Below are 121,896 nucleotides of genomic sequence, written 5' to 3'. Positions count from 1 at the left end.
GTAGTGATAATCAAGGTGGGCCATTTCCAGCAAGCATGATTCCAGTTTCCTTCCTTAGTGTCCCCCTTCCCAGCTCTGACACCACAGAGCCTTACCTGTGTCCCTGTTCCCATTCCCTCCCTTAGCAAAACATGATTCCAATTTCCTCACCCCCATTCCCTGTTCCCATTTCCCCCCACTTCCTGACTGACTGCAGACTATATAGTAAACTTGAGTTCTGCTTAGCTATACCTTAACCAATCATTTTCCTGAAATTTAACTAACCAATCCTAACATATTGTAACATGATTATGTAACCAATTATATCCCACCACCTTAATTAGTTTACACCCAGCAAAATTAGTTATACAGCAGACAGAAACAATCACAGAACCAGACAGAGATTGTACAGACAAACAATAGCAAAGTGGGAACTATAATGACAAAACAATAGAGAAATGAGGATTTCACATCCCAGCTATTGATAAGGGAGTTCTTGCCAGACAGGATGCTCTCAAACTAAGTTTCCTTTTACATCTTCTAGGCAATTCCCTTTCTCTGGAGGTGCTAGGCATTATCAGGACAGGACTGTATCCCTAACAGCCCCATGGCACCTTCTTTCAATGTGACTAGGTTGGAATGTGAGGAGGTGACCGGTCGCTTCCCAGCTCATGGCTACCTCTGCTGCTTAGCAGAGGCCTTAGCCTAAGCACAGGGGCTCAGACTGTCACAGTAAGAGAAGGCCCTTACACCGGCAGACAGTGATTTTGATTCTTTCTTTTAGACCTCTAGGACTAGCCAAGTGATAAGAACACACCTACATTCTTAGAGTATGGGCCTTTACAGACAGGCCTGAATATCTATATCCTAACAGTCCCCCAGCAGACACCTTGATTGACAGCCCGTAGGCTGCCCTCGCTTTACTGGCCCTGTGCTGTTCGCTCAGCCTCCATCCCACTGCTGTGTTTGCTGTTAGATCCAGTGCCTAGGCCTGTCTTAGGTTGTCCCTGTCTTTCCAGGGATCTTACCGGTCTTTGGCTCCCGCCTCCTCGAGGGGCTTCCCAGCTGGGAATGCATCACAGGAGGGTCCTATCTACAATCTGCCCCACAAGTTCATTTCAAGTCACTTTTAATAAACCCATTTCAATTTCCAACTTGGTCTGGACTAATCATAATGTAGCATTTTCCTGGTGCCGCACCACATGGATATCTCCAATAAAACACACACAGTTTGTATCTGCCCAACAATCCAGTGAGGTGCGACATTTGAGATCCAAGTCGCAGTAGGTGAGTACCCCAATACTAGTTCCCACCAACTGTGGTGACCTGTTTTTTGGATGACCTCAGCTGCTTTTATAAATTTCCTCTTAACAATTTCCAGTTTTACTCTAATGGCTCCCACTTGTTTTTCCAACTGAGTGAGAATTTGTATAATTGGGGTTATTATACAATGATACAGATTGTAAATGTGTAATAATAAAATACATGAATATATACAGCTCCCAGGGCTGAGAGCTCCCTGGAGCCCCACTCCCCAGCTGCACACACTGGGAGCAACTGGCCCCATCTCTTCGCTCCAGGATTGAGGGAGCTTCACCCAGACCCTGTAGCTCAGAGCCACCTCTTCGGGGTGGGAGACCCCTGTTCAACTCTTCCCTCCCCCTTTGGCAGCGAGCTGGGATTGAACCGAGGGCTCCCACTTTCCTCAACCACTGGGGTCAAAGTGCTAAGGTGTGCGGCACCCGCAGCTCCTCCTCCACCAGCTGGATTCTGAATGGACTCCCGTCCGGTCGGTGCTGGCTCCGCACGCCTGCTGGGTCGGGCCCTGCACACACCATGGATGCTGAGCGCTGCTCTTCCCTGGGTTGTGGCTCACGCTGATGCTTGGATGAGTAGGTGTCCGGGTGCCCAGAGGGCAGCAGCCGTGCCCAGGGCAGAGCCAGAGGCGCTTGGGGAACTTTTACCCTGAGCACTGAGGTGCCGGGTGTGCTCAGGCGCCCACAGGTGTCAGCTGGTGTTTTGCGGATCCCTGTCACAGGGAGATGCAGTTTTACCGCTGGCACTCCCAGGCCTACAGCTCCGTGGCCAGGATCATGAGGGTGAGCCAGGCACCTCACCAGAGATTCACTGCAGCAGGTAGGGGCGTGTAACAGGGTTGGCACCCACCTCTCACATGCACCCCCCTAGTCAAGTGCATGCGCCTGCCATCTCTCACTTTGTGGTGCTGTAATGGGGTGGCACCCACCTCTCACAAGCACACCCTTGGTCAATGGTTTCTTCAGCAGGTCCTCAGCAACTCAGCCATCCAGCCAAGTCTTAGCTCCCCCAGTCCCAGTCCCAGTCCCAGTCCCAGTCCCAGTCCCAGTCCCAGTCCCAGTCCCAACTGAGCTGTTCACAATCCTGTTGCTCTCTCTCAGCCAGCCAAGAGCACAGTTCTCCCTCTTCCAGCTCCAGGTGGCAACTGACTGACTTTGCCTCTGCTGCTCCTTCTTATATGGCCCTCCTGGCCCCTGATTGGCCACTCCTGCAGCCCCTCTGATTGGCTGCTTCCCCTGCAGCCACTCTAGGCCACTAGGAGGACTTATCTTCTGCTCCTCTCTGGGACGGGGTGTGGCAGGACCCTGAGACCTCCAGCAGGGGGCCTCTGGGCATAGTCCACCCTGTCACAGGGAGGCTGCCCCTCGAGGAACAGGGGTGTGAAGGGGGCGGCTGCCCCTTGGGGATAGGGATGGGGGAGTTGATTCTTCCCATGCCCTGGGGGAGGGTAATGCCCAATGAGCCCATTATAGGGGCCCAGGTAGGATGTGACCCCCAGTTCTCTGCCCTCCCAAGGAACCCTTCTCCTCTCACCCTTTTGTTAACTGTTGGAGGGGGGGGCATGGCCCAGCTGTGGAACCCACAGGACCCTTCATAGGGCTGGGAGGGCAGGGTGACAGCCCCAGAGGGCCCTAGGGCTGGGAGGGCAGGGAGATGGCCCCACAGGGCCCAGGGACACACTGGCCTGGCACACACCAGCTTACATCTGCAGGGAGGTTTCAGCTCCCACTGCGGGGAGGATCCAGCACTCCCTGCCCCAGATCTGTGGGGCCCAGGTGCAGCTGGAATAGGGGGGTGACAAGGGGGCACCCAGGACTCCAGAAAAGGGGCCTCTGACCTGACATGGGGGCCTGGATGTGACTGTGGAGGGTAGGGGGCTGACCTGACCCAATGGGGTAGGTCTCTGGGGTACTGAGGGGGTCCAGTGCTGTGGCGGGGCCCAGGCCCAAACCCCACAACCAGTGCTGCCTGGCCCTGTCCCCCCTCCTCATCCCCCAGCCAGACTACAAGGTTGTGCAGCTCTGGGGTGGTGGGCGCAGAGCCCTGGACGGGGGGAGAGGGGGATCTGGTTGTCAGAGGGATAGTTGCTGGGGCGGGGGGGGGGGGGTGGAGCTGGTTGTTGGGGGCAGTGGGGGTGTGATGTTGCACTCCATATGATTTTATGAAAATATGCTAATGAGTGTGAATATAATGTAACTGGAATATGCTTCATGCAAAAGGTTTCTTGTAAGGTATCATTACAAAGCTTATAGCCTACTGAGTGTGGTCATCCTGTTTGTATAAATGTATCATTCTTGTATCTGAAACTAGAAATATGAAATATAACTCTGAGGGCCTATTGTAATTATGGAAAGTGTGGGCCATTAATGGTGATTTGGAATCTTGATGGCTCCCATCAACTAGGACAATTGGTTGTAAATGGCTCTGTTTACTTGTAAGCCTTCCTGTGAGTCAGGCCAGGAAGAATGAAGGCTTGGGGTGTTACAGGGCATGTGAGCATGTCACCTGGTACTGGAATCCATCTTAAACCATCTTAAAATGCATCCGATGAAGTGAGCTGTAGCTCACGAAAGCTTATGCTCAAATAAATTTGTTAGTCTCTAAGGTGCCACAAGTCCTCCTTTTCTTTTTTCATCTTAAACCTGGTGCGAGAAGGAGGGGTGGGGGCCCAGAGAGACAAAGGATTCCTGCCTTGCGTCAAAGCCAAAAAAGGGGGTGGAACAGAACAAAGGAGGTTCCAGTCATGAAAAAGCCCCTAGTTACCATCTGAACTGGAGCTAACAAGGGCTGTACCAGGAGAAAGGATTGGGCCCAGACTAGGAAGGAGGCCAGTCTGTGAAAGAAGCTTAGAGGGAACATCTCTGAGGGTGAGACTTTATCTGTAGTCAGTTTCTTAATGTATTCGGCTTAGACTTGCATGTTTTGTTTCATTTTGCTTGGTAACTTACTTTGTTCTGTCTGTTATTACATGAAACCACTTAAATCCTACTTTTTATACTTAATAAAATCACTTTTTGTTTATTAATTAACCCAGAGTAAGTAAGTAATTCCTGGGGGAGCAAACAGCTGTGCATATCTCTCTATCAGTGTTATAGAGGGCAGACAATTTATGAGTTTACCCTGTATAAGCTTTATACAGAGTAAAACGGATTTATTTGGGGTTTGGATCCCATTGGGAGCTGGGTGTCTGGGTGCTAGAGACAGGAACACTTCTTAAGCTGTTTTCAGTTAAGTCTGCAGCTTTGGGGGCATGGACCAGACCTAGGTCTGTGTTGCAGCGTGTCTGGCTCAACAAGGCAGAGGTCTGGAGTCCCAAGCTGGCAGGGAAAACGGGCTCAGAGGTAATCTCAGCACATCAGGGGGCAGTCCCAAGGGGGTCTCTGTGACAGAACCCATCACAGGGGGGTGGTTGCTGGGGGGGTCAGGTTGCTGGGAGATGGGGGGCATATGGTAAGTGCTGCCTGACCAAAGCTGCTGCTCCCACATTATGGCCCCCTCCCCCATTTGTCAGACATTTAACCCTCTGGGCTCCTGCCCGCCCCCGCCCCCAGCTCCAGTGGCTCAGAGCCCAGCACGCGAGGGGGGGTTGGACTGCAGGGCGGCTGGGTGATTGGCAGGTCTGACCCCACGCACTGCCTGACCCACAATACCTTGTCTGTCCTGCTCACCTTCCTCTGTTTCCTCCCCTACAGTCTCCCCACATACCCTACCTGTCCCCCTGTGACCGGGGTCCCAGGCAGGCCACACCGAGATTGCTCAGTCAGGGCAAACTGCAAAGAATGGGGCAGATGATCCACAAACTGGTGGGTTACACTAATATTCAGATTCACCCAGCCAGCAACAAAACCATTTCTGCAATATCTTACTGGTGACCCAGGAGCCAACACACACTTCCCTTAGAGCAACCCAGCCCTGGGCTTCCCCATGACAGCCAGCTCAGATAGGATGAGGGATGCTGAAAATCTTATTCATCATATAAAAAGTTCTTCCATCCCCAAGGGTCGGACACATCACCTCCAGTTTAATGACTAGTTCAGATCTTACCCAAATACACGCTACAGCCTGTTCTTGTTAACTACACTAACATTTATTGAAGAAAAGAGAGTATTGGTTAAAGGATCATTCTACACACAGGCAAGAATCGAGTTCTTAGGGCAGTTTCATAGCAGAGCCGGTGAGCTCAGAGGTGCACAGAGTCTTTTCAGAACTAGACCACAGGTTCAGTCCAATGTCCAATATCAGGGGGACCCATTCTCAAGCTGGGGACCTCACCCTTGCGACTCAGACTTCCCCTGACGAAGCATAAGCAGATCTGAGAGCCAGGATCAGGGCCCCTGAGTTCTTTTTATAGTTCTCTGGCAGGCTACTGATGTCTCTTGAAAGCATGCAGTCCCTGGGTGAAGCCTTGTGGCTCTGAAGTAGAATTACCTGTTTCCTGTGTATACACCGGTAACTAGTTGCATTCACCAGCACAAGGTAATTCTCCAGTGAGCCGTTCATAGAGAGTTTACTACAAACTTCAAAGAGAAACATAGACAATGAAATTATTACACCCAACTTTCATCGAAGTGTTGCTGTTCCCTTTTTGATCCCTGAATCAATAGAACATAGTGACAGACAGGAACCGTCTGTTCACACGGTTAACATCTAACAGTTAGTATTACCTCTAATTCTCTAACGGTACAGGGCTGCGTTTCAAAGCTCTAGTCTGTTTCCCAAGGCTATATTCCTATTTATAAGGAATAGCCACAATTACCATTTACATACTTCTCTAACATGTCTTTAAAGGTTAAATTTGGGTCATTTCGTCTGCTAGTTAACTCTTTCTGGCTCAATGTCCCCCCCCAATTCCATCCCCCCACATCCCCGCCTGCCCCCCCCCCCCCCCCCGTCCCCTGCCCCAGACAGCCCGGTGTCAGTCACACCTGGATTTCTGCAAAGAGTAAACAACCTTTTCCCCTGTTGGTCCCAAGGGAGGGCTCAGATACACTCAATGAAGCCACACCAGGTATGTAAATATTACCGGTTTTATTGCTAAAGTATAATAAGCTTCCCAGCCTTCATGTGTTACTGAATACGTGCTTTCCAGCAAGCAAGCAAGCAAGAATCAATGCATATGCCCCTTCTTCTAAGGACAGTCCTGGACCCTCCAGCCTTGTCCTTGAGGGCTCGTAGCAGGCGCTGCTCCAGCGTGGGGAATTCCTGGGCACCCACAAGGCCGAGGTCCACAGGGGAGACTGTTCATCTAAAGCAATTCTCAGAGCCTTTTTTATCATCATCTCTTTCTAAGGGGGTGTATTCATCCCCAACCAGGCTCTGGCGGGCAACACTGTTGCTTTCTATTCCCACACTTAACACTCTTAGGCCCCGCTTATCTCTTCACTTGTTTATCCAGTCGGAGTGGCTGCAAGACAGCCCAGCTGATCAAAGCCAGTTCACTACTAGCCCCACCTGGACCATCCTGTAATAACAGGCCAAGGTAACGTGCAGTCAGCCCCAGCATCCCCCCACCTAGTTAACCCTGCCCCACACAGGGGAAATTGAGGCGGCTCCACACCGTAGTGATCCCCCACAGGCCCTGAGCCCAGACCCAAGGTGCTGGGCCTCAGCGGCCAGAGGGGGCACAGTGGACCAGCATGTCTCCTTCCCTGGGCCCCCTGGCCAGCGCAGACCCACCTCCCATGGGACCAGCAGAGCTCCTGGGGGCGACTCTAGCCCAGCCCTAACCCTAGCCCTTCAGTCCATCCAGCCCCATCCAGCCAAGAGCTTCGCAGACTGTCCAAGTCAGGGGGAAGGAGCACAGGGAGGGGGAGTGGAAGGGCCCTGCCCAGCCCCACCATAACGAGGTCTCTACATTGACCTTCCTCCCCGGACACCGGGGTTCACACTCGCTGCCGTCACTGCGGCGCAGGGTTGAGGAGCAGCCGCAGCCCCAGAGCCACATGGTCCGAGCAGCCGGCCAGCTGGGTGATGAAGGAGAACTTCTCTATGTCCTGTGACGGTATAAATCATTGTTGCAACCAAGGTCCTATAGTTGCACCAAATCTTGTACAAAGGAGGTCAAGTAAGGTGTCTATGAAAAGGTTGTAATTTGCTGGTTATGATTATGCTGTTTGTATGTGTGTATCATTTTTGTATTTGAAGTTATGAATATTGGCTATGCACTTGTATCTCAATGTGTTTAATTCTAAGTAGCACCAGTGAAGCATTTGGCCATCTTTTTGAGAAGGGACTCTTCAGATTAAGTGCCCAATCAAGAAACACTTAACTGACAATGGACCTTGGGAGACTCAAATCCACATAAGAAGTCTTCCTGGGAATGTTCAAGGTAGCATGTGAGCAATGGTTGCTCTACCTGTAAAGAACTGAGTCATCCATGGACATGTGACTTGCCCATGTGACTCCAAACTCCATCTTGCTGCTGTGATTTCCGACAGTAAGAACAAAGGGGTTTCCTTCCACATGGCAGAGGATATAAAAGGCCCCAGAAACCACTCCATTTTGTCTTCAATCCTGTTTCTTACCTCTGGAGGAACTTTGCTACACTGAAGCGCTGAACCAAGGACTGAAGGACCCATCCCAGCTGGGGATGTTCTCCAGAGACTTGATTTGAACCTGCAGTTTATTCCATCACTGCTGTAAGCCTGAACCAAGAACTTGGCCATGACTGTCTGTCATTGATTCCATTTCACCCATTCTAGCTCTCATCTCTCTCCTTTTCCTTTTATGAATAAACCTTTAGATTATAGATTCGAAAGGATTGGCAACAGTGTGATTTGTGGGTAAGATCTGATTTGTATATTGACCTGGGTCTGGGGCTTGGTCCTTTGGGATCGGGAGAACCCTTTTTTTTTTGGAGGGGGGGGGGGAATTGGTTTTCGTAACCATTCATCCCCATAAGAAGTGGCTGCTGGGGTTGATACTGGGGAACTGGAGTGTCTGAGGGAATTGCTTGTGTGACTTATGGTTAAACAGAGGGTTAAACCAAAGTCCTCTCTGTTTGGCTGGTTTGGCGTGCCTTAGTTTGTAAAGGACCCCCAGCTTAGGGCTGTGACTGCCCTGCTCGAAGCAATTTGTCCTGAATTGGCGCTCTCAGTTGTGTCCCTCCAGAGGCTGCATCGTTACGCCGGGGTTCACACTCGCTGCCGTCACTGCGGCGCAGGGTTGAGGAGCAGCCGCAGCCCTACAGCCATGTGGTCCGAGCAGCCGGCCAGCTGGGTGATGAAGGAAAACTTCTCCACCTCCTGGGGAAAGCAAGGGGACAGCGGTGTCAGGAGCACAGCAGGCTCCCCGCCCCGCCCGAGAATGCGGGGGGGGGGGGGTCCCCTGAGACCACAGATCCCAGCATGCAATGAGTCCAGGTCTGGCTAAGCCAGAGCACTGCAGGCTGGGACTTGTAGTCTCCATGGGCTGCACCCTCCCCTCAATCAACGCTGAGCACTGACACAGCTCACTACCCCTTCCCAGCCATGGCCAGGCCAGGCTCCTTCCCCCGCTGCAGGGCAGGAAACAGCACAGAGCGGGGAGGAGGTCCCTGCCAGCATCATGCAGCACATCAGGGTCAGAGCCAGCAGAGAACCCAGGCGTCCTGGCCCCCAGGCTCGGACCCTTCCCGGGAGCCCTGGACCATGCTGACTAGCTCTCTGAATCCCCCGCACCCTCAGCAGCGATTCGGCAAGGCCAGCACCCTGCAGCCTGGCTCCACGGCACCATACCATGAAAACCCCGGAGTGTGGGAGCTGCTGAGAGCCCCTGAAGGAGCTGACCTAGTGAGTGCAGCTACCAGCCCCAGCCACCTCCCCAGCATGGGCCCCCGCGGCCCTACCAGCCCCCAGCATCTGGCCCCTGAGCTGAACCCCCCTGCCCTGGGCCCAGCATCCCTGGCTGGGAGCTCGCCTGCACCCTTGGGCTTGGGGCTTGCCCTTCGCTCTATGGGGCCCAGGCCAGGCTGGGGGTTAGGGGCTCCCACGGGGGTACCCCTGTACGGGGAGACTTTGGCAAACCAGTAAAGTGTCTGAAACCACTATGGCTTATTACTAAAAGCAGCCAAGTCAGCAGGCTGTAAATTAGCCAAGGCAGCAGGTTTAGCTTAACCAAGGCAGGAGGGGAGGGGGGTCTTTGGGTGCCACGGGAAGGGCAGCTTGACCCTGCATCCTTCCTGATAAGAATTGTGTTGAAGTTGCTGATACATGCATCTTAGAAGAGCAGGATGTGCCCCAGGAATGTCTGCTGGGGCCTCAAGGCTGCAAACTCTGGAAAAACCCACCCCAATAATCAGAAGGAGCCTCTTGCTTGCCCATGGGAACTGCTGGCTGAACAAGTTTGCTTTAAGGGACATAAAAAGAAAAGGAGGACTTGTGGCACCTTAGAGACTAACCAATTTATTTGAGCATAAGCTTTCGTGAGCTACAGCTCACTTCATCGGATGCATACTGTGGAAACTGCAGAAGACATTATATACACAGAGACCATGAAACAATACCTCCTCCCACCCCACTCTCCTGCTGGTAATAGCTTATCTAAAGTGATCATCAAGTTGGGCCATTTCCAGCACAAATCCAGGTTTTCTCCACCACCCCCCCCCCCCACAAACCCACTCTCAAGCCAGGGCCCCTCTGGGCACTCACCGTTGTCAGGCTGATGGGGGCGGGGTGCTCGCGGTACAGGATGTGGTCGATGCGACGCCCTTCCCAGGGGCTCCCTGCTGCCGAGGGGTCGGGGCAGCCGTCCTTCAGGATGGGACAGGCCAGGTACTTCCGCCTGCCCTCCTCTTGCTCCAGGGTGCTGCGGGGTGCACGGGGGAGCCGTCAGCAGGGGGCCGAGTGGCAGGGGAGGAGGAGCGTGGCTCTGCGTAGGGGGCTAGTCACACCTGGGCTACAGGGGCTGCATGGCAAGGGAGGGCCATCCACAGGTTAGCCTTTACCCTGTCCCATTAGTGTCCCATTACCCTGTGTGGGGGCGGGGGCAGAGCCTGCCTTGAACTAGGGCTGTAAGCCCCTCTGCCCCCCAGCGCTCCGGAACCCGCAGGTGCAGCCGTTACCTTTTCAGCTTCTCTGGGGTCGACACGGCCTCCTCGTAGATCTCCAGGTAGTTCAGCAGGGTGCCTGCAGGGACGTGAGCAGCAGTTAGAGCCTCCCCTGCTCTGCCGTTCCCCCCACCCCAAAATCTTCCTTCGCCCACAGGTACCTCAGCAGAGATCTGGGTGCGGGGAGGGAGCAGGGCTGGGACAGGAGGGGGCTCCGGGTGTGGAGGGGCACGGGCAGAGCTGGGGGGCAGGCCTCGGCTAGCAGGGCCCCTGGACCCCCGACATCTCACCCGGGGGTTCCAAAGGCTGGGTCCCCCTGTGGGGATCTGGATCTAGATGTTTATCTGCAGCCCCAGATGGGGGCCCGGCTCCGCGGAACTGAGACAGAGAGGGCAGCAAGCTGCACTGGGCACTGGGCCAGCCAGACACGTACCTATGGCCCAGGGCTTGTCGTTCTTGGGCCCCACTCGGCATGGGTCTTGGTACTGCTGGAAGATGTGGTGGGTCTGCTCCAACTCATCCCCTGGAAAGATCCGGCAGAGTGAATGGGCCCATCTGCACTCCCCCATCCCCTCCCTCTCCTCCAGACTACCCTCCCCCACCCCTCCCACTGCCCCCCCCACTCCTTGTGTGATGAAGCGGGAATTTTCCATAATATTTGTATGATGCCGATGTGTGCCTCAGTTTCCCTCTACACTTTGCTGCTCCTGGAAGAGTGCAGGAGACACGTGTGCCTGGATTCACTGCAGGGAGCCACGGAGCAAGACAGGATCACTGAGGCCTGACAAGCCACCTCTGGAGTGTCGGAGGCCACGAGCCTGCCGTGGGGAAGTGTGTGAACCCTCGGGGTGCAGCATTCTGGAGGGGTCACTTCCAAGGGATGGGTTACAGGCTGGGCACAGAGCAGACCCTGTGACTCCACAACACCTGGTCACCCCGCCAGGCTCCTTTCCTCCTCCGCAATCCCCATGGGTTCTCCCTCGGGCCAGACTCCACCTGAGGAGCAGTTGTCGAAGTTGAAGTCCCCGCAGAACACATCGAAGGCGACGACATCCCCTTGCTGCGCGTGGGCGTCCTGGAACAGCTGCACCCAGGAGAGCCCCATGGTGAGCTGGTCAAAGCGGATCTGTGCGTGGGCTGAGGAGAGAGGGCTCTGTTACTGGCTGCACCCCAAATCCAATCCCTGCAGCACTCCCCCTCAGGGATCAAGCAGCAATGGAGCCAGGAGCCCCAGGGCAGGAAGTGAACACCCCCCACCCACCACTCACGGAGACCCTGCAGTCAGGGGAGCCTTGGCCCATGGCTGGAGGGTCAGCACTGGGACCTCAGCCCAGCCCGGGGACAGGTGTCCCCACCCCGTCACTTGCAGGGGGCCCTGCAGGGGAGAGCTAGGGAGGCAAGCAGAGGGAGCTGGGGCAGCAGAGGACTGAGGGCCCAGGAACCAACACAGCACTGGCACCAAGCCCACTCCAGGGAGAGGTCTGTAGCTGAGTTGTTTCCAGGAGCAGAATGGGGAAGGGGGGGCCTGATTGTCCGTGTGACGCTCCGTACCTCAGGGGAACACCCTGCGCCCCCAAGTTAATCCTTATAATAGGATTGCATGGTATCCAGTGCAAAGTTTGGCATGTCGGGTGGCTTCGGAGGCTCATGATGCACTGATCATTGTTGTTATAGTGATTTTATAGGTGGTAATTTCATGTACATAGTTACAAGGCTGAAAATGTGTCCTCATGGCTTAAAACAAGCCCAAGCAAAAACTCTCCAAGAGCAGAGGGGCCATTCACACCTCATGAGGGCATGTATGGGACAAACCCAGCCCAGCCTCACAGGGACAAAGGACACTGGCCTAGGCAGCAACAAAGGATCTGTTGGATTCTCGAGTGAGTTACCCCCCTTCCCTTGGTCAGTTTGGGACGGCGATGAGATAATGTTCACCTGACTCAAAGGGATGGGGGGCAAAGCCAAGAGGGAAGAAAGGACATGATAAAAGGAAGAGACGTTTGCCAGGCTCTTCCTCTCTCTCCCACCTCCATCTACACACACCACATCAAACGACTGAAACGCTGATCAAAGGGGAGAGCCTGGCTGAAGGGCAACCAGCCAGCCTGTTGTGAGAAGCATCTAAGTTTGTAAGAGCATTGAAAGTGTTAAGATCAGCTTAGAATGTGTTTTGCTTTTATTTAATTTGACCAAATCTGACTTCTTATGTTTTGACTTATAATCACTTAAAATTTATCTTTTGTAGTTAATAAATTTGTTTGTTTGTTCTACCTGAAGCAGGGCGTTTGGTTTGAAGCGTGTCAGAGACTCCCCTTGGGATAATAAGCCTGGTACATATCAATTGCTTTGTTAAATTGACGAACCCATATAAGCTTGCAGCGCCCAGAGGGCATGACCGGACACTGCAAGACGGAGGTTCCAAGGGTTGTGTCTGGGACCGGAGATATTGGCTCGTGTCGTTCGGTTGCACAATCCAAGCAGTTTACATGCCAGAGGCTGTGCGTGAACAGCCTGGGAGTGGAGGTTCTCAAAGCGAAGCAGGGTAAGGCTGGTTTCCAGAGTCGAGGATTGGAGTGACCTAGCAGATCACTGGTCCAGATAACACCAGAGGAATGTCACTGTCCGGATGGGCTGTTTTTTCCCTCTCCAGGCCCCATGGGCTAGAGCCCCAACTCACCTCCGTAACACGTACTGTAACCAGCTGGAGCGTGCAGGTGTGTGCAGTTCAGGTAGCCCACAATCCTCTGCCCTTGGGCTCCCCCCAGCTGCACCTAGCATGTGCACATGGAAACATTGCCAGTTACAAGCTGGAAGGCCACTGATGGGGATGGGGCACAGCACAGGCCCCATCATGGGGAAGGGTGGGGGTGCAGGCATTTGGCCAGGGCCACAGTCAGAGCCATGGGGAAGGAGGGTCAGTTTCAGCCGTCAGTGCAGGGCATGGCTGGGACCTGGGAGGAGATGACCCCCACATGGTTCATGGGCCCATGTGTCTGTCACCCCACGGGTGCCCGGGACTCAACCCTTATTGTCTGGCTGGGGTCCCACTGCCAAGGGCTCTCACTGCTCTCCTGGCTGGGCTGTTCCTGAAGCACCTGCTCCCCCCAGGCCCTGTCCCTGCCTGGGCTGCAGACACCCACTCCCCGGCCAGGGCTCCTGGAGCTGTCAAGCTCCACAGGCACTGCCTGAGGGGCACCCCCCCCCACAGGCTGAACAAAAGCATCGGGGGGCCCTGCTCCTGCCACCCACTGCTGGAAGACGCAGCCCACAGCCCCCTGTCTGGGGATTCTGGGATTTGGGGCAGATGAAGGCAGCTGGTGCTTCTGGGACAGCTGGGAACGAGCTGCTTGCTCCTTGTGGATGGGGCTAGGTTGATGGTGTGGGGCATCGTCCCTCATCTTCCCTTGGGTTGCAGGAGGCCCCAGGGTAACCAATCCCCTGCACGCAGGGGTCATCAGCTGAATGGTGCACATGTGCACACGGGGGCTCAGACTCAGGGCCTCCCCACAGCTGGAGGCCGGGACACACGGGGAAAAGGGAGAGGGCTCAGGGTCACTCGGGGAGTCCAGGGCGGACCCGGGAGGAGACCCCAGGAGTCCTGACTTCCAGTCCCCTGCTGTAACCTGGTCTGCCACCCAGGCCCACCTCTGCCCACACAGGCCCAGCGCCCCTGCAGGGAGCGGTGGCTCGTACGCGGATGCAGCATTGCCCTGAGCAGGGCCGGGAGGGAATGCCCCACGCCGCCCTGCAGCGACCCCGTCAGGCTGGCCGGCGAGAGGCCACGCCAGGCCCAGGAGGGCAGAGGGCCCTGGGCTCCCCGCAGCTGGGGCAGCTCCTCACCTGCACGGAGAGCAGCCCCTTGGCGGACAGCGCGTCCTCACGGATACCGTTGGGGTAGCAGTGGTACTGGGCGGCCAGCACGGGGTAGCGGCTGGCCAGGAAGAGCCCACTGTTTAAGACCTTGAGAGTACAACACCCATTCAGCCCGTAGGTGCCCACGTCGTACACGATGTGCTCGTAGAAGGGGCTCAGCAGCTGGCACAGGCGGGCGCCCGCTCGCTGGTCGAACACCTCCTGTAGGCAAAGGAAATCCACATCCGGCGGGAAGGGTGCCGAGATCTCCCCAGGCCCAGCCCCTTCCTCCCTGTCGAACTGGCTGCTCCTGGGGCTGGCCAAGCTGGCCCTGGCCTCCCCCTGCGTGAGGCGCTGGCCGATGCTGGCCACGCGCTGCTTCATCTGTCCCAGATTGCTGTTCTTGGCCAGGCCGTCGGGCAGGAGGCACACGTTGGCGCTGACGAAGCTGAAGGCCTTGCCCGTGCCCGGCAGCTCCCACAGCTCTGGGTGGCGCGAGGGCGCGGTGTGTTTGTAGGCGAAGGGCCTGCGGGCAGCCTGCAGCGGGAGCCACAGCAGCAGGCCCAGGAGGGCGACTGGCATGGAGAGGAGGAGGAGCAGCAGCAGCAAGGGGCCGGTGACCACTGCCCGCAGGGGGGAGCAGGGGCAGCACCGGCACCAGCTCTGCTGCCGTTCCGCCGTGGTCTCTCTGAGGTCGAGCAGGCAGTCAGTGGCCCAGTAGCTGGGGAAGAGCAGGTACTGTCCCAGGCTGTATAGGCCGCTCAGGAACCGGTTCGGGAACGGAGACTCCTGCAGGACCATGCTGCACGGCACCAGGGGCCGGGGAGCCCGGGCGTTACTGCTCCACCTGCTTCCCGGGGGCTCCGGTCACACCTCGCCACGCCCCAGGGGTCCCAATGCCCGGCCCGGGGGTCCTGCAGGGCGGGAGGAGCGGCTGATCCCAGCTGGCTTCGCGTCCCAGGAGGTGCTGAAGGGAGAGAACGGGCAGGAAAGTTTCAGACAGGTCACGTCACACTCGCTGGCTGTGAGACTGTCTCATTAGCAGACTAGCTCCCTCTCACATGCATTCCTAAGCTCCTCACACTCATTTTGAGTACATATAGAAAGATTTAAAATATTTTTGAAGAAGACAGTGTTTGTAGGTTGGTCACAAAACATGTTGCATGGATGAGTGGCACGTGAACCGCTGGCTCAGGGAGGCTAGTCCCCGGCTTGGCCCATCCCTTCTGCCCGAGTGTGGTGTTTAGATGTTACTTGTAATTATTAGAATTGGGAGCACTGGCTGTTGGGAGTCTGAAAGGACAGGAAACAGGAAGGAGGGGGGAGGAATTGAAGAGGCTGAGGGAGAGCTACTGAGGGTGCAGCAGCTTGGAAAAGAGGTTTCCACTTTAAAAAATAAAGTCCTGTTGAAGTTTGTTAGTACCTTGCCTGGCTACTACAACATTTTGATGACAAGAATGGATCTTCTGCCCCTGAACCCACCTGCATCCTTTCTGCAAAACCCAGGTGAGCCTCCAATTGCTTTTACTGCCCGGATCCATATGTTTGAGACTTATCTGCTTGCAATCAGTGCTACAGAGATTTCTGAAGTAAGAAAGTGTGCTCTGCTAATCCAGTGTCTTGGAGCAGAAGGGCAGCGTATATTTTACACTTTTCCCCTTGCAGACGATAAATAGGAGACCGCACTCACTGCATTAAAGAACTTTTTTGTACCAAAAGTAAATGTAGTAGCTAATCGCTACAGATTTTGCCAGCATGAGCAGAAACCAGGAGAGACTATAATGCAGTATATTGCTTCCCTGAGGAGTCTGATTGTAACTTGTGACTTTGGGAATACAGCAGATGAGATGATTAGAGACCAGCTCATTGAGAAAACAACCATGCTTCATGTAAGAGAACGTTTACTTCTAGAACCACAACTTACACTAGAAAAAGCAATAACCATTGCTACCCAGATTGAGTCAGCTACAGCTGAAGCCAAAATAATGAGCATGGATACAGGAGGCACAGTCCAGGCTGTGACTCCTTTGTAGAAAAGTTCACTATCACTGAAGACAAACAATTACAAGAGGAAAACTAATGAAAAACCACCAAATCAGCAAATTCAAAATACAGTAAAAGCATGCTTTTGCTGTGGATCCCCACAACACCTTGCAAGCTACACAGGATGTCCGGCAAAAGTAGCGCAGTGCAATCATTGCAAAAAGATTGGGCATTTTGCTAAAGTATGTCGCAGCAGCCTGTTCAATCAACAGGTGCATGCTGTTATGATACCAGATGTTACTGTGCTGAGCATGGACAAAATCACTACTGCACATATTCCAGAACAAATAAAGTGCACGGTAAACATTTCCGCCATACCCTCAGGCAAATCACACTCTATTCAACTAATGCTGGACACTGGCTCAGCAGTATCTATACTGCCTGATTCCATCTATTTGCATTACTTTAAAGATGTGCCTCTTGCTGAACCCACGCTTCCCTTGGTGTGCTATCTGAAAAACCATGTTCCAGTACGTGGCTGCCTGCCAACAATAGTTACTTTGGTGATTGCTGTGTAACTGCAGAGTTCTACATTGTCCACAAAGGCACTCCTATCCTTGGCAGAGATTTATCGGCTGCTTTAAATCGCAGGGTAGTTAATGGACGAATTGATCTTCCTCAGCAAAGCACTCTTGCGGTACACACACCAGTTTCAGCTGGGACCCAACACACCAAGTTGAGGAGAAACTTGGCTGTGCTTTTGGGTTTCTGCATAAAGTTAAAATGCGGAATAATGTGATGCCCGTACGACAGAAGTTACGGCGCTTACCATTTTCAGTCAGGGAAGCTGTTTCAGAGGAATTTAGAAAACTTGTTCAAGAGAACATTATTGAAGAGATTAACTCCTCGGAATGGGTTTCACTTATAGTAGTGACGCAGAAGAAGGGTGGAGGCATTTGCCTTTGTGTGGACTTAAGGGAGCCAAAAAAAGCTATTGTGATTGACAGCCATCCTCTTCCGCACATAGAAGAAGTATTTGCAGAACTCCGTGGAGCAAAGATGTTTTCTACTCTTGATTTGCAGAGCACATACCACCAGCTTATGTTGCATGAAGATAGCAGAGACCTCACAGCATTTATTACGCATGAGGGACTATTCCATTTTAAACGTGTTCCAGACTGTCTCACATCTGCCCCAAGTGCCTTCCAAAAAATGATGTAATTGATTTTGAAGAATCAACATGGAGTTCAGTGCTATTTGGATGATATTATCATGTTTGGAAATACTTTGGAGGAGCATGACAATAACCTGCAGTCTGTAAACTGGATCAGCAAAGCAGGCCTCCAGCTCAATAGGTCCAAATGCAAATGTAGACAAACTGAACTCTCCTTTCTGGGGCATACAATTTCACAGGCTGGACTAAAACCTGCTCCAGATCATATCCTGGCAATTTCAAACGCTCCTCCTCCAACAGATTTGCAAACCTTACATTCCTTCTTGGGTCTTACCTCCTGGTATGCAAAATTCATTCCCAATTATGCTTCTGTCATTGAACCATTATGAGAATTACTACAGGGAAGTTCAACCTTAGTGTGGACAATGGATGCACAAGGTAGTTTCGAAACAGTGAAAGACTTGATTGTTCCTAGTCCAGTACTTGCACTATTCAGTCCTGCATTGCCCACAATTGTCTGATGCTTCTGATTATGGACTTGGGGCTGTTCTCACACAACTGCATGAGGAGAACACAGAGAGGACTGTTGCGTTTGCTTCAAGGACACTAAGTAATGCTGAGAGAAAATATTCCACAGTTGAAAAAGAAGCACTTGCTTGTGTCTGGGCTACTGAAAAATGGAGAACTTACCCGTGGGGCCGCACGTTCAAGTTGCGCACAGACCACAGCCCTTTGACGACGTTGCTCACCACGAAAGGACTGAAAAGAGCAGGATACTGTACTGCTCGATGGCTCTGCAAGACTACTCTCTTTCAGTTATGAACTGGAATATAAGCCTGGAAACCAAAATGTGGTCGCTGATCGCCTTTCTCGCCTGCCTTTGCCTTCACCAGAGGGTCCACCGGAGGATGAGGATGGCGTGGTTACGCTTATTACAAGCACTCTCACTGCAGTTACAAGAGAACAATTTGAAGCTGCTTGTTCAGCGTGTCCAATTCAACAGAAACTACAGGAATTTCTGACAAAGAGATGGCCCGGTCACCCTAAAAACCTTGACCCAGTTTTGCTGCCTTATTTTAGAGTTCGGGATGAACTTTCTTTGTTTGATGGCTGTGTGCTACGAGGTACACACCAGCTCCTTGTGCCAGAAGAATTACAGTCAAAACTCATACACCTGGCACATGATACTCATCGAGGAATTGTCTGAACCAAACAACAACTACGGGATCTGTATTGGTGGCCAGGGATGGACTCTCAAACTGAAGCACTCATAAAATCCTGTGTCACTTGCCAAATGCATGATAAGACAGCAGTGACATGTACCCCTCCATTACATCCTGTTCCTCTTCCTGAATCTGCATGGGAAAAAGTGGTGATTGACATTGTAGGACCCTTTGATACGGCTCCAGGTGACTGCCGTTATGCCATCACCTTAATAGACTATTTCAGTAAATGGCCTGAGGTAGCGTTTACATCGCAAATCTCTTCCACTACAGTAATTAAGTTCCTCTCCTCAGTTTTTAGCAGGGAAGGTAACCCCAAAGAACTGATTTCAGATAATGGTAGTCAATTTACTTCCCTGGAGTTTGAAACTTTTCTAGCACAGAGGAACATTTTACACAGAAGGTCATCCCTATACTACCCTCAAGCCAATGGGGAAATCAAACGGTTTAACAGAAGTTTGAAAGAGAGTTTGCAAACGGTTAAACTGGAAGGGCGATTTTGTATAACCCTCACTACTGATTTCTTACAAGCATACCGCGCTAAACAACATGCCACAACGCAAAGATCACCCTCAGAGTTACTGCATGGGAAACAGATGAATACTAAACTGAACATTGCTGGATTGTTAAAGGCACGACCTGAGGCTCCAACCGAGGATGATGTGAGAAAAACAGTTGAACAGAACCAAGCAAAGTCTAAGCCTTTCACAGATAAGCAGTGGGGTGCTAAGGAACCAAAGTTTGAGTGTGGTTCCTTCATTAGAATACAACAACCTGGAATTTTATGCAAAGGGGACCATAAATTCACAGCTCCTCTTAAAATCCTAGAGAAGAAGGGACCTTACACCTATCGACTTTCTGATGGGCGGGTATGGAATGCTTCTTATCTTGGACCTGCCTATGCACCAAGAGGAGATTATACCAACACCCGGTCTGCATTGGATGACTTCACCGTAGTATCAACACAACCAGACATTGCACTGGAATCGGGGCTTGAGAGACGGCCTGTCAGACCCAGACCACCGCCTGTCTGGACTAGAGACTATGTTATGTAGTATCTACAGTGTTTTCAGTGTAATATTTCTGTTAACAGTGTAGTGCCTTGTTTTCTATTTGTTCCTGTGGTTAGAACGACAATGGTTATTGTAATTGGGAGAGTTTCTTAAGAGAGGAAGGAATGTGGTGTTTAGATGTTGCTTGTAATTATTAGAATTGGGAGCACTGGCTGTTGGGAGTCTGAAAGGACAGGAGACAGGAAGGAGGGGGGAGGAGTTGTAGAGGCTCAGGGAGAGCTACTGAGGGTGCAGCAGCAGCTTGGAAAAGAGGTTTCCACTTTAAAAAACACAGTCCTGTTGAAGTTTGTTAGTACCTTGCCTGGCTACTACAACACCAAAGTGCCACCCCCTTCCTCCACCAGCACCACCTCCCCACCCCTGCCCCCGCCCTGGGCCGCCTGAGTGCCTCCAGTCCCGGAGCTCTGGGTGGTTGGGTGGCACGGCGCCCAGCCCCCCCAGCCCCACAGCACTGGGTGGTGCGAGCATCAGCTCCAGCCGCCCGGAGTCCCTGGCTGCAGACCGGCCCCCCCCCAGCCCCAGTCCGAGCCCCACCACAGAGGAAGAGCGCAGAGCGCCGATGGGAAGCAGAAGGGGTCTGGGGGCAGAGTGTGGGCAGGGCCACGCAGGGCTGTTTGGGGAGGCTCAGCGTCCCCCGGCCTGTGATACCCACTGCCCATGATTGCAGGGAAGTTGGAAGAGCAAGGGGGGACATTAGTCCTTTTGCAAAACAAAAGTTCTTTTGCGCAGCCAGAGCATTCCCAGTAATGAGACTCTGAGAAGACCACTAGGGCTTTTGACACTGCTAAGATACGCCCACACAACATGCAGGAGAAGAGAGTGTTCAGTCTTGTTTGAAAGAATAAGACACCATTCAGCCCAACTGTTGGACTGGCTGGGGCACTGTCCTCTATTGTCCAAGTGAAGCTGGCCAATCCTGAGCCATGTTTCAAGTCTGAGCCACCAAAAGAAGTTATAAAAACAGCAAAGGGGCCACGGGGCAATATAATAAAGCACATGAATAAAATGTGAAAACAAATTAGATATTAAAAGAAATGTGGAATCTGAATCCTTTATCTATGGTTTATTAGCTTTAAATTAATTAAATTCAATGTCATTATTTTTACATTCATTTAATGTATTGTTTAGTTGTGTTTCATTTTAATTATTTAATTTTAGGGCTGTCAAGCGATTAAAAAAATTAATGGTGGTTAATCATCAATTAATCGCACTGTTAATAATAGAATACCATTTATTTAAATATTTTCAGGTGTTTTCTACATTTTCAAATATATTTAAGTGTTTCATATGCAATATTAAATAGTGTATATTTTAAATCAAACTATTAAATGCTCGTTGGATTAAAAACCTGGACTATTGGATGTCGTCAAGGACCAAAGATAAGAGTCCCTGTCTTAAGCAATGACCTAATATGCTGTGACCCTATGCCACATATTCTTCATAGAGATATGCTTATGATATGAATATGGCATAACTAAGATATGTTTTATGCAAGATGGGTCATGTGAGGTGTCATTGGAAAGGTTATGATTTACTGAATGTGATTGTCCAATTTGTATGCATGTGTGTATCTGAAGGTAGGAATATTGACTATGTAATAATTACAATTGTGTTTTCACTTGGGGAATGCCCACCACACAGTATGCAATCAGCCTGAATGGGCCATTAGGAAGGACAATAAGACTTTAAAGATAGGTTTCAGAGTAACAGCCGTGTTAGTCTGTATTCGCAAAAAGAAAAGGAGTACTTATGGCACCTTAGAGACTAACCAATTTATTTGAGCATGAGCTTTCGTGAGCTGTAGCTCACGAAAGCTCATGCTCAAATAAATTGGTTAGTCTCTAAGGTGCCATAAGTACTCCTTCACTTTAAAGATACTAATTTCCCTCCTTCCTGAGAAGTTTCCTGGGACACTGCTTTGACACGGCAAGGTAAAGTGATCATGTCATCTGGTACAGGATATCTTGAAATGCTGGTACTTTTCCAGGGGAAGGGGGTGGGTTAAACTAGGAGACAAAGCATTCCTGCCATATGCAAATCCTATTTAAGGCTGGGGAGTGAGTTAATCTGGGCTCTTCTCCACTGCCTCCCTGCCCAAGAAGGAAGACTGCTGAACATACCTGAAGAAATAAAGGAACTAACCTGGGGGAGGCAGGCAAGAGAGGTCGGCCTGTAAAAGGAATCCCTGGAGATTTAAGCTGCAAGCAGTGCAGTTTCCCTTCAAGAAACCCTGCAACCTGCTTGAAACATTAAGGGTGAGAAATTATTATTTGTAGCCAGTATTCCTTAGTGTACTAAGCTTCATTTGCGTGCTTTGTTTTATTTGCTCAGTAATCTGCCTTGATCTGTTTGCTATTCCTAATAATCACTTAAAATTTATCTTTTGTAGTTAATACACTTGTTTTTTTTAATTCTAAACCCAGTTTGTGCAATTCATAACGGGGGACAGGGGGAAGCTCTGTATATCTTCCTCCACATTGAGGGAGGGGGGCAAATTTTATGAGCTTACGTTGTAGAGATCACTATACAACGTAAGACAATTTAATTTTGGGTTTACACTCCAGAGGGTGTGTGCACCAGAGTGCTGGGCAGTTCCCCAAGCTGAGCCTTCCCATACAGAGCTGATTGCAGACTGTGTGTGATTCTACAGCTGGGTGTGTCCCTAGCTGGGTGTGTGCTGGAGGGGGCTTGAGAGCCACACTGGGTCAGACCAAAGGTCCATCTAGCCCAGGATCCTGTTGTTGGGATATATCTATATTTATAGATATATCTTCCAACATTCCCCACCTTGATACATGATTAATGCCATTAATTATTGTATCACTTTATAATTTTGCAAGCAATTCAATTTCATATATCACTTGCTCCAAAACTTCTTGTCGCTTGCTTATTCAGCAGTATGAACATAGCATAATAAAGGTTAACACAATCATTAATGCAAATAATATGACAATAGGATGTAGTGTTCAATTTAGCAGAGCTGCGACACTGGGAGACCATCCTTTAAAAACATCATACCAGTGAGATATTTCCAATTCTTCTTCTTTCCCCAGTTTTAATATTTGACCATTGTGGATCAAAGTGTTTATTCCCCCCCCGCCCCCCCCCGCTGAGCAGGCTTCGATACATCTTTTGCACGTTGCTTGATTTTTTCGCTTTCATCCATCAGTCTTTCCCACTGTTCCCAGCGTATCCCCATGTCAAAGGGCCAGTCCACATCTTTTCATTCCCAAACAATTTCCTTTTTTTAAAAATAGAGGACCTCGGTAAGTAATTTCATTCATAATGACCTCTGTTACATTACATTTACCTGACTCAATTGGGCCTTTTTCTGTCATACTTCCCCAAAATACATGTTTTTCAGTGGTTACCACCCAGATACACCCATTGCCTAAATCAAACACTCTTGTGCCATTAAAGGCTAAATATTGCATGGTACATTGTCCGCTTGAATGGTTCACATGACATCCCTCTAGGGACCAAGTTAGTTGTGGGCATACCCATTTGCTTCATCCCAACTCTCCATAATGTTTCATTCATTCTACTAATTTATAATCCCCTTCTTCTTGAATCAAGGGTGTCCCACTTATTTATTCCTGAAGCGAATACTCACCAACAACCACATACCACACAACAGAATCACTAGCCCAGGAACCTATCCTTGCAACAAAGCCCGTTGCCAACTGTGCCCACATATCTATTCAGGGGACACCATCACAGGGCCTAACAACATCAGCCACACTATCAGAGGCTCGTTCACCTGCACATCCACCAATGTGATCTATGCCATCATGTGCCAGCAATGCCCCTCTGCCATGTACATTGGTCAAACTGGACAGTCTCTACGTAAAAGAATAAATGGACACAAATCAGATGTCAAGAATTATAACATTCATAAACCAGTCGGAGAACACTTCAATCTCTCTGGTCACGCAATCACAGACATGAGGGTCGCTATCTTAAAGCAAAAAAACTTCAAATCCAGACTCCAGCGAGAAACTGCTGAATTGGAATTCATTTGCAAATTGGATACTATTAATTTGGGCTTGAATAGAGACTGGGAGTGGCTAAGTCATTATGCAAGGTAGCCTGTCTCCCCTTGTTTTTTTCCTGCAAAACCCCCCCCCAAGACGTTCTGGTTAAACTTGGATTATTGCTGTGCACATTGTAAGATGAGCTGTTGCCAGCAGGAGAATGAGTTTGTGTGTGTGGTTTTTGGAAAAAAGGGCGGGGTGTGGGGGGGGGTGAGAAAACCTGGATTAGTGCTGGAGGTGACCCACCTTGATTATCATGCGCATTATAAAGAGGGGTTTCAAAGGGGGATGGGCTGTTGCCAGCAGGAGAGTGAATTTGTATGTGTGTGGGGGGGGGGGGGGGGAAGGGTGAGAAAACCTGGATTTGTGCTGGAAATGGCTCTACTTGAGGATCACTTTAGATAAGCTGTTGCCAGCGGGGGAGTGAGGTGGGAGGAAGTTTTGTTTCATGGTCTCTGTGTGTATATAATGTCTTCTGCAGTTTCCACGATATGCTATGCATCCGATGAAGTGAGCTGTAGCTCACGAAAGCTCATGCTCAAATAAACTGGTTAGTCTCTAAGGTGCCACAAGTACTCCTTTTCTTTTTACGAATACAGACTAACACGGCTGTTACTCTGAAACCACTTATTTCTATTTGCCAGAACTCTCCATGAATAACTTTTGGCAACCCCCAGGCCATTGCTGCTTTTCGTTGCTTCCCTGTGTTGTGTAACATCATTCCGCCTTTCCACTCTCCCCTCAGAGTAGTTTGATCCCAATTAAACTCCATATATTTCTTCCATCCTGTAATTCATTGATTCCATATATGAGGGTTTTTGAACCATTCAAAAGGCCATTGCCCATTACTTAACAGGTTAACATTCTCTCTGTGTATTGTATCCCATAAGTTTGCATCTGTACACATTGTGTTGCTTGTACAGTTTTATTGCCAATCTCAGACACACCAAACAGATTTACATTTAGAGACGTTTTCAAGGCTTAGGCTTGTTTCAGTTGGAGTTCCACACTTCTTATTCCTTGTTCCGATAATGCTTGTGCCTGTGTAGCCCCCAAAATCTTACCCAAAGCTGACATTTTCCCTTGTAACGTCTCAGTATCAAACGAGTTTAAAACTCCGGCTCCAGCACCAACACTGCCTATGACCTATTCCTCTGCACCTCTCTTATTTTGTACAGTCCCATCTCCCCATTGGTGTCACGCTTGTAATAGAGCCCAGGCATATGGTCCACACTCCGGATGTTGTGCACTTATGTTTACTTGCACTCCTTCCAACCAGATTGTTTGATCCACAAAAGTTGGGGCTTTGATTACTTCTCCTCTCCTATATGCGTGCTCGTCTGACACGATTCTTGGTGCAGTCTTGTTGACTAGTGTCTGATTAATAAACGTAAAAAACCCGACCACATCCCCGAAAATATATTCCCCCAAATATTCGAAAAACATAAAAGCCAAAAACCATATTTCCACCCTTTTTGAATTATGAGGATCCTCAATATTGAAGCCATGGCCCTTATTCCACTGGAATAATGTCCGATGCTTCCAGCCATATTATTCTAAATACGCTCACCTTGTCTATCTTTGCTCAAGCGCTGGCATTCGTTTTTTTTCTTCCTAAAATATAATGCACACATCACAATTCTTCTACTAAGCACAAAATGCAAAACAAAGGAAGCATAAGCAATAAACCAGTTACAAAAATTGTAGCACCGTATCCACACTCCAAATCCAAGGTCTGTACAGGATAATCTCCAGCACAATTGGGCATTCCTTTCCCTCTGTAAAATAAACTAAAAGAAAAAGAAAGGAACATTATTTAATCTTTAGGCCATAACTTTAATTGTGATGTGTGGACCCACTTTCCCTTTCCCCCCTCATTAATCTGCACTACAGGCGGTGAAATTTTATTCATGATGGAAAATTGTCCAACCCAGTTAGACTCCAGGACATGATTTTTCGATGTTAATTTCAAATACATTACTCTATCTCAGATTTTCTGTAATTTACTGTCCTGAGCCACATGAGAATTCACATAGTCTCTGGCTTTTTCAATGGCGTCAGTCAGTTTAAATTCCATTTTCTTAAGTTCTATTGGTAACTCCCTTGCCCATTGGGTAACTGATACCTCTTCTTCTTCTGGGTGCAGTAACGGGCTTCACAATCTCACAGGCCTTCCGAAGAGGTTTGATCCCAATTAAACTCCGTATATTTCTTCCATCCTGTAATTCGTTGATTCCATATATGAGGATTTTTGAACCATTCCAAAGGCCATTGCCCATTACTTAACAGGTTAATAGGGTAAGGCTGGTAGGCAGGACCCCATCCATCACGACGCTGGATGGCTGCCAATCACTGGCAACTTAGCATCCCAATCTTTGCCAGTTTCTTGCACTGCTTTGCGTAAAGCTTGTTTAATAGTTTGATGAATCCATTCCACTGTCCCTGACGATTGAGGACGATAGGGAATATGTAGTTGTTGTTTTATTCCTAAGGCTTTTAATAAACTTTTAATTAGTCCTCCTACAAAATGTGGCCCATTATCTGAATCAATTACTTTTGGAGTTCCACATCTACTGAACACTACTTCCCACAACTTTTTGGCAGTGGTCTCCGCAGTATGATTTCTGGTGGGAATTGCCTCCACCCTCCCAGAAAAGGAGTCTACTATCACTAATGAATACTGATTCCCACTTTGGGTCTTAGGCAATTTATCAATATAATCAACCTGTATTCTACTCCATGGCCCCACAATTCTTTGGTGCAACAAGGGTCCTGAATTCGGTGGTCTGTTCCCAGCTGCTGCACACCTTATGCAATTTTTAACAAAGTTTTCTTTGTCCTCTTGCACCTTAGGCCATATTCCAATTTGTTTTACTTTAAAGAGAGTATTCTCTATTCCTTGGTGGGCCACAGAGTGACACAGGTTAATAATCTCTTCTCTTTGAAGTTTCAGAGTAACAGCCATGTTAGTCTGTATTCGCAAAAAGAAAAGGAGGACTTGTGGCACCTTAGAGACTAACCAATTTATTTGAGCATAAGCTTTCCACAGTATGCATCCGATGAAGTGAGCTGTAGCTCACAAAAGCTCATGCTCAAATAAATTGGTTAGTCTCTAAGGTGCCACAAGTACTCCTTTTCTTCTTTGAAGTTTGTCAGGTACCCACTTTACCTCTCTTGTTTTCTTATTCACCGCATAGCCGCCTTGTATATTCCAGTTTCCCCATCTTTCCTCAGGTTTAACCTCCTGTTTTATGGCTTGAGCTCTAGTAACTACCATAACTCCCTTTGCTGCTAATTTTGTTAAAGAATCCGCTTTAACATTCCAATAGTTGTCATTCCCTTCTCGCTTTTGATGACCTTTAATATGTCTTACTCTTAATTTTCCTGGGTCTTTTTTCAACCAATCATAGATAGATTTCCAATCCCCCTTTTGGACAAATTTTTTTCCCTCAGCTGTTTCCCAATGATTCTTTTTCCAAATCCCAATCCGGTATAACAGTCCTTGTAGCACAAAGTCTGAATCCATATAGACATAAAGACAGCCTGCTACATTATTCTTCTGTTTAAGCAGATCGCTAAGAGCTCTGACCTCTGCTCCCTGAGCTGAAGTCATACTGCTAGAACCAGAAATAGTTTCCCCATCAATTTGTACAGCCGCATATCCCATATATTTCATAGAGTTCTCATGGTATGAATGACCACTTGTAAACCAAACCTCTTTTTCTCTGAGGCTTAACACTTCATCTGCTGGGCACAGGCGCTGACTCTGGGGCTGGAGCACCCACGGGGAAAAATTGGTGGGTGCTCTGCACCCACGGGCAGCCAAGCTCCCCGTCCCGCCCCCCCAGCTCACTTCCACCTCCACCTCCTCCCCTGAGCACGCCGCGTCCTCGCTTCTCCTCCCAGGCTTGCTGCCACGAAACAGCTGTTTCACAGCTTAACAATCTGTGGGAGGGATGGGGGAGGAGCAGGAACACGGCGCACTCAAGGGAAGAGGCGGGGAAGAAGCGGGGCTAGGGCGGAGATTTGGGGAAGGGGTCCAATAGGAGCAGGGAGGGGGTGGAGTTGGGGCGGAAACTTTGGGGAAGGGGTTGGAATGGGGGTGGGGCAGAGGTGGAGTTGGGGCATGGGGCACGAGCACCCACCAGTGCCAAGAGAAGTTGGCACCTATGCTACCGGGGGTGCTTATTCAACTAACTTCAGTTCGGTTTCTGGAAGTGGGCATTCATGCTCCTCTCCTTCCATCAGGAGGGCATACGGTAACATGCTTGCTTGCTTGTTATTCTCATAAGTAACATCTCTGCTAGTTAACATCAAGGTCCATTGGGCCATCCTGGTATTTGTTACGCCTTCCCCTGCAGTTTTCCTGGTAAAATATACTTCAGGGGAGAGCGAGGTGTTTGTATGATAATAGCGGCTGGGCCAGCAGTCAAAGCAAAAGTTTCAGTGGCCCACACAGCAGCTAAACATTCTCCTTCACAGATCCCAAACTGCTGCTCCATAGGGGCTAATCTTCTAGACTCATATGTGACCGCGATTAATTTCCTGTCCATTTCCTGCATCAGTATCGCAGCTAGACTCTGTTAGGTTGCTGCCAACTTAATCACAAACAGCTTGTTTATCTCTGGGAATGTCAATCCTGGAGCTTGCATCAAGGCTTGTTTTAAATTACAAAAAGCTTTTTCTTGTTCAGGCCCCCACTCCCATTCTACTTTCTTTTTTAGTAAACGCCACAAGGATCCAGTTATAATGACAAAATTCCAGGTGTGTTTCCTTAAATAGTTAAACCCTCCTAACATCACCCTCAACGCATGAGAATCCTCTGGCCTTGGTAAATTCATTAATGATTTCACCTTTTGTTGACCTACCTGAATTCCTTGCTCCCCTAGGGTCATAGAATCATAGAATCTCAGGGTTGGAAGAGAACTCAGGAGGTTCCAGCCCCCAAATAGTTCTCACTCCTCTGCACCGATTGGGCTTTCTCTTTATTAGCCTTGAAACCCGTTTCCTGGATGAGTCTCTAGACTTTTTTAGTCCGCTCAGTCACCTCCTCTTCAGCGTCCCCCAACACTAAGATGTCGTCTACCTACGAGGTGACATTCTCCCGATCCTCTTTGGACAATTGATCCAGCATTCACCCCACTTGTTGCTGTGCAATAGCCGGAGAGCGATGTTGTCCCTGGTGAATTCTTTTAAATAAGTTCTGTTGTCCCTTAAAAGTAAATGCAAAGCGGGCCCAAGAATCGGGATGCAATGGGATGGTGAAAAAACAATTGGCCAAATCTATGACAGAGAACCATTTAGGGGCCCCCTGTGTTCTTGCCATTACTTGAGGTAGATCTGCTACTACTGGGGCCGTGGGGGGGTAGCTTTATTAATTTGTCTAAAATCCACTGTCAATCTCCAATCTCCTGAGGCTTTTAATACGGGCCAAATTGGGCTATTGTATGCGGAATTCCCCTTTTCAATCACTCCCTGTTCTAGTGATTCAATTATTTTCTCAATTCCCACCTCTGCTTGCACAGGATATTTATATTGTCTCTGCGGTGGCACTTCATCCCGCACGATTTTAACACACGCTTTGATTTTACCACATTCTGCTTTATTCTTAATCCATACATCGGGAAACTCCTTTACCCACATCCTGATGATCCAGTATAATCTCCTCCACCGCTTCTACAGCACATATTCTTGGAATGTGCCCTGATGTCAGGACGCTCGCCGTCCAGCCAGCCACACGCCACAGAACTCCATTCGTTAAATCCAAAACTAACCCATTTTTCTTCAAAACAGGAGTCCCCGATATTACTGGCTCAGCCGTCTGATCTATCTGAAGCATTTGTTCTTTACAACAAAAATCCCCCGCTCTCTCTCTGGGTATAGCTACTTCTCCTGAATGACACATTTTTCCTGTCCCTCCTTCCCCAATAAAGGAGGCTGCTGTAATAATCTCTGACACATATTGAGTCAAATCACAACAAGAACAAATCGTGTCAAACCAGCCTGAGAGCTGAGAGGGAAGAAGGAGGATCCTGGGAACTACAGGCCAGTCAGCCTCACCTCAGTCCCCGGAAAAATCATGGAGCAGGTCCTCAAGGAATCAATCCTGAAGCACTTACACGAGAGGAAAGTTATCAGGAACAGTCAGCGTGGATTCACCAAGGGAAGGTCATGCCTGACTAATCTAATCACCTTCTATGATGAGATTACTGATTCTGTGGATGAAGGGAAAGCAGTGGATGTATTGTTTCTTGACTTTAGCAAAGCTTTTGACACGGTCTCCCACAGTATTCTTGTCAGCAAGTTAAAGAAGTATGGGCTGGATGAATGCACTATAAGGTGGGTAGAAAGTTGGCTAGATTGTCGGGCTCAACGGGTAGTGATCAATGGCTCCATGTCTAGTTGGCAGCCGGTGTCAAGTGGAGTGCCCCAGGGGTCGGTCCTGGGGCCGGTTTTGTTCAATATCTTCATAAATGATCTGGAGGATGGTGTGGATTGCACTCTCAGCAAATTTGCGGATGATACTAAACTGGGAGGAGTGGTAGATACGCTGGAGGGCAGGGATAGGATACAGAGGGACCTAGACAAATTGGAGGATTGGGCCAAAAGAAACCTGATGCGGTTCAATAAGGATAAGTGCAGGGTCCTGCACTTAGGACGGAAGAACCCAATGCACAGCTACAGACTAGGGACCGAATGGCTCGGCAGCAGTTCTGCGGAAAAGGACCTAGGGGTTACAGTGGACGAGAAGCTGGATATGAGTCAGCAGTGTGCCCTTGTTGCCAAGAAGGCCAATGGCATTTTGGGATGTATAAGTAGGGGCATAGCGAGCAGGTCGAGGGATGTGATCGTTCCCCTCTATTCGACATTGGTGAGGCCTCATCTGGAGTACTGTGTCCAGTTTTGGGCCCCACACTACAAGAAGGATGTGGATAAATTGGAGAGAGTCCAGTGAAGGGCAACAAAAATGATTAGGGGTCTGGAACACATGACTTATGAGGAGAGGCTGAGGGAACTGGGATTGTTTAGTCTGCAGAAGAGAAGAATGAGGGGGGATTTGATAGCTGCTTTCAACTACCTGAATGGTGGTTCCAGAGAGGATGGTTCTAGACTATTTTCAGTGGTAGAAGAGGACAGGACAAGGAGTAATGGTCTCAAGTTGCAGTGGGGGAGGTTTAGGTTGGATATTAGGAAAAACTTTTTCACTAGGAGGGTGGTGAAACACTGGAATGCGTTACCTAGGGAGGTGGTAGAATCTCCTTCCTTGGAAGTTTTTAAGGTCAGGCTTGACAAAGCCTTGGCTGGGATGATTTGATTGGAGATTGGTCCTGCTTTGAGCAGGGGGTTGGACTAGATGACCTCCTGAGGTCCCTTCCAACCCTGATATTCTGTGATTCTATGATTCTATGATTCTATGACAGGGCAACAAGCCTTGTGGATAAGGGGAAGCGGTAGATGTGGTATATCTTGACTTTAGTGAGGCTTTTGATACTGTCTCGCATGACCTTCTCAAACACAAACTAGGGAAATGCAACCTAGATGGAGTTACTATAAGGTGGGTGCATAACTGGTTGGAAAATCCTTCCCAGAGAGGAGTTATCAGTGGTTCACAGTCATGCTGGAAGGGCATAACGAGTGGGGTCCCACAGGGATTGGTTCTGGTCTGGGTCTGTTCCATATCTTCATCAATGATTTCGATAATGGCATAGAGAGTACACTTATAAAGTTAGTGGACGATACCAAGCTGGGAGGGGTTGCAAGTGCTTTGGAAGACAGGATTAAAATTCAAAATGATCTGGGGCAAATTGGAGAAATGGTCTGAAGTAAATAGGATGAAATTCAATAAGGACAAATGCAAAGTACTTCACTTAGGAAGGAGCAATCAGTTGCACACATACAAAATGGGAAATGACTGCCTAGGAAGGAGTGTTGTCAGACGCTACCGGTGTGGTGCTTTGCTCTGTTTAATGATACAGCTAAGGGTAGCCTAGAATTCCTCCTTACCTGTAAGGGGTTAAGAAGCTCAAATAACCTGGTTGGCGCCTGACCAAAAGGACCAATGGGGAAAGAAGATACTTTCAAATCTTCGGGGGTGGGGGGGGGAAAGCTTTGTTTGTGCTCTGTGTTGTGTGTTCTCTGGGGAAGCAGAGAAGCATCAGGTCAGAAAACTCCTTCTCCTAAAATCATCCTAAAATGAGTCTCAATACTGCAAAAAGAGTAAATAAATAAGGCAAGGCATGTTAGATTATCTTTTGTTTTTAGCTTGTGAATTTTTCCTATGCTTAGAGGGAGGTTTATCCCTGTTTTTTATAACTTTAAAGTTTTGCCTAGAGGGGAATCCTCTGTTTTGAATCTGATTACCCTGTAAAGTTACCTTCCACCCTGATTTTACAGAGGTGCTTCTTTTATTTTTTTTTCTTTATAATAAAGTTCTGTTTTTTAAGAATCTGGTTTACCTATTTGGTTGGTAGATTATTCTCAAGCCTCCCCAGGAAAGCGGGTGAAGGGGTTGGGGGGGATATTTTAGGGAACAGGAACTCCAAGTGGTCCTTTTCCTGAATCTTTGTCTAACTCACTTGGTGGTGGCAGCAGTACCCATCCAAGGACACGAAAGGATTTGTGCCTTGGGGAAGTTTTTAACCTAAGCTGGTAGAAATAAGCTTAGGGGGGTCTTTCATGTGGGTCCCCCCATCTGTACCCTAGAGTTCAGAGTGGGGAGGGAACCTTGACAAATGTTGATAGCAGGCAGCTGCATACGTGTGTTTGAATAACAAATAAAAAAACCCCATAAAAAACAAAACAAAACTATGATTAATAAAAGAGAATTATTTTTGTTTGCAATTGCATTATTTGTTGAGGCAGAAATATATGTACATATATTTGTAACTGAAATCTTTTGAACTTTGCACAAAAAAATTGGTGTTAATAATACTATGATTATACCCCAACCATGATCTTAAAATAGTGTGATACCACATCTACATATATTTTTAAAGGGTATAAAATTAATTTTTGTTGCAACAAAATAAAAATAATAAAAAATAGTTACATGACACACATACACATAACATACAACTGTGATGGACAGGGGCTGGGGCGGATTGACCTGGGGATGTCACAGGGGAGTTTTATTGGGACTGTCTGCAATGGGGATGGGATAGCAGGGGTGACTTCACTTGAGGGACGATACCTGAGCCTGTCACCTGAGCCAGGAGGGGGGTGGGGCCAGGTGACACCTTCTGCCCGGGAAATTGGACAAAGGCTGGAGGAGGAGCCGGGGGGTGGCTGGGGGAGACGGCTGGAAGGGGTTTCAGTTTGGAGCAGTCTGGGGAAACAGAGGGAGCCCCAAGGCTGGGGTCTAAGCTCCCTGCCCCCAGAGGGACCTGACTGAGGGGTCCTGTTTGTACCTACAAGCTCTGTCTGGACTGTGTTCCTGTTGTCTAATAAACCTTCCGTTTTACTGGCTGGCTGAGAGTCACGGGGAATCGCAGGAAGAGGGGGGTGCAGGGCCCTGACTCCCGCACACTCCGTGACAAAAACATACATGACACACAGGACTAACTTACAATGAAAAACAAATGGCTCCAGAATTCTATTTATAACTATACATAATAAGGCAAACAAAAATACAAAATAAACAAAAGGGTTAAACATTTAAATAGGGAAGTTATTACCTTGTTATTTAAAACTTTTAATAAAAAATGATAAAATTCATATAATTATTTGCAAAATTTGTTGTATTAATTTAGTAACTCAAGGCATTTTGCATTACTTTATATTTAACATTATTTTAAAACTTTTCTCTATGGAAATAAGAAAAGCTCATGTTTTAAATATTAGTGAGTGGTTAGAACTAGAAACAGAGTGTGCATTTTTGTTGCTTGGCAACCATATCTTCAAGAAAGTTAGGAATAATTTTAGTTGTTGCATTCCTGAAGGTTAAAATAATTAATTTACTGGATTTACATAAAGTAAAGTTTTTATCTTGTTTTCTTTTTGTTTCTTGTTTTGTTCTGTTTTTAATTGCTTTATTTTTTGGAGGTTTCCATAAAAACGATAACTTTTAACTTTTAAAACAAAGAGAGAGCCAAAGTGAGGAGAGGTGGGGGGGGGCGGGGGAGAAGAGCAACCTAGGAAGTTAGCGAGACCTGAGCCAGGAGAGATCAACTCTGAAGGTACAAGCAGCAGCTGCATCCGAGAGTGCTAAAGGAGTTGGCGGATGTGATTGCAGAGCCATTGGCCATTATCTTTGAAAATTCATGGTGATCCGGGGAAGTCCCGGACAACTGGAAAAAGGCTAATGTAGTGCCCATCTTTAAAAAAGGGAGGAAGGAGGATCCTGGGAACTACAGGCCAGTCAGCCTCACCTCAGTCCCTGGAAAAATCATGGAGCAGGTCCTCAAGGAATCAATTCTGAAGCACTTAGAGGAGAGGGAAGTGATCAGGAACAGTCAGCATGGATTCACCAAGGGCAAGTCATGCCTGACTAATCTAATTGCCTTCTATGACGAGATAACTGGCTCTGTGGATGAAGGGAAAGCAGTGGACATGTTGTTCCTTGACTTTAGCAAAGCTTTTGACACGGTCTCCCACAGTATTCTTGCCAGCAAGTGAAAGAAGTATGGGCTGGATGAATGGACTATAAGGTGGATAGAAAGCTGGCTAGATTGTCGGGCTCAACGGGTAGTGATCAATGGCTCCATGTCTAGTTGGCAGCCGGTATCAAGTGGAGTGGCCCAAGGGTCGGTCCTGGGGCCGGTTTTGTTCAATATCTTCATAAATGATCTGGAGGATGGTGTGGATTGCACCCTCAGCAAGTTTGCAGATGACACTAAACTGGGAGGTGAGGTAGATATGCTGGAGGGTAGGGATAGGATACAGAGGGACCTAGACAAATTGGAGGATTGGGCCAAAAGAAATCTGATGGGGTTCAACAAGGACAAGTGCAGAGTCCTGCACTTAGGACGGAAGAATCCCATGCACCGCTACAGACTAGGGACCGAATGGCTCGGCAGCAGTTCTGCAGAAAAGGACCTAGGGGTTACAGTGGACGAGAAGCTGGATAGGAGTCAACAGTGTTCCCTTGTTGCCAAGAAGGCCAATGGCATTTTGGGCTGTATAAGTAGGGGCATTGCCGGCAGATTGAGGGACGTGATCGTTCCCCTCTATTCGACATTGGTGAGGCCTCATCTGGAGTACTGTGTCCAGTTTTGGGCCCCACACTACAAGAAGGATGTGGAAAAATTGGAAAGAGTCCAGCGGAGGGCAACAAAAATGATGAGGGGACTGGAACACATGACTTATGAGGAGAGGCTGAGGGAACTGGGGATGTTTAGTCTTCAGAAGAGAAGAATGAGGTGGGATTTGATAGCTGCTTTCAACTACCTGAAAGGGGGTTCCCAAGAGGATGGCTCTAGACTGTTCTCCGTGGTAGAAGAGGACAGAACAAGGAGTAATGGTCTCAAGTTGCAGTGGGGGAGGTTTAGGTTGGATATTAGGAAAAACTTTTTCACCAGGAAGGTGGTAAAACACTGGAATGCGTTAGCTAGGGAGGTGGTGGAATCTCTTTCCCTAGAAGTTTTTAAGGTCAGGCTTGACAAAGCCCTGGCTGGGATGATTTGATTGGGGATTGGTCCTGCTTTGAGCAGGGGGTTGGACTAGATGACCTCCTGAGGTCCCTTCCAACCCTGATATTCTATGATTCTATGATTCTATGACCAGTCTCTCCCCCTGGAAATGGGTCCTGAGGCATGGGAGACGGTAACTAGAGTAAGGTGGGATTCAAATGGGAGGCCTAGGACAAGTCTCATTGTGGGAGATAATGGCCCCAAAGATGCCCTATTGGATAGCGGGGCTGGTGTGAATATTGTGAATAGAACCGTAGGACTGGCAGGGCCTCGAGAGGTCGTCTAGTCCAGTTCCCTGCACTCACGGCAGGACTAAGGATTCTCTAGCCCATCCCTGACAGGGGTCTGTCCAACCTGCTCTTAAACTTCCCAAGGATGGAGACCCCACAACCCCCCCGGGCAATTTATTCCAGAGCTTATCCACCCTGACAGTTAGGCAGTTTTTCCTAATGTCCAACCTAAACTGCCCTTGCTGCAATTTTAAGCCCATTGCTTCTTGTCCTAGCCTCAGAGGTTAAGGAAAACAATTTTTCTCCCTCCTCCTTGTAACAACCTTTTATATACTTGAAAACTATGTCATGTCCCCCTCAGTCTTCTCTTCTGCAGCCTAAAGAATCCCCATTTTTTCCATCTTTCCTCATAGCTCATGTTTTCTAGTCCTTTCATCATTTTTGTCGCTCTTCTCTGGACTTTCTCCAATTTGTCCACATCTTTCCTGATATATGGCGCCCAGAACTGGACACAATCCTCCAGTTGAGGCCTAATCAGCGTGGAGTAGAGCTGAAGAATTACTTCTCGTCTCTTGCTTATACACTCCTGCTAATACAGCCCAGAATGATGTTCGCTCTTTTTGCAATAGCGTTACAGGGTTGACTCATATTTAGCTTGTGATCCACTATGACCCCCAGATCCCTTTCCGCAGGACTCCTTGTAGTAAGATGAGGCCCTGAAACATAAACCCTTGGTATCAGAGCCCCGGGATGAGGCCTGAGGCCTGAGCTAGAGTAATGGTCAAGACTTTGCTGCCATAAAGCAAAGTTAAGCTGTGAGCCAGAGGCAGGCCCTGCTCACAGACGCTGGTAAGGAAAGGGCTGATGCTGCAGAAAGATACATACCTGAAAGGTCCTGGACACTAGATATCAGAACATCCTGGTATGAACACATTCCCCAGAGATAACAAGGAACAGGCGACCCCTCCTAAAGACAGGGTCAGAAGGACAATATGATGGATGGGGTTGTTTTGTTCAAACCAACAGGTACAAGGTGAGAGGCGGCCCCTTGTTACGTAGAGGGGTAGTACCTTACTGCGTAGGAGGCTGTACCTTGTTACGTAGAGGGGCTGCACCTCGGTATGGCAGGAGTGATGGGTGGCGTGTTTGCACCTGTGTATAAGATGCATCCCTGGGGCGGTGTCTCTGTCCGGCCTAGGGGGCAGTGGAGTGTCCCGCCACTGACCGAGCCGGTCCATTGTCAAGGAGCACATATGTACTAGCAGAACTGTAGACATCTGATCCCGGGAGCTAGAGACTGTGTTTCGTTTGACAATAAACAGGGCCGGGGGCCTTCGTACCTTACCAGATCTGTGGTCATTGGGGCTTCTCTCGGAGTCTGCTGTGCCAGCCTTCTGCGCAGAGCTGGGGCAGCACACAGAGGGAACACGCATGCAGCCGACTGTTATCAACATTGGACAGAGCAGAGCACCACACCGGTGGCGTCTGACAACATTGGTGACCCCGACTGCTGATCTGGTAAGTAAGCGAGCTGTCCACTGTAGGAATCACGATCTAACATAACAGAAAACCATGAGCTAGGGAACCCCCGTAACCCCTCCCTGCAAATCCCCACAACATTTAAAAAATATAATGGGGAAGAAACATGTAATGAAATTTGTAAGGCTAGGGCAGAGACTGTAGCCTTAAAATGTAAAATATTGCAAACTATAACCATGGCTGTTAAATGGTTAAAACAACATGCCACAAAATTGGTGGAGCAAGTAACAGTAACAAAGAAAGTTAAAAAAATCAAAAGAAGCTACACAGCCCTAAAATGCTCCTACCCCCTTTGCAATGTGTATGATAATCAAGGTGGGCCATTTCCAGCACAAATCCAGGGTTTAACAAGAACGTCTGATGGGGGGGGGGGGGGGCTAGGAAAAAACAAGGGGAAATAGGTTACCTTGCATAATGACTTAGCCATTCCCAGTCTCTATTTAAGCCTAAGTTAATTGTATCCAATTTGCAAATGAATTCCAATTCAACAATTTCTCGCTGGAGTCTGGATTTGAAGTTTTTTGTTGTAATATCGCAACTTTCATGTCTGTAATCGCATGACCAGAGAGATTGAAGTGTTCTCCGATTGGTTTATGAATGTTATAATTCTTGACATCTGACATCAACCTCAGCCTGGTCCAGTCCACACAAGAGATCCACTTCCTGGACACTACAGTGCTAATAAACGATGGTCACATAAACACCACTCTATACCGGAAACCTAATGACCGCTATTCCTACCTACATGCCTCCAGCTTTCACCCTGACCACACCACACGATCCATCGTCTACAGCCAAGCTCTGCGATACAACCGCATTTGCTCCAACCCCTCAGACAGAGACAAACGCCTACAAGATCTCTATCAAGCATTCTTACAACTACAATACCCACCTGCGGAAGTGAAGAAACAGATTGATAGAGCCAGAAGAGTTCCCAGAAGTCACCTACTACAGGACAGGCCCAACAAAGAAAATAACAGAACGCCACTAGCCGTCACCTTCAGCCCCCAACTAAAACCCCTCCAACGCATTATTTAAGGATCTACAACCTATCCTGAAGGATGACCCAACACTCTCACAAATCTTGGGAGACAGGCCAGTCCTTGCCTACAGACAGCCCCCCAGTCTGAAGCAAATACTCACCAGCAACCACACACCACACAACAGAACCACTAACCCAGGAACCTATCCTTGCAACAAAGCCTGTTGCCAACTGTGCCCACATATCTATTCAGGGGTCACCATCACAGGGCCTAATCACATCAGCCACACTATCAGAGGCTCGTTCACCTGCACATCCACCAATGTGATCTATGCCATCATGTGCCAGCAATGCCCCTCTGCCATGTACATTGGTCAAACTGGACAGTCTCTACGTAAAAGAATAAATGGACACAAATCAGATGTCAAGAATTATAACATTCATAAACCAGTCGGAGAACACTTCAATCTCTCTGGTCATGCGATTACAGACATGAAAGTTGCGATATTACAACAAAAAAACTTCAAATCCAGACTCCAGCGAGAGACTGCTGAATTGGAATTCATTTGCAAATTGGATACTATTAATTTAGACTTGAATAGAGACTAGGAGTGGCTAAGTCATTATGCAAGGTAACCTATTTCCCCTTGTTTTTTCCTCCCCACCCCCCACCCCCCGACGTTCTTGTTAAACTCTGGATTTGTGCTGGAAATGGCCCACCTTGATTATCATACGCATTGTAAGGAGAGTGGTCACTTTAGATAAGCTATTACCAGCAGGAGAGTGGGGTGGGGGGAGGTATTCTTTCATGCTTTGTGTGTATATAAAAAGATCTTCTATACTTTCCACAGTATACATCCAATGAAGTGAGCTGTAGCTCACGAAAGCTTATGCTCAAATAAATTGGTTAGTCTCTAAGGTGCCACAAGTACTCCTTTTCTTTTTGCGAATACAGACTAACACGGCTGTTACTCTGAAACCTGTCATTATGCAAGGCTCTGCATTTAGCCGTATGGAGTGGAAATCTATCAACTGCATGAAAAAACTTGTACAGATACAGACAGACATCATCTTCCTTTCCAAATGCAAACAGATGGACATCGTACCAAAAGGACTGAAGATAAAAAATCCATTACAATCTACATACCACTCAGACTATGCTGACAGCTTGTGCCACACGCTCTCAAAGAAACTGCGGAACCACCTGATCAACATCCTCTACAGCAAACAGGGAAAGATTAAGAATGAGCTCTCAAAAATGGATACTCTCATAAAAAACCAGCCTTCCACACAAACTTCCTTGTGGCTGGACTTTACAAAAACTAGACAAGCCATTTACAACATGCACTTTGCTTCTCTACAAAAGAAAAAGGACACTAAACTTTCTAAACTACTACATGCCACAAGGGGCCACAGCAATGGTTCCCTCAACCCACCCAGCGATATTGTCAATCTATCCAACTATACTCTCAGCCCAGCAGAAGCAGCTGTCCTATCTCGGGGCCTCTCCTTCTGCCCCTCCACCCCCACGAACATGATACAGTTCTATGGAGACCTAGAATCCTATTTTCGACGTCTCCGACTCAAGGAATATTTCCAAAATACCTCTGAACAACATACTAATCCACAGAGGCCTCACTACCAACACTACAAAAAGAAGGATTCTGGGTGGACTCCTCCTGAAGGTTGAAACAGCAGACTGGACTTCTACATAGAGTGCTTCCGCCGACGTGCACGGGCTGAAATTGTGGAAAAGCAGCATCACTTGCCCCATAACCTCAGCCGTGCAGAACACAATGCCATCCACAGCCTCAGGAACAACTCTGACATCATAATCAAAAAGGCTGACAAAGGAGGTGCTGTTGTCATCATGAATAGGTCGGAATATGAACAAGAGGCTGCTCGGCAGCTCTCCAACACCACTTTCTACAAGCCATTACCCTCTGATCCCACTGAGAGTTACCAAAAGAAACTACACCATCTGCTCAAGAAACTCCCTGAAAAAGCACAAGATCAAATCCGCACAGACACACCCCTGGAACCCTGACCTGGGATATTCTATCTGCCAGCCAAGATCCATAAACCTGGAAATCCTGGGCGCCCCATCATCTCAGGCATTGGCACCCTGACAGCAGGATTGTCTGGCTATGTAGACTCCCTCCTCAGGCCCTATGCTACCAGCACTCCCAGCTACCTTCGAGACACCACTGACTTCCTGAGGAAACTACAATCCATCGGTGATCTTCCTGATAACACCATCCTGGCCACTATGGATGTAGAAGTTTTCTACACCAACATTCCACACAAAGATGGACTACAAGCCGTCAGGAACACTATCCCCGATAATGTCACTGCTAACCTGGTGGCTGAACTTTGTGACTTTGTCCTCACCCATAACTATTTCACATTTGGGGACAATGTATACCTTCAAATCAGCGGCACTGCTATGGGTACACGCATGGCCCCACACTATGCCAACATTTTTATGGCTGATTTAGAACAACACTTCCTCAGCTCTCGTCCCCTAACTCCCCTACTCTACTTGCGCTATATTGATGACATCTTCATCATCTGGACCCAAGGAAAAGAAGTCCTTGAGGAATTCCACCATGATTTCAACAATTTCCATCCCACCATCAACCTCAGCCTGGACCAGTCCACACAAGAGATCCACTTCCTGGATAATGAGCAATGGTCACATAAACACAACCCTATACCGGAAACCTACTGACCGCTATGCCTACCTACATGCCTCCAGCTTTCACCCTGACCACACCACACGATCCATCGTCTACAGCCAAGCTCTACGATACAACTGCATTTGCTCCAATCCCTCAGACAGAGACAAACGCCTACAAGATCTCTATCAAGCATTCTTACAACTACAATACCCAACTGCGGAAGTGACGAAACAGATTGATAGATCCCGAAGATTTCCCAGAAGTCACCTACTACAGGACAGGCCTAACAAAGAAAATAACAGAACGCCACTAGCCATCACCTTCAGCCCCCAGCTAAAACCCCTCCAACGCATTATTAAGGATCTACAACCTATCCTGAAGGATGACCCAACACTCTCACAAATCTTGGGAGACACGCCAGCCCTTGCCTACAGACAGTCCCCCAACCTGAAGCAAATACTCACCAGCAACCACATACCACACACCAGAACCACTAACCCAGGAACCTACCCTTGCAACAAAGCCTGTTGCCAACTGTGCCCACATATCTATTCAGGGGACACCATCACAGGGCCTAATCACATCAGCCACACTATCAGAGGCTCGTTCACCTGCACATCCACCAATGTGATCTATGCCATAATGTGCCAGCAATGCCCCTCTGCCATGTACATTGGTCAAACTGGACAGTCTCTACATAAAAGAATAAATGGACAGAAATCAGATGTCAAGAATTATAACATTCATAAACTAGTTGGAGAACACTTCAGTCTCTCTGGTCATGCGATTACAGACATGAAAGTTGTGATATTACAACAAAAAAACTTCAAATCCAGACTCCAGCGAGAGACTGCTGAATTGGAATTCATTTGCAAATTGGATACAATTAACTTAGGCTTGAATAGAGACTGGAAGTGGCTAAGTCATTATGCAAGGTAACCTATTTCCCCTTGTTTTTCCCTCCACCCTCTCCCCCCCCCCCCCGACGTTCTTGTTAAACCCTGGATTTGTGCTGGAAATGGTCCACCTTGATTATCATACACATTGTAAGGAGAGTGATCACTTTAGATAAGCTATTACCAGCAGGAGAGTGGGGTGGGGGGAGGTATTTTTTCATGCGTTGTGTGTATATAAAAAGATCTTCTACACTTTCCACAGTATGCATCCGATGAAGTGAGCTGTAGCTCACGAAAGCTTATGCTCAAATAAATTAGTTAGTCTCTAAGGTTCCACAAGTACTCCTTTTCTTTTTGCGAAAACAGATTAACACGGCTGTTACTCTGAAACCTGTCAGATGAAAAAAGTGGCACACAATACTTTCACTGAATTGGTAAATCAAATAAAGGAAAAAATGAAACAGTTCACAAAGCACATTAGAAAACAGACACTGCGACTCAATCGCAGGGGAGTGAATGAAAAAGAATTTAAAAGTAAAAATCCGAAATTAAGCAGGTTAATGTCTAGAATTGATGCATTAACACATGGAGTTGCCCAAAAACAGTCAATTGCAGCCAAAAAGGGCACTCCCGCTATCCGTCTGGCATGCACACAAACGCAACGGATACTGGGGGAACAAATTCGGGGTTTACAAGAGCATGTAACTACCCCCACTCTCCTCTCAGAGCCAGGATAAAATCCAGGGGCGCGGTTCTCAACTGTGCAGGTTCCCGACTGCTTTGACCCACGGAACCACACGCCACACTCATACCTAAAAGTAGACCCTTCTTTCTCAAATATTTGTACATACCAGTTAAGTTTTTTCCTTTAGATGCTTTCTCAGTTTGCTGCTGCTGCCTGTACCTTCAGAGTTGATCTCTCCTGGCTCAGGTCTCGCTACCTTCCTAGGTTGCTCCAGTCAGCTGGTGCAGAAGCGGATTGAAACGATCGGTTGCAGACGGCAGTTAGCAGTCCTGCAATTTCACATTTGAGTTCCTCCAGAACTCTTGGGTGAATCCCATCTGGTCCTGTGACTTATTACTGTTTAGATTAGCAATTTGTTCCACAATCTCCTTTAATGACACCTCAATCGGGGACAGTTCCTCAGATTTATCACCTAAAAGGAATGGTTCAGGTTTGAGAATCTCCCTCACACCCTCAGCCATGCAAAGATTCATTTACTTTCTCTGCAATTGCTTAATCTTCCCTGAGTGCTCCTTTAGCGTCTCGATTGTCCAGTGGCCCCACTGGTTGTTTAGCAGGCTTCCTGCTTCTAATTTTCTTAAAATTTTCTGCTGTTACTCTTTGAGTCTTTGGCTAACTGTTCTTCAAATTCTTTTTCAGACTTCCCAATTCTGTTTTTACACTTCACTTGCCAGAGTTTGTGCGCCTTTCTATTTTCCTCACTAGAATTTAACTTCCACTTTTTTATAGATGACTTTTTGCCTCTAACCACTTCCTTTATTTTGTTTTTTAGCCACAGTGGCACGTTTTTGTTTCTCTTACTGTGTTTTTTAATTTGGGGTAGACATTTAAGATGAGCCTCCATTATGTTGTCTTTGAAAAGTTTCCATGCAGCTTGCAGGGATTTCACTTTGGGTGCTCTACCTTTTAATTTCTGTTTAACTAACCTCCCCATTTTTGCATAGTTCCCCTTTCTGAAATTAAATCCTACAATCTTGGGCCACTATGGTGTTCCCCTCACCACAGGGATGTTAAATTTAATTATATTATGCTCACTATTACCAAGCGGGTCAGCTATATTCACCCCTTGGACGTGATCCTGTGCTCCACTGAGGACTGACTCAAGAATGGCCTCTCCTCTGGTGGGTTCCAGGACTGGCTGCTCCAAGAATCAGTCATTTAAGGTGCCAAGAAACTTTATCTCTGCATCCCGTCCTGAGGTGACATGTACCCAGTCAGTATGGGGATAGTTGAAATCCCCCATTATTATTATGGAGTTTTTTATTTTTATAGCCTCTTTAATCTCCCTGAGCATTTCACAGTCACTCTCACCATCCTGGTCAGGTGGTCGGTAATATATCCCTACTGCTCTATTCTTCTTATTAGAGCATGGAATTTCTATCCATAGAGGTTCTATGGTACAGTTTGATTCATTTACTATTTTTACTTCATTTGATTCTACGCTTTCTTTCACATATAGTGCCACTCCCCCACCTGCACGACCTGCTCTGTCCTTCTGAGACATTCTGTACCCTGGCATTACTGTGTCCCATTGATTACCCTTGATCCACCAATCTGATTCCATGTCGCTCTTAAGAAAAGCCAACCCCGGGGATCTCTGCAAGCGGGACCCCGTCAGAGATTCAAAGTTCTCCTTGAACCAGCCCGGAGCCCAGGGAACTGCCGGCCGTCTCCCAGCACTGGCCAGCCTTCCCCTCCCGCTTAGTCCTGTGATAAGAGTCAGGCTGGGACCCGCCGACATCCCGACGCAGCACCATGGCCCTGGCCACGGCCCTCAGGGCACCGGGCGGGCGAGTCGCACACACGGCACAGAACGGTAACGTGCCCTGACGGTCCCCTCAGCGCCAGCCCCACAGAACAGCTGCCGTGGGGCTGGGCTGGCCTTTGGCAAGAAGCAACGTTCCCTGACACCCGCTGCCCCCGGCCTGAGACTAGGCAGCACCTCCCCCTTTCTGCCCAGCCCCACTGGTCTGGGCCCCCTGTCCCTCCCCTCCCCTCCATCCTGCCCCCACTACTCTGGGCCCCTCCCGACCCTCCCCCTGCCCTGCCCCACTGCTCCAGGCCTCCCACTGCTCTGGGCCCCCTACCCATCCCGCTCCGGGCCCCCTGCCCGTCCCCATCCCCCATACTGCCCCCACTGCTCCAGATCTCCCTCCACTCCCCTCCTCTCCCCCCATCCTGCCACCACTGTTTCAAGAACATAAGAACGGCCAGACTGGGTCAGACCAAAGGTCCACCTAGCCAGCGTCCTGTCTGCCGACAGCGGCCAATGCCAGGGGCCCCAGAGGGAATGAACAGAAAAGGGAATCGTCAAGTCATCCATCCCATCGCCCATTCCCAGCTTCTGGAAAACAGAGGCTAGGGACACCATCCCTGTCCATCCTGGCTAACAGCCATTGATGGACCTGTCCTCCAGGAACTTATCTAGTTCCTTCTTGAACCCTATGAGTGTCTTGGCCTTCACAACATCCTCTGGCAAACAATTCCACAGGTTTACTGTGTGTTGTGTGAAAAAATACTTCCTTTTGTTTGTGTTAAACCTGCTGCCTGTTACTTTTACTGGGTGACCCCTTGCTCTTGTGTTATGTGAAAGGGTAAATCACACTTCCTTATTTACTTTCTCCACACCAGTCATGATTGTATAGACCTCTATCATATCCCCCTTAGTCGTCACTTTTCCATGCTGAAAAGTCCCAGTCTTATTAGCCTCTCTTCATATGGCAGCTGTTCCAGACCCCGAATCATTTTTGTTGCCCTTTTCTGAAACGTTTCCAATTCCAATAGATCTTTTTTGAAATGGGGTGGCTACATCTGCACGCAGTATTCAAGGTGTGGACGTACCATGGATTTATACAGAGGCAACATGATCTTTTCAGTCTTATTCTCTATCCCTTTCTTAATGATTCCCAACTTTCTGTTCGTTTTTTGGCTGCGGCTGCACAGTGAGTGGATGTTTTCAGAGAACTCTCCACAATGACTCCAAGATCTTTCTTGGGTGGTAACAGCTAATTTAGACCCCGTCATTGTATATGTATAGTTGGGATTATGTTTTCCAATGTGCATTACTTTGCATTTATCAACATTGAATTTCATCTGCCATTTGGTTGCCCAGACACCCAGTTTTGTGAGATCCTTTTGTAGCTCTTCACAGTTTGCTTTGGACTTAACTATCTTGAGTAGTTTTGTATCATCTGCAAATTTTGCCACCTCAGTGTTTACCCCTTTTTCCAGATCATTTATGAGTATGTTGAATAGGACTGGCCCCAGTATAGACCCCTGGGGGACACCACTATTTACCTCTCTCCATTCTGAAAACTGACCATTTATTCCCACCCTTTGTCTCCTGTCTTTTAACCAGCTGCTGATCCATGAGAGGACCTTCCCTCTTATCCCATGACAGCTTACTTTGCTTAAGAGCCTTTGGTGAGGGACCTTGTCAAACCAAGGGACCAAGGCTTTCTCAAAGGCCAAGTACACTATATCCACTGGATCACCCTCGTCCACATGCTTGTTGACCCCCTCAAAGAATTCTAGTAGTTTGGTGAGGCAGGATTTCCCTTTACAGAAGCCATGTTGACTCTTCCCCAACAAATCATGTTCATCTGTGTGCCTGATAATTCTGCTCTTTACTATAGTTTCAGCCAATTTGTCCGGTACTGAAGTCAGGCTTACCAGCCTGTAATTGCTCTGGAGCTGCTCTGAATGAAGGCAGGCAGGACTCTGGGGCAGCGTCTCCCCTCTGGGCACACTTTCATCAGGGCAAGAAGCCTCCTCGGCTTCAGAGCTTCCTGGGTCTGACCTCAGAGCGTTCAGCTCCCTGTTCGCTCCATGACCTCCCTGCAGTGAGTCCCCCCGGATGGGACACCTGGGGAAGCCTTCTACTCCCCCAAAGGGCCCTGCTCCCTACTCTGCAGTCAGCAGTGACTCTTAGCCAGCGTGTAACACAGAAGTTTTATTAGTCACCAGGAGCAAAGCGTAGAACAGAGCTTGTTAGCACAGAAAGCAGGAATATTCAGCAAAGTCCCTCCTGGGATGGGGGATCCTGAGCCCCAAACCCTGGGCTCTCCCCTCTTCAGTCCCCCAGCCGATGACTGCCCAGCCTCCGACACACCCATTGCCCCTTCTCCATCCATTGTCTCTTTCCCGGGGAATCAGGTCATCTGGCCTCCACCTCTCTCCTTGTTCCAACTTGTTGCAGCTGGCTGGCTCCTGGTAGAGGGTCCTGGGCCATTAGTTGCCAGGTTACAGAGTGTCCGGTCATTATCTGTGCGCAGGCAGCCAGCCACACCTGCCCACTAGGGTCTCTGCAAAAATCACACGCCCTTGTCCCACCACGTAGGCATTTGTGTAATACACAGGGGAAAGTGAGGCAAGGACAGTATTCATGCGAAACATAAAGGAAAAACCTCCCACTTTGTCACAACGTCACATTAGCTATTCTCCAGTCGTCTGGTACGAGGCTGATTTAAACAAGAGGTTACATACCACAGTATGTAAAAGCATCTAAAAGCATGAATTAGACACAAATCCCTTATCGTAAATTAAAGAGCATTTAAAATGACAGTAGCGTACAGTGATGTGCTCTTCCCCGGGGAATCAGTCTGGGACAGATCATTGACAGCAATTCTCAGAAATACTTTGTTTTAAGTAGGAAAATCACTTCACACACACACACACACACACACACCCCCTATGCTATACTTCTGCCCTAGTTCAGGGGAACAAGCTTACACCATCTGTTGATTCCGGTGCTTTGGCTACTGTCACTGCTGCTTGTTTCTGCGACTGTTGCAGCCTGCCTAGCTCCCGCTCAGCATCGTCTCTCGCTGGGCTACCCTTGCAGCGTTGCTTCTTGCTTTTCCAGCAGCTCGTCTTGCTGGCTCCTGACTGTTTAACTGCTTGTTGATTGTCTGCCTTTTATACTGTCCTATTGGAACTTTCTTTTATAGTGCTATTTTTAACCTCTACCGAGCATGCTCACGAAGACACTTGCCTTCATCTTGGTTAGCTGTGCAAGCCGTCCTGAGTTGGCTCCAGCCAGTTGGGCTGAGGCTGCTTGGCCTCTGGGTCACCCCTTCCTGCACAGGCTCTGCATTAGCTCATGCGGGACTTGCTCTCTTGTGCTGGTTTCTTCCTTCAGAACGATTATTGCTTCTCCCCTGCAGCTCGTGCTCCAGGCCTTTCACTACGGGCCGTGCCTCATTGTGTGTCATTTGTACTAGGGAGCGTGCTCGGCCCAGAGTGCTCCCCTGCTACGTCCCACGGTACGGGACGCGCCGTTTCTCCTTAGTGAAGTGACTCCTGATTAGTCAAAAGGGAAACCGGAGACACTAAATGGAGTCGGGAACTTCTCCCCTCTCCACCATTTCTGTCCTGCCTTCCCCTGCTCCATCCTGTCCTGCCCCCACGCACTGGATTCCTCTGCAGCCCCTAAATCTGGTGCCTACTCTCCCAGCCCCCTTTCCCAGGGTCTCTGCTGCTCCTCACAGCCCCATGCCCTCTCCAGCCCCCAATCCATGGAGTGGCACCATTTTGCCCGTGATGGTGGCTTCAGCCTTACTGCACACGGTGGGAGGAGGCAGCTATCTTTGTTAAGGGCACCTCCCTTCCCCTTGCCGAGGGAGCACAGGGAAATGGCATCCACCTTGCCGGTGTCAGCCCCATGGACAGCAATGGGAGAGGGCAGCCATTCTGGATAAGGAAAAAGTCACCAGTTGTTTTCATGAGACTGGTAAAAAATCCCAAAATTGCAAGAACCGCAATGTTTGTTGTGGGGACAGTTTGACCGTGTGCTTGATTGGTGGTTTGAAAAGTGTGAATTGGGAGCGCTTTGTTCCAGGTGAGCCTTGAGTGGGCCTGACTGCATAAAAAGCCAGTCAGCTGTGAACCAGCAGAGCAGCGACCAGCAGAGCGGCTAACAGAGGGAGTTTGCCTGGGGAGAGCCCACTGAGGCTTACATCTGGCCGGCTTCTCAGTCTAGTTACTACAACTCCTGAGTGAGCTCGTAGAAGGACGGTAATATGGATGGGGAGTGTTCAGCTGTTGTGACCTGCACTGGATGTGCCATGTTTGTCTTTCTTCCCCAGGACAGAAGCGACTTTGTCTGTACGAAGTGCAAGCTGGTCTCCATATTGAAAGAGAAGGTTCAAGGTCTGGAGCAACCCTGCGTTGCATAAGAGAAACTGAAGATTTCCTGGACAGACGTCAGGATATGCTTCTACGGGCACAACGTTCTGAAGATTCAGAGCAGGCTGCACAGAGGGGACAGGAGGATGGTGAAGAAATTTGGCAGCATGTGACCTCCAGAAGAAGAAAGGGGAGTGTCCATGTACCAGCAGGGCAGATATAGGTAAGCAACCATTTTCATGTTCTCTCCACAAGTACTAATGTGGAGAGGGGACCAGATGATACATCTGAGGGAAGGGAGCAGAAGGAGACACCACCGATTGGAAGGTATGAGATGCACTGTCCTAGGGTTGGGGGTTCCACGACCACCACTCCCAAGAGAAGGAGGCGGGTGGTGGTGGTTGGGGACTCTCTCCTCAGGGGGACTGAGTCATCTATCTGCTGCCCCGACCGGGAAAACCGAGAAGTCTGCTCCTTGCCAGGAGCTAGGATTCATGATGTGACAGAGAGACTGCCGAGGCTCATCAAGCCCTCGGATCGCTACCCCTTCCTGCTTCTCCACGTGGGCACCAATGATACTGCCAAGAATGACCTTGAGCGGATCACTGCAGAGTACGTGGCTCTGGGAAGAAGGATAAAAGGAGTTTGAGGGTGCATGTGGTGTTCTCATCCATCCTCCCCGTAGAAGGAAAAGGCCTGGGTAGAGACCGTCGAATCGTGGAAGTCAACGAATGGCTACGCAGGTGGTGTCGGAGAGAAGGCTTTGGATTCTTTGACCATGGGATGGTGTTCCATGAAGGAGGAGTGCTAGGCAGAGACGGGCTCCACTTAACAAAGAGAGGGAAGAGCATCTTCGCAAGCAGGCTGGCTAACCTAGGGAGGGCTTTAAACTAGGTTCACTGGGGGAAGGAGACCAAAGCCCTGAGGTAAGTGGGGAAGTGGGATACCGGGAGGAAGAACAAGCAGGAGAGCGCAAAAGGGGAGGGCTCCTGCCTCATACTAAGAAAGCAGGACAAACAGCGAGTTATCTCAAGGGCCTATACACAAATGCAAGAAGCCTGGGAAACAAGCAGGGAGAACTGGAAGTCCTGGCACCGTCAAGGAATTATGACGTGATTGGAATAACAGAGACTTGGTGGGATAACTCACATGACTGGAGTACTGTCATGGATGGTTATAAACTGTTCAGGAAGGACAGGCAGGGCAGAAAAGGGGTGGGGGGGAGTTGCACTGTATGTAGGGGAGCAGTATGACTGCTCAGAGCTCCAGTATGAAACTGCAGAAAAACCTGAGAGTCTCTGGATTAAGTTTAGAAGTGTGAGCAACAAGGGTGATGTCGTGGTGGGAGTCTGCTATAGACCACCGGACCAGGGGGATGAGGTGGACGAGGCTGTCTTCCGGCAACTCGCAGAAGTTACTAGATCGCATGCCCTGGTTCTCATGGGAGACTTCAATCACCCTGATATCTGCTGGGAGAGCAATACAGCGGTGCTCAGACAATCCAGGAAGTTTCTGGAATGGGTAGGGGACAATTTCCTGGTGCAAGTGCTGGAGGAACCAACTAGGGGCGGAGCTCTTCTTGACCTGCTGCTCACAAACCGGGAAGAATTAGTGGGGGAAGCTAAAGCAGATAGGAACCTGGGAGGCAGTGACCATGGGATGGTCGAGTTCAGGATCCTAACACAAGGAAGAAAGGAGAGCAGCAGAATACGGACCCTGGACTTCAGAAAAGCAGATTTTGACTCCCTCCGGGAACTGATGGGCAAGATCCCCTGGGAGAATAACATGAGTGGGAAAGGAGTCCAGGAGAGCTGGCTGCATTTTAAAGAATCCTTATTGAGGTTACAGGGACAAACCATCCCGATGTGTGGAAAGAATAGTAAATATGGCAGGCGACCAGCTTGGCTTAACAGTGAAATCCTTGCTGATCTTAAACACAAACAAGCAGCTTACAAGAAGTGGAAGATTGGACAAATGACCAGGGAAGAGTATAAAAATATTGCTCGGGGATGCAGGAGTGAAATCAGGAAGGCCAAATCACACCTGGAGTTGCAGCTAGCAATAGATGTTAAGAGTAACAAGAAGGGTTTCTTCAGGTACGTTGGCAATAAGAAGAAAGTCAAGGAAAGTGTGGGCTCCTTACTGAATGAGGGAGGCAACCTAGGGACAGAGGATGTGGAAAAAGCTAATGTTCTCAATGCTTTTTTTGCCTCGTCTTCACGAACAAGGTCAGCTCCCAGACTGCTGCACTGGGCAGCACAGCATGGGGAGGAGGTGACCAGCCCTCTGTGGAGAAAGAAGTGGTTCGGGACTATTTAGAAAAGCTGGACGTGCACAAGTCTATGGGGCCGGATGCGCTGCATCCGAGAGTGCTAAAGGAGTTGGCGGATGTGATTGCAGAGCCATTGGCCATTATCTTTGAAAACTCATGGCGATCGGGGAAGGTCCCGGATGACTGGAAAAAGGCTAATGTAGTGCCCATCTTTAAAAAAGAGAAGAAGGAGGATCCTGGGAACTACAGGCCAGTCAGCCTCACCTCAGTCCCTGGAAAAATCATGGAGCAGGTCCTCAAGGAATCAATTCTGAAGCACTTCGAGGAGAGGAAAGTGATCAGGAACAGTCAGCATGGATTCACCAAGGGCAAGTCATGCCTGACTAATCTAATTGCCTTCTATGACGAGATAACTGGCTCTGTGGATGAGGGGAAAGCAGTGGATGTGTTGTTCCTTGACTTTAGCAAAGCTTTTGACACGGTCTCCCACAGTATTCTTGCCAGCAAGTTAAAGAAGTATGGGCTGGATGAATGCACTATAAGGTGGATAGAAAGCTGGCTAGATCGTCAGGCTCAACTGGTAGTGATCAATGGCTCCATGTCTAGTTGGCAGCCGGTATCAAGTGGAGTGCCCCAAGGGTCGGTCCTGGGGCCGGTTTTGTTCAATATCTTCCTAAATGATCTGGAGGATGGTGTGGATTGCACCCTCAGCAAGTTTGCAGATGACACTAAACTGGGAGGAGAGGTAGATGCGCTGGAGGGTAGGGATAGGATACAGAGGGTCCTAGACAAAATAGAGGATTGGGCCAAAAGAAATCTGATGAGGTTCAACAAGGACAAGTGCAGAGTCCTGCACTTAGGACGGAAGAATCCCATGCACCGCTACAGACGAGGGACCGAATGGCTAGGCAGAGTTCTGCAGAGAAGGACCTAGGGGTGACAGTGGACGAGAAGCTGGATATGAGTCAACAGTGTGCCCTTGTTGCCAAGAAGGCCAATGGCATTTTGGGGTGTATAAGTCGGGGCATTGCCTGCAGATTGAGGGACGTGATCGCTTCCCTCTATTCGACATTGGTGAGGCCTCATCTGGAGTACTGTGTCCAGTTTTGGGCCCCACACTACAAGAAAGATGTGGAAAAATTGGAAAGAGTCCAGTGGAAGGCAACAAAAATGATTAGGGGACTGGAACACATGACTTATGAGGAGAGGCTGAGGGAACCGGGATTGTTTAGTCTGCGGAAGAGAAGAATGAGGGGGGATTTGATAGCTGCTTTCAACTCCCTGAAAGGGGTTTCCAAAGAGGATGGCTCTAGACTGTTCTCAGTGGTAGCTGATGACAGAACGAGGAGTAATGGTCTCAAATTGCAGTGGGGGAGGTTTAGGTTGGATATTAGGAAAAACTTTTTCACGAGGAGGGTGGTGAAACACTGGAATGTGTTACCTAGGGAGGTGGTGGAATCTCCTTCCTTAGTGGTTTTTAAGGCCTGGGTTGACAAAGCCCTGGCTGGGATGGTTTAGTTGGGGATTGGTCCTGCTTTGAGCAGGGGGTTGGACTAGATACCTCCTGAGGTCCCTTCCAACCCTGATATTCTATGATTCTATGAAACCACGAGAGTCAGCAGCATGGCCCGTCATGCTGACCGGCAGCGTCCCGTGGCTCTTTGTTCCCTCGTCGATTTGTCTGTGTGTCTCCAGTGGGCTCTTGTCATACCCACTTGGCAGCGCTTTGGGGCAGGGCTTGTCTCTTTGTTCTGATTGGACAGCTCCTAGCACAGTGGGGGCTGGGCCGGGGCTGGGGCTCCTAGGGTGATGGTAATGCAGCTAATATATCGTCATTGTCACCCCACACGTTGCTAATTTAAGAGAGGGTGAAGAGGTGATTTAATCATGGGTTCCAAGTTCCAGATCCTCCAAGGTATTTAGGCTCCTAGCTGCCTTTGAAATCCATAGGAGTTAGGAGCCAAAATCCCTTTCTGCCTCTGGGCCTCAGTGTCTCCCGTGCGTGAAGATTTCTGCAAGCCAAGGGTAGCAGAACCCAGCAGGAAAAGGCAGAACAAGACCCAGAGGGTGGGAGCTGAAGTCAATGAAGTTCACAGTGGAAAATAAGGAGCAGGAGGCCTGGGCTGGATGGTGGGATCACTGGCTGCATGGTGCAGGGGGCAGGCTGGGTTTCCAGAATGGTCCCTTCTGGCCTTCATCTATGGCATCTTTTGCCCGACCACAGTTCCCGAGAGCCAACTCCTCAGGCCCAGCGGCCGCAGGCGCACTCAGCCGCGGCCCTGTGATGCCTGCACAAGCTCTTGGCAGAGCCCCATTACCTGGGATTTTATGTTGCCACATTTAATATGCAAGTAGGAACAGAGGCGCTCCCAGGGAATGCTGTCAGCTCTTTGATGTGTTCCACACCCCTAGAGGAAAGTGAAAATCCCTTGGACACGGTACAAGAGGTCTCTGGCCCAATTTCATGCTGCTCCCAGATGCAATGCTGCAATACACCAGGTGTCTACATGGAAACACAGGTCTGGGTGGGTTTGGGAGCTTTCCAGCTTCCTCTCTTCCAAACCCATCCCCTCTTGCCTAGCCCAGTTACTCAAATGCACCCCCCCGCTCTGGAGTGTAAACCCAAAATTATACCATCTTGCACTGCACAGAGAACTGTACAGAGAACTGTACAGCGTAAGCTCATGAAATTCACCCCCTCCCTCAATGCGGAGCAGAATATACAACAGCTTTCTGCCCCAAGTATGATTTCCACATTGGTTTTACACAAAACAAAAACAAGTTTATTAACTACAAAAGATAGGTTTAAGTGATTATAAGTGATAGCAAACAGATCAAAGCAAATAACCTTAGTAAATAAACAAAACTGCAAACTGAAATTACCACACTAGATAGGTAGCATATGAATTAACAAATCCTCACCTCCCCCATCCCCATATGGTCCTATACTGCCACTCAGCCATCCCCCTCCCCTGTGCCCATGTGTCCCAGCACCCCCACTCCCATTCAGCCCCTTCCCCAGTCTGCCCCTGCAACTAGCCCATCTGAACAGCCCATCTGGCAGCTGGTATCTAGCGGATCAGTCCTGGGGTGGTTTTGTTCAACATCTTCATTAATGATATGGATGATGGGGTGAATTGCACCCTCAGCAAGTTCAAAATGACACTAAAATGGGAGGAAAGGTAGATACGCTGGAGGTCCAGAGTGACCTAGGCAAATTGGAGGATTGGGCCAAAAGAAATCTGATGATGTTCAACAAGGACAAGTGCAGAGTCCTGCACTTAGGATGGGAGAATCCCATGCACTGCTACAGACTAGGGACTGACTGGCTAAGCAGTTCTGCAGAAAAGGACCTGGGGATTACAGTGGATGAGAAGCTGGAAATGAGTCAGCAGTGTGCCCATGTTGCCAAGAAGGCCAATGGCATATTGGGCTGTATTAGTAGAAGCATTGCCAGCAGATTGAGGAAAGTGATTGTTCCCCTCTGTTTGGCACTGGTGAGGCCTCACCTGGAGTACTGTGTCCAGTTTTGGTCCCCCCACTCAGAAGGGATATGGACAAATTGGAGAGAGTCCAGCGGAGGGCAACAAAAATGATTATGGGGCTGGGGCACATGTCTTACGAGAAGAGGCTGAGGGAACTGGGATTGTTTAGTCTGCGGAAGAGAGGAATGAGGGGGGATTTGATAGCTGCTTTCAACTACCTGAAAGGTGGATCCAGAGAGGATGGATCTAGACTGTTCTCAGTGATAGTAGATGACAGAACAAGGAGTAATGGTCTCAAGTTGCAGTGGGGGAGATTTAGGTTGGATATCAGGAAAAACTTTTTCACTAGAAGGGTGGTGAAACACTGGAATGTGTTACCTAGGGAGGTGGTGGAATCTCCTTCCTTAGAAGTTTTTAAGGCCCAGCTTGACAAAGCCCTGGCTGGGATGATTTAGTTGGGGTTGGTCCTGCTTTGAGCAGGGGGTGGGACTAGATGACGTCCTGAGGTCCCTTCCAACCCTGATATTCTATGATTCTATGCACCCCAGTCTGTGACACCCCGCCCCCCCCACCCAGCAGTCTCATGTGCCCCCAGATCCCATGCCTCCAGACCTGGCCCCACGGGCAGCATACTGAGCGGAAGGCAGCTTCTTTCTATTCCACATCCACAGCTGAGGCTGCTCCCGTCCCCTGAGGTTGCTCCTGTCCCAGACAGCTGCTCTAGTCTGGTGCCACAGCGCCCCCTGGTGGGCAAAAGGCATAACTGTAGCACCTTTCTGGAGGAAAAAAAACCCTGCACGGCCCATGAATTCTGCGTGTGTGCACTGGTGCAGAGTCCAAATACCCAGTAAGCCAGGTCTGGATGAGCTTGCCTCTGACACATCGTGATGAGATGGAGGAAGGACTTCAGGAGCAGCCCATGTTTGGGGAGACACGCCTGCGCCACCTAGGTGCATAGCAGGTGGTGCTGCTTTGCCAGCCTGATCCGTTTGGGCTGGTTTTGTGTGATAATCACTCTGATATCGAGTGCTGGGGTAATGCAGTGTTGGGCTCCTTACCATACAGTGATGGGACTGGCTCTCCCTGGAGCCTCCCACATGCCACCAGCTAGTGAATTATTCTGCATGCAACTGAGCCCTGGGATCCCTGTGGGACAAAATGGGAATTTTCTGTAACATTTGATGATGCGTGTGTGTGCCTCAGTTTTCCCTATAATTCACAGGTTACGTGGTGGGAGAGGGAGAGAGGACTGTTTGCTTTCAGGGCAGACTAAGAGACATGGCTATGAATGTTGCCTGGTTGTCTGAGTTGGGATGCACCATTGAAAAGGACTGGCCCAGCTGACCCCATATCAATGGAGGACCCAAGAAGACAATGGCAAATCCAGTTACAGGACACTGACACCTGGCGCCGAAGGCGGGGGAGACCGGGGAGGGGTTTCCCCACCTCTGCAGGGAGGCTGAGCAAAGACCCCCCAGCTCGAGAACAAAGGACTGTGAGGAGTGAGGTGAGGGGGTAGGTGCTGGCTGCTGGAAGGAGCCTGGGGTCACCTGGGAACTGCCCAAGGAGGTCAGACGGACAGACAGACAGAGCTGGAACAACGGGGCTCTTACAGCTGGGCTCTGCGCTCCGGGCTGACCCCACCGGTCGGGGCTTTAACCCGCGTTTCCCTGGGCCACCCTGAGCACATCCCGTGCTGTGAGCAGCTAGCTAACAACCCGGCTGTGACCGCGCGGAGAGTGTCCCTGCGAACGCTGGGCGAGGGGCACTAGCCCCTGCTGCGTGGCCAGGTCTCCCCAGGGGTCTGGCCCAGCTGGACTCGCTGGGCAGAGCTGAGGGTGTGGGGCAGGAGGGCTGGAGCCCCCGGGGTTCAGCTGAGGAGGCCAAGAGGCCGCGTGGCTGCCCATGAGCCGGGAGAGAGGCCCTGGGGGTCTGGCCCACTGAGAGGTTCCTCTCAGCCCGTTCCCAAGCCGGGGCCTAGCACTGATCCCGGGGCTCCGTGACAGCCTGTCAAACTCTATGGCCCCCCTGTGCTCTCTGTCAGCTGGCACCAGGAGTTTCCTGGGTCACACACCTCAGCACTCTTCCATCTCCCTGCACCCCAACCTCCTCCTGTCCCCTCACAGGGCCCTGCCCAGCCCCCAAGCCATGGAGCACAGCCTTCTTCCCTGCGGGCCGCCTGGTGCCATCCTTGTTGAAAACACTGGAAGCGGGCAGCAGCCATCTTTACTCTGGGCAGCTTCTCTTCCACAGGCAGGGACTGTCCTTAAATGAGCCCTTGGGAGCTGGCTTCAGCCCCATTTGGAGCCTTGGAAGAGGGCTGCCAATTTGAAAAAGGGAAAATTTGGTGAGTTTGCTGCCTATCACCGTAGCAATGAGCACAGGTGTGCAGGGCCCGCCTTCATGCCAAGATGGGGAGGGGGGGTAAGGCCTTGGCCCGTCCCTGATCCTGTACTGCCCTTCCCACCCCCATGTCTATACACAGCCCCTCCGCTAGACTGCCTCAACTCCCCTCAGATGCTGTCATGGATCCATGGGCCTGGTGCTCTCGCACGGCTCTGTCACGGCCCCTGGGAGGACCCCTTCAGTGAGTCGGCCCCCTGAGGGTCACACTCTGTCACTGGGGTCAGCCCCCCGGCTTCATCGCCTCCTGGGACTGATGCAGGTCACGCCATGAGCTCCCTGCAGTGAGTCCACCTGGATTGGACTCCACAGGGAGACATGCATCCCCAAGGAATCAATACACACCTGGCTTCCAGACTCTGGAGTGACTCTCAGCCCCTGGGGTAACAGCAGGGGGTTATTAGGTGTCTGGAACAAAGCATTGGGAGTCCTTAGTTAACATGGAGAATGGAAAGTTACAGCAAAGTCCAGCTGGGTCAGTCCAGAGCTCTCTCCCCACTGCGTATTCCCAGCCCAAGAGCGTCTCCTGCCTCCAGCAGCCCACACTTAACAACCCCACCTGGCCCCTCCCCAGTTCTTTGTCCTCCAGCTGGTCACACTGGGCTGACTTCCTAAGGCACATGGGCCATCCAGAGTTATTTGTTGCTAGGTGTCAAATATCCAGGCAATTAGAGTGGTCATTGGCACACCTGGGTCTCTGCAAAGAGTAAATCACCTCTTCCCCCATCTAGCTAACCATGCACCACCTAGGGGAAACTGAGGCACACACACTACTCATATCAAACACTGTGAAAGATTCCCACTTCATCACACATGCCAGATGCTGCTGTCCCAGACCCCTCACCCCCATCCCTGACACATACACCCAGCTTCCCCCAGCCTCAATGACCCCTTCACTGTACCCCCTGCCTGCAGGGCCCAGTGACAGTGAGGGTCAGCACCCAGATAGCCGGGGATAGAGACTCAGCACAGAGGGCTGAGGGCACTGAGGGAGCTGCAGCCCATGCCCTGCGGGTCTTGAGACCCTGGGAAAGGGCAGGCTGGCCCGTAGACTGTGGCTCTTGGGGCAGGGGCTGTCGTTGTCACCCGTGAGTGCAGTGCCTGGCCCAACAGGGCTGAGCAGGGACTCTCACGTCTGCTTGAGACACAGACAGAGTGAAGTAGGTCTAGCACCCCTGCGTCTGACCCTCTGCCTGATCCTTCACCGATGGGGCTGTGTGGGGTCCCTGCGAAAAGTGAAAACTCACTGGTTGTCACAGCAGTTGTGGGATGTTTGCACTGGAAAACTGTAGGGTTATGTGACACACAAACGGGGCTCCACATCTCCGGGAGGTGAAACGTCACTCGGGGTGGGGTGGTCTCGGGCTGGCTCAGTCGACACTGAGAACAGCAGAGATCTGTCGACCCGGCCCGGTGGTTACAGCCTGACCAGATGCAGGCGTGAGCACTGCCAGAGAGAAACGGAGCCCAAGGAAGAACTTGGAACGGGGCCCATTTGGACTGAGCTCAACTTGATGAAACTCCCTGCTCATGAAAAGAGACCAAAGCCTGGGTGATGCTGTTTACAGCTGACGAGTTACAGCAACACAGGCACCATTGTTACTAGGGGCATTAAATCTTGTACACAGCGTGTCGTGTACGGTATCCATAGAACAGTTACAATCGGTCAAGTATGATTATCCTCGTTAAATCCATGTACCATCATTAGACCGGCAGTTTTGCGTATTGGCGATGTAGCTGCATCTCAGACCTGTGTTGTAGGCCTGGGTGACGCCCCCAGGTGGGTTGACATCAGGGCTAGCCAGCTGTGTGTTGCTGGCCCATTAAGGATACTCCACTCTCACCACGGCCATTGAAGAAACTCATCCCGCCCAGCAGGGCTTCCTCAGACAGCCAGGAGCCAATGGTCACCCCCTGTGATTCAGAAAAAGGTGGGGGCAAGTGATCTGCTCATGTGACCCTGGACTCCATCTTGGACAAGTAACCCTCCAGGCCCATGGCAGAGGATCGAAAGGACCCTGAGGCATCTGCACTGGGCACTCAGTGTAGCAAGGTGGGGTGTGTCCCTTGCTGGCCTGCCGAGGGAAGAGCAGCCGGTAGCTTTGAGACAACATCCCACAGCGGGCACAGACAAGAGCCCTGACACTGCGCGGGTGGTGGGGATTCACCCCGCACACCTTGGCTAAACCGGAACGGGTCACATGCCTGCACCGCAGCTAAACAATCACACACCGGCCAAAGGGAAGAGGCAACCGGGGAGCAGCTCCCAGCTCCTCTGCAGGGGCAGCAGTTTGCACAAGAACCGCAGGCTGACCAGGGCCTGCCCTGGCCACAGGGGAGAAATGGGGCAGTGGGCACACCAGAATAAAACTGCCCTCCACAGCAGCATGCCCTGGGGAGGGCGGGTGAATGTGTATGTGTGTTCAAATGGCAACCTGCAAGAGTCGTGTGTGGCTGTGTCTGTCAGACTAGCCGGTGCCCTTGGGGTAGAGGGTGCCTCTGGGAAGGCATGCTGGGAGTACATGGTAGCTGGGGCTGGCCCTGCCCGGCCTGCGGCCACAGAGGGCTGGTCTTGGGCACGGCTAGGAGACGAGGGTCGGAGAGCGGTGGTATAAAGGTCATTGGCTCTTGTGCTGTGTTGATCTCAAATGAAGCTCTGGGGCATCAGGCCTTTTGCTGAATGTTTAATGGGCTCGCTGCGGCACACAGGCAGGCCAGCCTCGGCTCACCAGATGAACATGGGCTTGCTGTCGTCCTTGGCCAGCTGGGCAAGGCACTCAAGCAGTATGAGGGTGTTGCTCCGGATGGGGTCGGGCACCGTCTCCGTCACCACCCTGCGCAGGAAGTCCACGTTGTTGTAGGAGCCGCTCTCGGAGGCGGCCAGCTCCGGCCGCTCCCGCAGAATGCCATAGGTGTTCACGATGTACTCGGTGAAACTGGGATGCATGCGGGCGTCGTACCCCACCGCCTTCAGGCGGTTCATGATTTCCAGGTAGCGCCGCGTCATCGCTGTGCACTGCTGCTCGTCCACCTGGTTGGAGATGGTGTTGGTGGAAGCCTGGAAAAAGAGGAGCGGTTTGAGGGGAGGGGTCAGGCACCCCGAGGTCCAGTTAACTGATCTCAGGGGGGCAGAACAGAGGAGACTGGATTCAGCCCAACACAGTCAGCCTGCAGGACTCACTGCCACTACATGTCGGGGCATCCAAGCCCTTAGCAGGAGTCTGAAATGGGATGAGAGACAGTTACGTAGAGAGTCTGCTGGCCAGAGTCACTGCTAACCCCTGACTCAGAATTCAGACGGGCACGAACCCCTAGGGTAGGAGCCAGACCTCCTGTGACAGGCTCAGAGGAACTTCCCCTGAGGCAGCTCACCCCACAACCGATACTGCAGGGCTCCTGCACCTTCCTCTGAAGCCGCGGGTGCTGGCTGCTGTCAGAGATGGGAGCCTGGTCGGCTGGGCTGGGGGGCTGGCTGGGCCAGGAGCTACGCCTCTGGGGAGCTGGGAGCCGGGGCTGGCTGGGCCAGGAGCTGCCCCGCAGGGGAGCCAGGAGCCTGGGTGGGGTGGGCTGGGCTCAGGGGCTAGCTGGGCCAGGGGCTGCCTCGCCACAGAGACAGGCTCTGGGGCTGGCAGGGCTGGGGGGCTGCCTCGCTGCAGCAGGGCCTGTGTCCCTGGAGCATGTCCACAGGACGGGAAGGGCTAGTTTGAAGGGCCGTGCACATTTCAGTGGGAAGAGCCCTGTCAGCGCCCGTCCTGTCCATGCAGCCCAGGGCCTGGGCAGGCTCGTCCTGAGGGAGGGCAGCTCTGGCTGTGAACGCAGTGGCTGTGGCTTCCTGCCCCTTCCCTAGGAGACGCTCTCCAGAGTATCTGTCCCCCTGCCAGACAGATCTGCCTGATGATTGGGAAACCTTCCCCGCGGCTTTGTCTGCCCAGGTGTGGCCCCGTCAGCAGTGTGGGTCGTACCCTGGCGCTGACTCCTTTGTGCAGCCATTCATGCCCAAGAAGCTAAGCAGCCCTTGTCTGCGCGGGTCAGTCCTTGCTAGTCCCACCTCTCCCCACCTGCAGACTGTGGCAGGGTGAAGCTTTCTATCCCAGGGGACTGGGCATGGGGCCGGGCACTTTGCCTCTAGGGCCCTGTTGAACCCCCGCTGACTCTGCTGTGACCCAAAGCCCTGACCCTCCAAGGGGCCCTGCATGAGACAGGCTGGTGGATTCTCTGCCCCTTTTCTAGTGGCCAGGCATCCACCTGACTGCACCCTGTCGCGATCCATCGGGGAGTGCATAATGTGCCCCTCTCTGGGGCCTCCAAGCTGCCCCAGGCTGCCTGTCCCGCAGAGCAAGGGCTGGACGGCTCCCCTCAGGGCAGGGTGCTGTGAGGAGCTTACCCTGCCCTGCCAGGCTGCTCTGGGACTGATGAGATGATCCAGCCACCCAGGCTGGCGTTTGCCAACAGACTGGAAATGGCCCAGGGTAGGTAATGATCCCCTCCCCCGGCAATTGGGGCACAGAAAAGGGGGGGCCCGTTGGCTTCAGCTCCAGCAGAAAGCACCTTGTTGTCCCTGCCCTTAGCCACCCCATGGCGTAGCCCTGCCCACAGGCCAGCTTTAGCAGTGTGCCAGCCAGAGAGCCGCAGAGCCGGGCTTGCCCACCCCTCAGCGGCTCTCCTACCTGGATGATCTTCTCAGGGATGTTGTTGACGGTGAAGCCGTAGAGCCGCACGCGCTCGGGGAAGATGCTGGAGAGGATCCTGCGATCCAGCTGAAAGGCGATTTCTCCCACGATGCGCTCCCAGGTCAGCTGGTTGTGATCTGCAAGGCCCCAGGGAAGCCAGTCAGTGAGTCGCCCACTCTGGCCCCGGCCACCCCAGCGTGCCAGCAATAGGAATCAGCTGGATGGTGACCCTCAGTGGCAGGCACGAATCTGTGCAAACAAGCCACGTTTCTATGGCAATGCCCCTGGCTCCCTCTCCCTGTGTGCACACTGACCCCTCCCCAGCTGTGGCTGGCCAGTAACTTCCCCATGGATGCTGCAGGCGGGCCAGCCCTCTGGGTAAAATCCTTTCCTCTCACCTGCCCGCACAGTTTGTCTGTCAGCGGGACACGCCTGGCATCCACCGTAACCCCCCTGGCTCCTGTGGAGAGCCCCGTTCGGGGTGACTGCCTCACTGCTGCCGGAGCCCCAAGTCTGGGGGCAGATGTGCCCCTCGTGCTGGTGCGTGCACGTCCACACCGGCATTCCCACGGGAGCCGAGTCCAGCAGCAAAGGGAGAGCAGGATTCCCGCTCCATTAGTTGTATTAGGAATATGTTAATTACCAACTGCAAATGGAAGCCCAACACGTTTTGTGGGTGCAGTTTGGCTAATACAAGTATGCAAGTAACAAAACAATCTTAGTATTTCACCTAGGGGGTGTAACCCTCACTTCTTTCCTTACCACCTCCCGCTTACAGGTGGTGGGGGGCGGGGTAGTAAGCAACCAGCCTTTGCTTTGCCTTGTACGTGCACATTAGACGTAGCCTAATGGAACTACAAGGAAGCAGAATTCAATGTTTTACAGGTTTTTAATTTTAATATTATCCTGTCAGAACCAGAAGCAATTCACTTTGCCCACTTCCCCTTTCTCCCAAATGCTGAGAGATACTGAGCCATTCTCCCCGCAGGTCATTCAGAGCAACACGCGGGAATGCAAAACACACGGGCTTAGCCAAGCGCTGGCCCTAACAGGGGTCAACCTATCCCAGCAATGCCCACCTCAGTACAGGGCTTCTGGCCTTGGCCTTTGCAAAACAAACCACAGGGTGCTAAGCCAACATAGTCGCTCTGAACCTGAGCGCCATCCCCAACCCCTCAACCCGTCAGCTGGCTTCAACCGTCAACCATGCTTTTCTGGAAACTGGGTCCTCCCTGGGCTCCCATGCCACAGTCCTCCCCTGGTCCTCTTTCTGCATCTCTAATGCTCCTTCAGCATGTCCGTCACCGGATTGTAGCCCAGTGAGCTAGTTTGCCTTTGTTATATTCACTGCTTTGCATTATATTCAGCCGTAATACAAGGAACCTACAGGCCTGTATTCTGTAAGACATTAGCTTCAGCAAGTTAGCATAAACCTTGAGGCCTATGAACTTTGCACAGATTAACAGCCCAACAGAAAATCCCAAGTATTGGGGAGCTGAAAATAGAGTGTTTAAGGGGAAGTTCTGACCACAGAAGTGTCATGGCAATGAACTGAGGTGCCAGAAGGATGGCCACTGGTGAAGATGGGGAAGGTGATGGTGATGAGGAAGCTGATGGCTAACGTTTCAGGTTGTTGTACAGGAGAGGTATATGGATGTGCAGATGGACGTTCTGTAGTATCTCTATCTGCCTTACTGAGTTGGGGTGTTTGGGACGGTGCTAAATGTATTAATAAACTATATTTGTAAATATAAAAGAATTCCTATAGTGTGAGTGTTGCAACTGTCCACTATACTATCCGACTATATAATAATTTAAATAATACTGTGCCTGATCTTGGGACGAGAACCTCTCAATCCTCAAAATAATAACTGGGGATTCTTAAGTAATCAGTATAATTAATATATAATCTAAAGATCAGGCTAGAGATTGGCACCCCAGATGGGACCCTGAGAGGCGCACAGGGGCAACCTCCCTACCCAAGATAGGAAACTCTAAGTAAAAGTCTAAGTTGAAATTCAGCTGATCTCTCAGTCAGAATTTGATGCCGATCAGAAACACTGCAACTCATCAGGGACTTCCTCTTTCCCTCAACTGTTTCCATTCTGTTTCTTTGCCTCTAGGACACTACTTCTACTTTTCTTAACTGATTAATTCTGCAACAGAGGGAGGAATATGTCCTCCAGGGGGAAATAGTAGACATCTACACAATATGCACCTCACACAAAGGAGCACTCAAGGTCTGGACCATCAGACTAACTTGGCACCATAAGGTCTCCATGGATATTGTAACTGTGTAAGGACCCCTCATTGCAAGCCGAGGGCATCCTCATTGAGTATTACTGACTAGTCATTTGGGTTTAGAATCTTTATACATGTGTTAAGGGGGCTTTGTACGTTGAATTGTGGTCATATTAAGGTACCAGAAGTTTAAAATGGCAGTTGCACTGGGCCCAAAGAGTCACACCTTGCGGTGGTGGGAGAGCTGATTGATTTATGTTTTAATTGCCGCCAAGAGGCAGCAGTAACTCAGAACTTGTACAGTTCCCGCTACCTTACTTCAGTCTCCAGAGCCGTCTATCGTCAGGCTGCCCCGTGCTGCTCAGGGCTGTCCCTAGCTATTCTGGGGCCCTACGCAGCACTCACGGGCGGCGCGGCTGGGGCCGGCTCGCTGCACTTCCCGCTGCCGGTGAGTGTAGGACCGGCCCGGCTGCAGAGCTCAGGGAAGTGGGAGCAGAGCTAGGGCGGGGCGGGGGAGGAGCAAGGGTGGGGACCCTGGGGAAGAGCCAGAGCAGGGGCTGGAGCCCCAAATTTCCTGGTGCTCTACGCAGCTACGTACTTTGCGTATGGGTAAGGACGACCCTGGTGCTGCTCGATAGATCCCGACTGGGTAATAACCTCTTGATCAGCTAAGAGCACATTAGCCATTGAGGGAAGAGAGAGGGACCAGACCCCTCCACCTCTCTGCTGTTTCTTGGGACTTGTTTAAGTAATTGCTGAATCCGGGTAAGGGGTTAATTATTTAGGGAAGGATGCCTCTATATATGTATGGTGTTACATGCTTCTTGTGTAGTGTTAGAAATTAGATATTAGGCTAGCTAATAACATTTAATTGAGCTCATGTGAAGTAAGAGTTGGAGGTAAGTGGAGTAGAATCAACTGAGAATTCCGGCTGTAATCGACCAAAAGATAGCATACCTAGACGTTAAAGATCCTGGAGAAGGTTTCATATGAATGCAACATAGCCAGGCTATTTTAATCACCTAGTCAGTCGGGTTTGATCATATGATCATGTTCAATGTAACGTTTACTATGTGGTATGATGTAGTCAGGGAAAGTACAGAAAACTGTACATACAAGTATCAGAGACAGCTAAAGCCAGCCAAGCGCTCTCTGACTGCCCTCATCTTAAAGAGGCTCCCTCAGCGCCCCCGTCAGCGCCTGTCTGAAGTTGTTCCAGCTCCGGCTGTGAGCCGGCGCCCACAGGAGGCGCGGAGCTGGGTGATCGGGGGAAAGAGAGAATACTCTCTCCGTTTGTTCCCTTTGTGCATTAGCCGCTTGGGCCTGAGGCGAAGCCGGCCAAACTCAAGGAGAGCCACAGCCGAGGGAGCGGTTCCTGCTTGTAGGCTGTGGCTTTCCCGGGCCTTGTGGGGGCTGCTGTGTTTGTCAGGAGACTTGGTGAAAGCCCCAGCTCTGGGCACAGGGGTCGGGGAGAATCCTAGCTGCCCCTTTTCTTTGAAGTCACTTTCCAGCCCTTGTAGGTGCAGAGACAATCTGGAAAAGGTGCCCCACAGTGCAGACACCAGAGGGCAAAGAAACCGACCCTGGACTTTTCAAAGAGTCTCCTGAGTATAGGCCCAGACTCCTGCATTTGGAAGGGCTGGGCTGCCACCGCTGCCACCACACAGTCATGGGGGAAGGGCAGGTTTAGCAAGGACCATATGGACAAAAAGCCACCAAAACCAGCAGGATGGTGCAGGACCAGGCCCTGGTGTGACTTTGAAAGAGTCCAGGTTACAAATCGGTAGTGTCCCTTTAATACTGAAGGGCAGCCAGAGGTGACAATGTGCCAGCATACAGTGGGCAGCCTTGCCATGTGGGCAGCCTGCATTGCATGATGGGACTAGTAGTCTGGTGGTCCCCGGCCCCCATCTCCACTTGCAGTGGGCAGCACCACCATCTGTGGGCACCAGTCCCAGCAAAGTCACAGGACTCTTGGTTGGTAGGTGCAGCATCTGGGTGCAGTGGGGACTGGCCGGGGACCAGCTGGAGCCTGTGGGGTGGCCGGCCAGCTGGTGGCAGGGGTGCAGGAAAGTATTGGCTGGCATCCATGCGCATACTCTTGGAAGAGCACCGGGCTCTGGCCACGGCTCTGAGACACGGCACCGGGGCCGTTCTCAGCCGGAGCCCTGGGACGAAGGCAGAGATACCAGCCAGGCCACCTCGTTCCCATTTGCCTGGTTCCCACGGAGCCACCCGTGGGTTCCCCAGCCCGTGCCATGCCCTCCCGGGGCTCTTGGTGTGACCATGACTCGCAGGGGCTTACCGTGCTGCTCGTTTCCAGCGGGCCGCACAGTAGCTGCCACTTACCTTTGGCCAGGCTGGGCTTGGAAGTGGCCCCTTGTGTCTGGGGCCTATCAGTGGCTCGGAAGACCTTGCGCGTCATCTCCTTGGGCCTGACGTCCGGCGGGCGCTGGGGGTCTGCTGGGGGTGGGGGCAGATGGAAGCTGACGGGGGCGGCCCTGCTGGTTGGGGAGGAGGCACTCTGCGGGAGCAAGGGCATGTCGTCGGTGAAGACCGTGTCGCTGAAGTTGGAGTCCCATGGCGAGACGTTGTGGGGGACGCTGTCTGTGGAGGCTGCAGGGGACCAAGAGCCCGCAGTGAATGTCCCCACAGCACCAAGCCAGCCCCAGCCCTGACGGGGAGTGCGGGCCATGCAGCCAAAGCAAACCACCCCGGCGCTTGGCTGCCTTGGCATGCTTGTCCTTCCATCCCGGGCACTGCTGCTATGGACACCTGCCCAGGCCCTGCCCCAGGGCCCTGCCCTGGCACCGGCTCCCCACCACCAGCACCAGCTCGGGGGTTGCGGTGGGATGGGTGCACCGAAAAGGCCTGGCCCAGCCCGCCTACACTACAGCCCAGCAGGACGACGGAGAAGAGGCCTGGAGCCGGGAGGTGCTGGGCCCAGCTGCGCCTGGGGCCTCCCTCTGACAGCTGGCACCTCAGTGCCACAGAGCCACTGGCAAACCCAGGGCAGCTCAGAGAACAGCCACCGGCCACAAGCAGAGGGCTGGGGAGCCAGCACCAGGCCGGGGATGGGGGGAGAGGAGCGGGCTAAATCCAGCTGCTTGGCCAAGAGACAGCTCTGGTGAGAGGGGTATTCAGAACTGGGGTGGGGGTCACTGGGAGTGCAGGCCCAGTGTGGGGTATTCAAAGCCATAGGGTTGCCAGGTATCCAGTTTTCGGCTGGAATGTCTGGTCGAAGAGGGACCTGGCGGCTCCGGTCAGCACCACTGACTGGGCCGTTAAAAGTCTGGTCGGTGGCGCAGCAGGGCTAAGGCAGGCTCTCTGCCTGGCTTTTCGCAGCTCCTGGAAGCGGCTGGCATGTCCGTCTCCTAGGCACAGGGGCATCCATGGGGGCTCCGCATGCTGCCCTCGCCCCAAGTGCCAGCTCCGTAGCTCCCATTGGCCGGGAATCGCAGCCAATGGGAGCTGCGGGGGCGGCGCCTGCGGGCCGAGGCACCGCACACCGTGCAGAGCTGCCCAGCCGCGTCTCCACCTAGGGACTGAGGAATGTCGCCACTTCCAGGGAGCCCCCTGAGGCAAGCGCTGCTCGGAGCCCACACCCCCCTCCACACCCCAACCCCCTGCCCTAACCTGGAGCCCCTTCCCTCACCCAAACTCCCCCTTGGAGCCTGCACTCCACACCCCCTCCCAACCATTGAACCAGCCCTGAGCCCCCTCCCACACCCTGAACTCCTCATTTCTCGCCCCACCCTGGAAACCACAGCCCCAGCCCAGAGCCCTCACCCCTTCCCACACCCCAACCCCCTGCCTCAGCCCGGAGACCCCTTCAACATGCAGAACCCCTCAGCTCCACCCCCCCAGCCCGAAGGCCCTTCCTGCACCCCAAACCCCTCATCCTTGGCCCCACCCCAGAGTCTGCACCCCAACCCCCTGTCCAGAGCCCGTTCCTACAGCCTGAACCCCTAATTTCTGGCCTCACCCTGGAGCCCATACCCCTAGCTGGAGTCCTCACCCACTCCTGCATCCCAACCCCCTGCCCCAGCCCCGTGAAAATGAGCGAGTGAGCGAGGGTGGGGGAGAGCGAGCGACAGAGGGAGGGGGGACGGAGTGAGTGGGAGGTGGGACCTAGGAGAAGGGGCGGGGCAAGGGCTCGGGGAAGGGGCCGGGCCGAACAGGGGGGTTTGGTTTTGTGCACTTAGAAAGTTGGCAACCCTAGCCATGGGTGGGGGAGGGGGGGTCGCTGAGGGTGCAGACTCGTGGGGTATTCAGTGCCATGGGGGGTCACTGAAAGTGTAGTCCCTGTGGGGGGTATTCAGAGACATGGTGTGTGGGGGGGTGGGGGGGTGCAGGCCCAGTTGGGGTATTCAGAGCCATGGGGGGGTCGCTGAGGGTGCAGACTTGTCGGGTATTCAGAGCCATGGGGCGAGGAGGAATGGGGTGAGAGGAAGGGCCGTTCAGGGTGACTGTCAGGAGAAAGCTGCTGGGAGTGAAGTGGGTTGAGGTTGGGCTCTGTGTCCTGGGTTGGGTGGAACCCCCCAGACCCCTCCTCCCCTGGCCCCCTGGGGGAAGTCAGCACTGACTGGACAGAGCCCTGAAGAGCAGCCCAGTGGCCGGGCCCTTAGGGGGTGGGGTCCGGCACGACAGGGGCTCCAAGGAACTGCACCAGCCCCACAGACACATGTATCCCCCACACGAACACCCCCACAAACACACATACCCCCACACGAACACCCACACATACACATGTCCCTCCCACAACCACACGTACCCCCACAAACACCCCCACCCTTACAAACATGTACCCTCCTCACAAATACCCCCACATACACATGTACCCTCACTAACGCCACCACTAACACAGGTACCCCTACAAACACCCCCACAAACACACAGAATCCTAGAATATCAGGATGGGAAGGGACCTCAGGAGGTCATCTAGTCCAACCCCCTGCTCAAAGCAGGACCAATCCCCAACTAAATCATCCCAGCCAGGGCTTTGTCAAGCCTGACCTCAAAAACTTCTAAGGAAGGAGATTCCACCACCTCCCTAGGGAACCCATTCCAGTGCTTCACCACCCTCCTCGTGAAAAAGTTTTTCCTAATATCCAACCTAAACCTCCCCCACTGCAACTTGAGACCATTACTCCTTGTCCTGTCCTCTTCTACCACTGAGAACAGTCTAGATCCATCCTCTCTGGAACCACCTCTCAGGTAGTTGAAAGCAGCTATCAAATCCCCCCTCATTCTTCTCTTCTGCAGACTAAACAATCCCAGTTCCCTCAGCCTCTCCTCATAAGTCATGTGTTCCAGTCCCCTCATCATTTTTGTTGCCCTCCGCTGGACTCTTTCCAATTTTTCCACATCCTTCTTGTAATGTGGGGCCCAAAACTGGACACAGTACTCCAGATGAGGCCTCAGCAATGTCGAATAGAGGGGAACGATCACGTCCCTTGATCTGCTGGCTATGCCCCTACTTATTCAGCCCAAAATGCTGTTAGCCTTCTTGGCAACAAGGGCAGTCTGTTGACTCCTATCCAGCTTCTCGTCCACTGTAACCCCGAGGTCCTTTTCTGCAGAACTGCTGCCGAGCCATTCGGTCCCTAGTCTGTAGCGGTGCATGGGATTCTTCTGTCCTAAGTGCAGGACTCTGCACTTGTCCTTGTTGAACCTCATCAGATTTACCCCCCACGAACACCCCCTCATACACACGTACACCCCCCCACAAACACCCTACATGCACATGTACCCCTCCACATGAACATATACACACAAACACCCCCACAGACACATGTACCCCTCATAAGTCACCCACAGACACATGTTCCCCCCCCCCCCAAGGCACAGCGCTGTTACCTTTGAAGTTGACGCTGGAGGGCAGCCGGGTGTGCATGTACTTTTTGCTGGAGTCGGTGGAGCTCCGGTAGGAGGACTCGGGGGTTCGGGCCCTGGCCTCGGACATCTGGCTGTCGGAGATCTGGCTGGAGTGCTTTGACAGGGACGTCTTGCTGGCCCGGGAGGACGATCTGGAGCCTGAGCCAAACAGGTTGCTGGCTACCGGCCCCTCCTCTATGGTGTCGTCCCATAACAGGGAGTTGCTCTGGCGATAGAGTGGGGACCCGGATGCGGGGCCTGCTGGGGTGGAGATGGGTCTCCTGCTGATGCCTGTCACCCCTGGGCACGCCTAGCCTCGTTCCCACAGGGGCCTGGAGCCAGGCCGGGCGCACCTGCCCCTCAGCCTGCAAGTGGGTGGGTGCCAGGCTCCCTCCTCCAAGCAGGACCCGTCCCTGCCTGCTGGACACCACCTCACCTCCTAGTGTAGCCTGCCCTCCCAGGTCCCTGTGTGCGGGATGCAAAAGGGTGCTGGGGGGTACCCTGTGTTTTCTTCATAGCAGGTCCCCTTCACAGGGTTTGGGCAGAGACGAGGCCCCGTCCAGGCACCTGCAGCCCTCTGCCGCTCTTCAGTCAAAGCCGACCCTTTGGAGCAGAGCTTTGCAGGGACAATCTAGCCAGCTGTGGGTTTGTACTAGCAGGGCCTGGCGCCTGTGCTGGGACGGGGTCTCTGGGCTTGGTTGGTCTGGCGAGCGCCCTGGGCAGGGACCACATCTGAACAGCACTGCTGCCCAGAGAACAGGGGCTGCCCCAGGGCACAGCACAGGGCTGCATATGGGCCGTATAGAGGAGGAAAGCCCTCTGCCCAGAGAACGGAGGGCTGCCCCAGGGCACAGCACAGGGCTGCGTACGGGCCATATAGAGGAGGAATGCCCTCTGCCCAGAGAACAGGGGCTGCCCCAGGGCACAGCGCAGGGCTGCATATGGGCCGTATAGAGGAGGAAAGCCCTCTGCCCAGAGAACGGAGGGCTGCCCCAGGGCACAGCACAGGGCTGCGTACGGGCCATATAGAGGAGGAATGCCCTCTGCCCAGAGAACAGGGGCTGCCCCAGGGCACAGCGCAGGGCTGCATATGGGCCGTATAGAGGAGGAATGCCCTCTGCCCAGAGAACAGGGGCTGCCGCAGGGCACAGCACAGGGCTGCATACAGGCTGTATAAAGGAGGAATGCCCTCTGCCCAGAGAACGGGGGGCTGCCCCCGGGCACAGCACAGGGCTGCATACAGGCTGTATAAAGGAGGAATGCCCTGTGCACAGCTCAGGGCCCAACCACCAGCAGGTCGCTGGAGAAAATGGTCTCCCAGCTAGTGAGGAAGCATGTGGGGCCGCAAGTGCCCCTGGAGAGGACCTGGGTGCCCCACTTCAAAGCACACTGGGGTCTCCTCAGGACAGTCCACCAAGCTCAGCTCCTGGGGCCATGCTGGAGAACCCCAGCTGCCTAGCCCCCGCCATGGCGCCGTCCCCGAGCCCCCCTGACCTGGGCTGAGGATACTACTTTGCCCTCGCTCGGTGGACCTGGTGGAGGTGAGCGAGGACAGCGGTGTATCGCTGCTCAGTGCCTGGTTCCGCAGGACGTTTTTCAGCTCCTGGTTCTCTTTGATCAAGTCCACCAGCTTCCTGAGCTCCTCATTCTCCGTGATCAGTGCCTGGATCTCCCTTCTCAGCTGCTCGTAGCAGCTGGTCACGGCCACCCCCGGAGGCAAGGAGCCTGCGCCTGCCAGTGACGCCATGGGGAAAGGGCGGTCAGCGGCTTAGGTGGGCTGGGAGCTGGCCATGCGCCCCCCTCTGGCCTCCACTGCTGGGACGGGTGGCTGCCCCGTGGTGATGACATGAGCCGGGCACCTGGCAGACATTGTGATGTAAGCTGCCGCTTCAACACCAGAGCCCTGGGGCTCCCTGGGCAGGTCCTGTGCTGACAGGGCGAGGGGGGAAGAGGGTGGCAGGGAGCTAGCGTGAGCCGGGAAGGGGGCTCTGGCCACAGGGCGTCTCCAGCCAGCCAGTAGGAGCCTGGGGCACAGCGCACAGAGGTGCTGTCCTGCTCTGCCCCTTCCCTGCCTCGCCGCGCCCCCTCCTGCCCTGCGGTAAACAGGCACCTGCCACTTCCCGGCGCCCTCACCAGCATCTTCCAACCCAACCCTCCCTCTGGCTTTGCAGGGGGCAGCAGCGAATGGCCCAGCCAGGGCCCCCCAGCTGGCCTGGCCCCGGAACCTGTGGCCAGTTCCATGGAAGGCGTCACAAAGGGACGCGGGAGTCCCAGGCCCCGGCCGCACCCCCGGGCTCCTCTGCCCCCCAGAATGGAGCCACAGCAGGTGTAAGGGGCGAGGCTGGCTGCTCTGCCCAGGCGCTGTGCCAGGGCACCATGTCTCACGGCCACAGCCCGTGCCCCTGTGGCCCCTGTGCCCACGGCACAGCGGGCCCCTGCAGCTGGGCCTGCAGGCAGCACACAGTCCTGTGGGAACGGGACCACAGCGTGTGCCCTGGCGGAGACAGCCATGCCCAGGGCCCCGAAGGCGTGTGCTGGGGCTGGGAGGGGGCCCAGACCAGCCCTCCGCCAGTGACAGGTACATGGGGCAGAGCTGGGGCGTTGGACACAGTGAGGCTGTACACAAAGGGGGAGCAGCGGGGACCTGGGCTCGGAAGGGCGGGAGGAACCTGGCCCAGGGACAAGACCAGGGCTCGCCGGACGTTAATGTTGGGCAAGCGCCGGGCCAGGCCAGGGCCAGGCTCCTTCCAGCAGCGTGGCCGGACCAGCCAGCAGAGCTCCCGCGGCTAGGACCCTTGGGTGAGGGGGGCGATGCAGCACGAGGTTGTTTCAGGGCCAGTCGTACCATTTGTTGTCAGGTACAAGGCAGCGCTGGGCAGGGAGCCTTCAGGCTCCAGGGCGAGGACAGGGCTGCCGGGCTCCATGGAAGCACAGTATGGTCGGCCAGGTGCACTGGGGGCAGGGGAGCCTTCTTCTTCTGAAGGCTGAGGAGCTGGGGCCTGCTGGAGGCTGAGCACTGCGGCCTGCCTCCCCGGCCCCTTCCCCACTAGCTCAGGGCAGCAGCAGGAAACGGGGCTGGGCACGGGCAGACGCAGGCCGGAGCTGGCGCTGCCCGCGGCTCGGTGCGGTCCTGGTTTGCAGCTAGGCCAGGCTCTGAGCCTGCCATCAGCCCGGGGCACATCGCCTAGTGCAGGCACGACCAACGTTTCCAGCCCTGGGTCTGTAAGCAGGCACCTCAATCCCTATTTAGCCACCTGGGCTTTGGAGGGGCCATTGAGCAAACAGCCACAGAGGCCAGGGAAACGGGCACCCCGACCAGCCAGTCACCCCCGCAGCCCAGGAGGGAGGGGGATGCCCCACCTTTGGGCAGGGAAGCAGAGCGCAGCCCCAGCTCCTGTGCAAAGGGGAGAGGTGGCGGAGTAGGGCTGCCCTTGGCGGAGACGCTGAGCTCTCCCCTGGGGCTGGCGAAGAGAAGGGAGCTGGAGCCAGAGACGGTTCCGCGGCAGCGTAGCTGGCTGATTGCGCTGGCTTGGCCAGGAGGGACCATCTCTTCGCTCTGCTTCTCTGCGCTGAGCTAAGGGTGGCCGGTGCTGGGCTCCAGCCGCGAACACCCCTGTGCGGTTTGGAAACGCGGCCATCTCTCGCTGCAAACACTGGCGGGGGGCGCGAAGCTCTGTGGGGCGTACACATCTCCACCAGGGTCTGGTGCTGCAATGTAGACATGACCTATGCCGCCAGGGGGCTCTCCCGGGCCGGTGGGGTTGGCGGAAGAATTGTGTGGGTTTCTCACACCCCTGAGAGACGCAGCTCTACCAATGTTAGTCCCTAGTGTAGACTGGGCCTGAGCAGACCTGTCCGAGCTCCCTTCTTCACACAGTCACCTGACACAGCCTGGCTTTTGTCCCCATTGCAGTGGCTGCTGGCCGGGGCTTCCCCGTCCTGGCGCATCCACATCTGGGCGCAGGCCCCTCCAGCATAGGCAGCGCCTCCATACGTCACCAGTCCCAACCCAGCCAGCACACGACACCCAGCCCCCTCGACACCCAGCTCCCCCTGGCTCCAGAGACGCCAGCCCCTTCACGCCCTGCAGGGAGCAGTACAGCGGGCGCGGGTGAATTCAGCGGGCAGGACACCAACCCCACACTCGCCATGGCGGCTCTGAACTTTGTCCATTCTGAATCAGCGTCTCCGTTATTTTCCATTGATGGGATGAAGTGGGAATTTGCTGTAATATTTTTATGAATCGTGTGTGTGCCTCAGTTTCCCTCTGTACTTTGCGTTGCTGCCCACTGGAGGGGAAAGGGTTTGGTCTGCTCTGGGGGCAGCGCAGGATAGGAGGTGTGGGTGCCGCCTGTCTGGCCGGGCCGCATTAATACAGTGGTTAAGGAACTGGTTGAAACCGACCCAGATCAACAGAGGTCCACAGGGACAATGGAAGCCCCATGGCCTAAACACTCCCCAGCGGGAAGCTCTGGCTGGTGGGGTATGACCGCAGCGTGGCCCTGCCTGGAGAACACGGGACGGGGATGTGATGGGCAGGGGATACAGGGCTGGCTTGGGGAGGATGCCGGCTGCTGTCTCCTGGGACTGACAAGGAGTCCGAGAGAGACAGAGTCTGGGGTGGAGCCACTCCAGCTTGGCTGGCTGATTGCTCTGGTTCGGCCAGATGGATGATGCTTTAACTTTTACAACTCTGTGCTGAGCTAGGGACGGCCCAGGCCATGTCCCAGCTGACTCGTAAACCCTTCGCTGTTTTGCAAACACTGGCTGAGTGCACTAGTCCCTGCAGAGTGCACACGTCTCTCCCAGGGTCTGGCTCAGTGGGACTCGCAGGGCAGAGCTCCTGGCGTGACAAGAGGGCTGGAGCCCAGGGGCTCAGGAAGGTGGCCTGCTCTGGAGGAAGAGTGGGACCCCTTGTGAGTCTGGCACACTGAAGGTTTCCTGCACGGGGCTGTTCCAAAGCTGGATCCGTGACAACAGATATCAGGCTAACCAGCCTGTAATTACCTCCTGGATCATCCTACTTGCCCCCTTGAATATTGGTGCAACATTAGCACTCATCCCATCTTCTGGAATCCCCCGATCGTCCGAGATTTATCAGAATTCATGTCAGCCGGGCAGAGATCACCTCAGCCAACCCTTAAGACTCTTGGGGTGCAAGCCATCTGGGCCTGTTGATTTTAAAATGTTTATCCGTAGGCGATGCTGTCTAACCTTCTCTTACTAATGGACTGGAAAGTACTTCGTCATCCTCATATGATAAGAAAGAAGCAGGATGATGTGTTCTTAATACAGAACAGAAATAGTTATCAAACACTGCTATGTTTCCTGTATCATTAACAATTTTACCATCTCCAGAAGCCATGGGCCTCGCCCACTGCTGGGGTTTCTCTTGTTCCTACTATACTTTTAAAACTCCTTCTTATTGCCCTTAGCCCTGCCAGCCATGGTGTTTGCCGGGTGTATTTTGCTTCCTTTATCTGTTTTCAGTGCTTTGTAGCTGATATTATATCGAAGGGACAAAATTTCCAGTACGTTCTTGGAATGTGCTGGGGACAACTTTTTGTCCAGCAAGTGGAGGAAGTAAGCGGAGGACAGCCCTTTGAGACTTAATTCTGACCAACGGGGAGGAAGTGGTAGCGAATCTGATAGTGGAAGGCAATGTGGATAAAAGTGATCATGAAATGATAGAGTTCCTGATTCTAAGGGAAAGGAAGGAGTGAGGGCAGCAGAATAAGGATGATGGACGCTGATAAATTGGGGAGGGGTCAGAGAAGAGCCACGAGGGTGATTAAAGGGTTAGAAACCTGCCTTAGGGTATGTCTACACTACGGAATTAAGTCGAATTTATAGAAGTCGGTTTTTTAGAAATCGGTTTTATATATTCGAGTGTGTGTGTCCCCACAGAAAATGCTCTAAGTGCATTAACTCGGCGGAGTGCTTCCACAGTACCGAGGCAAGCGTCGACTTCCGGAGTGTTGCACTGTGGGTAGCTATCCCACAGTTCCCGCAGTCTCCTCTGCCCATTGGAATTCTGGGTTGAGATCCCAATGCCTGATGGGGCTAAAACATTGTCGCGGGTGGTTCTGGGTCCATATCGTCAGGCCCCCGTTCCCTCCCTCCCTCCCTCCGTGAAAGCAAGGGCAGACAATCGTTTCGCGCCTTTTTTCCTGAGTTATCTGTGCAGACACCATACCACGGCAAGCACGGAGCCCACTCAGGTAACCGTCACCCTATGTCTCCTGGGTGCTGGCAGACGCGGTACGGCATTGCTACACAGCAGCATCAACCCATTGTCTTCTGGCAGCAGACAGTGCAATAGGACTGGTAGCCGTCATCGTCATGTCCGAGGTGCTCCTGGCCACGTCGGCTGGGAGCGCCTGGGCAGACATGGGCGCAGGGACTAAATTTGGAGTGACTTGACCAGGTCATTCTCTTTAGTCCTGCAGTCAGTCCTATTGAACCGTCTTATGGTGAGCAGGCAGGCAATACGGATTGCTAGCAGTCGTATTGTACCGTCTTCTGCCGGGCAGGCAAGAGATGAGGATGGCTAGCAGTCCTACTGTACCGTCTTCTGCCGGGCAGGCAAGAGATGAGGATGGCATGCAGTCCTTCTGCACCGTCTGCTGCCGAGCAGCCATGAGATGTGGATGGCATGCAGTCCTTCTGCACCGTCTGCTGCCAGCCAAAGATGTAAAAGATAGATGGAGTGGATCAAAACAAGAAATAGACCAGATTTGTTTTGTACTCATTTGCTTCCCCCCCTCCCCCGTCTAGGGGACTCATTCCTCTAGGTCACACTGCAGTCACTCACAGAGAAGGTGCAGCGAGGTAAATCTAGCCATGTATCACTCAGAGGCCAGGCTAACCTCCTTGTTCCAATAAGAACAATAACTTAGGTGCACCATTTCTTATTGGAACCCTCTGTGAAGTCCTGCCTGAAATACTCCTTGATGTAAAGCCACCCCCTTTGTTGATTTTAGCTCCCTGAAGCCAACCCTGTAAGCCGTGTCGTCAGTCGCCCCTCCCTCCATCAGAGCAACAGCAGACAATCCTTCCGCGCCTTTTTTCTGTGCGGACGCCATACCAAGGCAAGCATGGAGGCCGCTCAGCTCACTTTGGCAATTAGGAGCACATTAAACACCACACGCATTATCCAGCAGTATATGCAGCACCAGAACCTGGCAGAGCGATACCGGGCGAGGAGGCGACGTCAGCGCGGTCACGTGAGTGATCAGGACATGGACACAGATTTCTCTGAAAGCATGGGCCCTGCCAATGCATGCATCATGGTGCTAATGGGGCAGGTTCATGCTGTGGAACGCCGATTCTGGGCTCGGGAAACAAGCACAGACTGGTGGGACCACATCGTGTTGCAGGTCTCGGATGATTCCCAGTGGCTGCGAAACTTTCGCATGCGTAAGGGCACTTTCATGGAACTTTGTGACTTGCTTTCCCCTGCCCTGAGGTGCATGAATACCAAGGTTAGAGCAGCCCTCACAGTTGAGAAGCGAATGGCGTTAGCCCTGTGGAAGCTTGCAACGCCAGACAGCTACGGGTCAGTTGGGAATCAATTTGGAGTGGGCAAATCTACTGTGGGGGCTGCTGTGATGCAAGTAGCCCACGCAATCAAAGATCTGCTGATATCAAGGGTAGTGGGTCTTGGAAACGTTCAGGTCATAGTGGATGGCTTTGCTGCAATGGGATTCCCTAACTGTGGTGGGGCCATAGACGGAACCCATATCCCTATCTTGGCACCGGAGCACGAAGCCGGCGAGTACATAAACCGCAAGGGGTACTTTTCAATAGTGCTGCAAGCTCTGTTGGATCACAAGGGACGTTTCACCAACATCAACGTGGGATGGCCGGGAAAGGTTCATGACGCTCGCATCTTCAGAAACTCTGGTCTGTTTCAAAAGCTGCAGGAAGGGACTTTATTCCCAGACCAGAAAATAACTGTTGGGGATGTTGAAATGCCTATAGTTATCCTTGGGGACCCAGCCTACCCCTTAATGCCATGGCTCATGAAGCCGTACACAGGCAGCCTGGACAGTAGTCAGGAGCTGTTCAACTACAGGCTGAGCAAGTGCAGAATGGTGGTAGAATGTGCATTTGGACGTTTAAAGGCGCGCTGGCGCAGTTTACTGACTCGCTTAGACCTCAGCGAAACCAATATTCCCACTGTTATTACTGCTTGCTGTGTGCTCCACAATATCTGTGAGACTAAAGGGGAGACGTTTATGGCAGGGTGGGAGGTTGAGGCAAATCGCCTGGCTGCTGGTTACGCGCAGCCAGACACCAGGGCGGTTAGAAGAGCACAGGAGGGTGCGCTGCGCATCAGAGAAGCTTTGAAAACCAGTTTCATGACTGGCCAGGCTACGGTGTGAAAGTTCTCTTTGTTTCTCCTCGATGAAACCCCCCGCCCCTTGGTTCACTCTACTTCCCTGTAAGCTAACCACCCTCTCCTCCTCCCTTCGATCACCGCTTGCAGAGGCAATAAAGTCATTGTTGCTTCACATTCATGCATTCTTTATTCATTCATCACACAAATAGGGGGATGACTACCAAGGTAGCCCAGGAGGGGTGGTGGAGGAAGGAAGGAAAATGCCACACAGCACTTTAAAAGTTTACAACTTTAAAATTTATTGAATGCCAGCCTTCTTTTTTTTGGACTATCCTCTGTGGCAGAGTGGCTGGTTGGCCGGTGGCCCCCCCACTGCGTTCTTGGGCATCTGGGTGTGGAGGCTATGGAACTTGGGGAGAAGGGCGGTTGGTTACACAGGGGCTGTAGCGGCAGTCTGTGCTCCAGCTGCCTTTGCTGCAGCTCAACCATACACTGGAGCATACTGGTTTGGTCCTCCAGCAGCCTCAGCATTGAATCCTGCCTCCTCTCATCACGCTGCCGCCACATTTGAGCTTCAGCCCTGTCTTCAGCCCGCCACTTACTCTCTTCAGTCCGCCACTTACTCTCTTCAGCTCGCCACCTCTCCTCCCGGTCATTCTGTGCTTTCCTGTACTCTGACATTATTTGCTTCCACGCATTCGTCTGTGCTCTGTCAGTGTGGGAGGACAGCATGAGCTCAGAGAACATTTCATCATGAGTGTGTTTTTTTTTTCTTTCTAATCTTCACTAGCCTCTGGGAAGGAGAAGATCCTGTGATCATTGAAACACATGCAGCTGGTGGAGAAAAAAAAAGGGACAGCTGTATTTAAAAAGATACATTTTATAAAACAGTGGCTACACTCTTTCAGGGTAAACCTTGCTGTTAACATTACATACATAGCACATGTGCTTTCGTTACTAGGTCGCATTTTACCTCCCCCCACCACGTGGCTACCCCCTCAACCCTCCCCCCTCCCCATGGCTAACTAACAAATCATAGAATCATAGAATCATAGAATATCAGGGTTGGAAGGGACCCCAGAAGGTCATCTAGTCCAACCCCCTGCTCGAAGCAGGACCAAGTCCCAGTTAAATCATCCCAGCCAGGGCTTTGTCAAGCCTGACCTTAAAAACCTCTAAGGAAGGAGATTCTACCACCTCCCTAGGTAACGCATTCCAGTGTTTCACCACCCTCTTAGTGAAAAAGTTTTTCCTAATATCCAATCTAAACCTCCCCCATTGCAACTTGAGACCATTACTCCTCGTTCTGTCATCTGCTACCATTGAGAACAGTCTAGAGCCATCCTCTTTGGAACCCCCTTTCAGGTAGTTGAAAGCAGCTATCAAATCCCCCCTCATTCTTCTCTTCTGCAGACTAAACAATCCCAGCTCCCTCAGCCTCTCCTCATAAGTCATGTGGTCTAGACCCCTAATCATTTTTGTTGCCCTTCGCTGGACTCTCTCCAATTTATCCACATCCTTCTTGTAGTGTGGGGCCCAAAACTGGACACAGTACTCCAGATGAGGCCTCACCAGTGTCGAATAGAGGGGAACGATCACGTCCCTCGATCTGCTCGCTATGCCCCTACTTATACATCCCAAAATGCCATTGGCCTTCTTGGCAACAAGGGCACACTGCTGACTCATATCCAGCTTCTTGTCCACTGTCACCCCTAGGTCCTTTTCCGCAGAACTGCTGCCTAGCCATTCGGCCCCTAGTCTGTAGCGGTGCATTGGATTCTTCCGTCCTAAGTGCAGGACCCTGCACTTATCCTTATTGAACCTCATCAGATTTCTTTTGGCCCAATCCTCCAATTTGTCTAGGTCCTTCTGTATCCTATCCCGCCCCTCCAGCGTATCTACCACTCCTCCCAGTTTAGTATCATCCGCAAATTTGCTGAGAGTGCAATCCACACCATCCTCCAGATCATTTATGAAGACATTGAACAAAACCGGCCCCAGGACCGACCCCTGGGGCACTCCACTTGACACCGGCTGCCAACTAGACATGGAGCCATTGATCACTACCCGTTGAGCCCGACAATCTAGCCAGCTTTCTACCCACCTTATAGTGCATTCATCCATCCCATACTTCCTTAACTTGCTGACAAGAATGCTGTGGGAGACCGTGTCAAAAGCTTTGCTAAAGTCAAGAAACAATACATCCACTGCTTTCCCTTCATCCACAGAACCAGTAATCTCATCATAAAAGGCGATTAGATTAGTCAGGCATGACCTTCCCTTGGTGAATCCATGCTGACTGTTTCTGATAACTTTCCTCTCGTGTAAGTGCTTCAGGATTGATTCCTTGAGGACCTGCTCCATGATTTTTCCGGGGACTGAGGTGAGGCTGACTGGCCTGTAGTTCCCAGGATCCTCCTTCTTCCCTTTTTTAAATCCAGGGAACATTTCTGTTCAGCCACAGGCAAACAGCCCAGTAGGAACGGGCTCCTCTGAGTGTCCCCTGAAGGAAAGCACCGTATTTCAACCAGGTGACCATGAATGATATCTCACTCTCCTGAGGATAACACAGAGAGATAAAGAACGGATGTTGTTTGAACGCCAGCAAACATACACTGCAATGCTTTGTTGTACAATGATTCCTGAGTACGTGTTACTGGCCTGGAGTGGTAAAGTGTCTTACCATGGAGGACGCAATAAGGCTGCCCTCCCCAGAAACCTTTTGCAAAGGCTTTGGGAGTACATCCAGGAGAGCCGCGAATGCCAGGGCAAAGTAATCCTTTCACATGCTTGCTTTTAAACCATGTATAGTATTTTAAAAGGTACACTCACCGGAGGTCCCTTCTCCTCCTGCCTGGTCCAGGAAGCAGCCTTGGGTGGGTTCGGGGGGTACTGGCTCCAAGTCCAGGGTGAGAAACAGTCCCTGGCTGTCGGGAAAACTGGTTTCTCCGCTTGCTTGCTGTGAGCTATCTACAACCTCATCATCATCATCATCTTCTTCGTCCCCAAAGCCTGCTTCCGTGTTGCCTCCATCTCCATTGAAGGAGTCAAACAACACGGCTGGAGTAGTGGTGGCTGAACCCCCTAAAATGGCATGCAGCTCATCAGAGAAGCAGCATGTTTGGGGCTCTGACCCGGAGCAGCCGTTCGCCTCTCTGGTTTTCTGGTAGGCTTGCCTCAGCTCCTTCAGTTTCACGCGGCACTGATTCGGGTCCCTGTTTTGGCCTCTGTCCTTCATGCCCTGGGAGATTTTGACAAAGGTTTTGGCATTTCGAAAACTGGAACGGAGTTCTGATAGCACGGATTCCTCTCCCCATACAGCGATCAGATCCCGTACCTCCCGTTCGGTCCATGCTGGAGCTCTTTTGCGATTCTGGGACTTCATCATGGTCACCTCTGCTGATGAGCTCTGCACTCACCTGCAGCTTGCCACGCTGGGCAAACAGGAAATTGAAATTCAAAAGTTCGCGGTTCTTTTCCTGTCTACCTGGCCAGTGCATGTGAGTTGAGAGTGCTGTCCAGAGCGGTCACAATGGAGCACTCTGGGATAGCTCCCGGAGGCCAATACCGTCTAATTGCGTCCATACTACCCCAAATTCGACCCGGCAAGGCCGATTTCAGCGCTAATCCACTTGTCAGGGGTGGAGTAAGGAAATCGATTTTAAGAGCCCTTTAAGTCGAAATAAAGGGCTTCATCGTGTGGACGGGTGCAGGTTTACATCGATTTAACGCTGCTAAATTTGACCTAAAGTCCTAGTGTAGACCAGGGCTCAGAGCGAGAAGCTCCGGGAGCTCCGTCTCTTTAGCTTAACAAGGAGCCGGTCCCAGGGCGACTTGGTCCCAAAGTGCCTGCGTGGGGAACAGAGATTTGACAACGGGCTGCTCAGGCTAGCACAGGAAGGTTGAACATGATCCAACGGCCGGAAGCCGAAGCAGGAAATAAGGCCTAGTTTTTAACAGTGGGAGTAACTAACCACTGGAACAATGTCCCCAGGGTGCTGGGGGAGTCTCCAACACTGGCAGTGTTCAAATCCAGACGGGCTGTTTGTCTCCGCGCTCTGCTTCAGGAGTTCCTGTGGGGCAGGGCTCTGCGCCGTGTGACACGGGGTCAGACCGGATGGGGCCCTTCTGGGCTTGGGATCTACTAAGCTAGGACCTGGAGGCTCCCACGGTGGGAAAAGTTGGCCCGTAGCTGCTGGGCGAGTCAGACCTGGGCTTAGAACCCAGGAGTTCCTGGCTCCCGGCCATAGGCACCCACATTATGGGTGCTCCGGAGCTGGAGCACCCACAGGGAAAAATCAGTGGGTGCTCTGCACCCACGGGCAGCCAAGCTCCCCCCCCACCCCCCCACCTCCTCCTCCGCCTCCTCCCTTGAGCGCGCCGCGTCCCCGCTCCTCCACGCACCGCCGCCAAAGAGCTGTGGCCAGCTCCGGGAGGGAGCGGGGAGGAGCGGGAACGTGGCGCGCTCAAGGGAGGAGGCGGGGAGGAGGCGGGGCTGGGTGGGGATTTGGGGAAGGAGTCCAATAGGGGCAGGGAGGGGTGGAGTTGGGGCAGGGACTTTGGGGAAGGGGTTGGAAAGGGCGGGGAAGGGGGCGGGGCAGGGCTAGTCTGGCTGGGGTTTGGGGACGACCCACCCCAGGGCTCCCTTGCGGCGTAATCCTGGCTGGTTCTGCAAGCTCCTTGGGGCAGGGGCTGGTCTGGATGGGTGGGGCCTTGTGGGCACATTCCCTGAGCTGCAACAACAGCATGGAGAGCACAGGTTGAGGCTGAAGCTGTCCCAAGCCCAGCAGGGACCCCACAGGGTCTGGGAATACCCTCCCAGCCCTGAGTTTTAGGGGGCTCAGCCCCCCCGTATCCCTGCCGTCCCCAAACCTCAGCCAGACTAGCCGGGACCAACAGGCCGAAGCTCCCAGGAGCAGAAAGTGTTGGTGCCGGGAGCATAGGTGCCGACTTCTACTGGCACCGGTGGGTGCTCGACCCCCCTCTGCCCCCAGCCCCGTCCTGACTCCACCCCTGCCCCGCTCCCTTACCCCCCCTTTCCAACTCCTTCCCCAAAGTCCCCATGGCCTTGCTCCGACATCCCTGAAGAGCCTGGTCCCCTGACTGTGCTGGGCCCCGTTTTAGGTTCTGGGGAAGAGCAGGGCCCTGGGCACAGCTTCGCCCTGTCTGGGGCTCTGCAGGCGGTGGGACCTCGCCCCCCTGGGGTGCTGTGGGCAATGTGGCCTCACCCTGTCTGGGGCTCTGCGCTCAAATTTGCCTTGTCCTTGAACCGTATGCTGCCACCACCAAGCGTGTTAAACAAAGAACAGGGAAAGAGCCCACTTGGAGCCCACAGGGAAAGAGCCCCAAAATATCCCCCCAAGCCCTACACCCCCTTTCCTGGGGAAGGCTTGATAAGAATCCTCACCAACTGGTACAGGTGAACACAGACTCAAACTCTTGGATCTTAAGAACAATGAAAAATCAATCAGGTTCTTAAAGAAGAATTTTAATGAAAGAAAAGGTAAAAGAATCACCTCTGTGAAATCAGGATGGTAAATACTTTACAGGGTATTCAGATTCAAAGCACAGAGGATCCCCCTCTGGGCAAAACCTTAAAGTTACAGAAAACAGGAATAAACCTCCCTCTTAACGCAGGGAAAATTCACATAAAAAAAAGATAAACTAACCCGCCTTGCCTGGCTTACCTATAGTGGTTGCAATATTGGAGAGTTGGATTAGGATGCGTTGGAGAAGATGGATTTCTGTCTGGCCTCTCTCAGTCCCAAGAGAGAACAACCACGTGAACAAGGAGCACAAAACAAAACCTTCCCCCCCAAGATTTGAAAGTCTTTTGTCCCCTTATTGGTCCTTTGGGTCAGGTGCCAGCCAGGTTAGCTGAGCGTCTTAACCCTTTACAGGTAACAGGATGTTGCCTCTGGCCAGGAGGGATTTATACATTGTGTACAGAAAGGTGGTTACCCTTCCCTTTATATTTATGACAGCACTTTTGCAGGGAAGGGGCCCAGGCCATCAGTCGCCAGGAGACAGGGTGTCGGCCATTCTCTGTGCAGACACCATCACACTGGCCCTCTAGGGCTCTGCAACAATCACACCCCCTTTATCCCACCACCCAGATACTTAAGAAATGCATAGGGGAAACTGAGGCACCCATACAGTATTCAGAGAAAGCATAAAGAACATTCCCATTCGTCACAGGTGGGACCTCGCCCCCCGGGGTGCTGCGGGCAATGTGGCTTCGCCCCGTCTGGGGCTCTGCGGGCGGCACGATGGCCAGGCACAGGACACCCCTTCACTCTCGTTTTCTGATTGCAGGGGACTCTCCGCCCGGTGGGAGCTCGTACCCAGGGGACACGCTCCCCTGCAGCGTGGCCCAGGGCAGGCGTCGTCTCCAGCCAGGCCAGTCGCACTGCGGCTGCTGCAGCCGGTGCACCGGCGCTGGGAGGATCGAGCGAGACCCCTGCTGGGCCAAGGCCTGGCCGAGCCTGGCCCGTCCCCAGGCCCCCCGGCCGCAAGATGAGGCGGCAGAGGACAGCGACGGCAGGGGCGCCAAGGCATGTCTGTGCCAAGCGGCCCTGCCCTGCAGCCTGGGGGCACCGTCACGCTCCGCAGACAGCCTGGACAGCTGCGGGTTCTCCACGGCCACCTCGTCCCTCAGCATCCCCAGCCTCTGCGAGCGCCCAGCCAGAGAGGGGGAGGGGGCTCTGGCCTCTGCCCCAGCCCTGGGGGGCCCAGCCGAGGAGACCATCAGCTCCATGCTGGGCTGCTGCGCCATCAGCCCCAGGGCAGTAGCCCTGCCCCTCGGCATCGACCGGTCGCCCACCGCCAACAGCACCGCGGCACGGCTGCTAGAGGAGTTCCTGACCCAGAAGGTCCGAGCCAGAGGCCCGGCCGTCCTGCCTGCCGGGGCGGAGGGAGGTGGCCCCCCAGGGCAGGGGGACGTCCTGCACAGAGCCGGCCGCCCCAGCCAGCCCACCGCCTCCAGCTCCCTGCAGCAGCTCCGGCACCACACCCACCGCTTCCAGCTGGCCATGGCACGCTTCGAGGGCAGCACAGAGGCCTGTGGCTGGCAGAGCGAGCCGGGCCGGCTGCGGGCCGGAGAGACCAGGCAGGGGTGGGGCGCAGGGAGCCCGCAGCACCGCAGCCGGAGCGGGGAAACCAGGCGTGCCGAGCTGCATCCACCCCACTGCAGCGTGGCACGGGACTCTGCTGTGTGCGATGCCAGGGGCCCTCCTTGCCGCGCCACGGGCCTGCCCACGGGACACGGCTGCTGTGCCACGGTTGAAGTCGTGGGCCGGAGGCCTCAGCAGGATCAGACCCGAGGCCGGAGCTCGGCATTTCTCTGCTGCCGCCACAGGCCCTGTGGCGACCGCGCCAGCCCCAGCCCAGACTGGGAGCCCCCGTGCGACGGCAGAGGCACCTGGGCAACCAGGGGGAGCCACAGGGAAATGGGTGGCGCCCCCGAATGGATCGAGACGTGTCCCAGCGACCTGCCCGCCATGCCCCCCAGCCGCCACACGGCGCAGCCAGCGCTGAGACGGGCACACTCCAGCCACAGCGCCCTGCGCATCCATGCCTGCAACACAGGCCCCTGGGCCAGCACCTCCTGCTCAGACCACGCGCCAGGGAGCCCCTGCCAGCCGCCCAGGAGAGCTGCCATGGGGCCCCGCCCGGGAGACTGCTATGCCCCCCTCTGGCCTGGCAGGAACTGCCCTTGGGAACCAGAGCCCGTGATGACCCCACAGATCCCCCAGGTAGATGCCGGGGGGGGACTCGCAGCTCACACTGGCTTCAATGGGGCTCCCTCATGCACAGAGTCCTGCCTCCCCTAGAGGGTCCCCGACCTTGGCTCCTGCCCCATAGCGCCCAGCCCCCCTGCTGCAGGTGGGGATCTGGACCAGTGCCGAGAGGGCAGTGCTCTGGGGCTAGGAGCAGCCTCTCCCTACACCCCCATAGTCACTAGGCAGGGGTGGCTTCCCAGGCCAGGGGCGTGCCAGGCTCCAGGCCTGCATCTGAGCTGGGCTGGAGGGACGGACACACACATGCTCTGGGGCCTGGCCATGCAGCCCCTCCCCCCAGCTCTGTTCAGTGACATCACAGCCTAGTGCATGTGATATCATAGTCACTACCATGGTGATGTCACAGGACTCCTCCCATGGGGCTGGGCTGAGGGGTCTCCAGGGCCGGAGTGGGGCAGGGGCAGGGCCTGTCCTCCACTAGCCGGTGGGTGGCTGGCCCTGCAGGGCATAGAATCACAGAATATCAGGGTTGGAAGGGACCTCAGGAGGTATCTAGTCCAACCCCCTGCTCAAAGCAGGACCAATCCCCAACTAAACCATCCCAGCCAGGGCTTTGTCAAGCCTGACCTTAAAAACTTCTAAGGAAGGAGATTCCACCACTTCCCTAGGTAACGCATTCCAGTGTTTCACCACCCTCCTCGTGAAAAAGTTTTTCCTAATATCCAACCTAAACCTCCCCCACTGCAACTTGAGACCATTACTCCTCGTTCTGTCATCTGCTACCACTGAGAATAGTCTAGATCCATCCTCTCTGGAACCACCTCTCAGGTAATTGAAAGCAGCTATCAAATCCCCCCTCATTCTTCTCTTCCGCAGACTAAACAATCCCAGTTCCCTCAGCCTCTCCTCATAAGTCATGTGTTCCAGTCCCCCAATCATTTTTGTTGCCCTCTGCTGGACTCTTTCCAATTTTTTCACATCCTTCTTGTAGTGTGGGGCCCAAAACTGGACACAGTACTCAAGATGAGGCCTCACCAATGTCGAATAGGGGGGAACGATCATGTCCCTTGATCTGCTGGCAATGCCCCTACTTATACAGCCCAAAATGCCATTGGCCTTCTTGGCAACAAGGGCACACTGTTGACTCATATCCAGCTTCTCGTCCACTGTAACCCCAGGTCCTTTTCTGCAGGACTGCTGCCGAGCCATTTGGTCCCTAGTCTGTAGCGGTGTATGGGATTCTTCCATCCTAAGTGCAGGACTCTGCACTTGTCCTTGTTGAACCCCATCAGATTTCTTTTGGCCCAATCCTCCAATTTGTCTAGGTCCCTCTGTATCCTATCCCTACCCTCCAGCGTATCTACTACTCCTCCCAGTTTAGTGTCCTCTGCAAACTTGCTGAGGGTGGAATCCACACCATCCTCCAGATCATTAATGAAGATATTGAACAAAACTGGCCCCAGGACCGACCCTTGGGGCACTCCACTTGATACCGGCTGCCATCTAGACATGGAGTCATTGATCACTACCCGTTGAGCCTGACAATCTAGCCAACTTTCTACCCACCTTATAGTCCATTCCTCCAGCCCATACTTCTTTAACTTGCTGGCAAGAATACTGTGGGAGACCGTGTCAAAAGCTTTGCTAAAGTCAAGGAACAACACGTCCACTGCTTTCCCTTCATCCACAGAGCCAGTTATCTCGTCATAGAAGGCAATTAGATTAGTCAGGCATGACTTCCCCTTGGTGAATCCATGCTGACTGTTCCTGATCACTTTCCTCTCCTCTAAGTGCTTCAGAATTGATTCCTCGAGGACCTGCTCCATGATTTTTCAGGGGACTGAGGTGAGGCTGACTGGCCTGTAGTTCCCAGGATCCTCCTTCTTCCCTTTTTTAAAGATGGGCACTACATTAGCCTTTTTCCAGTCGTCCTGGACCTCCCCCGATCGCCATAAGTTTTCAAAGATAATGGCCAGTGGCTCTGCAATCTCATCCGCCAACTCCTTTAGCACTCTCGGATGCAGCACATCCGGCCCCATGGACTTGTGCACGTCCAGCTTTTCTAAATAGTCCCGAACCACTTCTTTCTCCACAGAGGGCTGGTCACCTCCTCCCCATGCTGTGCTGCCCAGTGCAGCAGTCTGGGAGCTGACCTTGTTCGTGAAGACAGAGGCAAAAAAAGCATTGAGCACATTAGCTTTTTCCACATCCTCTGTCACTAGGTTGCCTCCCTCATTCAGTAAGGGGCCCACACTTTCCTTGACTTTCTTCTTGTTGCTAACATACCTGAAGAAACCCTTCTTGTTACTCTTAACATCTCTTGCTAGCTGCACCTCCAGGTGTGATTTGGCCTTCCTGATTTCACTCCTCCAAGCCCAAGCAATATTTTTATACTCTTCCCTGGTCATTTGTCCAATCTTCCACTTCTTGTAAGCTTCTTTTTTGTGTTTAAGATCAGCAAGGATTTCACTGTTAAGCCAAGCTGGTCGCCTGCCATATTTACTATTCTTTCCACACATCGGGATGGTTTGTCCCTGTAACCTCAATAAGGATTCTTTAAAATACAGCCAGCTCTTCTGGACTCCTTTCCCCCTCATGTTATTCTCCCAGGGGATCCTGCCCAGCAGTTCCCGGAGGGAGTCAAAGTCTGCTTTTCTGAAGTCCAGGGTCCGTACTCTGCTGCTCTCTTTTCTTCCCTGTGTCAGGATCCTGAACTCGACCATCTCATGGTCACTGCCTCCCATGTTCCCATCCACTTTTGCTTCCCCTACTAATTCTTCCCGGTTTATGAGCAGCAGGTCAAGAAGAGCTCTGCCCCTAGTTGGTTCCTCCAGCACTTGCACCAGGAAATTGTCCCCTACACTTTCCAAAAACTTCCTGGATTGTCTGTGCACCGCTGTATTGCTCTCCCAGCAGATATCAGGGTGATTGAAGTCTCCCATGAGAACCAGGGCCTGCCATCTAGTAACTTCTGCGAGTTGCCGGAAGAAAGCCTCATCCACCTCATCCCCCTGGTCCGGTGGTCTATAGCAGACTCCCACCACGACATCACCCTTGTTGCTCACGCTTCTAAACTTAATCCAGAGACTCTCAGGTTTTTCTGCAGTTTCATACCGGAGCTCTGAGCAGCTCCCTTACATACAGTGCAACTCCCCCCCTTTTCTGCCCTGCTTGTCCTTCCTGAACAGTTTATACCCGTCAATGACAGTACTCCAGTCATGCGAGTTATCCCACCAAGTCTCTGTTATTCCAATCACATCATAATTCCCTGACTTTGCCAGAACCTCCAGTTCTCCCTGCTTGTTTCCCAGGCTTTGTGCATTTGTATATAGGCACTTGAGATAACCAGCTGATTGCCCCTCATTCTCAGTATGAGGCAGGAACCCTCCCCTCTCACACGCTCCTGCTCGTGCTTCCTCCCGGTATCCCACTTCCCCACCTACCTCAGGGCTTTGGTCTCCTTCCCCCGGTGAACCTAGTTTAAAGCCCTCCCTAGGTTAGCCAGCCTGCTCGCGAAGATGCTGTTCCCTCTCTTCGTTAGGTGGAGCCCGTCTCTGCCTAGCACTCCTCCTTCTTGGAACACCATCCCACGGTCAAAGAATCCAAAGCCTTCTCTCCGACACCACCTGCGTAGCCATTCATGCATGCAGAGCCGGGTAGTGCCAAGCAGACTGGGGGGCGCGAAGGCTGCTGGGAGCAGGGGGGTGGCTCCATGGGGTTGGTGAGCAGGGACAGGGCCTGGGGCAAAGGTGACCCAGCTCTGCTGGAGCACCTGGGGCCAGGCCAGTGGCAGCTGCCCACTTTCTCCTAGCCCAGTCCTGGGGCGGAGGGCAGCCCCTCCCTGCAGACTTGGGGAGCAATTGGGGAGGCATCCCTGGCTGCAGTGGGGACAGTGCAGACAATATACCACAATATACCTGCAGGGGGCACCATTCCCATCCCCGACCAATGGGGCACACGAGGGGGAGGCCTCCTCCCATGCCCAGGAATAGGGCCCACCGACGGCCACGTCCCAGGCATGGGGATCCCATCCTTGTTCCCCTGGGGTGCCCCTCTGCTCTTCCTCCCGCTCCTCCACGCTCACACCAGGGGAAGCCTCATTAGACACATCTTCCCCAATCCAGCCCTGTCACCCGCTGCCCCCAAACACCCTACCCTGCCCGTGCCCCCCAACCCAGCGTGGCACTCCCTGACCCGGCCCCCACATGCCCCAGCCCTTCCTGCCCTGCTCCAGGGCAGCCAGTGTGGGTTGGACAGCCCAGTCACCCAGCCAAGAGACGCCCCTCTCTGCTCTGCCCTCCTTGGCCCCCTGGCACTCTCAGCAGCTCTGTGCTATGCCCCAGCGCACTGCCAAGAGCCCCACTCTTCCTCCTCCCCCACTCTTGGTGTCAATTGTTCAGGGCTCCCAGCGCCCTCCTGGATCTCCACTGGGCCGGGTGGGTTCAGCACCCGTCAAGGCCCCCTTCACACCACCCCAGCCAGGCCTTGACCCAGCACCTCCCAGCTCCTGCCCTGCTCTGGGTGTCGTCACCCTTCAGCACCACGGGGGCATGAGACCAGCTCCCACCCGGGCCCCACAACAGCGAGAGTTGCCAACTTCCTAATTGCACAAAACTGAACACCCCTTCTCCGAGGCCCCGCCCCTGCTCCTGCTCCGCCCCTTCTCCGAGGCCCCGCCCCTGCTCCACCCCTTCTCCGAGGCCCCGCCCCTGCTCCACCCCTTCTCCGAGGCCCTGCCCCTACTCCTGCTCCGCCCCTTGTCCGAGGCCCTGCCCCTGCTCCTGCTCCGCCCCTTGTCCAAGGCCCTGCCCCTGCTCCTGCTCCGCCCCTTGTCCGAGGCCCCGCCCCTGCTCCTGCTCCGCCCCTTCTCTGAGGCCCCGCCCCTGCTCCTGCTCCGCCCCTTCTCCGAGGGAGCTGCGGAGCCGGCACTCGGGGCGGGTGCAGCGCGTGGAGCCTCCCTGGCTGCCCATGTGCCTAGGGGCCACGAGGACCTAGCAGCTGCTTCCAGGAGCTGCGCAGTGCGTGGGCAGGCAGGGAGCCTCCCTTAGCCCGGGCCCCCACTGCACCGCCGACCGGACTTTCAGCGGCCCGGTCGGAGCGGCCAGGGTCGTTCCAGTTGAAAACCGGACGCCTGGCAACCCTACGGGCCATACAACTAGCACAGAAAATTCCTGCTTGTCACAGCAGGCTTCGTTCCCACCGCAGCCCCAGCGTGCCCCGCTCTGGCACACCCTGCTCAGACCCAGCAGACCCCGCTTCCAGTCAGGGCTCAAGACGCTCCCAGGGCCCCAAACCAGCCCAGACGTGGCCTACTCTGGCCTTGGCACCCACCAAATGGCTCGCTTGGCTCTGCCCCAGCCCCCCAACCTGCCCCAAGCCCGGTGCACGTCCTCCCGGCTTGCGGCTTGTCCTTGTGGGCCCTGACCCGGCGCCTGCTCTGTGCCCCACGGGGTCCCCGCCGGCTTCGCTCTCACCCTGGGGAGTTCCCAGCCTGCGGGCCCAGGCTCCCTCCCGGTGCCCAGCAGCGACGCTCTGGGCCTGGTTCTGGGCTGCCCAGCCAGGCAGCCAGAGAAGAGAAGCACCAGGGAGTGGGGCCCCTGCAGCATGAGGGAGCCCGAAGCCTATCGGCCCCCGGCCAGGGCTGGAGCCCACGGGGCAGCGACCCGCCCGGCCCTGCCAGAGGGGCACCAAGCCTCAGGCTGGGGCAGCCACGGAGCGGCGCAGCACGGAGCCGGTAGCATTCAGCGGGCTCTGCCCTGCCCTGGGCCAACCCGCCTGGCCCCATGCCGGAGCAGGGGTGCCGGGAGCTGCCAGCTCCATGCGCCGCCCCTCATCTTTCAGGACGAGGCCCTGCCGCCCTAGAGAGCAGGCTCTCCGTGCCCAGCAGCCCCTCAGGGCAGGTGGACGCTGCTGCCCTCGGCGCAGGGCTCCCCTGAGGTGCCAGCCTGGCTCACCAGGCCTGGGGGAGTTGGTCCCCCGGCTCCCTCTGGGCTGAGTTCTCCCTTTGTCTCTCCTCACTGGCCACAGCCCGTCCCCAGGAAGCTGAGCTGCAGCCACACGGAGCCTGGCGAGAGCCCAGAAGACGACTGCGCCTGCACCCACTGCATGAAATGGGGCCGGCAGGGCCGGTGCCCGGGGGCCTGGAGCCAGGGCCACCCCTCGCTGGGCAGGGACGAGCGGGACTCAGAGCAGGGCTGGGAGCAGGACCACGGGAGGGAGCAGGGCTGGGACCGGGGCATGGGCGGGAAGCGGGGCAGGGACCAGGAATGGGCTGGGGAGCGGGCTGGGGAGCGGGGTGGGGACCAGGGATGGGTGGGGGAATGGGTCAGGGACCAGGAATGGGCTGGGGAGCAGGCTGGGGAGCGGGGCAGGGACCAGGAATGGGCTGGGGAGTGGGCTGGGGAGCGGGGTGGGGACCAGGGATGGGCCGGGGAGGGGGGCAGGGACTGGGGATGGGCTGGGGAGTGGGCTGGGGAGCGGGGCAGGGACCACGAATGGGTCAGGGAGTGGGCCAGGGATGCGTGGCAAAGGGCCAGGGAGCAAGGGAGGGCCCCACCACAGCGCAGAGCCCGGCCCAGGGAGCAGCAGTGGGGCTGGCCCAGGGAGTGGGACGGGGGCCCCAGGCAGGGCCGTGTGAACAGGGTGCGGCTCATTGCCAGGACCTTTGAGCGGAGAGCACAGCGCGAGGCTGCTCAAGCCAAGAGGGAGAGGAGGGCTCAGGAACAGAGGGCTCCGAGGTCCCCAGGCAGCCCAGCTGGGGAGCCCCGGGGCCCCAGGGGCCGTTCCCAAGAGCCCAAGAGAGGCAACGCCCAGGCCAAAGACTCCAGGCAGCAAAACCCCCCTAGCCAGGCTGTCGCCAGGGCCCATCCGCTGGGGCCACCCCACCCCAGGAGGGAAGCCAGAGCCCAGTGGAGGGCCGGGCACCTCAGCTCCTGGCTGTGAGAGCCGGGGGAAGGCCCCAGTGGAGCTGGGGAGGGCACTGCAGGCTGGCAGGGTGCGGGAGGGTGCTGGGGCGGGCGCTGCAGGCTGGCGGGGTGCCGGAGGGTGCTGGGGAGGCCGCTGCAGGCTGGCGGGGTGCCGGAGGGTGCTGGGGAGGCCGCTGCAGGCTGGCAGGGTGCCGGAGGGTGCTGGGGAGGGCGCTGCAGGCTGGCGGGGTGCCGGAGGGTGCTGGGGAGGCTGCTGCAGGCTGGCGGGGTGCCGGAGGGTGCTGGGGAGGGCGCTGCAGGCTGGCGGGGTGCCGGAGGGTGCTGGGGAGGGCGCTGCAGGCTGGCGGGGTGCGGGAGGGTGCTGGGGAGGGCTCAGTGGGTAAGGACGCTGCAGGCCGGCAGGGGGTGTGGGGAGCGGCGGGGGAGGAGGGCACCGTGGGGCAGGAAGCGTTGGTGGAGATGCGCAGGGAAGGCAGATGCTGGGTCATCCCAGGCATATTAAAGTCCCTGCTGTCTGCTGAGCTAACGGCTGAGGGTTTGCTCTGAACGGAAAGATGCGCCTCCCCCCGACAGTCTGCCCACCCCCAGCCGGTGCCCTGCTCTACCCCCCAGGTGCTGGCCCCGACCTGCCCCGGCCCCCTGGATCATTCTCCTTGCAGCGCTGCTGCCTTGGCGCTGGGCATGAGCACCGCCGGTGCCTGGCCCCCCACGTGTGGGTCAGCGCCAGCTCGGGCTCAGCTCCCCAGACTGGTCTGTGCCATGGGTGGCTCAGCTGAGTGGCTGCAAAGCACACGGGGGCCAGGGGCATCTGCACTGCCCGGGGGGCTGAGCCTGCCCACCAGGCTCCTGCATTCTGGGTCCCCCCGCAGCGCTGGAGCCCCGACTCACACCTTCTGGCCAGGACTGTCCCCACCAGCCCCTGCTGCCTCTCCCAGACCTGGGCCGGCCTTGGGCACACAGCCAGCCTGGCACAGCCCTCCGTGCTGCTCAAAGAGGGCCATGGCCTCCAGGGGCTCTGCTCAGAGCTCATTTCCAGCTCCCCTCAGCTTGGGTTTTCGACCAAAATGCCCAGTCAAAAAAGGACCCTGGCACCACCGGTCAGCACCGCTGACCAGGCTGTTAAAAGTCTGATTGGCAGGGCTGGCAGTCTCCCTACCCGGCTCTGTGAGGCTCCTGGAAGCAGCCTTGTCCCTCTGTCTCCTAGGTGATGGGGCGGCCACGGGGGCGCTGCACACTGCCCCCACCCCAAGCACCGGCTCCGCAGCTCCCATTGGCTGGGAACCATGTGGGGCTGGGAACCACGGCCAATGGGAGCTGCAGGGGCAACGCCTGTGGGTGAGGGCAGCACATGGAGACCCATGGCCCCTCCGCCTAGGAACCGGACATGCTGGCTGCTTCCAGGAGCTGCTTGAGGTAATTGCTGCCTGGAGCCCGCACCCCACACACCCCAACACCCTGCTCCAGCCTGCAGCCCCCTCCCACACTCCAAACCCCTCGGCCCCAGCCCTGGGCCCCCTCCCGTACCCAAACTCCCTCCTGGAGCTCGCACCCCTTTGCACACCCCTTTCCCCAGCCCTGAGCCCCCTCCTGTATCCCAAACCCCTTGGCCCCAGCATGGAGCCCCCTCCTGAACCCAATCTCCCTGCCAGAGCCCACACCCCCTCCCATACCCCAACCCCCTGTCCCAGCCCTGAGCCCCCTCCCACACTCTGAGCCCATCAACTCCAGCCTGGAGCCCCCTCCTGCCCCCCAAACCCCTCATCCCAAGCTCCATCCCAGAGCCCTCACCCCCTCCTGCACCCAAATTCCCTCCCAGAACCTGCACCCCACAGCCCCTCCCACACCCCAACTCCTTGCCCCAGTCCGGAGTCCCCTCCCACTCTCTTAACCTCTCGGCTCCACCTCCCAGCCCAGAGCCCCCTCCTGCACCCCAAACCCCTCATCCTCAGCCCCACCCCAGAGCCTGCACCCCAACCGCCTGCCCCAGCCTGGTGAAAATGAGTGAGTGGGGGGGGGGAGCGAGCAATGGAGGGAGGGGGATGGAGTGAGCGGGGGCGGGGCCTCAAAGGGGCCAGGCAGGGGCAGGGGCAGGGCCTCGGGGAAAGGGGCAGGCAGGGGTGTTCGGTTTTATGCAATTAGAAAGTTGGCAGCCCTACTGCTTCCACGTGCCCCCCCCCCCCCCCGGGCTGCCAGGCCTTCACGCTTACCAGCCAGTTGCTGGGGGCCATGGCCGTCCCAAGGATGGCTCTTGGTCAGTCAGCCATACCAGCCCAACCACCCTCACTCCCTCCCTGTCCCAGAGGAGAAATTAACTCCTTCACACCCAGTGGGTGACCACAGAAAATGAATGGGGAAACTGAGTCACGTTTTTCATGAAGATATGAGACATTTCCACTTTGTGCCGAGCACTTTTTGTACAGTTTGAGGCCAGAAGGGATCAGACCATTTAGTGTGACCTGCGTAGCACAGCTCAGAGGCACCCTCCCGCCAGCATCTTCTGCACTGAGCCCAAGAACTTGGGTTTGACTAAAGCATCCTCCAGAACGGTGGCCAGGCCGGATCTGGAGACATCAAGAGCTGGAGAGTGGAGTCACCCTCACTGCTAACAGTGTGCGCCTAACTTCCCGTTTCCCTGGGCCTGGCTTCACCTGGTGCTGCCTTCCTTTGCTACATTAAAGACCTCGATACTGCTGGGGATTTCCTCCCCAGGAAGATACTGACACACGGAAATTACATCACCTCGCAGTCGCTGTGTAACCCTTCTGCCAGGTGGAGCCGGCAGCAACCAGGACCGGGTTCAATAAGTAGGGGTTCCTTTCCATCGATAAAACACAGAACCGGCTCGAGCCCCCACCCAGGAACCTGGGAAAATTACACACCACCCCTGAAGCTGTAGCTCACGAAAGCTCATGCTCAAATAAATTGGTTAGTCTCTAAGGTGCCACAAGTACGCCTCTTCTTTTTGTGAATACAGACTAACACGGCTGCTACTCTGAAACATCACCCCTGCATGCCTCTGAGAGGCGATACTTCCTCACTTGCAAGCGCAGAGTCTGAGCGTACAAAAGAAACATTTATGAAAGGAGAGAAGTCACCCGACATTAAGCAGGACTCAAACATAAACTGTGAGCAGGACGCCCACCGCAGAGTGCATGAGGCAGAGTCTTCTTCTGCCTCATGTTCTTGAGTTCCTTTACCGTGCCCCTCTCTGCTCTCTCACCATACCCCACTCGCAGTGTTTGTCTTTGGTCAGTGAGGACCAGGGTTCAGAGGTGCATCTGTGTGAGTTAACCTCCCACCCAGGGAAGAAGACACCTGGCTTGCTACACCATCTGAGCACTTGCTCTGGTTCGGTGCCCCGCCAGCCGCTGCTCCTCGCCGCCCGGCCGCCCCGCCAGCCGCTGCTCCTCGCCGCCCGGCCGCCCCGCCAGCCGCTGCTCCTCGCCGCCCGGCCAGCCGCTGCTCCTCGCCGCCCGGCCGCCCGGCCAGCCGCTGCTCCTCGCCGCCCGGCCGCCCCGCCAGCCGCTGCTCCTCGCTGCCCAGCCGCCCGGCCAGCCGCTGCTCCTCGCCGCCCGGCCGCCCCGCCAGCCGCTGCTCCTCGCCGCCCGGCCGCCCCGCCAGCCGCTGCTCCTCGCCGCCCGGCCGCCCCGCCAGCCGCTGCTCCTCGCCGCCCGGCCGCCCGGCCAGCCGCTGCTCCTCGCCGCCCGGCCGCCCGGCCAGCCGCTGCTCCTCGCCGCCCGGCCGCCCCGCCAGCCGCTGCTCCTCGCCGCCCGGCCGCCCCGCCAGCCGCTGCTCCTCGCCGCCCGGCCGCCCGGCCAGCCGCTGCTCCTCGCTGCCCAGCCGCCCGGCCAGCCGCTGCTCCTCGCCGCCCGGCCACCCCTCCCGCCGCTGCTCCTCGCCGCCCGGCCACCCGGCCAGCCGCTGCTCCTTGCCGCCCGGCCGCCCCGCCAGCCGCTGCTCCTTGCCGCCCGGCCGCCCGGCCAGCCGCTGCTCCTCGCCGCCCGGCCGCCCGGCCAGCCGCTGCTCCTCGCCGCCCGGCCGCCCGGCCAGCCGCTGCTCCTCGCCGCCCGGCCGCCCCCGCCAGCCGCTGCTCCTCGCCGCCCGGCCACCCGGCCAGCCGCTGCTCCTTGCCGCCCGGCCGCCCCGCCAGCCGCTGCTCCTCGCCGCCCAGCCGCCCGGCCAGCCGCTGCTCCTCGCCGCCCGGCCACCCCGCCCGCCGCTGCTCCTCGCCGCCCGGCCGCCCGGCTAGCCGCTGCTCCTCGCCGCCCGGCCGCCCCGCCAGCCGCTGCTCCTCGCCGCCCGGCCGCCCGGCCAGCCGCTGCTCCTCGCCGCCCGGCTGCCCCTCCCACCGCTGCTCCTCGCTGCCCGGCTGCCCGGCCGCCCCGCCAGCTGCTGCTCCTCGCCACCCGGCTGCTCCTGCTCCTCGCTGCCCGGCCGCCCCTGCTCCTCGCCGCCCAGCTGCCCCGCCAGCCGCTGCTCCTCGCCGCCCGGCCACCCTCCCACCCCTGCTCCTCACCGCCCGGCCACCCTCCTGCCCCTGCTCCTCGCCGCCCGGCCGCCCCTCCCACCCCTGCTCCTCGCTGCCCAGCTGCCCCGCCCGCCGCTGCTCCTCGCTGCCCGGCTGCCCCTCCCACTGCTGCTCCTTGCCACCCAGCTGCCCCTTCCACCACTGCTCCTTGCCGCCCAGCCCGCTGCTGCTCCTCGCCGCCCGGCCGCCCCACCCACCACTACTCCTCGCCACCCGGCCACCCGGCCGCCCAGCCCGCTGCTGCTCCTCGCCACCCGGCTGCCCCGCCCGCCACTGCTCCTCGCTGCCCGGCTGCCCCTCCCACTGCTGCTCCTTGCCGCCCGGCCGCCCCGCCCGCCGCTCGTTTTGCACCCACTGTCTGATTGTCAGTCACCTTCTGCTGCCACCTGCCATCACAATCACCTCTTTGTGATTTTCAGCTTTTATTAGGCTGGGTAGAAACCCTGCCCCACCACAAGTGTTTTCAGCTGTTATTAAACACTTAACATAACAAAAGGCTCCTAATGAAGCCCATTTATGAACAGTGCAGAGGAACCAGATTGGGGACCCCTAGGGAGAGTCCACACTGCCTAGTGAGATACCTGTCCCCTCCCCTTTTACTTTCTCAGGGCTCTGGCATTTGAGCCCCAGGCCTAACAAGGTCCTTCCAGCTGAGGGTGACCCCCTCATTTGGGCCAGGTTAAGCACAGTTCTGCTCCCCTTTATTCATACAATAAAGACAACAACATTGATTACAGCATGTCACTACCCCTGCATTCAGTACTAAAGTGATCTGTGACCCAACACCCAACACCGCTCTATCTGTTGGATATCTAAGCAGAGTAGGTGTGTTCATGTAAATACCGTTTGCTCCTGAAGTCTCTCCCCCTCCCCAAAACAACAAGGAGTCCGGTGGCACCTTAAAGACGAACAGATTTATTTGAGCATAAGCTTTCATGGGTAAAAAGATGCATCTGAAGAAGTGAGGTTTTTACCCATGAAAGCTTATGCTCAAATAAATCTTTTAGTCTTTAAGGTGCCACCAGACTCCTTGTTGTTTTTGTGGATACAGACTAACACGGCTACCCCCTGATACTCTCCCACTTCCAGCTAGCTGTCAGGGGAGAACTCCTTCACAGTATCATAGAATCATAGGACTGGAAGGGACCTAGAGAGATCATCTAGTCCAGTCCCCTGCACTCCAGGCAGAACTAAGTATTATCTAGACCATCCCTGACAGGTGTTTGTCCAACCTGCTCTTAAAAATCCCAAATGATGGAGATTCCACAACCTCCCTGGGCAATTTATTCCAGGGCTTCACCACCCTAACAGTTAGGAAGTTTTTCCTAATGTCCAACCTAAACTGCCCTTCCTGCTATTTAAGCCCATGAGGTTAAGAAGAACATGTTTTCTCCCTCCTCCTTGTAACAACATTTTACGTACTTGAAAACTGTGATCATGTCCCTGCTCAGTCTTCTCTTCTCCAGACTAAACAAACCCAATTTTTTCAATCTCATAGGTCATGTTTTCTAGACCTTTACTCATTTTTGTTCCTCTTCTCTGGACTCTCCCCAATTTGTCCACTTCCTTCCTGAAATGTGGCGCCCAGAACTGGACACAATACTCCAGTTGAGGCCTAATCAGCGCAGAGTAGAGCAGAAGAATTACTTCTCGTGTCTTGCTTACAACACTCCTGCTAATACAGCTGTGACGTTTTTGGCATAAGCTGGGACCATATAGATCATTGTTGCAACCAAGGTCCTGGAGTGCCACCAAATCTTGTATAAAGGGGTCAAATGAGGTGTCTCAGACAAGGTGATGGTTTGCTGGTTAGGATGATGCTGTCTGTGTGTGTGTCTCATTTTTGTAGTTGAAGTTATGAATATTGGCTCTGTACTGTCTGCATTTCAAACTTCTGCTCTGCTTCTGGGGGACACCCCAGACAAGTTGGTGTCAGCTCTGCCTAGCCTGCTGGGTGGCCCATTAAGGACCATCCGCTATACAACTGACCCATTGAGAGAAGGCAGACACGCCTTGGGACTCAGCCAGGTGTGCAGGGACCTGCCTATGGACAGAACTCTGAGGTTTTTCCAGGCCATGTGGTGGACAGCTTGTCTTTGGGACAAAGAAAGACAGACCACATGGCAAGAGACTATAAAAGGCTGCGGCAGCTCCTCCATCTTGTCTTCAATCCTGCTTCTTACCTCTGGAGGGACTTCGCTACACTGAAGCTTTGAACCAAGGACTGAAGGACCCCTCCCAGCTGGGGACGTTCTCCAGAGACTTGATTTGAACCTGCCGTTCACTACAAAAGGTTCCCTCCACCCCCTGCCCCAGGCTCTCCTGCTGGTAATAGCTCACCTTACCTGATCATACAGTGTGTATGGTAACACTCATTGTTTCATGTTCTCTGTGTATATAAATCTCCCCACTGTATTTTCCACTGAATGCATCCGATGAAGTGAGCTGTAGCTCACGAAAGCTCATGCTCAAATAAACGTGTTAGTCTCTAAGGTGACACAAGTCCTCCTTTTCTTTTTGGTATTTCCTAGGGATCTTAAGAGTTGGCTAATGTTTTTATCAAACCATTCCATGAGGATCACTGGATCACAGGCAGCAAGCCATGATTGGTTGGCAGGGAGTGAACTATTCCTTAAATGTTGGCTTATAAGGAGGGCTGCATCTTCTCCCATGATCGCTCTAATTATCTGGGCACTAAAAGTTCCAAGAAGCAGGTACAGCTGGACCTTTCTTCCGGCAACTCACAGGAGTTACTAGATCGCAGGCCCTGGTTCTCATGGGAGACTTCAATCACCCTGATATCTGCTGGGAGAGCAGCGGTGCACAGACAATCCAGGAAGTTTTTGGAAAGCGTAGGGGACAATTTCCTGGTGCAAGTGCTGGAGGAACCAACTAGGGGCAGAGCTCTTCTTGACCTGCTGCTCACAAACTGGGAAGAATTAGTAGGGGAAGCTAAAGCGGATGGGAACCTGGGAGGCAGTGACCATGAGATGGTCAAGTTCAGGATCCTGACACAGGGAAGAAAGGAGAGCAGCAGAATACGGACCCTGGACTTCAGAAAAGCAGACTTTGACTCCCTCAGGGAACTGATGAGTAGGATCCCCTGGGAGAATAACATGAGGGGGAAAGGAGTCCAGGAGAGCTGGCTGTATTTTAAAGAATCCTTATTGAGGTTACAGGGACAAACCATCCCGATGTGTAGAAAGAATAGTAACTATGGCAGGCGACCAGCTTGGCTTCACAGTGAAATCCTTGCTCATCTTAAACTCAAAAAAGCAGCTTACAAGAAGTGGAAGATTGGACAAATGACGAGGGAAGAGTATAAAAATATTGCTCAGGCATGCAGGAGTGAAATCAGGAAGGCCAAATCACACCTGGAGTTGCAGCTAGCAAGAGATGTTAAGAGTAACAAGAAGGGTTTCTTCAGGTATGTTGGCAACAAGAAGAAAGCCAGGGAAAGTGTGGGCCCCTTACTGAATGAGGGAGGCAACCTAGTGACAGAGGATGTGGAAAAAGCTAATGTACTCAATGCTTTTTTTGCCTCTGTTTTCACGAACAAGGTCAGCTCCCAGACTACTGCACTGGGCAGCACAGCATGGGGGGGGAGGTGACCAGCCCTCTGTGGAGAAAGAAGTGGTTCGGGACTATTTAGAAAAGCTGGACGTGCACAAGTCCATGGGGCCGGATGTGTTGCATCCGAGAGTGCTAAAGGAGTTGGCGGATATGATTGCAGAGCCATTGGCCATTGTCTTTGAAAACTCATGGCGATCGGGGGAGGTCCCGGATGACTGGAAAAAGGCTAATGTAGTGCCCATCTTTAAAAAAGGGAAGAAGGAGGATCCTGGGAACTACAGGCCAGTCAGCCTCACCTCAGTCCCTGGAAAAATCATGGAGCAGGTCCTCAAGGAATCAATTCTGAAGCACTTCGAGGAGAGTAAAGTGATCAGGAACAGTCAGCATGGATTCACCAAGGGGAAGTCATGCCTGACTAATCTAATTGCCTTCTATACTGAGATAACTGGTTCTGTGGATGAAGGGAAAGCAGTAGATGTATTGTTTCTTGACTTTAGCAAAGCTTTTGACACGGTCTCCCACAGTATTCTTGTCAGGAAGTTAAAGAAGTATGGGCTGGATGGATGCACTACAAGGTGGGTAGAAAGTTGGCTAGATTGTCGGGCTCAACGGGTAGTGATCAAATGGCTCCATGTCTAGTTGGCAGCCGGTATCAAGTGGAGTGCCCCAAGGGTCGGTCCTGGGGCCGGTTTTGTTCAATATCTTCATTAATGATCTGGAGGATAGTGTGGATTGCACCCTCAGCAAGTTTGCGAATGACACTAAACTGGGAGGAGAGGTAGATATGCTGGAGGGCAGGGATAGGATACAGAGGAACCTAGACAAATTGGAGGATTGGGCCAAAAGAAATCAGATGAGGTTCAACAAGGACAAGTGCAGAGTCCTGCACTTAGGACGGAAGAATCCAATGCACCGCTACAGACTAGGGACCGAATGGCTCGGCAGCAGTTCTGCGGAAAAGGACCTAGGGGTGACAGTGGATGAGAAGCTGGATATGAGTCAACAGTGTGCCCTTGTTGCCAAGAAGGCCAATGGCATTTTGGGATGTATAAGTAGGAGCATTGCCAGCAGATCAAGGGACGTGATCTTTCCCCTCTATTTGACATTGCTGAGGCCTCATCTGGAGTACTGTGTCCAGTTTTGGGCCCCACACTACAAGAAGCATGTGGAGAAATTGGAGAGAGTCCAGCGGAGGGCAACAAAAATGATTAGGGGACTGGAACACACGGGTTATGAGGAGAGGCTGAGGGAACTGGGATTGTTTAGTCTACGGAAGAGAAGAATGAGGGGGGATTTGATAGCTGCTTTTAACTACCTGAAAGGTGGATCCAAAGAGGATGGATCTAGACTATTCTCAGTGGTAGAAGAGGACAGGACAAGGAGTAATGGTCTCAAGTTGCAGTGGGGGAGATTTAGGTTGGATATTAGGAAAAACTTTTTCACTAGGAGGGTGGTGAAACACTGGAATGGGTTACCTAGGGAGGTGGTGGAATCCCCTTCCTTAGAAGTTTTTAAGGTCAGGCTTGACAAAGCCCTGGCTGGGATGGTTTAGTTGGGGATTGGTCCTGCTTTGAGCAGGGGGTTGGACTAGATGACCTCCTGAGGTCCCTTCCAAACCTGATATTCTATGATTCTATGATTCTTACACGGGGGTCTCATTTTCTGTGGATTAAAATCGTGGTGGTGAAGCAGCCCTCTGCTTAGGTTCTGGGATGTCCTTTTCTGCAACGAATTCAAAACCCATTATTTGTGTAAACAATTTAATTTGTGAAACATGGACCCGTTTCACTTTTCCATCTTTTTCAATGGGGTATACCAGTGGGCTAAGGTGGTCCACTATGGAGTAAGGCCTTATCTGTTTTGATTCCTGTGGGTGGCCCCTTTTCCCCATGTTAAGGTACATGACTTGGTCCCCTGTTTCCCACAGGGCTGCCTTTGTGGGCCTTTGTTTCCGAATTTTGTTGTTCATGCGCTCGATGGCCTGATTAACCCGATACTGGAGGGAGGTTTTATCTTCTTGTAACTGTTTGAACCATTGAAAATAATCATGCTGGGTTATATTAGAGCTCTCTTCTTGACCCTGTACCCGGTAACTAGGATCAATCATTAGGCGCATCGTGTGCCCAAACAGAATTTGAAAGGGTTGAATTTGTGTCCCATTTTTTCTTGAGCTGTCAAATATATATACTGCTTGCATCTGATGAAGTGGGTTTTAGCCCACGAAAGCTTATGCCCAAATAAACGTGTTAATCTCTAAGGTGCCACAAGGACTCCTTGTTGTTTTTGCTGATACAGACTAACACGGCTGCCCCTCTGAGACCTGTCCTTAGTCTATTACTGCTGTGGATGGCAACCAAAATCAGAGGCAGTTTATCTGGCCAGTCTTTCTCTGAGTGATTTACCACCTTCCGGAGCGCTTCCTTGATAGTGCAGTTCATGCCCTCTCCTTGGCCTGAGGACTGAGGCCGGCATGGTATATAGAGCCTCTGTTTAATTCCCAAGGCTTGTATCATTGTTGTAAAGATTTCTCCTACAAAGGCTCCCCCATTGTCAGAGTCTATTATTTTGAGGGTGCCGTATCTACAAACTACCTCTTTAAAAAACGTTTTGGCCACTACCCTGGTGCTATTATCTTTAGTGGGAAATGCCTCCTCCCATACTGAAAAGGAATCAATTATCACCAATAAATACTGGAATCCTTCCTTACTCCTTGGCAATTTATCAATAGCATCAATTTGAACCCTGTGCCACGGCCCGAGCCTTCGACGGTGCAGTATGGGTTGGCAGTGCGGAGAAGGAGCCTTGTCCTGAGCGCACCGCACACAATTCTGCACCCATGTTTTAACATCATCCTCCCTACACTCCCATTCTGCTACTTGCTTCAGCCTTCTTAAAGTCCCTGCCACTCCTTCATGCGTCAACTGATGGGCTACATTAAGTACCCGCTGGAACTCGGTTAGGGCGGTCTGTAGGGCCATCTGTTGGCTCAGATGTGTCAGCACAGACATTCCTTTTCTGAGTTCCGGCTACAACTGTTATGTCAGGCTGTCAGACTATTGTATTTACCCGGTTATTCCAGGTAATAACCGTTCCTTACCCGTTCCTTTACTGTGTGTCCTTACATGTCACTCCTTTAACTGTTTAGGGTTCTTGGTTACCCACTGCCAAATCCATTTCCATTCCTCTGAATATGCAATACCCTTTCCATCTGCTGCTTTCCACCTGTTCCTATACCAATCATGTATCCAAACCTGTATCCCCTTCACACAAAAATCACTGTCAGCATAAATATACATGGGCCATGGGAAATTGTCATATTGCCTTAAAACCTGATAAATTGCGTGGAACTCGTCATGCTGAGCTGATCCATGGTTTAAGTGTCCCTGAATGACTCCTCTTCTAAGTTAATGGCAGCGTATTTTACACATCTTTTCCCTTTTACTACCACCGCATTCCCGTCAGTAAACCAGACGTGCTTTTCTTGGAACACGGGATCTAATTCTTCCAGTGGGGGTGTCTCTGCCAAGGCAATTCTTTGCTCCAGAGTGACCTCTGGACATTCATGTCTGTTCCCTTTTTCAATTAGGTCATGTGTTAGCTTGTCTGGCTTGGACATTGGTTCTGTGGTCACCCCTCTGTTAACTAAAGTGCGTCCACTGAGCCATTCGGGTGTTTGAGACTTTACCTCCCATCAATCTCCCTGACAAAATGTACTTGAGAGGAGTGTGGGTGCTTTGGATAGTAACAGGGGCCGTTCCTGTGAGTGGCTCAGAAGATTGTACTGCCCAGACGGCTGCTAGACACTCACGTTCACAGGGATCAAAATTTATTTCTGCTCCTTGTAGTTTCCTAGCTTCATATGCTACCGGCACTAGCTTTCGCTCTTCGCTGTTTTGTAATAGTGCGGCAGCCAAGGCCATGTTATTGGCCACCGAACGAATAACAAAAGGAAACGCAGGACTGGGGCTGTGAGAGCCTTCTCTTTTAGCAGGGTTAAAGCGGAGTCCTGCTCTTCTCCCCATTCCCATTTTGTCTTTTTCTTTATCAGGTTCCACAATGGGTGACTGATTTCAGCATATTTATAAAAGTGTGGTCTAAGAAAATTGAATCTTCCTAGCAGAACTCTTAAAGAGTGTGTGTCGGTAGGGGCCGGCATTTCTACCAGTGCCCTTACCTTTCGCTGATCTATCTGTCTCCCTTCTTGTCCAACGACTATGCCCAGGTATGTAACCTGAGGTAGCACCAACTGATCCTTGTCTAAGGCTACTTTGAACCCCATTTCCTGAATTTGTGCCAAAACCTTTTCCATTAGTGTTTGAGTTTGTGCCTCAGTTTCCCCAAATATTAAAATGTCATCTGTGACAAAGTGGGACTGTTCTTAATTTTTTTTTCTGAATACTGTAGGGGTGCCTCAGTTTCCCCTAGGTATTTCTTAAGTCTCTAGGTAGTGGGATAAGGCAGGGGGTGTAATTGTTGCAGAGCCAAGGGCCAGAGTACATAAATGGCTGACACTCTGTCTCCTGGCAACTAATGGCCTGGGCCCTTCCCCCCTGCAAGGTGAGAGCTAAAGGGTTGGAGAACAAAGGAATCCGGTGACCTCCTGGCCCGGGAAAGGGACAAAGCCCAGAGGAGGAGGGGCTGGAGGGAGTTTCAGTTTGGGGCTGGCTGGGACATGGAGTGAAGGGCAGACATGGTTGTCTGGCTCACTGCCCCCCAAAATGGGCCCGGCTGAGGGGTCCCGTTCTCTGCACCTACAAGCTCTGTTTTAAACCATGTCCCTGTCATCTGATAAACCTCTGTTTTCCTGGCTGGCTGAGAGTCCCGTCTGACTGCAGAGTTGAGGGGCAGGACCCTCTGGCTTTCCCAGGACCCCGCCTGAGCGGACTCACTGTGGGAAGCGCACGGAGGGGCAGAGGATGCTGAATGCTCCGAGGTCAGACCCAGGAAGGTGGAAGCTGTGTGAGCTGTGTGTCCCGCAGACAGGCTGCTCACAGAAATGAGACTTCTCCAGAGTCCTGTCTGGCTTCGTAGGGAGCAGTTCCAGAGCATCGCCCGGGGACACTGGGACATCATCTACATATGAAAACACAAAAGGCCTTTCTTGTGGGCTCAACTGGTCTGAGCACTGGGCAGCACAGCATGGGGAGGAGGTGACCAGCCCTCTGTGGAGAAAGAAGTGGTTCGGGACTATTTAGAAAAGCTGGACGAGCACAAGTCCATGGGGCCGGATGCGCTGCAACTGGGGGTGCTAAAGGAGTTGGCGGATGTGATTGCAGAGTCATTGGCCATTATCTTTGAAAACTCATGGCGATCGGGGGAGGTCCCGGACGACTGGAAAAAGGCTAATGTAGTGCCCATCTTTAAAAAAGGGAAGAAGAAGGATCCTGGGAACTACAGGCCAGTCAGCCTCACCTCTGATTTCAAGGCAGTAACAGACCTTTTAAGGTCACGACTTTGTTGTAGGTTTAGCATTTTAAAATAAGTAAAAGAATGCCATGATTGTTTTTCCTTTGCATTGCAACTTGATGTTCCTGTTCAAAATGTTCTGTGTAAATCAATTCTGTTTTGCGTGCGAATGAAGAATGTGTGTTAAGAGATGAGTGTGAAGGCCATCACTGAACCAGGTGTGCACATCCCCCGTTGTAGAAGTGCCGGGCAATAAGGGGAGGATTAGAGTCCTCGTTGGGGAAAACTATTCAGATAAGATATATACAAACTGTCTAGGTATATACAACCCCGGTCGTAGAGGTGCTGGGCCATAAGGGGAGATTAGAGTTCTCGCTCCTACCCCCGTCTGTTGGGGGAAAATTGCAGAGGTGAATATACCCTTGGTCATAGCAGGATTGAGCCCAGAAGGTAGAGGGCTTAGCGTTCCCCCCTCCTGCTGCGTCAAGCCCAGCTTTTAGCGGGTATAGGCGTTTGTGTTTTGTAACTCCCAGCACGAGCATGGGCACGGAAGAGTTGAAAGGTAAACGAGATTCATAAAGAAAGATGTTCCGGCGAAAGGAGTCCCCTAGCGACAGCGCTCAAGAAGAGCACAGTACGCCACTGTAACGAGGCTGGTACTGGTGGGACCCACCTGAGAGTGTCAATTCAGGACAAATTGCTCAAAGCAGGGCAGTTACAGCCCAAGGCTGGGGTTTCTATGCACACCAAGACAAACCAGTTAAAGGAACCAACGAGGAACTGGCCTATAACAAGGGACCTGGCACTTCTGTGCAGGGAGCGAGGGCTGAGCACTGGGAGACTCACCCAGGAGCAGCGGGAAGAGTGTGACCAGTCCAAGGAGCAAGTTCCAGATCCCGGGGGGCTCCCGGGATGCCCGGAGAGCCTGGGAGTGCCAGGGGAGCAGAGTATAGCAGCCGGGAGTTTATCAGACCCAACTCCCAGTCGGCAGGGGGGGCTCCCCAAACAGATTTCTCCCTGGAGGAGCTGCGGAGACTGGAGCTGGAGCTGAGAGCGAAGGAGCTGGAACTGGAGGAGCAGAGGCTGGCCGACAGGGAGAGAGAACGAGAGGGCCATGCAGAACAGCGAAAGCACAAACTGGAGTTGGAGGAGCAGCAGGCCAAGGGGGCCTCCCGGGGGGCAAGTGGAGAAGGACCCTGAGCTGCCAGTTCTGCGGGGTATCTGGACACCAGATTGTTGCCCCAGTTTAAGGGGTGGGGAGGATATTGATGCCGATCTTATGGCCTTTGAGAAGGCTTGTGATCTGAACCAGATTGACCCCATGGACAGGCTCCACCGTCTAACCCCACTGCTGGGTCCCAGGGCCATAGAGGCATTCAGCCACATGGATGGTATTGAGACGGGGGACAGGCTTTGCTGCTGAAGTTTGAACTGACCCCCAAGGCGTGCAGGAAATGATTCCGGGGTGTAAGTGGGGGAAGGGCACAGGGGCCACGACCGCAGAGGAGGTGTGTAACCTAGTGGGGTTGGAGCAGCTCTAGGACATCTGCCCTCCAGACCTCAAGATGTGGTTAGGGGACCGGAAGCCTAAAGATCTGCGCAGTGCGGGGGCACTGGTGGATGAGTTTGTGAACAGCAGATCAGGGGCAGGAGGGAGACCCACGTCGGGGACTCACATCCTCAGCCGTGAAGACCGATGCAAAGAATTCATGTAGCTTCTCTGCAATGGCCTTATCCCCCTTGAGTGCTCCTTTGGCACCTCGATCGTCCAGGGGCCTCACTGGCTGTTAGCAGCTTCCTGCTTCTGGTGGACTTAAAAAAACATTGCTAGCACTTGTTGAGTCTTTGGCGAGCTCTTCCTCAGATTCTTTTTTTGGCCTGACTAATTGTATTTTTACACTTCATCTGCCAGTGTTTATTCTTCTTTCTATTTTCCTCACTAGGATTTAACTTCCACTTTTTAAAGGATGCCGCCTTGCCTCTTCTTTCACTGTGTTGTTTAGTCACGGTGGCTCCTTTTTGATTCTCTTAATGTGTTTTTTAATTTGGGGTAGACATTTAAGTTGAGCCTCTATTATGGTGACTTTAAAAAGTTCCCACGCAGCTTGCAGGGATTTCACTTTGGGCGCTGGACCCTTTAATTTCTGTTTCACTACCCTCCCCATTTTTGTGTAGCTCTCCTTTCTGAAATTAAATCCTACAGTGTTGGGCCACTGTGGTGTTTTTCCTGCCACAGGGATGCTACATTAATTATATTATGGTCACTATTACCAAGTGGTCCAGCTCTATTCACCCGTTGGACCAGATCCTGTGCCCCACTGAGGGCGAAATCAAGAATTGCCTGTCTTCTGGTGGGTTCCAGGACCAGCTGCCCCAAAAAGCAGTCATCTAAGGTGTCAAGAAACTTTATCTCTGCGTCCCGTCCTGTTGGTGACATGTACCCAGTCAGTATGGGATAGCTGAAACCCCACGTTATTATTATTCAGTTTTTTATTTTGATAGCCTCTCTAATCTCCCTGAGCATTTCACAGTCACTCTCACCATCCTGGTCAGGTGGTCGGTAATAGATCCCTACCGCTATATTCTTCTTATTAGAGCATGGAATTACCATCCATAGAGATTCTATGGTACAGTTTAATTCATTTACAATTTTTACTTCATTTGATTCTACGCTTCCTTTCACATATAGTGCCACTCCCCCACCAGCACGACCTGCTCTGTCCTTCCGATACATTTTGTCCCCCGGTATTACTGCGTTCCATTGATTATCCTCGTTCCACCAGTTTCTGCGATGCCTCTTATATCAATACCCTCATGTAATACGAGGCACTCTAGTTCACCCATCTTGTTATTTATAGACTTCTAGCATTGGTATATCAGCACTTTAAAAATTTGTCTCCTTTTAGCTGTCTGCCATTACACCGTGTAACTGAATGGGACTCTTTTTTATTTGATTGTTTCTGATCAGACCCTGCCTATATTTTATCATTTTCCATCCTCTCGTTCTCACTAGGACACAGAGATTCTCTATTAATAGACCCTCCCCTAAGGGATGTCTCTGTCCGAACCATGTGCTCCTCTGCACCTCTCGCCTTGCCCCCAGCCCTTAGTTTAAAAACTGCTCTACGACCTTTTTAATGGTAAGTGCCAGCAATCTGGCTCCATTTTGGTTTAGGTGGAGCCCATCCTTCCTGTGTAGGCTCCCCCTTTCCCAAAAGTTTCCCCAGTTCCTAATAAATCTAACCCCCTCCTCCCTACACCATTGTCTCATCCACACATTGAGACCCAGCAGTTCTGCCTGTCTAACCGGACCTGCACGTGGAACTGGAAGCATCGAATGCTACTCTGGAGGTTCTGGACTTCAATCTCTTCCCTAACAGCCTAAATTTGGCCTCCAGGACCCCTCTCCTATCCTTCCCTATGTCATTGGTACCTACATGTACCACGACCACCAGCTCCTTCCCAGCCTACACATAAGTCTATCTAGATGTCTCGAGAGATCCACAACCTTCGCACCAGGCAGGGAAGTCGCCATGCGGTTCTCCCCGTCATCGCAAACCCAGCTGCCTATGTTTCTAATGATCGACTCGCCCATTACTAACACCTGTCTCTTTCTAATAGCTGGAGTTGCCTCCACTAGAGAGGTCTTCTCCGTCTCAGTGAGACAGGATACCACAACATCATCTGGAAGGAGGGTCCCAACTATGGGATTGTTGCCCTTTGCTCCAGTTGGATATACTCCTTCCCTGAGGCTTTCATTCTCCTCAACAGCACAGGGGCTGTCAGACCGCCAGTGGGACTGTTCTACTGTATCCCAGAAAGTCTCCTCTATGTACCTCTCTGTCTCCCTTAGCTCCTCCAGCTCAGCCAGCCTGGTCTCCAAAGCCCGTGCACGGTCTCTGAGAGCCAGGAGCTCCTTGCACTGAATGCACATATATGCCACCTGTCCATAGTTGCCTATGTTTCTGCAAATTGGAGTCGTATATTGATCCAGAGTCCCGTGTGGATATAGATGTGGTTTTGACAGCCCCCGCATCTTATGATCTTATCCTGATGGAAGGAACCTCGACTGGCCATCGGGACCATTCTGACCTTTGGACTCTGGTGTCGTATGTTTGGGGTGTGAATGTGGAGTAAGGTTTGTTCTGTAATCAATAAAGAGCATTTAGAGTATTATACACTAATACTGTGTCCGGTATCTGCCTGCTCCCCATCCCGTAGGGAGACCTCTATTGCGGAGTCTAACCGTGGTTCCCCAGAGGTACCACCGCCAGCTGTCGTACCTGGCCCATGACATCCCCCTCGCAGGGCACCAGGGAATCCGGCGCACCCAGCAGAGGCTGCTGCAAGGACTCTTACTGGCCGGGGTCTTTGAACGCGATCCAACACTATTGCAGGTCCTGTGACTGCTGCCAGGGGGCAGGGAGGGCCCGGGATAAGTATAAGTACCTCTGAGACCTTTGTCCATCAGAGAGGAGCCTTTCCAGAAGGTGGCCATGGACATAGTGGGGCCCCCTCAGCAAGACCACCCGTGCTGGGAAGAAATATGTCCTGGTGGTGGTAGATTTCACTCCCCGGTACCGAGGCGGAGGCCTTGTCCTCTGTGGAGGCAGACACTGTGGCAGAAGCGCTGCTGACCATTTTTAGCAGAGTGGGGTTCCCCAAGGAGATCGTTACAGATCAGGGTCCAACTTAACATCAGCCCTGCTCCAGTGCTTGTGGGAGAAATGTGGGGTCCGGAACACCTGGGCCTCTGCGTATCACCCCCAGTCCAATGGGCTGGTGGAGAGGTTCAATGGGACCCTAAAGATGATGCTGAAAACATTTATGGACCAGCACCAGCAGGACTGGGACAAGTACTTACCTCACCTGCTGTTTGCGTACAGGGAAGTGCCCAGGAATCCACAGGGTTTTCCCCGTTCGAGTTGCTGTATGGGAGGAGAGTGAGGGGACCCCTGGACTCAATGAGGGATAAGTGGGAGGGGAAGACCTCTCCCGATGGAGAATCAGTGGTGGAGTATGTCCTGACTTTCTGGGAAAAGCTCCCTGAGCTCATGGGCTTGGCCAGGGGAAACCTAACCAGGACCCAAGGGAAGCAGAAGGTCTGGTACGACCGCTCTGCGTGTATCCGCTCCTATGGCACCAGGGACCAGGTGATGCTTCTTATCCCTGTGAGGAAGAACAAGCTGCAGGTTGCCTGGGACGGGCCCTTCAAGGTCATCAGACAGGTAAACGAGGTGAACTATGTAGTGGAACGGTCCAGCGGAGCTCACAGCCACTGGGTGTATCATGTCAACATGAGGAAGCCGTATTGGGACAGGGAGAAGTTGGTACTGGCCGTGTGTGGGCAGTGGGAGAAGGGAGAGGATCCCCTGGTGGGACTCCTCCCTGAGACGCAGGGCCATCCCTAGACATTTTGGTGCCCTACGCAGCCCCCCTACGTGGGGGTGTGGCTGGCCCCAGGCCTCCGTGGGGGGGCAGGAGCAGGCTTGGGGGGCGGGGGGAAACCGCCCCCCAGCATGAGCCGGTGGAGTGGAGTGGGTTGGGGCTGGGTTGCTCCACTTCCTGCTACCCGGTGAGCACAGGGTGCCAACCCCTGCTGCAGTCCCCCAGGCCGAAGCTCAGGGGGAGGGGCGGGGGCTTTGGGGAAGGTGTGGTGAGGGGTGGGAAGAGGCGGGGAAGGGCGGAGCAAGGGTGGGGGCTTTGGGGAAGAGGCAGAGCAGGGGCGGGGGCAGCTTTCCTGGCTCGCTCAGCCAGCTGGGGGACCGGGCTGGCCACTGGAGCGGCACGCAGCTGCATAGGGCACCAGGAAATTTGGGGCAATTTGGTGCCCTACGCAGCTGCGTAGTTTGCATACGGGTAAGGACAGTCCTGCTTGAGACGGGAGGGCCAGCCCTTGCTGGAAACAATTCCCCTCTCGGGCCAGCTCACCCCTGCCACAGCAGGCTGAGATTCAGAGCGGCACCAACCGCGCTTTTCCAACTGGGCCTGGGCTCACTAAACCCGGCTGTGCACCAGGTGGAGAGGGGAGCCGGCCCTTCCATCAGGTGTTCGCCATTCAGGGTGTGACGTTGCACTCCATATGATTTTATGAAAATATGCTAATGAGTGTGACTATGAGGTAACTGGAATATGCTTCATGCAAAAGGTCTCTAGTAAGGGATCATTACAAAGCCTATAATCTAGTGAGTGTGGTCATCCTATCTGTATGAATGTATCATTCTCGTATCCGAAACTAGGAATATGAAATATACCTCTGAGGGCCTATTGTAACTGCAAAGTGTGGGCTATGAATGGTGGTTTGGAATCTTGATGGCTCCCATCAGCCAGAACAATGGTCTGTGGGTGGCTCTGTTTGCAGACAGGCCTTCCTGTGGGTCAGACCGGGAGGAATGGAGGCTTGGGGTCTCACAGTGACATGTGATCATGTCACCTGACATGGAATACATCTTAATCTGGTGCTTTTCCATTGAGAAGGAGGGCTGGGAACCCAGAGAGGGACAAAGGTTCCTGTCTTGTGCCAAAGCTATAAAAGGGGGTGGAACAGAACAAAAGGGGGCTACAATCATGAGAAATCCCCTAGCTACCACCTGAGCTGGAACAAGGGCTGAACTAGGGAAAGGATGGACCTAGACTAGGAAGGCGTCCAGTCTGTGATAGAAGTTATTGAAACATCTCTGAGGGTGAGATTTTATCTGTATTCAGTTTTCTTATGGATATGTCTACCTACTATGAAATTAGGTCGAATTTATAGAAGTCGGTTTTTTTAGAAATCATTTTTATACAGTCGATTGTGTGTGTCCTCACACAAAATGCTCTAAGTGCATCCACTTCGGCGGAGCGCTTTCACAGTACCGAGGCTAAGCGTCGACTTCAGGAGCGTTGCACTGTGGGTAGCTATCCCACAGTTCCCGCAGTCTCCGCCGCCCATTGGAATTCTGGGTTGAGATCCCAATGCCTGATGGGGCAAAAAACATTGTCGCGGTGGTTCTGGGTACATGTCGTCAGGCCCCCGTTCCCTCCCTCCCTCCGTGAAAGCAAGGGCAGACAATCGTTTCGTGCCTTTTTTCCTGGGTTACCCGTGCAGACGCCATACCATGGCAAGCATGGAGCCCGCTCAGCTCACCGTCACCGTATGTCTCCTGGGTGCTGGCAGACGTGGTACTGCATTGCTACACAGCAGCAGCAACCCCTTGCCTTCTGGCAGCAGACGGTGCAATAGGCCTGATAACCATCGTCATCATGTCCTAGGTGCTCCCGGCCGCCTCGGTAAGGTTGGTCAGGAGCGCCTGGGCAGACATGGGTACAGGGACATAAATAGGAGTGACTCAACCAGGTCATTCTCGTTAGTCCTGCCGGCAGTCGGATTGCACCGTCTTCTGCCGAGCAGCCAGGAGATGAGGATGGCTAGCAGTCCTACTGCACCGTCTGCTGCCAGCCTAAGATGTAAAAGATAGATGGAGTGGATCAAAACAAGAAATAGACCAGATTTGTTTTGTATTTGTTTGCTCCCTCTCTCCCTTCCTCTGTGAAATCAACGGCCAACAATCATTTCGGTGAGGTCTGTCAGGGGCACCTTGAAAAGTTTAATGGAGATTCAGTCCTACCTGGAATACCAGGAGGAGGGATAGCTTAGTGGGTTGAGCATTGGCATGCTAAACCCAGGGTTTTGAGTTCAATCCTTGAGGGGGCCATTCTGTGTGACAGTTGTTTTTGTTTCTCCTTGATGTAAAGCCACCCCCTTTGTTGATTTTAATTCTCTGTAAGCCATGTCGTCAGTCGCCCCTCCCTCCGTCAGAGCAACGGCAGACAATCATTCCGTGCCTTTTTTCTGTGCAGATGCCATTCCACGGAAAGCATGGAGCCCGCTCAGATCACTTTGGCAAATAGGAGCACATTAAACACCACACGCATTATCCACCAGTATATGCAGCACCAGAACCTGCCAAAGCAAAACCGGGCGAGTAGGCGACGTCAGCGCGGTGACGAGAGTGATGAGGACATGGACACAGACTTCTCTCAAAGCACGGGCCCTGGCAATGTGGGCATCATGGTGCTAACGGGGCAGGTTCATGCCATGGAACGCCGATTCTGGGCTTGGGAAACAAGCACAGACTGGTGGGACCGCATAGTGTTGCAGGTCTGGGACGATTCCCAGTGGCTGCGAAACTTTCGCATGCGTAAGGGCACTTTCATGGAACTTTGTGACTTGCTTTCCCCTGCCCTGAAGCACAGAATACCAAGATGAGAGCAGCCCTCACAGTTGAGAAGCGAGTGGCGATAGCCCTGTGGAAGCTTGCAACGCCAGACAGCTACCGGTCAGTCGGGAATCAATTTGGAGTGGGCAAATCTACTGTGGGGGCTGCTGTGATGCAAGTAGCCCACGCAATCAAAGATCTGCTGATATCAAGGGTAGTGGGTCTTGGAAACGTTCAGGTCATAGTGATGGCTTTTGCTGCAATGGATTCCTAACCATGGTGGGGCCATATACGGAACCCATATCCCTATCTTGGGACCACAGCACCAAGCGGCGAGTACATAAACCGCAAGGGGTACTTTTCAATAGTGCTGCAAGCTCTGGTGGTCACAAGGGACGTTTCAACCAACATCAACGTGGGATGGCCGGGAGGAAGGTACATGATGCCCTCACCATCTTCAGGAACTCTGGTCTGTTTCAAAGCTGCAGGAAGGACTTTATTCCCAGACCAGAAAATAACCATTGGAATGTTGAAATGCCTATAGTTATCCTTGGGGACCCAGCCTACCCCTTAATGTCAATGGCTCATGAAGCCGTACACAGGCAGCCTGGACAGTAGTCAGGAGCTGTTCAACTACAGGCTGAGCAAGTGCAGAATGGTGGTAGAATGTGCATTTGGACGTTTAAAAGTGCGCTGGTGCAGTTTACTGACTCATTTAGACCTCAGCAAAACCAATATTCCCACTGTTATTACTGCTTGCTGTGCGCTCCACAATATCTGTGGGAGTAAGGGGGAGACGGTTATGGCGGGGTGGAGGTTGAGGCAAATCGCCTGCTGCTGGTTACGTGCAGCCAGACACCAGTGGCGGTTAGAAGAGCACAGGAGGGTGCGCTGCGCAATCAGAGAGCTTTGAAAACCAGTTTCATGACTGGCCAGGCTACGGTGTGAAAGTTCTGTTTGTTTCTCCTTGATGAACCTCCCCCCCCCTTGGTTCACTCTACTTCCCTCCCCTTGCCCCTTTGATCACCGCTTGCAGAGGCAATAAAGTCATTGTTGCTTCATATTCATGCATTCTTTATTAATTCATCACACAAATAGGAGGATAACTGCCAAGGTAGCCCGGGAGGGGTGGTGAAGGAGGGAAGGACAAGGCCACACTGCACTTTAAAACTTAAAAACTTAAAAAATTTTAAAAACTTATTGAATGCCAGCCTTCTGTTGCTTGGGCAATCCTCTGGGGTGGAGTGGCTGGTTGGCCGGAGGCCCCCCCACTGCGTTCTTGGGCATCTGGGTGTGGAGGCTATGGAACTTGGGGAGGAGGGCAGTTGGTTGCACAGGGGCTGTAGCGGCAGTCTGTGCTCCTGCTGCCTTTGCTGCAGCTCAACCATACACTGGAGCATACTGGTTTGATCCTCCAGCAGCCTCAGCATTGAATCCTGCCTCCTCTCATCATGCTGCCGCCACCTTTCAGCTTCAGCCCTCTCTTCAGCCCGCCACTTACTCTCTTCAGCCCGGCCCCTCTCCTCCAGGTCATTTTGTGCTTTCCTGCACTCTGACATTGTCTGCCTCCACACATTCGTCTGTGCTCTGTCAGTGTGGGAGGACAGTATGAGCTCAGAGAACATTTCATCACGAGTGCGTTTTTTTCGCCTTCTAATCTTCGCTAGCCTCTGGGAAGGAGAAGATCCTGTGATCCTTGAAACACATGCAGCTGGTGGAGGAAAAAAAAGGGACAGTGGTATTTAAAAAGACACATTTTCTAGAACAATGGGTACACTCTTTCACAGTAAACCTTGCTGTTAACATTACATACACAGCACATGTGCTTTCATTATAAGGTTGCATTTTGCCTCCCCCCACTGTGTGGCTAACAGCAGGGAACATTTCTGGTCAGCCACCGGCAAACAGCCCAGCAGGAACGGGCACCTCTGAGTGTCCCCTGAAGAAAAGCACCCTATTTCAACCAGGTGACCATGAATGATATCACTCTCCTGAGGATAACACAGAGAGATAAAGAACAGATGTTGTTTGAACGCCAGCAAACATACACTGCAATGCTTTGTTCTGCAATGATTCCTGCCTATGTGCTACTGGCCTGGCATGGTAAAGTGTCCTACCATGATGGATGGAATAAGGCTGCCCTCCCCAGAAACCTTTTGCAAAGGCTTTGGGAGTACATCCAGGAGAGCTTTATGGAGATGTCCCTGGAGAACTTCCGCTCAATCCCCAGACACATTAACAGACGTTTCTAGTAACTGTACTGGCGGCAAATGCCAGGGCAAATTAATCATTAAACACGCTTGCTTTTAAACCATGTATACTATTTTAAAAGATACACTCACCAGAGGTCCCTTCTCCGCCTGGCGTGTCTGGGAGGCAGCCTTGGGTGGGTTCGGGGGGTACTGGCTCCAGGTCCAGGGTGAGAAACAGTTCCTGGCTGTTGGGAAAACCAGTTTCTCCGCTTGCTTGCTGTGAGCTATCTACAATCTCCTCCTCCTCATCTTCCTCGTCCCCAAAACCTGCTTCCGTGTTGCCTCCCACACCATTGATGGAGTCAAAGCACAGCGTTAGGGTAGTGGTGGCTGAACCCCCTAAAATGGCATGCAGCTCATCATAGAAACTGCATATTTGGGGCTCTGACCCAGAGCGGCCGTTTGCCTCTCTGGTTTTCTGGTAGGCTTGCCTCAGCTCCTTAAGTTTCAAGCAGCATTGCTTCGGGTCCCTGTTATCGCCTCTGTCCTTCAAGCCCGGGGAGATTTTGACAAATGTTTTGGCATTTCAAAAGCTGGAACGGAGTTCTGATAGCACGGATTCCTCTCCCCATACAGCGATCAGATCCCGTACCTCCCGTTCAGTCCATACTGGCGCTCTTTTGCGATTCTGGGACTTCATCATGGTCACCTCTGCTGATGAGCTCTGCACTCACCTGCAGCTTGCCACTCTGGCCAAACAGGAAATGAGATTCAAAAGTTCGAGGTTCTTTTCCTGTCTACCTGGCCAGTGCATCTGAGTTGAGAGCGCTGTCCAGAGCGGTCACAATGGAGCACTCTGGGATAGCTCCCGGAGGCCAATACCATCGAATTGCATCCACACGACCCCAGATTTGACCCGAGAAGGCCGATTTCAGCGCTAATCCTCTTGTCGGGCGTGGAGTGAGGAAATTGATTTTAAGAGCACTTAAGTCGAAAAAAAGGGCTTCGTCGTGTGGACGGGTGCAGGGTTAAATCGATTTAACGCTGCTAAATTCGACCTCAACTCCTAGTGTAGACAGGGTTTACTGTATTAGGCATAGACTTGCGTGTTCTGTTTTATTTTGCTGGGTAATTCACTTTGTTCTATCTGTTATCACTTGAAACCATTAAATCCTACTTTTTGTATTTAATAAAATCACTTTTTACTTATTAATTAACCCAGAGTAAGTGATTAATACCTGGGGGAGCAAACAGCTGTGCATCTCTCTCTATCAGTGTTATAGAGGGTGAACAATCTATGAGTTTACCCTGTATACGCTTTATACAAAGTAAAACGGATTTATTTGGGGTTTGGATCCCATTGGGAGTTGGGCATCTGAGTGTTAAAGACAGGAACATTTCTTAAGCTGTTTTCAGTTAAGCCTGCAGCTGTTGGGGGAAAATGCAAAGTTGGGATGGCTGAGGTGTCATACCCCAGGGTACTACCAGAGGTTTGTGCCCCCACTTTAGCTCCCTGGCAGCTCCCCTCATGGAGCTTTGTAGGAAGGGAAAGCAGGACAAGCTGGTCTGGACTGAGCAGTGCCAGGGGCACTTATCCAAAGCCCGGTGCTGGTAAACCTGGATTTTAATAAACCCTTCCTGGTGTTCACCGACGCTTCAGACACCGGGCTGGGTGCGGTGCTGATGCAAACTGATACTAAGGGGGAGAGACACCCCACCGTACTTGAGCAAGAAGCTGCTGCCCCGGGAGCAGCACTACACGGCCACAGAGAAGGAACGCCTGGCCATGGCGTGGGCCCTTAAAAAGCTGCAGCCATATCTTTTTGACAGGTTTCAGAGTAGCAGCCGTGTTAGTCTGTATTCGCAAAAAGAAAAGGAGGACTTGTGGCACCTTAGAGACTAACCAATTTATGTGAGCATAAGCTTTCGTGAGCTACAGCTCATTTCACAGGAATGCATCCGATGAAGTGACCTGTAGCTCACGAAAGCTTATGCTCAAATAAATTGGTTAGTCTCTAAGGTGCCACAAGTCCTCCTTTTCTTTTTGCATATCTTTTTGGGCAGTGCTTCACTGCGTCCACTGACCATTCGCCCCGGATGTGGCTGCACCAGCTGAAAGGGGCTAATGCCAAGCTGCTGAGATGGAGCCGGCTCCTCCAGGGGTATGGCATGGAGGAGGTCCATGTGAGCGGGAGCGCCACTGTTATAGCCGATGCTTTGTCACGGGGCAGGGGCCCTGAATTTTCCCAGGTCACTGGCCAAGTGACCCCACTCAGTTCAGACTCGAAGGGGGGAGAGGTGTGACGAAGCAGGGGGGGTTGTTGTTTTTCCAATGGTTTGCAGGCAGAGGGGGTGGGACTCAGTTTCCCTGGGTATTACTGGTTTAACGAGGTGGTGGGAGAGGGAGTTTGTTGTTTCAGAGGGCCAGCGAATGGCTTGGAGAATGGATAGCCCAGTGACTGGTGACCAGGAGGCCTGGCTGCAGAGAGAGGACTCCGGTGACCGGACCAGCTGGTTCTAGCCAGAGGGGAAACAAAGGGCAGATGAGAGGAGAGGCTGAGGGGGAGAGGAGGCCCAGCCGGCCTGTTTACCTGGGGCAGAAGACAAAGGACAGAGGTGGGATTTGGGGGACGGGGATAATCAGATGCCCAGCTGGAAGGAGGGGCTTCTGGACTGTGGGGGGAAGAGGGCAACCAGAGCCCATGTGGATGTGGGACAGACCTAGATGTGCTTTGCTGAGGGAGGCCAGGCAAGTTTCCTGTGCTGGGTTCAGACGTTCAATAAACCTTCCTGTTTTATGCTGGCTGAGAGTCACTCCACTCTAGAGATCGGGGTTGCATCATTCCCTCTGGGAGTGGAGGCCATGGGGGTCCAGAGCGAGGGGACACCTTGAGGGGGGCCATTGAGAGAGCCAGGTGGTGCAGTCTGGGGAGGTGGAAGGGTCAAAGGGCCTAACCCCACAGAGCGAGTGCAACCCTCGAGAAGGGCTGTCAGACTGAAGGGGGTTACTCCCAGGGGCCTTACAGAGCCAAGAGGGCACAGATCCTGGGAGTCTGTGAGAGCCAGTTACTGTTCCCTCCCCCCCACACACAGAGTAACAGAAAATGTGGAAATAGCAGAAGTCCTAAATGACTTTTTTGTTTCAGTTTTCACCAAGAAGTGAATGCCAGTGAAAATGAGGTAGGATCAGAGGCTAAAATAGGGAAAGGACAAGTTAAAAATTATTTAGACAAGCTAGAGATTTTCAAGTCACCAGGGCCTGATGAAATGCATCCTAGAATACTCAAGGAGCTGACAGAGGAGATAGCTGAGCCATTAGCGATTATCTTCTAAAAGTCCTGGAAGACGGGAGAGATTCCAGAGGACTGGAAAAGGGCAAATATAGTGCCCATCTATAAAAAGGGGAAGAAGGACAACCCTGGGAATTACAGACCCAGAAACTTCTGTACCCAGAAAGATAATGGAGCAAATAATTAAGCAATCAATGTGCAAACACCTAGAAGATAATGAGGTGATAAGTAACAGTCAGCATGGATTTGTCAAGAACAAATTATGTCAAACCAACCTGATAGCTTTCTGTGACAGGGTAACAAGCCTTGTGGATAAGGGGGAAGCGGTAGATGTGGTATACCTTGACTTTAGAAAGGCTTTTGATCTTGTCTTGCACGACCTTCTGATAAACAAACTAGGGAAATGCAATCTAGATGGAGCTACTATAAGGTGGGTGCATAACTAGCTGGAAAACTGTTCCCAGAGAGGAGTTATCAATGGTTCACAGTCATGCTGGAAGGGCATAATGAGTGGTGTCCCGCAGTGATCGGTTCTGGGTCCAGTTCTGTTTAATATCTTCATCAGTGATTTAGATAACGGCATAGAGAGAACACTTATAAAGTTTGTGGACAATACCAAGCTGGGAGGGAGTGCAAGTGCTCTGGATTCAAAATGATCTGGACAAACTGGAGAAATGGTCTGAAGTAAATAGGATGAAATTCAATAAGGACAAATGCAAAGTACGCCACTTAGGAAGGAGCAATCAGTTGCACGCATACAAAATGGGAAATGACGGCCTACGAAGGAGTACTGCGGAAAGGGATCTAGGGGTCATAGTGGATCACAAGCTAAATATGAGTCACCAGTGTAACGCTGTTACAAAAAAAGCAAACATCATACTGGGCTGTATTAGCAGGAGTGTTGTAAGCATGACAGGAGAAGTATTTCTTCTGCTCTACTGTGCCCTGATTAGGCCTCAGCTGGAGTATTGTGTCCAGTTCTGGGTGCCACATTTCAGGAAAGATGTGGACAAACTGGAGAGAGTCCAGAAAAGAGCAACAAAAATGATAAAAGGGCTAGAAAACCTGACCTGTGAGGGAAGATTGAAAACACTGGGCTTGCTTAGTCTGGAGAAGAGAAGACAGAGGGGACGTAACAAGTTTCCTAGTACATAAAAGGTTGTTACAAGGAGGAAGGAGAAATTTTTTTTTCTTGTTTACTTCTGAGGCTAGAACAAGCAGCAATGGTCTTAAATTCCAGCAAGGGAGGGTTAGGTTGGACATTAGGAAAAAATTCCCAACTGTCAGGGTGGTTAGGCACTGGAATAAATTGCCTAGGGAAGCTGTGGAATCTCCATCATTGGAGATGTTTAAGAACAGGTTAGACAAACCCCTCGTCAGGAAGGGTCTAGATAATTGTCCTGCCATGAGTGCAGGGAACTGGACTAGATGACCTCTCGAGTCCCCGCCAGTCCTACAGTTCTATGACTCAGGGGTTGGCATGTTGGCTAACCTGTACAGAGCCACGGGCCTGGGCTGCCCGAGGCCATTGGTTTCAGGGACTGACCCACAGCAGGCAGGGACATGCTAAGGCAGTGGCAGGGAGAGGCCTCATGACCCTGGGTACTGTCACACCATGCCTAGGAGAGAGGGCAGCACAGTGATACAGACACTTCACCTGCACCCAGCTGCTGCTGGCAGGGGGAGGAGCAGCTGCAGGAAAGCCCAGCCCAAGAAGGACGAGAGGAGCCCCATGCTTTGTACATTCTCACTTTATTAGGACATCCTATTTATACAGATGAGTGCAGAGTGGCTCTGGGCACAGGGACAGCCAGGCAGCATGCAGCAGTGCAGGGACCCCACTCGAGCACCACACCCCAGAACCTCCTGCCACGGGAGTCCAGGCAGCTCAGCAGTGCTCACAGCCTGCCTGTGCTACCAGGAGACTGTAGGGGTGGCTGGGGCACGGGGGCTGCCGGGACAGAGATGGCATTTATATCCCTGCCCCTACACGGCCCCAGGGTCTGTCAGGGCCTTCCCTTGCTCCAGGGGGCGGGAGGGGCTCTGGGATTGATCTTTCTGTGCTCGTCTCCGCTGGCTGCACCATGTAGTGCTATGGAGCCCAAATGGTGCAGAAGGCCCCCCACTTGCCCCGTGATACCCCCAGGTGTGTGGGGCAGGCACAGGTGCTTGTTGCTCTGCTGAAGTCCTCTCCCCTGGCCCCGACAGTGCCCTGCTCCCGAGGAGAGGGAGCCAGGAGCCCAAGGGCTAGTAACCCTGCTCTAGA

The 121,896-nt window shown here is 52.8% G+C and overlaps 4 protein-coding genes across 17 annotated transcripts in view; all 4 read right to left on the bottom strand.

Annotated features, from left to right (window-relative positions):
• Positions 1–6,307: 6,307 nt before the first annotated feature.
• LOC114021092 (sphingomyelin phosphodiesterase 5) lies at positions 6,308–47,266 on the bottom strand. 7 transcript variants are annotated; one of them, XM_043538911.1, is made up of 11 exons: positions 47,092–47,266; positions 42,467–42,772; positions 25,231–25,274; positions 21,769–21,863; positions 14,162–15,140; positions 12,999–13,092; positions 11,318–11,458; positions 10,755–10,844; positions 10,337–10,400; positions 9,924–10,080; positions 8,177–8,540 (listed from the first exon to the last, which is right to left on the bottom strand). In XM_043538911.1, the coding sequence occupies exons 5-11, from the start codon at positions 14,972–14,974 to the stop codon at positions 8,445–8,447; spliced, it is 1,455 nt and encodes a 484-aa protein (XP_043394846.1). In that variant the 5' UTR covers positions 14,975–15,140; positions 21,769–21,863; positions 25,231–25,274; positions 42,467–42,772; positions 47,092–47,266; the 3' UTR covers positions 8,177–8,444. The 7 variants fall into 7 exon arrangements, with proteins under 7 accessions (XP_043394844.1, XP_043394843.1, XP_043394846.1 ...); XM_043538910.1 differs by lacking the exon at positions 21,769–21,863; XM_043538909.1 differs by lacking the exons at positions 21,769–21,863; positions 25,231–25,274 and having other exon boundaries at positions 6,308–8,540.
• A 12,105-nt stretch (positions 47,267–59,371) lies between these two features.
• Positions 59,372–71,181, bottom strand: SPATC1 (spermatogenesis and centriole associated 1). The gene is made up of 6 exons (XM_043538905.1): positions 70,929–71,181; positions 69,856–69,888; positions 69,417–69,695; positions 65,907–66,173; positions 61,314–61,453; positions 59,372–59,704 (listed from the first exon to the last, which is right to left on the bottom strand). Exons 1-6 carry the CDS (start codon positions 71,179–71,181, stop codon positions 59,372–59,374), a joined length of 1,305 nt encoding a protein of 434 aa, XP_043394840.1.
• Positions 71,182–94,913: 23,732 nt separating this feature from the next.
• On the bottom strand, positions 94,914–102,660 carry LOC119565565 (S-antigen protein-like). Its single transcript, XM_037892250.1, has 3 exons — positions 102,446–102,660; positions 95,736–96,536; positions 94,914–95,004 (listed from the first exon to the last, which is right to left on the bottom strand). The coding sequence occupies exons 1-3, from the start codon at positions 102,658–102,660 to the stop codon at positions 94,914–94,916; spliced, it is 1,107 nt and encodes a 368-aa protein (XP_037748178.1).
• Positions 102,661–121,365: 18,705 nt separating this feature from the next.
• GRINA (glutamate ionotropic receptor NMDA type subunit associated protein 1) overlaps positions 121,366–121,896 on the bottom strand; it is a 22,301-nt gene continuing 21,770 nt past the window's right edge. For all 8 annotated transcript variants that reach the window (XM_037891767.2, XM_043538901.1, XM_037891766.2 and 5 more), the window contains exon 7: positions 121,366–121,896. This exon is cut by the window's right edge and continues 1,513 nt beyond it. The gene's annotated coding sequence lies outside the window, so the exon portion shown is untranslated.

The sequence above is a fragment of the Chelonia mydas genome, chromosome 2 (assembly GCF_015237465.2).
Source record: "Chelonia mydas isolate rCheMyd1 chromosome 2, rCheMyd1.pri.v2, whole genome shotgun sequence".
Taxonomy (NCBI): Eukaryota; Metazoa; Chordata; order Testudines; family Cheloniidae; genus Chelonia; species Chelonia mydas.
Note: the sequence above shows the minus strand (reverse complement) of the source record. Positions and strands in the feature narration are given on the sequence as shown.

Bases quoted from the DNA above. Each gene is read 5' to 3' on its own strand.
- LOC114021092 (XM_043538909.1), bottom strand. From the start codon at position 14,974: ATGGTCCTGCAGGAGTCTCCGTTCCCGAACCGGTTCCTGAGCGGCCTA. The intron at 11,459-12,998 runs GTGAGTTGGGGC...CTCTCTCCTCAG, and splicing joins TTACAGTACGTGTTACGGAG to CCCACGCACAGATCCGCTTT. The intron at 8,541-9,923 runs GTGAGTGCCCAG...TGCTTTCCCCAG, and splicing joins CCCCCATCAGCCTGACAACG to GAGGTGGAGAAGTTTTCCTT.
- SPATC1 (XM_043538905.1), bottom strand. From the start codon at position 71,181: ATGGCGTCACTGGCAGGCGCAGGCTCCTTGCCTCCGGGGGTGGCCGTG. The intron at 69,889-70,928 runs GTCAGGGGGGCT...GGGACCTGGGAG, and splicing joins AAGTAGTATCCTCAGCCCAG to GGCAGGCTACACTAGGAGGT. The intron at 59,705-61,313 runs GTAGGAGAGCCG...CTCTTTTTCCAG, and splicing joins TCCCTGAGAAGATCATCCAG to GCTTCCACCAACACCATCTC.
- LOC119565565 (XM_037892250.1), bottom strand. From the start codon at position 102,660: ATGCGCCTAATGATTGATCCTAGTTACCGGGTACAGGGTCAAGAAGAG. The intron at 96,537-102,445 runs GTACCTTAACAT...CCGGGCGGCGAG, and splicing joins GAAACAGGGGACCAAGTCAT to GAGCAGCGGCTGGCGGGGGC. The intron at 95,005-95,735 runs GTTAACTCACAC...TGATGTCTCCAG, and splicing joins TCTTCTTCCCTGGGTGGGAG to ATCCGGCCTGGCCACCGTTC.